This window comes from Ovis aries, chromosome 3, assembly GCF_016772045.2.
Source record: "Ovis aries strain OAR_USU_Benz2616 breed Rambouillet chromosome 3, ARS-UI_Ramb_v3.0, whole genome shotgun sequence".
NCBI lineage: Eukaryota > Metazoa > Chordata > Mammalia > Artiodactyla > Bovidae > Ovis > Ovis aries.
In genome coordinates this window covers 219,606,524-219,739,446 of record NC_056056.1, presented here as the reverse complement: position 1 = coordinate 219,739,446, position 132,923 = coordinate 219,606,524, and the positions used below count along the sequence as shown (strand labels likewise).

The 132,923-nt window shown below is 49.3% G+C and overlaps 1 protein-coding gene across 9 annotated transcripts; it reads left to right on the top strand.

Annotated features, from left to right (window-relative positions):
* The first annotated feature begins 16,522 nt into the window (after positions 1–16,522).
* Positions 16,523–128,855, top strand: PACSIN2 (protein kinase C and casein kinase substrate in neurons 2). 9 transcript variants are annotated; one of them, XM_042247842.2, is made up of 12 exons: positions 16,523–16,671; positions 39,601–39,693; positions 92,807–92,938; positions 108,940–109,096; positions 110,997–111,232; positions 112,900–113,055; positions 115,219–115,394; positions 117,242–117,362; positions 120,104–120,225; positions 122,166–122,288; positions 122,686–122,882; positions 127,089–128,855. In XM_042247842.2, the coding sequence occupies exons 3-12, from the start codon at positions 92,879–92,881 to the stop codon at positions 127,199–127,201; spliced, it is 1,461 nt and encodes a 486-aa protein (XP_042103776.1). In that variant the 5' UTR covers positions 16,523–16,671; positions 39,601–39,693; positions 92,807–92,878; the 3' UTR covers positions 127,202–128,855. The 9 variants fall into 9 exon arrangements, with proteins under 9 accessions (XP_042103776.1, XP_042103775.1, XP_014950540.1 ...); XM_042247841.2 differs by lacking the exon at positions 39,601–39,693 and having other exon boundaries at positions 16,523–16,625; XM_015095054.4 differs by lacking the exon at positions 39,601–39,693.
* Positions 128,856–132,923: the final 4,068 nt, after the last annotated feature.

The following is a 132,923-nucleotide window of genomic DNA, read 5'->3' as shown; positions in this document are numbered from 1 at the left end:
ACCAGGCCACTGTGTGACCCGTCATCAAGAGGGAGCCCGTCCACCACTGCATCTGAACCCAAACAGCAGCATCCGCATCACCCAAGCCGAAGGATGACCTCGCTTCCCTACCCTCTCCTGGCGACAGAACTGACTTCCCCCAAGCACCGTTCTCACCTGTCCCGAGCTCCCCGCCTGTACCACCACCATAGACGAGGTTTACTGAGACACCTCGTCACAGAATCACCTGCCCTTCCTCAGAGCAGCCAAGCCAGGGCAAAGCCTACCTCCCCAGACCCACCTGTCAGCCAGCCACACCCTCCCTCCCACAAGCCCTGACGTCCCAGGCCATTCTCCTAGGAAACAAGCAATTCACACGCCTGTCCCCCATGGGGGCATTGTTCCTGGTCTTTGAAGAACATAAGACTATGAGAATCTTTAATGATTTAATGGGGGATTTCACTAGTTTTGATGTGAGTGAGTGACTGAGGTCGCTCAATCATGTCCGACTCTTTGCGACCCCATGGCTGTAGCCTACCAGGTTCCTCCATCCATGGGATTTTCCAGGCAAGAATACTGGAGTGGGTTGCCATTTACTTCTCCAAGAGATCTTCCTGACGCAGGGATTGAACCCAGGTCACCTGCATTGTACGCAGCCGCTTTACCATCAGAGGCACCAGGGAAGTCCCAGTTTAGACGTGGCTGGTTTTTAAGAAAGATTGGCTCCTTCCCCAAGGCTGGCAGAAGCCCTGTTCAGTCTTGGAAACAAATAAACACATTTTTCTCTTTAGATGGTGCCGCAGGCACTGTGAGTCGGGAGGACCCCTCCCCCGCCACCGCACCAGCTTAGGAAGGAAGCTGGCCTCCGGTGTCCCTGCCCAGGAATGCAGCCACCTCCCTTACTGGCAGGTAAGGGGAGGGGAAACCCAGGTAGGCCCAGGTGCAGCTGGGGACAGAAGTATGGTTCTTCAACTTTTCCAAATTACATTTCCCACAGAGCCTTAAGGGCCTACTAAATTAAAAACAAACAGCAGCAAGGACAAAAAGCCAGCCCCTAACTTGAGAGACACAGAGTGCTTGCTGCCCAGTCCTTCCTGGTGGGAGGAGGTAACTCCCCAAGGTCACACAGCCAGGGAAGGGCAGAGGCTCGCTGGGATCCGGTGCCCGTGACTTCTCATCCAGCTCTTCACAATGCCCTGTGTTGTCTCCTGTGGAAAAGGCAGGGGAATACCAGGTCACTGTGGGATTCAGGGGTTGAAATTGGAGGCTATAAAATCAACAGACACTGGTTGTCACTTTCCATTCAGAAGGCTTGGGGGGACTTCCCTGGTGGTCCAGACGCTAAGACGCCTCGCTTCCAGTGCAGGGGGCCCAGATTCGATTCGTGGTCGGGGAATTAGATCCCATATGCTGCAACTAAAGACCCGGCACAGTCAAATAAATAAATAAAAGTAAACAAGAAAAAAAAAAAAAGTTTGGGGAAATTGGAAGGTGAGCCAAGGAGAGTGCAGGGGGGAACGGCATGGACAGACTCTGGTATCAGAAGACCTGCGCCCGCTCCCTGCTCAGCTGCTTGCTTGCTGTGTGACTCTGAGTTTTGCTTTCTCATCTGCATGGTGGAGATTAAAATCTCAGCCCCATCTAGCTCGCAAAGCCATCGTAAGAAGGGAAGATGAGGATTGCAAAAGTGCCGAATCCGTATTGCTGTAGTTCAGACTCAACTGTTGTCGGGTCTGACTCTGCGACCCCATGGACTGTAGCACACCAGGCTCCTCTGTCCTCCACTATCTCCCAGAGTTTGCTCAAATTCATGGCAGCATTAGTTAACAGTTTTTGCTGTCACTTTAGTTAAAAGACCTGGGGCCTGCCCTCTAGGAGTTCACAGACTGTTTCTTTAAGAACAATGAAAGAGCCAGCTTAGGCTCAGTGCCAGAGAAGTGCCCCAGTGGGCGGGGTGACCTGGCTCATTTCCTTGAGGTGTCTTTTTTCTTTGGAGAAAGATCTTTAATTGCTTTGCACAGCAGTAGAAAGTATGCATTATACATTGCATATATGCAGTCTCAGTCAATAAGACATGTCCAGCTCTTTAGCAGCCCCATGGACTGGAGCCCGCCAGGCTCCTCTGACCATGTAATTTCCCGGGCAAGAATACTGGAGTGGGTTGCCATTTTCTACTCCATCCTTGAGCTGTCGAAGAATGAGTGGACACTGGATGGTTGGGGGGAGGGGGGGAGGGGGATAATGAAAGATGATTTCAGAAAAAAGGATTCAGGGCCAAATTATGAAGGATCTTGGATGCCAGGCTCAAGAATTTGGCACTAGGGAGCCACTGAATTTGAGGAGCAGTGTGACAAGGGAGATGTTCTTAGAGATGTGACTCTAAGGGGTGGTTCAGAAGATGATCGAGGTGGGAAGAGGCTGCAGGGAAGCACAGAAGGGAAGAGCTGAGGGTGTGGACTAAAGAGAATATGCGGGGTGGGAGGACTGAGGCAAGAGGTGGCTTCATTGGGTAATAGGTCTTGAGAGTCAGGAGCAATTCTCAGGTGACCAGCAGGGGGCATGTGTGTAAAAGGGGTTTGAACCTTCAAAGCAGAATTGAGTAAACCTTGCCAAGTTATGTTAACTATTTTTCCAAGAGCTGTTCAGTGAGGTCATATCATTCATGGCTATGAAATAATACTGTTTCCATGTAACAACTGTGTATCGAGAAAGTCACTGGTTTGCTTCAGTTCCTGAATCTTGTACTCAGAATAAGCATGAAAATAATTCTGGACTTCCCAGATGGTCCAGTGGCTAAGACTTCACGCTCCTACTGCAGGGGACCCAGTTTGATCTCTGGTCATGGAACTAGATCCCACATGCTGCAACTGAGACCCAGCGCAGCCAAATAGATATAAATAAATAAACAGTTTTTAAGAAGAAAATGATTCTACCAGAGTTATAGGCAAACTCTTCTCATACGCAATCTTCCCCCAGGCAGAAATGTCTCCACTACACCCAGAATTCCCCTGCTTTTCCACTGTTGCTCAGTCGCTAGGTCATGTCCGACTCTATGACCCCATGTAACATGCCAGGCTTCCCTGTCCTTCACTGTCTCCCAGACTTTGCTCAAACTTAGGTCCATCGTGTTGCTTTTCCATTAACCAGGGATGGAACCCCAGTCTCCTGCATTGCAGTCAGATTCTTTATGGACTGAGCTACTAGGGAAGAAACTTTCCATTAAGTCACCCAATATTCAAGGAGCATTAGTGGTTTGACAGCACCGGGTGCTGGGTCACACCGCTGAGCAAGACAGGGAAGTAAGTCCTTGCCCTGCAGAGTCCAGTTTGAGAGAGATGAAAAAGGAACGTTCTCAGAGGTGGGTGAGCTCAAAGGGCAGGCTGCTCCGGTGGACCCTCGGAGGGTCCACGAAGAGCCTGGAAAGAGCTGACTGTGGCCCGGCAGGGGTTTTGGATGGGTCAGAGGCAGTGGTTGAGAGAGCCGGCTCTCTGGGTTGTGTCTGAACAGAGATGCTCAGGATTACAGGGACAATATGATCTGCTGGGGGGATGGGAGGGCTGGTTGCAGGGCACAAGTGATTTCTCCTGGTCTGGAAGGAGCTCAGTCCCCAAAGTGGGTCTTGGTGACACATCCGGGCTGCTCAGGTCAGGCTGGGCCCCTCATCCCAAGCTGGCCCAGTGGAAACCCTTGAAGATGTGTTTCAGCAAGAACAATGAGGGACTTCCCTGGTGGTCCAGTGGCTAAGACGCCATGCCCGATACAGGGGGCCCGGGTTCAAACCCTGGTCAGGGAACTAGATTCCTGAATGCTGTAAATAAAAGATCTCTTCCTGCAATGAAGGTCCTGCTCGTGGCAACGAAAGAGCCCACATGCCACAACTAAGGCCGGCGCAGCAGAATCAGTGAGTTTTTTTTTTTGTAAAAGAAGAACCAAGAGCTTCAGAGGCTGAAGCTGGCGGTTGTCTGGTCACTTTCTTCCCTTAGTCTTGACATTTCAGTTCTTCCTTTGATTGCACGAAACACCACTTGTCTCCTTCCTGTGACTCCGCTGCTATTTTTAGTCAGCTACACACAGTTGGCCGCAGTTCTGAGAATTTTAACCTGTACAAGTTCACTCACGGTACAGTCTGGAGAACAGATGGGAGAAGGGTCATCCAGACAACAGCTGGTAGTGTTTGGGAGAGAAAAGAGGTGTTTGGAAGGAACGTTGGCAGGACCTGGAGGGGAGGATGAGTGAGGAGGCGATGTGAGAACTCAGGTGTCTGGAAGGAGGTACCATTTATGCAGGGCTGAAGGGAAGATGATGACTTTAGTTTTAGAGATGTTGAGCTTGAGGAATCTCAGGGACACTCCAGCGGGATGTCAGGGTGGCCCTCAAGGATCTGCAGTTGTGCTGTGACATAGATTCAAGGACCCATGGCACGCAGCTGGGAAGGGATGGTCCCGGAAATTGTCCGAGGCTGGGGACCCCAAGGAACAACAAGAAGAGGGTGGGAAGGAGCAGGCAGAGGAGCAAGGCCTCTCATGGAAGGCTCAGCATCTCAGGGAAGCCAGGATGCAGAAATGAGTGACCAGAGCTTCATGCGATCATTGAGCTCAGTCTTGAGAGGGGCTCTGGGACTTCACAAGTACGGTCTGTGATGGGCCTGGTGACACCAGGGTCAAAGTGCGGCAGGGAAATCTGAGGGGAAGTGGATCAGCCGTGAAGCAAGTCTTCCAAACAGGGGGGTTAGGGAGAGAAGTGAGAGAGGGTGGCTTCGAAGGGCTGTGCTCCCAGCTGAAGACTATTACTTTTTATAGGCTTCCTTCCTTCCTTCCCCCATTCCACCCATTGGGTGCTCACTGTGTAACTTGGCTGTTTGAGGTCTTGAGGACACTTTGCTAAACAAGATGGGTCAGTCCTGGTTATCACGGAACATAAAATCCAGTCGTTGCGAGAGGAGAAAGCATCTTTCTTGAATAGTTTTATTGAGGTCTAATTTACATACCAGGGCTTCCTCGGTGACTCAGCGGTAAAGAATCCACCTGCTAATGCGGAAGACCCGTGTTCCATCCCTGAGTCAGGAGGAGCCCCCGGAGAAGGAAATCGCAACCCACTCCAGTATTCTTGCCTGGAGCATCCCTTGAACAGAAGAGCCTGGCAGGCTACAGTCCATGGGGTTGCAGAGTCAGACACGACTTAGCGGCTAAACAACAATAACAACCGTTTACACATTATGTACTTGTGTTTAGTCTCTCAGTCGTGTCCGACTCTTTGTGACCCCATGGATTGTAGCCCACCAGGCTCCTCTGTCCATAGGATTCTCCAGGCAAGAATACTGGAGTGGGTTGCCATTCCTTCCTTCAGGGGATCTTCCTGACCCAGGGATCGAAGCCACATCTCCCGCACACTCATTTTAAGTGTATAATTCAACGATCTCTAGCAAATTTACAGAGTTGTACAGCGATCATCAGAATCCAGTTTAACAACATCTTCATCACCCCTGACAAGACCTCTCCGGCCCATTTGCGATAACTCCTCACTTGTACTTCTGGCTTCCAGCAACCACTGATCTACTTTCTGTTGCTACAGACTTGTCTTTTTTGAACATTTAATATAAATGGAATCTTATAATATGTGGGATTTTGGTTGGTTTGTTTGCTTCCTCTTGTTTCTTCCCCTTAGCCTCACATGCTTGAGGTCCATGCATGTTGCAGTGTATCTCAGCATTTCATTTCTTTTTATTCATGAATGATATTTCATTGTATGACTAGATACACCACATTCTATTTACCCATTACCAAGTAGATGACATTCGAGTTGCTTTCACTTCTTAGTCACTGTGAGTAATGATGCTGTGACCATTTGTGTATAAGTTTTTATATGGACAAGTGTTTTCATTTCTCTTGAGTGGATATGTAGGCTGCTAAGAATAGGTGTGTATGTGTGTGTGTGTGTTAGTTGCTCAGTTGTGTCTGACTCTTTGTGACCCCATGGACTGTAGCCTGCCTGGCTCCTCTGTTCATGAAATTTTCCAGCCAAGAATACTGGAGTGGATATCTTCTCCAGCGGATCTTCCAGACTCAGGGATCAAACTCAGGTCTCCCAAATTGTAGGCAAATTCTTTACCATCTGAGCCACCAGGGAAGCCCAGGCCATAGGTAAATGTATGTTTAACTTTTTGGGAAGCTGCCAAACTATTTTCCAAAGCAATCACACCATTTTACAATCCTACCAGCACTGTGTGAGGGTTCCAGTTTCTCCACATTCTGAATAACACATATTATTTCTCTTTTTAGTTATAGCCATCCTGTGGATGTAATGTGGGGTCTCATTGTGGCTTTGATTTGCCTTTCCCTGATGACTAATGATGTTGAGCATCTTTTCATGTGCTGATGGACCAACCATTCCTCTGTTTTCTTGGTAGAAACAGTTTTAAACAGGTGAATTTTCCATTCCTCCTAGGAGATTGGACTTTTCTGATTCTGTGGTAAGAAAGTTCTGTTGACTCTTCCATGAAAATTTCTCTGATTCTCTTGTCTATGCTGGTCTTCCTTTTCTCTTAAATTTTAAAGCAAAAGTCAGAGCATATCTGAGGCTTCAGGCCCTCCCAGAAAACTTTCCCTGTAACTTAAAATAAACTCAAGCTCCAGTCTCATTTCCCACCATGCTCTCCCTTCTGCCCTTTTGCAGGAGCTGTAGTGACCTTTGAGGATTTCACATTCACCCCTGCCTCCGGGCCTTTGCACTGGCAGGCCCCTCACCTGGAATTCCCTTCCCCTTGATCTCCATGGGGGCCTGTTCCATCTGATCATGTGGAGCATTTTCTCAGAGAAACTTTCCTGATTATCAGTCTCTTACCATCTTTTTTGACTTTTTTCAAAGCACTGATTACTAGGCAAAGTTATCTTAGGTATTTCCTTGCTTTTTCACTTTCTCCACCACAAAACTATCAGCTCCGCAAGGGCAAAATAGCCCTGGCCCGATCGGTATGGCACATAGAGAATACCACGGGAAGAGGAGTCTAGAGGGCTATAGTCCATGTGGTCACAGAGTCTGGCACGACTGAGCAACTGAGCACGCACACCCATTTCTGGAGAAGTCACTCCAGGGCCTGGGGAGGGGAGAGAGCAGGGTGCCTATGCCAGACGGGCACAGCTGGTGGGGAGAGGACAGGCCAGGCTCCAGGGCGCTGAGAACGTATCCTCTGTTCACTGGCTGAGTTGTGAGTGTCTCTCCCCGCAGAGGGGCTTGTCATCTCATTCAGCACAGTACCCAGAACAGTGGCCAGTGGGTAGGAGGTGCTAATAAGTCTTTGACTTCAAAGTCTGACTCTGGAATCTGAGTCTGGGGACGGAGGGGAGCCCCTGCCCACTGACTGGCTGCGTGACCGTGGGTCTGCTCCTTCCCGTCCCTGAGTCTGTTTCCTTGTCTTCATAGCGTGCCTGATGGCATGAGGGTGAAGGCCATCCTTCCTTGTCAGGTGGAAAGAGGCCGTGCCTGAGCTTGTGCACCTGGGCCTGGCGGCCCTGGTGGCTGTCAGGCTATTCTTAGCAGTGATGACGATCACACAGCTTTGTTCTTGGATCTGCTGCCTCTGTTCCCACTGTCCCCAAGGGCAGCAGGCTCCAGACCCTACCTGCGGGCTTGCAGAGAAGAGCTGGAGTGCAGGGAATGTGGGTGAGTGCCAGGAGAGGCTGACCGGGCAGAGGCTGGGGTTGGGTGAAAGCTGAGTCACAGCCTTAAAAACTGGGGGAGGGGGTGTCACGGTGACATTAGGTTCACTTCCTGACAGCATGCCTCCAGGTGACTGAGCCTAACAGAAAGGCTTTGAGAAGGCCAGGAAACCGGAGGACGGCTGAATGGAAAATTTTAATGAACAGCCGCCCAGGAATCCCTTCAGCCTGGAAGCACCTTTGGAACACCAGCCCAGCACCTGGAAAGGCCTGTCTCTTGGCTGGAGTGGGTTTCCTACTTGCAGATACGGTAGGAAACCTCTGGGCATCCTTCTTCTCCAGCCATTCAGGCCCTGTCCCAGCCTCGCAGCTCTGCCTGGGGACCACGGTGCTGGCCTTACAATCTGACATTCTCTCCTCCCTGTCCCCACCCATCGAAATCCTGCCCATTCCTGAGACCCAGTTAAAGCTCCATGTCCTTGAGGCTTTAAACCATCTTCTGGTTCGGTGCCTGCCACTGTCATCTGCCTGCCCTCGATTTTTCAGTTCACGTTTAACTCACTCTCACCTCTCTCTCCTCTCAGTAAAACATCCTGCCCTTTTCCCCCAGCTTGAGTATGAGTCTGATGGCCTCAAACATTTTCATATAACTCCTCACATGTTTATCCAAATTTCTCATAGATGCTTTTTCTGATCTCAGAGTTCAATGACACCAAAGTCTGTAAATACAAAACAATTCCTTACTGGGAACAAAAAAAAAATCACCATTCCTTAATATTTCCCCAAATGAGAACTTGTTCTTGCTGTTCCGTCATTCAGCTGTGTCCGACTCTGTGACCCCATGGTCTGCAGCACACCAGGCTCCTCTGTTCTTCACTGTCTCCCGGAGTTGGCTCAAATTCATGTCCATTGAGTCAGTGATGCTATCCAATCATCCCATCCTCTGTCATCCACTTCTCCTCCTGCCCTCAGTCTCTCCCAGCATCAGGGCCTTTCCCAGTGAGTCATGTCTTCACATCAGGTGGCCAAAGTATTAGAGCTTCAGCTTCAGCATCAGTCTTTCTAATGAATACTCAGGGTTGATTTCCTTTAGGATTGACTGGTTTGATTTCCTTGCTGTCCAAAGGACTCTGAAGAAGTACTTCTCCAGCATGGGAGTTCAAAAGCATCAATTCTTCAGTACTCAGCCTTCTTTATGATCCAACTCTCACATCCATACGTGACTACTTGGAAAACCATAGCTTTGACTAGATGGACCTTTGTCAGCAAAGTGATATCTCTGCTTTTTAATGCATTGTCTCAGTTTGTCATAGTTTTACTCCCAAGGAGCAAGCGTCTTTTAATTTCATGGCTGCAGTCACCATCTGCAGTGACTCTGGAGCCCAAGAAGATAAAATCTGTCACTGTTTCCACTTTTCCCCTTCTATGTGCCATGAAGCAATGGGACTGGGTGCAATGATCTCAGTTTTTTGAATGTTGAGTTTTAAGCCAGCTTAAGCCTATGACCTTGACCAAGCCATCTTACCCCCTGAGCCTCAGTTTCCCCAAGTACAAAGTGGAGCTGGTGTAAGGAAGCAGGAGTTCTCATATATAAAGCACCATCACAGGGCTGTCCCCATGGAAAGGGGTCCTTTGGGTGGCAGCTGTGATTGGTACTGAGGGCTGGGAGAAGTCAGAGCCAGTTCAGCCCCTTGGGTCCTCCCCAGGCACCCCGCAGGTGGTGTGTCCCAGCAGGTGCTGAATGAAGACTGCCTGAATGAGGGTGCGATAGCAGTCTCCCAGGCATGGTCCCCGGGAGGGCCTGGCTCAGGGTGCCTGCTGTCTGGGCACCTAACAAGAAAGGTGTGACCTGTAATTAGCAGGGCTGGGCTTGGCGGGCTGGCTGTCCCCAGGGCCCACATGATACTTCCATCAGCCTCAATGAGTGCTCGGGCGAAATCTGAAACCCGAGCCACGAGCCACGGGCTGGAACCAGTTACAGAGAACAGAGTTGTCACAACAGGAAGGGTGTGTTCAGAGGGACAGTGGGAGGAGCCTTGGCTCTGCTGTCTTACACCCCAGGCCAACCAGGAGGTGCCAGGACCCACATACTCAGAGGATGACTCCCAGGAGCAGGCCCTTGGCTGGATACCCCTGACCTTGGTCTTGAACTGTTGGGAGGGACGTTTCCCTCCTGCCTCTAAGGATCTGCCTGTGCTCCACCACCTCAGGCTGACAACCCTGCACCCGCGGCTCCCATGATTTGCCCTTCAGACATGTCCTTCCAAGCCCTGCCATGCTTATCTTTCAGAGTCTGCTGAAATGCTGCTTTTTTTGGGAGCCCTCCAGGACCCCCAGGGCATTGCTTGGACCCTTCAAGGTCATTGTTCACAGGCTCCCCCCTCTGGCACCCACTAGCATGAGTTGCTGGAAAGTGGAGAAAATTTTATTTTTCATTCATGCCCAGCTCGGTACCTGGTATCCCATGTCTGCTGTGTCGGAGGGAGAGAAAGACTTCATGTGGGGAAGGAAGGAGTCAGAAAGCCCAGGTTTGAGAGGGTCTCTGGCCCTGATGAGTGGAAAACCTCCAGCAGCTCACCTGGCTTCCCTGGGCCTCTGCCTCCTCACCTTAGGAAGACTCTCTTGCTCATCCTTCAGGGTCTTTCAGCTTTGATGTTCAGTGGTCCGCAAAGCAGCCTCCTCCTGCCAATCTCTCCCACCCACCCCCCTCCTGGCCCAATACTGCACTTCAGTGTGAAATCATTGCCCCTCTGCCTGTTACCCGGCTGACCACACATTCTGAGCTGCTGTCCATCAGTCATTCTCCTAGAGAAGAAAAGGAACAGTCCTTCTTCACACACTCCTGCCTCGTGGCATACACGGCTCCAGCTCAGAGAGCTCAAAACCCATCCAGGATCCACTCTGGCAAGCTCTGGTGTGGACTGACCATTTTCTGCCCAGACCCAGAGAAAGTAGGTGACCACAGGCAGTCCACTGGGCATAGAAACTGGTTGAACATGACCTGGAAGTGGCCTCTCCCACCCCCTCCCCCCAGTGGGGCTGTCTGGATTGGAGCTCCCACCAAGTGAGAAGGGTGGACAGGAGGTGAGGCGGGGGCAGGAACAGGGCCCAGGGAGGAGCAGAGGGCCGTGGGAGTGGGAACAGGGCAGCAGGGTGGGGTGGCCTGTGATCTGGGGGGATGGTGCCCGCATTCCTTCATGGGTGATAATGCCAGTGGGCATGGCACTCACCTGGGCAGGAAGTCCGCCTTCCCTGCGTCGTGTCCACTCTTAGGAGCAGCACCCATGGCTCTGCTCCTTGTGGGGCAGGGAGTGCTGAAGAGGGAGAGGGAGCTGGCATGTCTGCTGGGGCCTGCCAGGCTCCTCCCTCCCCTTTACAGGTGAGGATGTGCCTGAGCTGACCGTGCGGCCTGATGCCAGCAGCATCATTGGTCGGGCAAGTGCCTCTGTTGCACTGGGCACCGTGCGAATCTTTTTCATCTATTAAGATGTTTAATTCCTCTACCCCTCCCACCCCACTGTTTCTCTGTCCAGACGAGGACACTGAGGCCAGGAAGTGAGGTGACATGCCCAAACCTGTAAACCGAAACCTGCTCAAAAAAAAAAGAAAAAGAAAAGAAAGAAAAAATGCTGCAAAAACAAAGCAGAAAAGAACCATGAACCCCTGAGCCTTTGACTGAGTCCTAGGCTTGATTAATTGCTGGGGGTGGGGGGTGGAATCCTTTTTTAGCAAAAGATAAAACTGGACCCATGGTGCTCAGGCCTCTCCTCTTTTCCTCTACCATGAGGAAGGGACTGGGACCCAATTAAACGATTAACCAGAGTTAGGGTGGGAGCCCGACTGCAGTGCTACTTCTTGTGCCGTGATTGTGACATAGAGTCACGCACAGTCCCAAGCCCTGGCTGGGGAGGGAGCCCAAGGCCAGCCCACCTGGTAGTGCCCATGCAGATGCAGACACCTCCAAGGCAGAGCCCTGTCTAGCGTTCCCGGATGGTAATTCAGCAAGTCAGGCACAGACACCCGGATGAAGGTCACATCTGGTCAGCAGAACCTTTGGTGATAGCTGGTCTGGGAGCCAAGAACAGCCCTTGATGGCTCCTCACTGTCTCCACCTGTGATTTCAAACCCTCTTTATGTTTTTGGTGGTGGGGGTCTTTCCGTAACATCCTATATGTAAGCAATAGCAGCATTTTATTGCTGTACATTTATTTTATAAGTATTGGTACAACTTCTTTTATAAGTTCAAGTTTGTAACATTTAGGTATTTTTTACAAAATTAACCAACAAGAGCAATGTCACTTCAAATACAAAGAATTATGTATTGATTGATTGATTGGACTGTGCCTGGTCTTAGCTGCAGCACACTGGATCTTCTGTCTTTGTTGTGGTGTGCAGGATCTAGTTCCTTGACCAGGGATGGAACCTGGGCTCCTTGCATTGGAAGCCCAGAGTCTTAGCCACTGGACTACCAAGGAAGTCCCACAAATGTCACTTTTTTTTTTTATGAATATGCATTTTGAGACTGCTCCGGTTTTTAAAAAAGTTAGCTTCAGTATCTAGTTTTATTTTGTTTCAAGGAAATCTGGATTCACATTAGTAGATAAACATGATAACATCATAAACAAAATCTTATTTTACAGTCACAGGATGACTTTCAATTTATCTGATCCAGGAGCCTGAAAGACATAAGATGATACTTTGCATTCAGAATGGCATCACTGTGGTGTTCGGGACCTCATCCTCCTGAAATGCAGGGACTCAAGGAAGGAGTCCCTGAGGGAGTTCAAAGCTTTATCACATGATAAAAAATACTTTACAATGTATCACATATGAACTCTGGGCAGGACAGGTCTTCAGTCAGAGTTTCAAAACACCCAACTTGAAAGTATTGGTTTCATTGTTGATACTTTCTCCACTTTGGCACTGATGGCAACAATGTAACCCTATCCACTTAGAAAAAGTTAGAGTTATCAGTCAGCATCCAGAATAGTGCTTCAGACTGTGTGAGGCAGAAGAATCAGCTGAGGAACTTGTGGAAAATGTGGTGATCCCAATGCAGAGAGCATCCTGGAGATGCCCACTTTGGGAAATGCTGTCCAGATGATGCTGACCATATGCTGCTGACTTTGGAAGGGAGCGGTTTCCAGGCCTGGGTGTCTTGCCCAGTGGTGCTGACTTGAGTGTGGTAGGTATGAGGGAAGCCCTGTACTTGCTGGTACAGCTTTATGTAAGCAGATGTGTGCAGGCCAGCATGGAGCAAAACTATTCAAAGGAAGAAAGGCTGGGGTAGTTGCCTCCTAGTCAATGGCACATTTATAAGGAATTCAGATCTTTATACAACTTGGCAGGGAGCACTTCATTCCAAGGTGTATCCAGAGACGTATTCCTGTGGCCCCAACAGTTAACACTCTGATGTCTCCAGAGTATTAACAGTTGGTGCACAGTACCTGTTCTCGTTTTGTTTTGTTTTTTAATCACTTTTTGTTGTTGTTGTTTGCAGTGAGCTTGGCTTAAGGGATCTGTTCCCAGGGCAGGGATCAAACCTTCAACCCCTGCAGTGGAAGCGCAGTCTTAACCACTGGACCACCAAGGAAGTCCCAATCATATATATATATATTTTTTTCTCCTGGGCTCAAACCATTTTAGCCAGGGGCTTCGGGAGAGGGTCCAAGCGCTGGGAGGATGATGAAATCTGAAGCCCTCCTCCAGGCCATCTGCTCAACTTCTCAGCTACTGAAAGGCCAACCACAAATGTTTAAAAAGAATACTTTTACAAACTGCAAAGAGGTCCTTGTAAAACCCTTAACAGCCACTGGCTGTACCAGCTATGTCCTAAGAACATCACAGGAGTGACCTCAAGAATCCTGGCAATTTCTCTAAACATCAGACTCTGTGATTATGCCCATTTTACAGCTGAGAAAACTGAGACCTGGAGTGGCAAAACAGATTGCCAGAACTGCATGGCTACTCGCAGCTCAGCTGCATGCTCCAGCCAAGAAGAACCCGCCTGTCTCCCTGGACAGCAGGATCTCTTGCCTCTGGGCCTTTGCTCATCCTTTCCATTCACCTTGGCTCACTTAAATATCACTGCCTTCAATATGGCAGGGCTTCCCCAGTGGCTCAGTAGTAAAGAATCTGTCTGCAATACAGGAGACACAGAAGAGTCAGGTTCAATCCCTGGGCCAGGAAGATCTCCTGCAGAAGGAAATGGCAACCCATTTATAGTATTCTTGCCTGGGAAATCCCATGGACAGAGGAGCCTTGTGGGCTACAGTCCAAGGGGTCGCAAAGAGTTGGACATGAGTGAGCGCCTGAACACTCACACACTCAATATGGTGACCCTCTGGGGATCACTTGGAGGCCTTTTCTAGGTTTGATATCCTTGCTGAGTCTTCCTGGAAGCAAGACAGGACTCAAATCCATCCCACACTGAATCCACAATCCACCCTATCCCCTGTCCTGCACATTCTCTAAATATTGTAATTATCAATCAAATAAGTATCTATAACAGATTTTGAATTTTTTCTTGGAAGATGTACTTGTACCACTGTACAATAACTATCTGGATATTTTAATTTTTTGGAGACTGTTTTATTCTCTGTGAAACTATTTTTTAGATTATTTTATTCATTTGATTGGGCACAGTGGTAGGGAATCCATCTGCCAATGCAGGGGGCCCAAGAGATGCAGTTTGGATCCCTGGGCCAAGAAGATCCTCTGGAGGAGGGCTTGGCAACCCCCTCCAGTATTCTTGCCTGGAGAATCCAATGGACAGAGGAGCCTGGTGGACTATAGTCCATGGGATCGTGAAGAGTCAGACATGGCTGAAGCAACTGAGCACCATTTATTTGACTGCACCAGATCTTAGTTGCAACACGTGGGATTTAGTTTCCCGACCAGGGATTGAACCTGGGTCCCCTGCATTGGCAGTGTGAAGTCTTAGCCACTGAACCACCAGGGAAGTCCCTGTAAAAGTATGTTTTAACTTGGGCTGCCTGTTTATCCCAGCTGTTTAGTGGGAAATGGCTAATAAAGGACCCGTCAGCCTTTGCCCCAGACTTAGGTAATGAGCACGTTTTTCATGGGGAGCAAAATGATGGTGACAGAGCGCAACTACATTAACTGATCAGATATCAAGCACCCACACCTGCCCATCCAGAGCGGCTCCTCTCGCTTTCACCTGATTTGCCCCATTTACTCCTCACCCTGTGTGGTGGTGGGCCCTGTCATCGCCCACATGCTAAAAACTGAGACACAGAGGTACAGAGAATGGCAGTGACTTGCTCAGGGAGCAGAGGCAGGATGGAGCTTCAGGGCTGTTTGGATCTGATAGTAGGGGGCTGGATGCAACATTGTGACATTTCTGTAGGGGTCAGAGTTGGAATGTTCACAGCAGGGAAAGGGAAGCTCTCTTGGGAAAAATCATCTGATAAGCTCTGGGGACAGAGGTGAGAATCAAAGAGCTGATCAAACTGCTGGGGAAAGAAATGATAGGAATTTTGTTTTTGTCTTTAGAAGAAAGGAGAGAGAAGAGAAGGGAGCCAGAGGCCAGAGGCCTCCCTTGGTCAGGTGGCCAGGTAGTGGGCTCAGGGTCAAGAGGCCAAAAGGGCTCAAGAGGTGTCTTGTGTTGCCAGGCAGCGCCAGGCTTGATGCCTCCCTGTGGGGTCCGGGCTGCAGGAACCCCTGCTGGCCTTCCCAGTGCTTGGTGTGATGAGGGACTGTGTGAGTGTGTGCAGTTGGAGACGGGATGATGGCAAGGACCAGCAGGCACCTGGAAAAGAGCGGGAGGCTGGAGGGAGGGGTGATGGGGACTTGTTCAGAAACCATGGCAATGACTATATCCTCACAGGAAAAGCAGGGCAAACCGCAATTTACCCAGTTCTCAGAGGCCTGGGAGACCTCAGGTGATGACTGGGTTCTGTGCACACGATCCAGAGGTATTCTGGGTGGCAGAGTGGACCCTGTGGGCTGAGTCCTGGAGAATGGCCGGGACTTCTTGACAGTAGCTGGATCTGGCACAGCCTTTCTTTCCCTCTTTCTCAATGATTATTATCACAACCACATTGTAACCGAACAAATACTTTAGAAAGGGAAAAAACCCCACTCTGTTTCTGTCCACTAGAAGAGACTCTTGTGTAAACACAGTAGCAGTTTTAAGAGTCCCTGCCATTTCTTATCCAGCTTTTCCTTTTAACATTTTAGTTTAAGCGTTTTTCCATATTGCAGCACCATCGTCCGGCCGAATTTCAAGGCGGTTGATTTGGAATCAGTATAGGCCTGGGGTACGGCTGACCCTGCTTCTGCCATTTATTTACTGTTTACCCCGGGTCGCCTCCCTCCTAGGAAATTACTTGGCCTGGGATCCCCAAACCTTCGCGTGAGCTCTGTACACGCGCGCGACCACACACCGCTCTCTGTCCTGCTTTTAAAAACTAAGCCGGCTCAAGTGAATCTAAGAAGCCCTAATGACACTGGTGTCTGTGAGTGCCATTGGAAAGGAAACTTTCAGAAAGACTACCTTCCCTGAATTCCCATTAAGCGCCGTGCCACCCTCCCTCGGCCCCCATCTAAGCGCGTCCACAAAGCTGAAACACTCCTGGATCCTGGGAGAAAGTCTCACGGACCCACAGTTTTGGAGCGACTCTGGGAAGTGACCCCAACCGCCCTCTCGTCAGCTAAGTAGGCACGCCCCTCCTTTGATGGACAGGCGAACTCACCAATGAAGCCCAGGGGAGGTCCCTTTGGCTCGCTAGGGGGCGTGCCGCCTTGGCTCTCCTCCGGCCCATTCAGGGGAGCCGAAGGTGCCGTTGGGGCGGGGCCCGACGCTCAGCAGCCAATGGGAAGAGCACAGCGGAGGCTAGGGGGCGAGGCGTTCGGGGCTGGCGGCTGGAGCGGCCGCGGCTGGGTTAGGGCAGGGCCCGGGCTGCGCGGCCGGAGCGAGGGCGGGAGCCGTGGCCGGAGCTGGAGCCGGGGCTTGGAGACGCAGTCGCGGTAGGAGCGGGGCGCGCCGAGTGTCGGGAGACCAGCGGCGGCCCAGGTGAGGGACGCGCCGCGACGGTTGGGGCTCTGCGGGATGTGTGGGTGGCGGGGACGGACGCGGGGCGCTTGTTGGCAGCGGGGCCCGCGCCCTGTCAGGCCGCGCTCCGCGCCTGAGGGCAGCCTCTGGGGCCGCGTCGCCCGCGCGCGAACTTCCTGTAGCTGAGGGAGCCGGGGGCGGGGTAGGGGTGTTGAGGGGCGTCCGGGGGCGAGTCGCTGAGGGAGCTGGGGTGGGGGACCGGTGTTGAGCGGCGCCCGGGGGCCGAGGGGAGCGCCAGAGGGGACGTAGAGGGGCCTCCGGGGGGCGCGCGGGGGCCGGGTTTCGAGGTGGGGTGCGGGGTCTGGGCGGGGAGCGGGGGGCGCCACAGGGGAGCGGACGAGTCCTCCTCGGCTCGGCTGAGACAGAAGTTGTGGAGCGGGACCCGTGGAGGTAAAAGTGCTGCTGCCCTAGCGGGATGGAAGACTCTCTGAGGACTTAGCGAGGGCTGCGGGGGTTCCCTGGAGCGCGGGGGCGGTGGGGAGCGCAGGAGGAGGCGGCGGGCCGGTCGGCGTCACTTAGAAGGCAGGGCCGGGTCCGCGGGTGTCCTGGAGGGGAGGGGCGGCCAGAGCAGGCGGGACACTTATGCGGATGCGCTGGTTTGGGGCGCTTTGAAGACCGTCCTCCATTTCCTTCCTCCCCACCCTCCCCGTCCCTCACCGGCTTTACATGGGGTGGGCGGGGGTGCGGCGTGGGGAGCAAGCCCTTCCTTGTGAGCAGGTCCTAGGGCTGGGGGACAGGCAGGAGAGAGGCTGGGGGTGTTTGCCCCGTTGGCCCAAGGGGTCTTCCCAAATCGTGCTTTTTAGAAACGGGAGCTCCCTCCCTCCTCTGGAGTTTCCAGCCGTTGGGGCATCCGGAGAGGCCTGGGATTGGAGAGGTAGTGATTTCTGCCGCTCCGTTTCAGTGGCTCTTTGAGTTTCAGCTTCCACCGGAGGGGGTTGGCTTTCTTTTCAGACGGAGTTGGTCAGGGGGAGCGAGCTGTGCTGTCTCCTCGGGTCCCACACAGCTGCAGCCTTTGAGGGTTAGGCGCCTGAGGGAAGATGGCCTTCAGGTGTGGTCTGTGCACCATTCCTGGGTCTTCCCTTTCTCTCCTTTACCCCAGTTGTCCTGTATTTCTGTGGTTAAGGAGGGTTGGCTGCTCTGAGGCTCCGGCTACTCATTACGCTGTTTACCAAACACTCCCTGGCTGTCCTGATGAAAATCAGGAGGCCAGCTCAGAGATTTTAAACCTGGGCTACAAGCAGTGAGCTCACACCAGTTTTTCCCTTTCTCTGCTGTTCCTTGGTCCCCAGTATTCCCAATATGCTGAAGGATGGGCAGGTTGGAGCCCCGGGCAAGGGAACCAAGCAGGTGGTCCCTATTGAGTGCTGGCCTTCCCCTTCCTGCCTGAAATTTCTTATTCCGCTTGAATCACCAGCCTGCCACAGCCTCCCCATAAAGTCATTGAAGGGGAACCACTACAACTGGGATTTCTCTTGTCATGTGGGAAACAATAATCTGTGTGCACTTACTTCTAGAGTTTCACAGTCTCCTGGATGAGGTTATGTTAGTTGAGATATGAGATCACTACATCAAAAACTTTTCTGTGCTGTGTTTTTCTCTTGACAATTGTCTGAGAGCTTTAAAGGAACTGGCCACGAGGCTGATGATATTTATTATGTGGGAAAGGAACGAAGCACAGAAGAACAGAGAGATTAGGTCTGTACTCCGAATTCACTTTTTGGGAGAAGAATGATAACTCATTTGAATGGAAATGTCATTCTTAACTCACACTATTGGGGAACTGGAACTTTATTATTTTTAGCCTCAAGTATGTAAGATATAGGTCATAAGATTTAAATAATCTAAAAGTAAGTATGTATAAAAGCAATATCTGGGTTTTGAACACAGCTTGTTGCTGAAACATATAGCTGGCTTTCCCCATTCCTGGATGCCCAGTCCAGATTTCTGATGGCCAGGCAGTTTCTGGGGTGGGAGCTGAGGGGCATTTGTCTTTAAATTTTCTCATTTGTTTATCCACTTGGAAATCTGGTCAGACAAGGGCCTCATGCTCAGGTTTCCTTCCTCTGACTGGGTCACGGTTGATTCCAGGATGTTATGGAATTATCAAAAAGATGGCATAGATTTCTTAATAATAGTAAGAACAGCTTGTGTTTAGAGATCATGATATCTGTTACCAAATGCTCTCTGGCCACCCTCACCTGGACCTCTCATCTGACTCGGGCCTGCCTTATCTGCCATCGGATTGTGCTGGTGACTTTGTGAAGGCCACCCTCTAGATTATTTTTGTAATGACCACATTCGTGTGAGTGATGGTGCTGGCATTTTTTTTTTTTTTTCCCCAATTAAAATTGTTTGGAATTGTAGCTGCATGCCTGAAGGCACCAGGGCAGTGCCTTCCTTAGGAAGTCAGCTTGCATTCCATGCGTAGAGACCTTTCTTTATGGCCCTGGCTGGGATCTTTCACATACCTGAAGGCATGTCAGTGCCTGAAACCTGGTTGCTGATGGGCTCAGTTCTGGCCCTAGGATGGCTGTGTAGGAATTCCTTCAGATTTTTGTATTCAAACGATTGTGCTCTGCCAACTGGAGATGATCTTTAAAGAAGAACTCAAAGCATTCTGTGCAATGCAACATTCCTGGCATACATGTAGTTCCAAAGGTAACTATTTCAGGGACAATGGCCATCTAAGAGCACAAGCTTTAGTATTTTGATTAAAGACACAACATGACAAAAATGCCTTACTTTAATATATTATCTTGCATTTATTCCCATGATTGTATGTTTATCTGTTTGCTTGGTAAAACAGAGCATCGTGGATTCTAGTTTTCTTGTTTCCTAGAATAAAAGCTTTAGTTTCAATATTAAAATGTCATTTGAGAGTGTCCTGACATTAGGCACTGAAAGAACAAGATATGAAAGTGTAGAAATGAATAAAATGCTGTCTCAGTGATCAAAGGCCTCAGCAAGAAGCCTTAGGAAAATGAAGGGAGGGAAATTTTGCTATAACTTTAGAAAGAACATATGCAGTGGTTTGTATAATATTAATGTGCTCTATGGCTGTATGAGATTTATGTGACTTTTTCCTTCCCTTGAATGTGGGATTGTAGAGTGTAGATGGAGACTAGGAGCCCTGGGCTCGGTCCAGCGTCTTCCTGACTAATCCTGAGCTGAGGACAGCCACATACCTTAGGGTCTCAGTTTTCATGTTTGTAAAAGGAGAGCCTGAGAGGTTCTTAACTGTTTGAGAAACTGATAACTAGTACAGACCTCTTCCCAGAAAGCACACCTGTGGACAGCATCGGAGGCCTGGACCCCAGATTAGGAACTCCTGGATCATCTCACCTCTAAGCGCCCTCTCACCTCTGATATTCTATAATCCTATTTTCCTGGTCATCTTTGAGCTAATAATAATAATGCCTCGTATTTATGGAAGACACTCCAGAGCATTTTCATCTCTCTTTTTTTTTAGTCCCCCAAACATTTCTGAGTGGTGTGGGTGGTGATGGATACTCCTTAGGATAGGAGTATTCTTCTCCCATCGAGAGAGGGGTACCAGGCCTGGCCACCACTTTAGTAGGATTACATAGCCTGCAGCCTGTCCTGGGACCAGAGTCAGGGCTCCTGATTGCCAGCCTGGGGTTTTTCCATTAGGTTTAGCTTCCTTGGTGGTTGTCATTATGAGTTATGTTTGGCAGTGTAAATATCTCAGAGTGTGTCACTTACAGAGGAAATATTTGTTCATCTGCTGAAAGGACTGTTTTTTTTGTTTTGTTTTTTGTTTGTTTTTTGGTCTGAATTTGGATCACTAAACACCTTTCTTGACTGTCAAAAGGTTGCTTATTATGTTTTTGTTATTTTTTTTATGCCATACTTTTCACTGGGAAATGTTTGTAGGACTTGAGTGTTTTGAGCATACTTGTTTAATGTTTATCGATTAAAGAGTACATTGAAATGATTACTTTCCAGTTGCATGGCGCTTGAGAAACTTGTGAAATAAATAATTAAAAGAAAATTCCTAACATTTGACTTGTTCTGGTAAATCTGTCCTCACAGATGAGACTTTTACTGCGGCCTGAGAGGTGCCTCCCTGAGCCCAGAGCCACTGGGTGGGTAGGTGGAGGTGGGGTGGGGAGGGTGTTTGAGAGTCAGGTGTGGATTGTGCCAACCACCATGACTATCTACAGGGCTTCCTGTGGCCCTCTGGTCAGATTCTGAATAGTTTAGGGACTTTTTTTTTTTTTCAGTTTATTAACAGAGTACAGAGTATCAGCTACGTAAAGAAGTTGTATATGCTAAAGTATACCAAACTTTAAAGCCTCACAGATATTAAGTGGTTTATTACTGATGAAAAGACTCATCATAGTGAAGATGTGTTGAAGAATCAGACTTGGAGGAACTAGGATGGGCTACAGCATATATCTCTCAAATGTAGTATACATATGTGTTCTGGTATGTCTGATACCTGTAAGGAGACTGGACAACTCTCCAGGCATGGAAAAGAGTTATTTGCTCATTTCACAGTGCATTTCTTTAGAATACTGGAGAGACTGAGGCAGACCTGCACAGCCTCACTGAAGTCCAACATAGCCTGATGTCATGTGTCAGCTTCCTGGGAATTGCTCGCAAGAGGCAGTGGTGAGGTGAGGCTGTCAGAGGGCAAGGCTGGTGATGAAAGGTAAACTCCAGGCAGCTGCTACTGGGCAGAAGTGGCATCCAGTTGACTAGACTGCCTGCCGTGAACTCTGCTAGTGTTTATGGGCCCTCCTCTGACCTGGGTCGGGAAGATCCCCTGGAGAAGGAAATGGCAACCAGCTGTAGTATTCTTGCTTGGAAAATCCCATGGACAGAGGAGCCTGGAGAGTTACAGTCCACAGGGTCACGAAGAGTTGGACACAACTGAGCACACGCATGCTGTGATGCACACACACCGTGGCCAGGAAACTTGCATCTGTTGGCTCTCTTCTTCCAGAGGCCGGTCTGTGATTTAAATATTGATAGAGTAGCAGAGTTGTTAGTAGTGAGCTGGGGAACTCCATTTCCTGAGCTGTTTGAAGGGAGTGTGCACTGATGAGGGGAAGTGTGCAGGGTGGGTTGAAGGGAGCCTTCCTGGCTGCTGTGTGTGTAGTGCCCCTGATGCTTGGCGCTTCTCACAGTTCTAGGATACTGAGATTCAGGTGACTGTTAGGAGGTGAGCTTAGAGGCCATCCCATCTTTGTGACAGTAGCAGATGGGAGTAAGTACAGAGGAAGGGCAGACAGGAGGGTGGATCTGACTGCCTTCAGGACACTGCAGAGAGCTGACCTTCAGGGAGGTGACCTGGCAGTGTTTTTACTCTCCAGGCGGATGATGACTAGAAGGAGAGTCCCAGGCAGAGTTATGGAGTTGTAAAGAATGTGGAGGTGTGAGAGGGGCCCCGAGGGTGGGCAGGCTTCATACTGTGTGACTTGCCTTGTAGGCCAGGCAAGGATTTGGGCCTCCTTCTGGAGGATGGAGGAGCCGTTTTGGGGAAGCAGACACAGCAGGTTGAAGCTCTGCACAGGAGTGAGACGTCAGGCGAGATGTCAGGGATGCAGATGGGCAAGGGGTGTTTCAAGTGGCTCATTTTAACAAAGTCACTTATGTCCCGGGAGGCTCACGGATTTCCATGGAAATTCTTAGGAAGCAGTGCTAATCTCTAATGAGAGGGGCTTCCACAGTGGGATTGGCATCAGTCTTGACTCAGTTTCTTTGCCTGTATTTACATTGGTAATACAGCAGCTGCCTGGGTTCTGCTTCTCTTTTCATATGGTTTATGCTCACAGATCCACACAGTTAGTGTGTATCTTTCACTGCCAGTTCCCACACACAGTAGATATAGTAGATATAGCAGGTAGCATGGCTTCAGAGCCACACAGCCCTGAGTTTGAGTTCCAGCTCCACTACTAGGCAATTTCCTTGGCCAAATGCTTCAATATCTCCCAAACCAGGGTACTGACAGCCCCTCCTCATATGATGTGAGGAGGGTAATGTGTGAGAATGGACTGTAGACCCTGAGCTCAGCACCTGTGCCTGGTCTGTGGTGCCAACTCAGTAACATTGATATCCCTCGAAGTGCAGCGCCTACTGAGTGAATTGGCTAATTAAGAGAAAATACACCTTTACAGATCTCAAACTGATGTTACACTATCCAATTTTACTGAAAATCCTAAAATGCAGTGTTCTTTTCTCAGCCTAAGTCTATTCAGTATACTCAGACCTTTTCTTGGTGACTCAGGGTCACAGGGATGCTGTTGGGGCGGTTGATGTGGACGAGGCTTCCAACCCTGTTTGGAATACCCTCCCATCCTGCCGCTGACAAGGCCTGTCTTGTCTGTTCTCCTCCTCTAAGCTTCTCTCTGATTCTGTCCCCTTGGTTGGGATGAAGGCCTGAAGGCGATCTCTCCCTGGATTTTGAGGGCAGCCCTGCCACACAGAGGCCTTGTTCCCATCTGGGCTGGTGATTCTGTGCTCGAATTGAGCATTACATAGGCTATTAGAAAGCCTGACCCTGACCTTTGGTGTTGTGACTAGCTTTAGTGACTCAGAATTGGAAGGGACCCTGTTTGATGGTGACAATAGCTCATACTCAGGTAATGAAAAATATAAAGATTTGAAAAAGCAAATTGTAAAGCAATAGGTACACTCACCACATGTGTAAAATATTAAAACAATATACAGTGACTATAGTTAAGGTTGTGGAATAATGGAAAGTTTCTTCTTGATTTCGGCACTGTTACATTGCCTTTTTACTTTAAAAATTAATATTTAAGCAATAAGTTGACTCCATAATAAAATAAATAAACAGCTTGGTTGCATAGGCATTTTCAGTTTACCAGGAATCTTCCCATAGTCCTCATTTTGTTTTCAAAACAGCCTTGTTGGTCTGCTCCCCTCTTCATTTCCAGAGGAGGATAAGAGGGAGGTATGGAGGGTCAGTGGTTTTGCCTGAGGCTGGCCAGCCAGGACCCCATGTGGGCCTCAGCCTGAGTCCGTAGTTCTTAGACAGCCCAGTTATGGGGTCTCTGCTGCAACCTGCAGGGTGGTCTTTAACATAGAGAATAAACTGTGGCTAGTGCTTTGAAGTTTCCTACTGAATACATGAAATTTTATTATTGTAAAGTGATACCCAAGCCATAGTTTGTGAACATTTTCATATTTTAAACAATGCTTGTGTTCCATGGTATCCAATTATGTTGTCGCCAACTAACTGTGCCAAGTGTGAGCTGTGATCTTCAGAAGAACCACAAAGCAGGCTCCGCAGCCCATGTGGACCTCCGGGCCTGCTATTAGTGGGTTCTGTAGCTGGCTGATTGCTGGAGGAGAGAGCGGGCTTACCTGGGTGCTGTTTAGCTGAGACGTGACGATGTTTTAATTAATGAAGTGATTGTGCCCTCCGCACCAGTGAAGGTGTCATCAATTAAGGAGCCTGGCAGCCAGTGAGGAGGGCAGAGCAGCGGCTGGGCATTGCCGTCTGGGACAGGCCTCTGGCTCTGGGGGCTCTTGGGGGACCCTACAGGAAGCTTTACGCTCCTGCTCATTCAGTTTTTGCTACAGATGGAGTTAACTCCACTTTACACAAGAGTAAACCAAAGCTCTGAGAGATGAAGTGACCTTCATGGGGTCACCGGCAGAGCTGGCCCTCGGCCTGACTCTGAAGCCACACTTATCTGCTGTCTTGAATAGGTGCATTCTGAGTCACTTGTCCTCAGATATGAAAAAAATCTGTAAGTTAATCTTCCTTCCCCACCTCTCGGAAACACAGAAAAGAGGCAAGTTATGTAGTCTTTTGTTTAAGACAGGATCTCTGCCTGCAACTAACTTGATAAAGATAATCCAAGAGTTTGCACTAGTGTATGCAGTGGGGAGATACGGCATAAAGGCAGAGGCTTTTGAACAGCTGAGCTGGGACTTCAGAGCTCCTGGCTTCGGTGGGAGTGCTCCTGCCTCATCTTCCACTAGCTGCTTTCTGAAAGGTGCTGTATGAGATTGAAAAAGCGCTCACTTAGGGGAGAAGAAATTACATTTCTGTCAAGCGTCCGTTTGCACTACACTGCATAAAATTACAGAAGAGCGTCACATCTCATTGGCATGACAGCACAGGAAGATCATCTGGACAGGTAAATTACAGCAGATGTTTGTTTTTATGCTTGTAAATATCAGTCACTTTTATGTCAAAAGACTTCCTTTGCTTTCTGGTCTTTTAAAAATTGAAGGCACAACATAGAAAATAGAGTTCTTTTGAATAAAGAACTCTTTGTGTTCTACTTTCCATATGCTTTGCAGTATAAAGTTATCTTAGAAGCAGTAGCTGCACCTACTAACTGACTGCTTTGTTCCCAGCTTCAGAAGAGGCTGGAGAGCTGTGTTGCCCCTGTCTGTCCTCACAGAGACACTCGAGACTCCCAGGTTGCCAGTTTGGACGTGAGGGTACTGCAGGCAGTGAGACCGTGTGCTGAGCCCAAGGTCCCCAGGGTTGTAGGCAGGGGAGAGAGTTTGAAGCCTGCCCTGGCTACACTGTGTTGAGGGTGAGAAAGATTCCTGGTAAACTGAAATTTTACCAGTGGTAAAGAATCCACCTGCAATGCAGGAGATGCAGATTGATTCCTGGGTTGGGAAGATCCCCTGAGGAGGAAATGGCAACCTACTCTAGTGTTTCTTGCTCAGAAAATCCCATGGGCAGAGGAGCCTGGCAGGCTACAGTCCGTAGAGTCGAGAAGAGTAGGACCTGACTGAGCACACACACCCGCCGCCTGGCTACCTGTCCCTGTCTCTCCTCCTCAGTCTACACTGTTACAGTTGTGTTATTCAGATCCCCTTAAATATTTTATCAAATATTCTTCCATGTTATTATCATTGTTCTTAAAAAGGTTTTTAATGGTTGTGTAAGCCTGTTGATGTAATGAGATTAAAACATTCCCCTGATAATGGACATTTTATGTGATTTCCACTTTTATTTTTTTGCTTTATTGTAGGTGCATTTGCAGTTGACAATTTCATTTTTCTTTTTTCATTTGTATAATTAGTTCCTGGGTATAAATTCCCAGAACTAGAATTCTTGGATTAAAGGATATGAACATCTTAGAGTTTTCTGAAAGCCTGCTCTGTCACTTCTGGGTTTATATTTCTGATTTTTAAGAGAAAAAAATTGAGATTTCTTTTTCCTCTTTAAATTACTTTGGCCTTTAGAACTTTCAAGTATCTGTGAGATAAACTTTTGTGAGGTTTTCTTAAATGAGTCATATTTCCTCCCAAGTTTCTGGATATAGTTTTACTTGAATGAGATATTTTGCTTCATAAGCAAGAAGCAGTCTTTGAAAAAGTCCTTACTACTTTCTGTATTAATCACCTGAGCTGCCGTTCTACATTCCCTTAGTGGTCAACATTTGTGATTGCATTCTTTCATCAATTCAGTTGTCATGATGCTCTGAACCAGGGTCTGACTCAGAACTTGTTTTCTTTTCCTCACTTGTAATATGCATATTGGGAAAGACCATGGAAGATTGTTTCTGCTGATGTCATCTCCACCAGGACAGCCTAGGGGATCTCGCCATCCTTTGCATTTCTCTGTAGCTCTGAGGGACATTCCTATCTCTGCCATTACTAGAGGCAAACATTCCAGAGGAGTACTGGGACATTCATACTGTTGGTGTTTACTCTTTTTCTTTTCTTCCTTTCTTTTTGGCTTGTTTGTTTTCCCGTTCTGAAGTCACCTTGTCCTTTACCGTGGATTGGCTTACCTTTTCACATTCCACTGTTCTTAGGTGTTCACCTGCAGATTGATCAGAGTCCTGTTTTCTTTCCTGGTGGCTCATTTCTCAAGGTCTGCAAAGGAAAAACTGCTTAGCAAGGTCAGGAGGACCCTGGGTGGGGAGCAGTGGCCAGACCTCAGCCCTCACCCTCGGGTCCCTGCCCCTGGATGCCTGCTGCTCGCCTCTATTGCACCCGAAGGAGGCTGTTTCCTCTTTAGTTCTCTGGCCTTATCCTGGACAAAAACTCCTCTTTTCTTGGTTCCTCTTATCCTTGCTAAGAAAGTCTGATGTCCACAACACATCAAAACATCACTACATATTAAGGCAGAAATAAGAGGAAATAATCACAAACTACACAGAAGCATGGCAGGAGCTTTGTTTCTTAGGCACAAGTGAGTTTTTGATGCCAGTGCTGTGGGCCTGACTGTATTGGCTCAGCTAGTGCTGCCTAGCTTCCTGCTTCCCTTTGCCACCTGTTTATTCAGTCAGTAAACCCAAATTTTAGAGTAATGCTTTGTTCTGTGCTTGGTCGTCTGCGTTTTTATTACACACATGGAAATTGTACTTTGCCCTGGTTTCCACAGATGCCTAAACATGTCTGGTGGCTGTTGCCTGGTCAGCTGGCTGAGCTGTGGTTTGTGTGTAAGGTGAAGATGCTGGTAGTGGCTGGATGGAAGCCCTAAGCCTTCCTGTGGCTTCTCAACCAAGCTAGATGGTAACCACTAAGCTCCAGAGGTACACGGTCATACTTCTCTTTGTCCTTTCCGCATTTCCTGTTTTATTTCCTGAGAAAGCTCTGCCCAACTGCCCCAGCTTGGCAGGGTGTGGCCTGGAATGGAATGGGGTGACTATTTCAGGACATGGACCTTTGAACCATGAGGCATGATTCCTCAGCAGCCCTTAGCCCCAGCTTTATTCTGGGGTGGACAGGTTGCACATTGTTCCATCAAGTTTCTTCTGCTTTTTAGAACTGGGGTGGGTGACTGGAGCCCAGAGTTAGGCTTTACCTGATAGTCTCACAGAAGAGGGGCCTTGAAGTGGGGCCAGAGCTGGTAGTCTGGCCATGCAGAGGTCGTGGAAAAAAAATTTGATTGGATGATCGGAGTGCTGCGGTATGCCTCCTTTTATGAAAATGTAGTGAAGTGGTTACTACAGTAAATTCCAGACTTTTGTTATTTTGCCCTTTAGATTTCTTTCTTGGTCTTGCAGGTATAGGTCTGAAGTTGCTTAGTTGGGATTGGACTGGGCTGTCTCATTACCTCCCTTTAAAGCTCAGACAATTTTGTTTCCATAATTGGAATAAACCCCAGAATTGCTCTTTTGGACCTGTGCTAGTTTGTCTACAACTTCCATTAAGAACTTGCAGGTTCGTGAAATTTAGAAATAGTTACAATGGCATGCCCTCTTAACTTCTAAGTAAAAAGGCAGGGGGAAAAAACCCCAAACCTTTAAATCCTTGCCTTATAAAAACTTAGTGGTGTGACTGGAAGAGGGGGAGGCCCACTGTCAGCGGCAAACTGTCAGCACCCCTGCCCTGCCCCGAACTCCTGGGGAGTGGGTAAGAGGAAGGAGCTTTCCCTCCTTGGGTGGAGGTGGAAGATTCCAGTATCCAGAGTCTGTGAAGTGCTGCTTCTGGGCCCTCTGCAGGCTCCTGCTGTTGATGGGGGCCTGACTTTTCATCTCAGGTTGTTCTCTGCTGTAGGAGGGCCTTCTTGGAGCAGTGGGTCAAGCCCTGCTGAGTAATGGTCATGGGCCAGCCCAGTGTTCTGTGCGGCAGGTGTAGTCGCGAGTTTATTTCCTGGGCTTGAATCCCAGTTCTGCAGTTTATTGTGGGTCCTTGGGAAGTTCCGGATCTTTCTGTGCCTCAGTTACCTCACTTCTAAAATGGGCACAATGAGAGGATTGTTGTAAGGGCAGGATGAATAAGTATGTGCCGTATACTTGCCTGGGACAGTGTTGCACTTTGAGAGCCCCATTTAGTGTGGCCATTGCGTGCCTCTAAGCCTCCCAACTGTCCTGCCATGTGACTCTTTGATTCTGACTTTGCAGTTGAGGAAAGAGGCTCACAGAAGCTTAGTAAGTCCTCAGACCCAGATCTGCCTTAAAGTTCTCTCTTCAGTGCATTGGTGGCTCCCCACAGGGAACCGGGTTCCCCAGGGCATTAGAGGATGATTACAAAGGACTATACCCACCAGGTGTACTTTGTAGATGTTGGTTTTTTTTTTAACTGCCCTTGTACACACACAAAGACACACAGACACACAAAACATTTATATGTTACTGTATAAAAATGATGCTATTATTATGATTAATAAAATAACAATTCATTTTAAAGCTTGAATTTATTGTAGTCTTTTGTCATCTTGATTTCCTGAATCATTGAATCAAAAAGTACTATCGTTTAGGAATCTCAGGACCTTGTTAGTCTTAAAACAAAGCATCCTTTTGTGGGGAGAATTCAGTAACTGTCTATTGTTGCCCTTTTCTTGCCCTGTATCTTTGCATATGTCCTTCTGTATTTCTGGCATCTGGATGCCTCCTCAAGGACCAGTGGGCTTAAAACTAAACGTTCAGAAAGCAAAGATCATGGCATCTGGTCCTATCACTTCATGGCAGATAGATGGGGAAACAGTGGAAACAGTGATAGACTTTATTTTCTTGGGCTCCAATATCACTGCAGATGGTGACTGCAGCCATGAAAGTAAAAGACACTTGCTCCTTGGAAGAAAAGCTATGATCAACCTAGACAGCATAGTAAAAAGCAGAGACATTACTTTGCTGACAAAGGTCCGTCTAGTAATAACTATGGTTTTTCCAGTAGTCATGTATGGATGTGAGAGTTGGACTATAAAGAAGGCTGAGTGCTGAAGAATTGATGCTTTTGAACTGTGGTGCTGGAGAAGACTCTTGAGAGTCCCTTGGACTGCAGGGAGATCCAACCAGTCCATCCTAAAGGAAATCAGTCCTGAATATTCATTGGAAGGACTGATGCTGAAGCTGGAGCTCCAATCCTTTGGTCACCTGAAGCCAAGAGCCAACTCTTAGAAAAGACCCTGATGCTGGGAAAGATTGAAGGCGGGAGGTGAAGGGGACGACAGAGGATGAGATGGTTGGATGGCATCACCGACTCAATGGACATGAGTTTGAGTGAACTCTGGGAGTTGGTGATGGTCAGAGAAGCCTGGCATGTTGCAGCCCATGGGGTCACAAAGAGTCGGATGTGACTGAGCGACTGAACAGCATATGTATATATATAAATAATTCAATGAATTCCTGCTCCCTCCTCTGAGGCTCTAGTTTGCAGAATACAATCCTGAACCCAAACTGTGGACTTAAAGGCTAGGGCCTGCCCCCGGTGAAGCTGCCTATTGCATGGTGGCCACCTTGAGAGGCCTTTTCTCTTCTAGGAGAGCCCTCCTCTTTGTTAGATTTTGCTCTGTAATTTTACTGCCCTACTCACCTAACCTTGGTCATTAGTGTTCTGATACATGTGCTTGAAACTCAGCACTATGCTTTTTGACCTGTATTTGGGTCTCGGATCTCCTTCAGAATTTCATGAAAATAGATTCCATGCCACCTCTCCACCCTACTAAGGGGCTCAAACATTTTTTGCATGCAATTCCAAGAGATTCCTAAGTCCCCATTCATTTTTTGAACAAATAGTTGAATTTCTATCATGTGCAAGGCACAGTTCTAGGCTCTGGGGCCATAGAAGGAACTCAGTAGACCAGGCCTTACATTTTACTTGGGGGAGACAGAACATGGTTAGACAACTTGTGTCCCATACAGAGGGAAGGCTGGCCTCGGGGGCTGGAGCCTCCAGGCCTCATCCCCCCTGCTTAGCGGTAGGCTCTTTGCCAATCTCCCAGTTCCCTTTCACCCTCCTGAACTGGTTTTTGAGGTTATCATCATTGTCATAAAGATTTTAGAAGATTTAATGTTTATTGAGGCTTATTTTTTGCCAATACTATACCTTTCCATGCATGGTTATACTTATTCTTGTGACAACTTTGTTTTGAGGTGGAAAACTGGCCTTAAGAGAGGTTAAGTGACAGGTCTCATAGCTAGGAAGGGTGATGCTTATGATCAATGTGCAGTTTAGGGTTGCGGAATTCATCAGAAATGGCAACCAAAAATTTAATGTGACCATTTTGCCCTGGACATGTCCATTCTCTGACTGGTTCCTTTAGTAGTCAGATATTTAATTTTTACCTGACTGTCACGTCAAATTGCCTTGCTCAGGATGGAAACATGAGTGGAACATGCTTTCAGGCCTCTACATGGTGGCCATTATAGACACTTGGAGATACCAGATATATATATATATAGAGAGAGTTGTTTTCTTGTTTCAATTTTTAAGGCACTACCCAATGAACAGACTAACTTCCTGAAAAGCTGCTTTGAGAAAAACTTTGTATCCTCTGCAGAGGGTGGAATAAAACAGGGTTTGTGCTCTTGACTCAGCTCCTGACATAACAGAATCATTATTCTGACTGGAAATTTGCAAGCTGCCATTGCCCTGGCATTAGCAGCTGTTAGTTCCTTAAATATTTGCATTTAATAACTTCATATCTCAGCTTTCTTCTATGGCTTGCTGCAACTTCATGTCATACAAAGAACTGCACCTTTGCAGTTATTTTGAAACAGGACTAAGTGCTAGGGTGAAGTTTCTCTATAGCCATCTCATGTCATGGAGGAGCAGCTGGACTGTGGGTCTGGCTCAGTGTTACTTAAATGCTGCAGTGTCCAGCCATTCTTCCTGGGATTTTTGGGTTCGGAGAAGCCCTGAGGCTCGGAGGGGAAAGTTGTCCCTTTGTTATTTGACCAAGGGGTGCTTGTTGGAAGTCTAGTCCTGAGAAAGTCCAGAAGATATTCTAAGTGGAGCTTCCAGTCTAAAGGGTGAGGCAGGTTTGGAGGAGTCTAGGTTTGTAAGCCCAGTAGAATGGAGATTAGGGAATGAGGGGTTAGGGTGGTGGACAAGAGAGAACCTGTAGGATTTCTGAGCAGGATGCGATGGACAAGGCAGCTGTTGTGGCTTCTTTCCTTGGCTTCTCTTCTCAACCATGCACAGGGACAGAGGCCCTGGAATTCCCTGTTCCAGTAACCCCAGCATGATTTTGAGATGTGTTTGGGCCTCTTCCCTGGCTGTGTTCCACAGAGGGTGGACCGTGCCATCATGGACACACGCCTCAGGCTGAGACGTGGCCAGACGGTGGCTGTGTACAGGGCGTGTACATGTTGATGGGGCTGGGGTGCCCCACAAGTACACCAGGGGTCCTTGTGGTACAGGCCCCTCACTGTTGTGGATCCACTGTGTATTTGACCTCTGTAAATGATGAAGTCCTTGCTTAGTTACTGAGTGTGCTTGTCCCACACCATCTCTGCTGCTTATGGCCATGTGCAGAGCTTGAAGTTGTCCCTCCCTGTCTGACAGCTGGGACTTGGGGAGGTGGGTTCAATATCAGGCCTGTTTCCTACTCAGCTGTTCTTAGCATTAATCCAGCCACACCAGAGGAGGACTGCTTGCGCTGTGCCATTTACACAAAACCTGCTTCTTGGGCTTAGCTGATGGAGGTCTTTGGGATTTTGTTAGCATTCTGGCACAGTATCAGAAGGATTCCAGTCTACATCACGGTCTTTTTTAGAGCTCACATTTTATTTCCTCTCTAGCCTGGAAGATTCAGTAAACAACTTTAATACTGTCATATAGAACTTTAACTTGCAGCATAGCACAGATAAATCTGGCTTGGGGGTAAATAGCTCTTCTAGAAACAAGTCAGTTCACTTCAGCAGCAGCAAAGCAGTGTTTACAAGAACCTTTCCGGGCACATTCTTCCTGTACCTTCTTGTCCTCTGGGAGGGGAGGGAAACCCCTCAGTCACTTGTCCAGCCGCGGTGTCGCCCTGTGACCATCCCAGGGCTGCTGGGGCTGAAGTGCCCCTCGGGTTGGAGATGGAGGTGAGCGTGGGACCTGCCCGAGGACTGTGGAGCCTTCAGTGTGTCCCAAGCTCAGAGAGTCACTAGAGCTGGTCTGAAACTGTGTCCTCACCAAAGAGAGAAAAATAAAGACTCGGTAGTTTTTCTGTGTTAAGGTTAGCAACTGTCTTTTCTTGGGAAGGAGTCTTTTGGTATAAGATTGTGACCTTTGTCTCTCTTAGTCTGAAAATGTCTTTTCTTTTGCTGGTGGTGATATGAGCTGGTAGTTTTTTAAAGAGTACACTTACTTGACAAAATAAAGTTAGCAGCCTTCTGTAACTTGCCTCCAAAAGTCTATAAAGGATTTTGGTATAACTCGGACACTCAGTTGCACGTATGTAAAGTATATGGTGTGATGAGTACACACGTGCAAGGTAATGAGCATGTCTATCACCCCCCAAAGTTTCCCTGAGCCCCTGTAGCCCCTCCTGCCTGCCCCTCGCTACTCCCAGGTGGATGTTGGTCTGCTTTCTGTCACTGTAGATTAGCTTGCACTTTTTACAATTTTATATAAGTAGAATCATACGCTGTATCCTTTTTTTTTCAGTCTGGTTTCTTACACTTCTTATAAATTATTTTGAGATTCATCCCTGTCATAACATATATCAATATTTCATTCTTTTTAATCCAGTGTATAGATATGCCACACTTTGTTTATTCATTCACCTATTTTTTTTTTTTTTAGTATATTAAAAAAAGTCACTTTCTTTTTTAAAATTTTAATTTGTGTATTTTTGGCTGCCCTGGGTCTGCATTGCTTGGCATAGGCTTCCTCTATTGTGGCAAGCAGGGGCTTCTCTTTTGTTGCGACGCGTGGGCGTCTCATTGCGGTGGCCTCTCGCTGTGGAGCCGGCCCTCGGTACGCAGGCTTCAGTAGTTGCGGCACATGAGCTCAGTGGTGGCCAATGGGCTTAGCTGCTCCGTGGTATGTGGGATTTTCCCAGACCAGGGATTGAGCCCATGTCCCTGCATTGGCAGGTGGATTCTGATATACAGAGCCAGCAGGAAAGTCCCTCATTCACCTACTGATGGACCTTTGGGCTGTTTGTAGTTAGGGCTATCACAAATAAAGCTGTTATGAACATTTGTGTATCCAGACATGCTTTCATAGCTCTTGGGTAAATACTAGAATGGTACACCTTGATGATGGCGATGTTGGTTTAACTTTTTAAAACACTGCCTAAATATTCTCTATTTCTAAAGTGAGTGAGAATTCCAGTTCCTCCATGTCTTTGCCAATACACGATATGGTCATCTTTTTAATTTTTGCCATTTTAATAGGTCTGTAGTAGTGTCTCACTCTGGTTTTAATTTGCATTTCCCTGATGACTAGTGATGTTGAGCATCTTTTCAAGTGTTTGTTTGCTGTCTGAATATCTTCCTTGGTGAACTACCTATTCGAATCATTTGCCCATTTAAAAAGTTGGGTTGCTTATTTTATTAATTAGTTTTGAGATTTCGTTTGTATATTCTGGATACAAGTCCTTGTGAAATTTATGATTTACAAATATTTTGTCTCAGTCTGTAGTTTGTCTTGTCTTCATTCTCTTGGCAGTGTTTTTTGAAGAGCAGAAGTTAAAAAAAAATTAATAAAGTCTGTTCTTCTATGGTTTGTGCATTTTTGGTTGGTGTCATAGCTAAAATCTTTGCCTAACCAAGGTCACATGTTTTCTTATAGAGGTTTTATAGTTTTAGTTTTTACATTCAAGTCTATGATCCATTTTGAGTATTTTTGTGTGTATGGAATAAGGTATGCTGCTGCTGCTAAGTCACCTCAGTCGTGTCCAGTTCTGTGCGACGCCACAGGTGGCAGCCCACCAGGCTCCCCTGTCCCTGGGATTCTCCAGGCAAGAACACTGGAGTGGGTTGCCATTTTAAGGTATGGATGAAGTTAATTTTTTTGCCCATGGATGTCCAGTTGTTTCAGTACTACTTATTTGTTGAAAATTCCTCCAAATTCGGCAGGGGCTTAGTTTTTAGTCAGTGAAATCCAAAAGTCTGGGAGTTGGGGCTCTAGGCACACAGATCTTGTCCCTTTCATGACTGTTTCCTGTTCTCATCAGGTTTCATGTAGCCTGGCTTTCTCTTTATTTTGTGTGTGTCTTAAGACCCTTGATGGCAGAGGTGCTGTTGCTGGGCAGTGTGTGAGTAAGGGGCTGGGAGATGCCTGCCATGATCCTGTGTGGTCTCATCCTCAACTCTGGGCCTTCCAGAGGTCTGGGCACAAAGCCTGAAAGATCTTCCTGGTGGGTGGGTTCCAGGCAATGCCTCTTTTCCAGAGGTGACTGTGGAGGCCTGCCAGGTATAGAGAGGTGCAGGGACAATGTGCCTTCTGTGCCTGGGTGGGTGGGGATGCACCCAGGCTGGGGTGTGGCTGCCGTTGAGGAAGTCGGGGGCGGGGGGGTTGGTGAGGGGGCGTTCTCATCTGTGTGGCCTGGCAGCAGTGTGACCTGTCATCAGCCTGAGAAAACATGGCTCCATTCTGGGCTCCTGGTTCCCCCTCAGCCTAGCTTTATGACTGACTGTGAGGGGATGGGTATTCATTCTTCTTTTCTCTTCAGTCACACAGCGGTCCGAGAGGCCCCCACTTTTGTACCGCTACCCAGCAGCTTCACAGGGGGCAGTACAATTTCCGTCTGCTCTTTGGCCTGCGTGCGGGTCTCTTGGCTCGTACACTGCTGGTCGCACTGGTACTAGCAGTTAGTGCATCACCTGCACCTAAGAGCAGTGGAGCCTTTCCTCTGCTCTGAGCCCTTTTCCTGTATTATCCACCTGGTCCTCATAGCAGTGCTATGCGGTGGCTACATTTTACAGATGAGGAAACCAAGGTACAGAGAAGGCCAGATGTCAGAAGTCTTTTGGCTGTGCTTTCCATTATTCAGTGTTGGAGAAGGGATTTCATTTAACATTGGTCATTAACTCCCATTAAACAAAATAGAGATAGTGGTTTATGGGGCTCTCTCTTCTAAGTCTTCATTTCCTTATCAGCAGTGGGGAGCAGTTGAACCATTTGATCAGATTAAGATTCTTTAGTGGCTCCCAATAAACTCCAGACTTGTGATCTGGCCCCTGCTTACCTCCTCAGCCTCATCTCTTGCCACATTGAACTTTTGCGGGTTTCCCTCCTCACCTGTATCTTCCACAAGCCTTGTTCCATTGGCTGTAGATGCCCTTTCTTCCCACTGTGCCTACTGAACTTCTACTTAGCCTTCAAAACCCAGTTCTAGTTTTACCCCCCTCTCCTCGATTTAAGGCGTCCTATCGCTGGGCCTGCAGACTGCAAGGTCCGCACTTGCACCAATGCATCTCAGGTCTGGTATGATTGGCCTACTGTCTGCTGGTTTCCCACCGGGCCAGGTGAGGTGGAGGGCAGGGACTGCCTTGTACCTTGGAATTCACTGTTCTTAGCTTGGTAGTTGGTAAAGACTCCACCTGCAATGCAAGAGACCCCCTGCGGTATAGGAGATGTGGGTTTGATCCGTAGGTAGGGAATATCTCTTGGAAAATGGCAACTGGCACACACCCCAGTATTCTTAACCTGGGAAATCCTTTGCACAGAGGAGCCTGGCAGGCTGCAGTCCATTGGGTCACAAGAGTTAGACATGACTTAGTGACTAAACCACCACCACCAACAGCTTGGTAATGGCATATAATAGAAGGCAAACATTTGTGGAATGAATGAATGTGACATGGATGATATGAGGACCCTCAGTTCTCAGGCCTGTTAGTTTGTCATCATCCGTCCCTGCAAGTGCCCAGGGCAGCCTTCATGGGGGAAATGATGTTGATGCATTTAAAAAGCATTATTCAGTGATTCCTTTCAATCCTGAATGAGGCTTACATAGATCTTTTTCCCCCTTCTCTGAGAATGAGTTCTTCTATTGTGTTAAACATGCGTATACGATTTCTTTGACCATCTTTTCAGTGCTTGCTGTGCTTGTGCGTGCTGTCACTTCAGTCGTGCCCAGCCCTTTGCAGCCCCGTGGACTGCAGCCCGCCAGGCTCCTCTGTCCATGGGGTTCTCCAGGCAAGAACACTGGAGGGTGCTGCCGTGCCCTCCTCCAGGGGAGCTTCCCGACCCAGGGACTGACCCCGCGTCTCCTGCACCTCTTGCACTGGCAGGTGGACTCTTCACAACTGGCACCACCTGGAAAACCCATCTTCTAGATCATAAATTTGACCATCTTTTAGATCATAAGTTTAAGTTTCTATATTTTCACAAATGGGTGTGATGCCATTGTAATTTTTGTAGTAAACTCAATAAATAATTTTTGAAATTTTCTTGGCAGTGTTGGGGCCAGCAAGGATTGATTAGAATGGATCAAGTTTAATCTGATGTCTCTTTCTGAAGGAGAAAGAAGTTTGGCAAGAAATGTTAACTGTGTTTAAGTACAGAGAGCTGCTTAGAGATGTTCTGCTGCATTTCACTGTAGTCCACATGCCCGTGACTGTGAGTTTTACTCCTGAGTTGCTTTAGTTCAGGGACTTTTAGACTTTTGGCTGATGGACTCTGAAGCCGGACTCCCCTGGGTTGTTCAGATATGAACTTTTGAATTAGTTCCAGTTCATTGCATAATGTATTTTTTGCTTTAATTACTAGGAGGCAGGATTAATCGGTTTCTCCTGTCTACTTTCATAATGCTATGTGTGGTGGGGGGAAGGAGATAAGAGAACAGAAGGTTAAAGTATATCTTTGTGAACACGGGTTTCAGTTTTATTTGGTGACAGTCCATTCCTGCTCAGCACACATCTGACTTCCGAACATGGTGCCAGTGTGTGTAGTCTTTCCTCCTGAACTCAGAATGGGCGGTCTTGAACCACCGTGGTGGGTGGCCAGGGATGTCCCTGAGGGGAAGAGCCAGCTGAGTTTAGGGGTGTTGTCTAGGGGCTTGAGATAGAATTCTCCTCCATGGAGAGCTAACCAGCTTGAATGCTGACAGTAGAGATCAATGTTCCAGCCCCTGCCACGTGGGAGATACTTCACATGCCTTATATCCAGCCCTTACCACAGTGCTTCCAGGCTAATACTATTGTCTCCTCTTTATACATAAAGGAAACCGGTCCAGAGGTAACTAATACTCATTCAGTATTATGCCTCTAGCAAGTGCAAAGCCAAGGTTTGAAGCCAGGTCTGTCTTGGTCTTTCCCCTGTAACATGGGGCTGGTGAGTGAGCTCCTTAGCCTCTTCTCTCAGTGTCCAGCTGCAGAGAACAGTTAGGACAGCTGGGGATGTGAGCATGTGGTCTCTGCTCCTGTGTCCATCTCGGTGCTGTGAGATGCGTGGCTCTGTCCTGGTCTGCTGGGGGGCAGAGATGTGGACATGCCCCAGCCAGGGAAAGTGTCTTCTTAAGTGAGGAGTGGTAGACTCTACAGTCAGGGTGGTATGAGGGGACAGTGCTGTGGATGCAGCCAGCAGATGGTAGTCAGGGGAGGCTTCATGGAGGCAGTGGAGATGTCTGTATCTCTGTGTGTAGAGGTCTGTATAATTTCCATACAGTAAAATTCATTAGAAATTTAGGGACTTTATAGGCGTTGGGAATCAATGAAGTTTTTTAATCAAAAGAGTGGGATAAGATCAGACCTGGGTTTCAGGAAAGTTTTCTAGAAAAGGGTAGAGTTTGGATGTAGAGAGGCATATCTTCGATCCAGTCACAACTGCCCCTTCTTAGGGTGTTTGCTCTTGTGGTTCCCACTTCCTTCCAGTTATAGCACCAAAGCCACCTCCTCCCTGTGCTTTCCCTTATTCCTCAGTCTAAATTTTTTCCCTGTCCTGCTGTCTGTTGTATGTCTGACGTGCTCCCACATGGGCCTCCATCCGTCTCTAGTAGACCATCACCCAGGCCATGACCTGTTTACTACTCTCTCCTCTCAGAACAGTGCCGGGCCTTGCCAGGCCCTGATGAACAGGGTGGGTTATGAGATCTCAGGTGGGTTGGAGCTGGCCTGGTGGTAGCATGGCTGGAAAGGGGAGAGGGACTTTCTTTTCATTCTTTTCAACTTTGTTTAACCAGATGAATCCTGCCCTTGACTATACTTGTGGATGTTCCAGTTGGGTGGCCACTGCTGTTTCCTAAACAGCTGGGATGTTTGCCAGAAGTGCTGACCACTTCTGTGGCTGAGCTTTGTGGCTTAGGCAGCGGCATCATTTTGTTTAGTTTGGATCGCTTTTCCTTTCCCGTTGAGCAAGTTTTCTTTTGCTAGCTGTCATTGCCCTCTTTTAAGTCTCCCAGTGAAGCTCCTGGTCTCCCTTTCCATGTTTCTCCCTTGTCTGATGCTCATTTTTTTTCTATGTTAACTCTGGGGAAAGGGAAATCAACTTGGTGTTGTTTGACCAATGCTATGTAGAGCAAGGGAATTGTGGATTTTGAAATTAAAGTTTGAGTTTCCTGATTCTGGGCTTTTGCGGTGTGCCAGACTCTAGGCTCAGCCAAGATGACCTTGATCTGTCCTTTGTGTGGGTGGTGTGAGGGTGAGGACAGATGTCTAGTGGCTCTTTATGAACCCACAATGAACAGGAACCCTGCAGTCGGCATGGGAGGACATGGTGGGCCTGGAGGCAGGTAAATGGCTCCAAGTGGAGATAGGGCTGTGGAGCCTGTGGTAAGAATGTGGGTTTACTCAGTCATTTCTGGGTGGAGAGCACTTGTCAAATTTCAAGGTCTTTTCCAGACGTGACCCCTTCTTTCAGCATGTGCTGTAGTGGAGAGGTGGGGGTTGACACCACCTGAGGCTGGATGGCAGGCGTGGGGAGGGGGGCGTGCTGTGAGAGGGGTCGCTGTTCTTGGTGCTGTTCTCTCTGTTAGCAAGTGTTTCAACAGGCCCTTCCGAGCGGTTGGCTGAGGGGTGGTGTGTGTGATCGGATGGGGGTGCTGGTTGGTAACGGGTAACCCTACTGAGCCCTGGAGCTGGGTCTGGGTGTAGAAGGAAGGGAAGCCAGGGGTGCGTGGGAGGCTGGGACCACCACAGAGCCCCTGAGCACACCCATCTGCTGGCTGTAGTGGATAGGATATAGAGCCCAACAGAAGCAGCCTGGGGGAGCCAGCCAGTCTCTCGGGGTGAGCACCCCATCCTGCGAGGTACGCAGCTGCAGGGAAGGGTCTCTGTGGTCACGTCATCCCTGCACACTTCCTGATTTCATTTTTTATAGGACGCATCTGGCTTTCCTGACCTTTGGCTATCAAACAGAACAAACAAACCAATAGATATCCATCTCTAGGATTTAATTTAGAATAAGAAAAATGTAAGTATGGGCCCCATTTCTGTTTTTCAGCCACTCCCTCACCCCCCTGCTTTTGGGGGGCAAGCACTTGCCTCTTTTGGTGTAGCTAGTCACAACAGCTTGACTTCTGTATCCCATCGTTATGAAATTGGTGGGAGGAGACCGTCTGTTTCTCCATAATGGGGAGGTGTTCAGCACTTCCCCAGGCTAAGTGAATCTTGTAGCAGGCAGATAAGCCAATGCTTTGTAATCTTTTGGCATAGGTGAAGTGAGACAAATTTAATTTCCATTTCCTTCTGGTTTGCTTTGCTCGTTATCCCCAGATGTCCTGAAGCACCAAATAAAGGGAATGTTTCCCACTTGGAGCCGTCTTCGCGCCAGGCATAGCTCACCAGCTATCCTGGTCCCCACACCATGCTTCTGTCCCTGGCAGATGGGCTTCATGTTGTCTCCAGGCTCAGTCTGGGGAGGTGGGTGAGTGCCGGGGGAGCAGGGTTCTGTTAGGTTAACATAGCAATGTCAAGAGCACCTTCAGGAAAGCCTGGACCTTTTTCTTTGACTCATTTTACTTTCTGGCCACACCGCGCAGCTTGTGAGAGCCTGGTTCTCCGACCAGGGATTGAACCTGGGCCCACCAGCTGTGAAAGCACCAAGTCCTAATCACTGGACTGCTAGGGAATTTCCTGGGGCTTTTTCTTTTAGATTGGAAATTGAGAATTCTGAATTAGGTATTTTTATTAATTTGCCCGACCTTGAAGCAAGTTATATAGCTGTTCTGTTTCCACTGATGGCAGGGAAGAACGTTTTTAATGCCATGCTAAGTGAGGTGCCTCTTAGCATGTGCATAGCTCCTTCAGCCAACTGTTTTGCTAATTTATTCTATACAAGGCAGTGCTGTCCCCAGTACTCGGGGTGACCCCTGACCAGTGGTCACTTAGCCTTTGTCTCATGGGACTGGGACTGGCTAGCAGTCAGCTCACTGAAAAAGTTAGATAAAGCAAGAATCGTTAAAAACATAAACAGTTTAGGCATTTTATTTCTAACTTAAAAAAATTATATTTCATGTGCTAATCTTTCATTGACCCTTTCTTTTACTTTGAATCTGCTGATCTGAATTGTCAGTTGTTTTCTTCCATAAACCATGCCTGTTATTTGTGTTTGATATTCAGTTTTTGCCTGAGGATTCAGAACTTAGATGCATGAAGCAACTTGAGTTGCTCAATCCTAGATTTTACAAGTTTTCACCCAATCCTTTACTCGTCTTACCTGTCTTAACACAAACCTATAATTTAGTTATGATCTTTAAAGTTTTTAAAAATCTTAGCAACTGTATACTTGTTTCATATTATATAGTTAATGGTGAATGTATGGGAGTGTGTGTGTGTGTGTGTATATATATATATATATATATAATATATATATTATATTATATTAGAAAAGACCCTGATGCTCATTTGAAAAGACCCTGATGCTGGGAAAGACTGAAGGCAGGAGAAGGGGACAACAGAGGATGAGATGGTTGGATGGCATCACCGATTCAATGGACATGAGTTTGAGTAAACTCCAGGAATTGGTGATGGACAGGGAGGCCTGGCGTGCTGCAGTCCATGGGGTCACAAAGAGTCGGATATGCCTGAGCGACTGAACTGGTATATATATAATACACACACACACACACACACACACACACACATATTCATTCACTATACACTTCCATATATGTTGGGTAAGATGTTACAGAAAACCCAAACAAACTCTTTGGCCAACCCAATGTTTACAAGTACATATGCATTTATGTGTGCCGTTGGCATGAATGTGTTTGGGGACAAACACTTGTTTAACACACAGGGCAACATATAGTTCTGTTTGCCCCATGTGGCCACAGTGCCAAGGAAGTCTTTTAGTAAGTTAGACAGGGATTCTGATCTCAGGAAGCCTCCAACCTCATGGGGGAGGTTTCTGTACTTCAGAATCTGTAGCACAAGCTAGAAAGTGGCAGAAGCCTTCAGAGAGACTGGATACTCCCAGCAGAAAGGGATCAGAAAATTCATGGAGAAGCAGTATTTGACCTGGGGCATTTCTTTCTGTCTTCAGTTGAATATTTTTCTGTAAATAGAGGTATAAACAGATGTGACTATCACTGGGCCTTGGGCAGTGGTAAGAACATCTGAAGTGTTTTTGAGGTTTCTGTGTCTATCCTTTGTGGAATCACTTGCTATTTCTCCTAAGTGACAAAGTGTTGTCATACCCCTGTTGTAGGGGGTTGGTCAGGAGGGATGGCATTCCGGTCACAGTTCTGTGGGCCTAAGCTAACCTGAGCGTATGAAAGCACTGCCTTGGGAGACATTGGGTGGGGCGGCCTCACAGACTCGGTGAGTCCCTGCAGAGGAGTCAGGGGAGGGATGGTTGTTCCCAAGGGGTGGGGGATTCTGCAAAGCCAAGTTACAATGCCATCCCCAGAGGAGAAGGAATGGGTGCTGGGCATGGAGCAGCCTGTTTGGAAATGCTTTATGGAGTGCCCATGGAATGGATAACACATTAACCAAGGACCAGGAGGCAGCCCGGTGGCAAGCGCACTTCTGTATTATCTCACATGAGCCCACCTGAGCTTCTAGAGGCTAAAAAACATAACACATCCTCCAAAGAAACTCAAGAAATAGGTGGTTCTCATGAATCCAAGAAATGCTGCCAAATGGCCGCCTGCAACTTACTGTCTGGGTGAGCAGAGCAGCCGTCCTGAGTTCTGTCCTGCTTAAGCTTAAGTGAGGAGAAGCGGCATCATCTAGGGGCAAGGAGCCCAGCTGTGTGGTCAGCCAGCCAGGCAGAGGGCGGACCCTTGGCTCTTCCGCCAACGTGGTGTGGACCTTGTGCTCCTCTTTGCAGTGTGCGACCACAGCTGTTTGCAATATTCTTTATTAGATTTCTCAGAGTTACAGGTTATTGCATATGTTACCCTACGCTCATGCCAAGAGAAACAAAAAGATGTATACACAGAAAGATGGTAATAAACCTCCCGCCCCAACTCTCTGAGATGAACCAGCATTGACCCTTACAGTGTTGTGGGGCCTCCACAGCTTCCCCCAGGCTCTCACACACACCAGCGTGTATTTTAGTAAAAGGAAGAAGGCTGCGGGCATCATTCAGCAACTTGCTGTTTTCACTTCCCTTTGGCTTTCACGCTCCTGATTTTAAACTCTGAGAACAAAAATCTAACAAAGTGCTCTGCGTGTGGCAGGTGTTCATTGTTGAGTGAAGCAATGAACGCTGTGCTCTGGGTATCTCTCCAGGTCAGTAGTTTCTGGAAGTTAGGCCAGGTTAAGTTGCTTCAGCCTTTCTGTAGGACATACTTCCTCACCAGCAGTGTATAAGGACACCCTTTCCTGGGGATTTCCATCAGCACTAGATGGGTTTTTGGTGGTTTTTTTTTGCTAATCTGATGGGTAAAAATCATATCCTATTGTTATTTATTTGGCTGCATTGAGCCAATTGCGGAATCTTAGTTCCCAACTCGATAGTGAAAGCAAATGCTGCTCCCACTGATATTTTAATTTATACTTTCCTAAGTACTAGTGAAGTTGAGCTTCAGTTCAGTCGCTCAGTCGTGTCCGACTCTTTGCAACCCCGTGGACTGTGGCACGCCAGGCCTCCCTGTCCATCACCAACTCCTGGAGTTTACCCAAACTCATCATGTTCATTGAGTTGGTGATGCCATCCAACCATCTCATCCTCTGTCATCGCCTTCTCTTCCAGCCTCAATCTTTGCCAGCATCAGGATCTTTTCCAATGAGTCAGTTCTTTGCATCAGGTGGCCAAAGTATTGGAGTTTCAGCTTCAACATCAGTCCTTCCAGTGAATATTCAGGACTGATTTCCTTGAGAATGGACTGGTTGTATCTCCTTGCAGTCCAAGGGACTCTCAAGAATCTTATCCAACACCACGGTTCAAAAGCATCAATTCTTTGGTGCTCAGCTTTCTATATAGTCCAACTGTCACATCCATACATGACTACTGGAAAAACCATAGTTTTGACATGTTTGTTGGCCATCAATATTTATTCTGTGAATTCTATATCTGTGTTCCCTCCCCCAATCTTGCATTGAACTGTTTTTCTTTTCAGTTTTTAGGAGCTTTTTTTTATATTGGGCTGTTAATCCTTTGTTGTTTGTATTGCAGATACAACAGCTGCCCCCCCCCCCCCCCCCCCCCCGCCTCGCAGTTGTGTCTATAATTTGTATCTTTTTCCATAAAATTTAAAGATTTTTATGTAGTCAAATATGTCTAGGGCTTCCCAGGTGGCTCAATGGTAAAGAATCCGCCTGCCAGTGCAGGAGATGCAGGTTCAATCCTTGATCTGGGAAGATCCCCTAGGGAAGGAAATGGCAGTCCACTCTAGTGCTCTTGCCTGGAGAATCCCATGGACAGAGGAGCCTGGTGTGCTGCTATCCATGCTGTTGCAAAAGAGTCGGACACCACTTAGTGACTAAACAACAACAAAATATGTCTAAGTCTTTATAGCGTTTAGGTTTCCTCTTCCATCCATGATCTACAGAAAACTATAGACCTATCTTCTGTATGTGTGCATATATATGTTTTTATATATATCTACAACATTTCTAAATATATTTCTAAATAAAAAGTAACTTGAACATAGTAGTGTACTAAAAGACTAATTCTCCATGACCAAGCAAGGTATATTCCAGAAGTACAAGGGGCATCACATGAAGAATTTTGTTGGCTGGAGGAAGTTCTTGCCCAGGGTATATCCTAGCCCTGCCATGTACTCACTCTGACTCTGGCCAGATTGTTTAACCTCCCTGAGCTTCAGTTTCCTCATCTGTAAAATTAGCAGGACAAGAACGCCATCACACAGAGTTGATATCAGGACTGGATGGAATAATACATGCAAAGTGGTTAAAGCAGGGCTTGGTACATAGTCAGTGCTCAGTTAATGTCATGGACCACAATTCACTATGCAAAAGAAAACTTATGTTGACTGTATCAGCAGATGCTTGAAAAGCATATTATAAAAGTCTACAGCTAATCCTTGTACAAATCTAAGTGGTCATAGAAGGAGTGCAGAAATATTTACCAGAACCCAGCAGCCAGCAAGTTAAGTGGCCAGTTCATTAAGCTCCAGGTGTGAGAGGGAGGCCTGCGTGCAGCACTCTCCCCAGCGTCTGTGAATCCCCAGATGATGCTGTGGACCTGACAGGCTCGTGGGCAGAGGGGCCGCAGGAGCAGTGTCAGCCAGCCTGAGCTGGCGCTGTGTTTCTCTTCCTCTCTGTCTGCAGCATGTGATCACCTGTCCCTAAGGCCTGCCTTTCCCATTGCACCATGGGTGTGGCTTCTGGTCTCACTCTGCAGGAGCCAGGAATAAATTCCTGAGATTCGAGTGGGGAAGAGGATTGTAAAAGTAATAAGCCGCCTCACAGTGGCCAGGGGAGCAGCTGTAATGGAGGAGCCCTGGGAGCCAAGTGTCACAGCTAGGACGCTGAAGGCCAGCACCGATGGGTGAGCCCGCCGGGTGCCTTCTCTCTGCACAGAATTAGCCCAGTCGTAATTCTTAAACTTCCCTGTCCTCTTCTGCACTCAATAAATAAATGGACCAGTGTGCTAAAAATAAGAGAGGGAGGGAAGGCCTCCTGAACCCTGGAGGGCTTCGGTCAGATTAGCCAACCTTCCTGATTGGCTCGGAAAGCCTTGATGCGAGGGGTGAGTCTCAGCATTGGTCTGATCTTAACCTGGCATTTGTTAAACACTTGTGTTTTTTTCCTTGTCTTTCTTATGACACTTTTCTTCAGATTCTTTACCATCTGAGCCACCAGCGAAGCCCACTTCTAGTTTAGGAAGATTTTATTAGATGACTTAAAATTCATGTAAACAGTGGGTGATGGGTATGTAAGTTCTGAAATGTAATTATAAAAACCTTGAAATCAGTCTCCCAGATTGAAACCATTATGTTCTACAGGGAGGCTCTTATTTGGGGCTTCCTGCCAAGGGCAAAGGTATTCCAGGATATTTGATCATTCTCTTGCTCTTTTAAAAAGAGAACACTTAAACACATATATCAGTCAGTCAGTTCAGTCACTCAGTCATGTCCGACTCTTTGCGACCCCATGGACTGCAGCATGCCAGGCCGCCCTGTCCATCACCAACTCCCAGAGCTTACTCAAACTCATGTCCATCAAGTTGGTGATGCCATCCAACCATTTCATCCTCTATCGTCCCCTTCTCCTCCTGCCTTCAATCTTTTCCCAGCATCAGGGTCTTTCCCAATGACTCAGTTCTTCCCATCAGGTGGCCAAAGTATTGGAGTTTCAGCTTCAGCACCAGTCCTTCCAATGAATATTCAGGACTGATTTCCTTTAGGATGGACTGGTTGGATCTCCCTGCAGTCCAAGGGACTCTCAAGAGTCTTCTCCAACACCACAGTTCAAAAAAAAAAAAAGTATATGTATCTATAAATAATATATTCAGTTCTTGTTTATGAGCTTTATCAAAAAGGAATCAAGTAATCTGAAAATTTCATTTTTACTCCTGAAGAGTATTCTGTTGTGTATATCGTATTAGGGTTCTCCAGAGAAACAGAATCAATAGTATCTCTGTATGTGCAGAAAGAGATTCATGTTGAGGAATTGGCTTCCGTGATTATGGAGTCTGGTGAGCCCACATCTGCATCGCAGGCGGGCAGGCTCGGGCCAGGAGAGCTGATAGTGCAGTTCTTGTTCCCTGCAAAGGCTGGCAGTCCAAGGGACCCGGGGGAGGTGATGGTGCAGGTGAAGACAGAGCGCTGGCAGGTGGAGAATTCCCTCTTACTTGGGGGAGGGTTGGCTTTTTGGTTCTATCCAGGCCTTCAAGTGATTGGATTGGTACTCACCAGCATTATGGAGGGCAATCTACTTTACTAATTAAAATGTTAATCTTAACTGAAAATACCCTTGCAGAAACACCCAGAATAATGTTTGATGAAATATCCATGCGTTTCATGACATGCAAACATAACCATCACATGCACAGACCACGATTTATCATCCTCCTCTCAGCAGGTATTGGGTTGCTTCTTCTTTTTTTTTTTTTGACCCGTAGGAGTACTCTGGTTATGAATCTTTTTTGTAAAGGTCTCTTTGTGCACTCAGTTTCTCTAAGGTTTATATAGGAGCAGACTTGTTGCTTCTGGGGTGAGTGTGCTCAGCATACAGAAATGCCGGTTTCCTCTCCTACCTGGCCCAGGAGTTCCCGTTGCCCACATCCTAGCCCAGTTGGGCTAATTGTCACACTTCATAATCATACCCACACAGAAGATGTCAAATGTTATCTCATTCTGGCTGGAACTTCCCTACTTACTAGGGGGATGAGCATGTTTCCACGTGGATATTAGCAATTTGGGCTTCCCTGGTGGCTCAGATGGTGAAGAGTCTGCCTGCAGTGAAGGAGACCTGGGTTCGGGAAGATTCCTCGAAGAAGGAAATGGCAAACCACTCCAGTATTCTTGCTTGGAGAATCCCATGGATGAAGGAGCCTGGCAGGCTACAGCCCATGGGGTCACAAAGAGTTGGACATGACTGAGCGACTTCACTTTCTATTAGCAGTTCATGGGTTCTATTGGTGACATAATTAGGTCTCTTGCCGTTTTTCTCTTGAATTGTCTGTAGTTTTCTTATTGATTTGTATGGTTCTTTATACATTCTACAACCCAACCCAGGGATCAAACCCAGATCTCCCTCATTGCAGACAGATTCTTTACCGAACTGAGCTATCAGGGAAGCTCTATACATTCTACAAATACCAATCAGTTTATTGGTTCTATGAGATACAGGAATCGTCTCCTAGTTTGAGCACGTCTTTTTACTTTCATTATGTTGTCTTTTGTTAAACATTTAAATTTCCAGTGTAGTTGACACTATTTTTTTTTTTTTTAACATGATTGGTATTTTTAAGGACTTTGAAAAAGAAACCCTTTTCTGCTTGGAAGTTATAAAGATATTCTGTATTTTCTTTTAACAGTTTCAAGATTTTGCTTTTCATATTTAACCCTTAGTCTTTCTGGAGTTGATTGTAACTGATTTTGGGGTATGGTGTGAGGTAAAAATCTAGTTTTCTTTTCTTCTGAGTGGATGCTCGATTGAGTCAGCATCACTACTGAACTGTCCTTCTACATCCTGGGGCTCTGCCTCTGTCACCTAGGGAATCAAGAAATTTGTGTGACTATGCCTTTTTGTAAATTAAAACTATTTTTCTGTTTGGTAAAATATGCATAACATAAAATTCACCATTTTGAGTATTTTAATATATAATTTTGTGGCATTAAGTACATCCACATTGTTGTGCAGCCAGCACCATCATCCATCCATCTCCAGAATTTTTTCATCTTTTCAGACTGAATCTCTGTCCCCACTAAATGAGAACTCTCCCCTCCTTTCTCCCCCCCCCCCCCCAACCTATGGGTCTATTTCTAGTCCATACCTGGTTAATACAGCACAAGAATAGGCAACCTTCCCTTCCTCTCTTCTGTTTTTAAATAGAATTATTTTAGCTTTATCTTCCTGATGAGTAAATCACAAGAAAGAGGGCTTTGATGGAAAGGATCTCTGTATCCCTTGAGAGCACTTAACTTTGTGGTGGGCGTGTGGTGGGAGCTTAATGAATGTTAATAACTGAGCATTGGCACTGGGCTTGAGAAAGTGTGTAAGTCCATCTCACTCAGGTTTGGACCTGTGAGAGAGTCAGAGTGTGACCAATACCGCACCTTTGTAACAGGCCCGGTGGATGTGGTGTGACCTAGCTCATACACAGTGCTTGCCAGTGGACTTGCTAATCCTCCCTGACCGCCGTGCCAGGCTTTGGCACAGCCTCCACAGAGGGCAGGGTCTGCAGAGCCGGCTTGCTTGCTCTGGAGGCCACCTTGCGTCGGTGTCGGGTGGAGAGAAGAGAGGCGGGAGGTGCTGGCCTTCTTTCCTGCAGTTGAGCAGACTGGCGCGGGGTGAAATGAGCTCGTGATGCCATGGCTGGCAGGTGGTGAGTTAGGGTTTGTCCTCGGCTGCAAGTGGAGGCTTGGCATTCACACCTGAGCTGCATGTGCCCAAGGGCCAGGCTGCCATTTCTCTCATGGATTTTTCTCCCCTTCTTTTGATAGGTGCTGTGTCCCTAGGTGCTAAGTGCTGTCCTCGGTGCCAAGGAAACAGGGCTGTGAGGCGGGTTGGGGAAGGATGGGGGGACAGGCACAGCCCTCAGATTGGATGGAGTACAACAGCCTGCTTCCGCAGCAGCTCGAAGAGGGGAGCACCCACCCCACTGGGAAGGGGGCTGTGCCTGGCACTGGTGTGGGGCCTGTCAGACCTGCTGGAGCCCAGGCATGTGGCCCAAGAGCTTGCCCTCGAGCTCTGTAGAACTGACAGATGTGTAAAGTCGAAGGTATATTCGGAAAGTTTCTAGTTTAAGAAAACATTAAAAAAAGAAATGGGGAAAGCGTCTGCAGACTTTTTCTTAATGTGGCATTAAAGGGTGGAGCCTCAGTGGAGGGCGGTGAGGGCAGCGGCGCTCTGTGCAGCCCCCAGCTGTGCACTTCAGAGCACTGGGGAAGTTCTGCCCAGGATGTTGTAAGACGCCCTCAGGGACGGGGTAAACAGAAGGAATGAAGTTGCTCAGGACGAACTGATTGCCTCATCGATGGGAAACAGGCAGGTCCGATCCGTTTTCAAATGGTTGTTACTGAGAACAAGCACAACCATTTTAGATTGTCATCTTTTTTAAAGCTTATTTTAAAAACATCGGTGCTGGTGTTCTCTGTCTTTCAGTGACTTTGTTGCAGGGCATTTTGGACAGGAGTCTGTCACGTAGATTGTTCTTTGGGCTGACATACAAGCTCACGACATGTTTGCTCCTGTATGAAGGCAGACGTCCGGCTGCTCTACCACAGGTGCTTACTTTGGCATTGCCCGCAGCCACAAAAGTCGTCTTAAATCTGGCTCAGAAGGCACGAAACCCCCACGTACTGTTCATAGTTTGAAAATCCAGGTCTGTGCTTTTGTTTCTGGAACTGCGTCCAGTTTCAAACGTAGGACCATGCTGTTGTAAAGCAGCACAGACAAAGCTGTTTAAAAGCATGAATGAGCTCTCACAGGCTTGGCTGTTCCAAGCATGGTCTCCTGGCCAGAATGACCAAAGGTAGAATACTGCTCTGTTGCGCCCACACCCCCTCGCTGAGGGCGACACCTTCAGGTCTCCTGGTGCTCAGTTCTGAAGGCAGTTCAGCCCTTCTCAAGAAACATATAAACTGCTGTTTTTTAAAAGGTAATATTATATAGTAGTGTGTAATACCTCCTCCTTCTCTTGCTTTCAGCTTAGTGGTAACCTGCAGCCCCTCTGAGATTGCTGCATGAATGAAGAGAGGCGCTGTTGGGGGCGGGCTGGCAGGGAGAGGACGTGGGGACCTGGGGGAAGCTTAAGGAGACTGGGTCGATGCCTGGCCAGCATGGCCCTGGGTGGAGTGGGGAGAGCGGGCAGGGCAGCCTCGCTGTGAGGAGGTCTCTTCTGGCTTTCAGCAGTTCATGATCACAGGCAAGGCTCCGTGTCCAGCAGCATGCTGCCACCGACCACCTGGTGTGGAGGGGTCCTCGCTTTGGGTCTGACTGGTGATTTTCACATTGTTAGACCGGCTGATGAGTTTGGGGGAAGAACATGCTGAGGTGAAGTGCTGTCTTCTTCGCCTCCTGTCAGGGTAGGGTGATATCAGCATGGCATGTTATTGCAGAGGTTCACCTCGCAGGCTTAGTCTCTTATTCCTTGATTTTATACATGTTTTACATGGCTCTGGGCTTCCCTGGTGGCTCAGACGGTAAAGAATCTGCCTGCAAGCAGGAGACCCAGGTTTGATCCCTGGGTTGGGATGACCCCCCAGAGAAGGAAAAGGCAACCCACTTCAGTATTCTTGTCTGGAGAATTCCATGGATAGAGGAGCCTGGCAGGCTACAGTCCATGGGGTCTCAGAGAGTCTGACACGGCTAAGCAACTAACACTATCACTTTGTGTGGTTCTGCCTCCCCACTGGGTCGCTAGTTCTTTCAGGCTAGGAGGCCTGCTCTGCTTGCTTTGTGCCCCTTCCCTGCATGGGGATGCGTGCTGTGGCCCTACCAGGTCGTGTGAAGACATATTTGAGTTGCATGCTTCTATGAGCCTGTAACACTTTTCATAATCACAGATGAACTAGAAGGTTGACCATGTGCTGATAATTGTTGAAACTAGGGGTTGTTGTTCTAACCTCTCTTTCTTATATGTTTAACATTTTGCATAAAAAATAAAGAGAAAAACATTTCCAGTCTACTGATATAATGAATCCCAGATTGTTTGAATAGTGTAGGTGTTGTGATGTTGGTTGTTGCCAGAGTTGTCCAGGTTTGTTACTCGTCTTAAATGTTTGGTTCTTCCTCAGGGGAGCCCAACCTGGCACTCTGTGATGACCTAGAGAGGTAGGATAGGGGGAGGGGAGGGAGGCTCCTGAGGGAGGTGATGTATGTGTAATTATGGCTGATTTGTGTTGTTGTATGGCAGAAACCAACATTGCAAAGCAATTTTCCTCCGATTACAGTTTGTTGCTCTACGATGATGTGTTGGTTTCTGCTATACAACAACACAAGTGCAGAGTGACCACTGCCAGACTGAGCAGCTCGTTTTCTCCCTGTGGCTCCTGCCAGGTTGCCTGCAGCGTGTCCTTGAGCCATGCTGGACTGGGCACTCTCAGATACTCAGCCCGGTCGGCCTCTTGGCAAGTTCCCCTCACTTTATCTTCCTTCATCAGACCTTCTGAACCAGTCTGTCCATATCCATACCTCGTTCCTTGTGGTCATTGTGAATTTGTTTCCATTTGGGTTGCTGTGGCATTGATTCACTGACTTTCCAAGTCGCTGATTTACTGGTTGCCTGCTGTCTGAACTTCCTGGGGGTCGACCTGTACTACTGCTGCCCAAGTATGCACCTCCTTTGCTTCAGCCCTACCCTTGGAGAGGCCCCCTTGACCCTCCCCTGACCTAGATCCTCTGGAGCTTCCAGATCAGGAGGTGGTCATCAGGAGGTGGTCTCCATGGCTACCATTGCTAAGCACATAGGTATGCCTTATCTCCTCAATCTTCCCAAGCCCTGAGGAGGTTACTGAGGCTGTCTTCCTGTTACAGGTAGAGGAACAGGAAGCTTACAAACTTGCCAAGGTCTGCATCTGCTCACCTCTGCCCCTCTCTGTTGCCTGACCCCACTCAGTGCTGCTTTTCCCACGCAGAAGCCTAGGGAGGGCCCTCTAGGGGACCAGCCTCTAATGTTACCTGGTCTGTGTCTTCACACATGCCAGAGTATGACTGGGCACATGGTGTTAAAAGACTCTTTAGTGTAGTAGCTTCGATTTTAAATGGTGGAAGTAGAATAAAAACATGAAATTTGTAAAACAAGACACATTTTTGAGTTTGTAGTTGGTATTATATTTAAAATCATATTTCAGACTGAGAATGGAAGCTTTTAGAGGTTAGAGACCATGTCTATTAAATTGAATTTACATAACACTCAATAATGCCTGCAAGCTTTAGATTCATTCATTTATTAAACACTTAATGTCTTATTATTATGTGCCAAATTGAAGTATAGTATTGGAAATCTTGAACAGGCATTCAGATGTTTCTTGTTTTTGGCCCATGGAGCTCTTGGTCTTTTCCATCTTTCCTGTGATCTGATCCCTAACACAGGTCCACAATGGGGAAGGACAAAGAAGGCAATGATAGCATTCTGGAGTGCTTAGGATCACAACTTCATTTATTTACATATTTATACCCCCCTTGTTTCACAAAGGATTTAGTAAGGTCAGAATTGGCTGAGGCAGTTGGCTGTAGATGGTGGGCATCTTGTTTCTTTCCCGAGTTTCCTCTGGGCTCGCTATCTGGTTATAATACAGTGGTTTGATGGCTGCAGCACCCTTTGTTTACTGATATGACAGGCTGTATTTTAGCTCACATACCCCTGATGAAAGGTGCTGGCCAGTGAGGTTGGGAGCTGTCCTCCAGTGCCCTGTGCACTCCCCTGGGGAAGAGGAAGCCAGAGCCAGTGGTAAGCCTTGCTTACCTGACTCGGCTGCGGGGCGGGGTGGGGGGGGCGTCCCCCTCCTGGGGAGTCTTCCAGCGCCTCCTCCCAGCCTCCCCTGCTTCACGCCTTAGGTGTGGAGGCCCAACGGCGTGGGCCACTTGCCACACTATGTGGTTCCCTGGGAGCTTGGCTGTCCACCATGCTGTCCTCTAAGCAGCTTAAGGAAAAGTGTGAGGAATTATGTAGCTTGTGACTTCCAGAGTCTAGCATAGAGGGTATCCATATAAATAAGCAAGTGGTAAAATCACACCAATAAGCCTCCAATAAAACATTATCACAGTGTCTCTAACTCCATTCCTGAAAATACCCCCAAACTCGCCATAAACTTATCTCACCTCTCTTGAATTCAGACCATCTTCTTTGGGTAGTTGCCCAGAGAAGGCTCAAGGTGTTCCTGGGACTGGGGGACAGTGGGGGAGGCCGCGTGACAGCTTAGCCACCGAGATGGTGTGTTAGAGGTCCAGGTGTTGCTTCTCACGGCATTTTATAAAATGCATAAGGAAAGATATTTGTATGTTTTTCCCTATCACATTGGTGCTTTGAAGTTTTTCTTAATTGGGCTGTTTGCTTTAGTCTGGTTTCATATTTTCTTTCTTTTTTCCCTTTCTTTCTTTTCCTTTTTTAAAACCTTTGGTTAAGTGCCAGAGAAGCAAAGAAGCTTATATAAAAGGTTTTAATTTTTTTTTTTTTACTTCGCCAAAGGTAGAACTGGTACTTAGTTCAGCTTGTCCTGGCACCTTCTTTGATAGAGAATGTTAGAAATTTGGCTTGATTTATTCCTTTTTATGTACATAGATGAGAAGAGTAAAGGTGAAATGGCTCTATTTACATCTTGGTTCATGAACAATATGAAAGGCTGACTAGTAGGATTTGAACATAGCCACTACCCTCTCCCCAACCAAATCAAACCAAACCAAAAAAGACAACAAAAAAGATTGGACTGTTTTTACATAACCTATTTATGAGCATGGTACAGTTCTAGAACTTAAGATTTACTTATCATTTGAAAAAAAGAGAAAACTGAATACCTGTAATTACCGCATTAGATTTTACTTGTTTACTGACTGTCAAACAGCCGTTGACACTTGTCACAAGTGCTGCTGTTCCTGGGTTGCTGACTGGTGTGATCACATTTTTACTGCAGTGATGACAGAGAGAACCAAGCTAACCTGGTTAGAAAGTGGACCATTTGGGCCCCTCAGAGTCATTTGTGTGTGTTAGAGGATCAGTTATGCTAAGGATCGAGACCTAATGAAATACACTGAGTGTTGCCATTACACAGAGCTTACTTTAGCCTCTGCACCTGAGGACCTTGCCGTGCAATCCCTGGCGAATGCCGGTCGCCATTGCACAGCTGATGCGGATGCTGGGAGCAGGAGGAACTTGCGCTCTCCAAGTTCCGCAGCGGGCTCCGTCCCTCCTCTCTTTCTTCCTCCTCTCCTGTCGTGTCTTCTCCCTTCCTTATTCTTCCCTCTGCCTTTTCTCTTTACGGAGATACTATTTTACATACAACTGCATGCCCTCATTTAGAGGCTGTGACAGATGGGTACACCTGTGCAACCACAGTCCTTATCAGGACATAGGACATTTCCGTCACTTCAGGGAGTCCCCTGTGCAGGCAGCACCCCAGCCCCCAGTCCCAGGCACACACTGACCTGTTACCCTAGGTGAGTTTGCCTGGTTTACAGTTTCATATGCGACACACAGTATGTACCTTTCGCATCTGGTTTCTGGCTCACCGTGGTATTTTTGTGGTTCATTCACGTTGCATCTGTTGATGGCTCTTGCCTTTTAAATGCCAAGGAGTTTTCCACTGAGTGTTGATGGTGCTGCGCACCGTCAGGTCCTGATGTCCTGTATGGAGAAGTGCGGCAGAGAAATCAGGGCTCCGGAGGGGTACACACACAGGCTGTCTGTAATCCCCCCTCCTGCCAACTTTCCCCAGCACTGGAGGAAGGCTGAGAGGAAGAGCCAGAAGACAAATGGAGTTCTGCGTAGGGGAGGAGGCTGGGGGGAGGGCGAGTGTCACCTTTTCACACTCAGAGCCTTGAGTCTTGCTAGTCCGTAAGTGCTGGGCTTCTCAGAATGCTTTTCTGGTTACCTTCGGCTTGCGGCAGCCAGTGTGATCTTGGTACTTGTCTTTCTAGAGATAGGGGGATGGGCATTCCTAGTAGTTTAAGGCCTTGTGACCAGCAAGATTGCTCTAGGTCTTCTGCATGACTTCCGCCATCCCTGCTGACACTCGGCCAAGGCCAAGTTCAGAGACATATGAGCTGGGAAGCCCATCTGGTCTCACCACAGCCTTATCCTGGGAGTTGTCTAGCTGCTGTGGTGCTCTGTCCTGGCTCAGCTGTTAGCTCTAACCCAGTTGGGAGGAATGAAGCACAGACTTGTATTTGCACTGCTCTATCAACAACCCAATTACTGTGCCTGTAACCTTAACAGTCACCTTGTGAGAGGCAGTGGGTACTTAGGCCTCAGGGGAAGGGGGGCGGCTGGAGGGGAGAGGGGTGATGGCTGAAGGGTATGAGGTTTCTCTTTGAGGTGATGAAACTTTCCTAAGCCACGGTGGATGGTAGCCATACCTGTGAATATACTGAAACCCACTGAGTTGTATGCTTTAAATGGCTGAATGGTATGGTATCCGAATTATGTCTCGGATACCATTTTTCAAAGTGTGGTATTAGAGCCAGGACAGACCAGCTGATGAATGGGGGCAAAGTGACATCACAGAAATTTTCTTCTTTTGGCATATGATGTGACCTGTTGCTAAATATCCTAGTTTTCTTCACAGCTCTAGTTCCATGGGGTGGGGTAGGGGTGTGTGTATGAGTGTGGTCGGAAGGGGGATGGACTTCAAATTTTCAAGTAAACCTGAGTTTGAATCCCCATATGGCTGTTGTTAGCTGGGTGGCCCTGGGCAAGTTGATTAACTTCTCTGTGGTGGTTTCCTCTCCATAAAAAGGGACTAGAGGTACCTATGGAGAAGGCAATGGCAACCCACTCCAGTGTTCTTGCCTGGAGAACCCCAGGGACGGGGGAGCCTGGAGGGCTGCCGTCTGTGGGGTCGCACAGAGTTGGACACGACTGAAGCGACTGTGCAGCAGCGGCAGAGGTACATATGCTATGGAGTCTTTGTAAAGAGCTTGGCAGGCGCCGCCATTTTCAGCATGTGACAGTCATACAGCAAAGGTATCAGGTGGAAGAGGTAGCGTGGTCAGATGTCCTGATGTCTGTGAGCTGTGCTCAGTTAATGACTGTTCACTTGAATCCCCCTGCTGATGCCGTTGTTCACAATGGCAGAGGTCAGCTAATTTGCTCAACTCTCTGCTTCTGAATTTTTTTCTGCTTTAATCCACATGGTTTGAGTAGGTTGATGATAAGCTCTTGGATAACCCACTCATGTTCCCTGCTTCATGAACCCTTCCCACTGGGTCGCTGCTCCCTTCACACTGATCCCTCAGCCCTTGAGGCACGCTGGTTCCAGCATTTATCAGCTCCTGCCATTTTAGTTATTTATACTTCTTTCCTGCCCATACACTGTGAGCAATGCAGGGCAGGGACCTCGGCTTTTCAGTTATGGGGCCCCGAGGCCCTAAGCACTGTGCCTGGCACTAATATTTGTTGAATGAATGCCCAGTGGTTTTAAGTCTGGTGACAAACCAGATTGGAACTGGAAATACCTGTTTAGGCACCATGTGCTCGAGGTTAGCAGTGGGTTTTCCTGGAGCAGTGTTTCTGTCCCAGCACCAGTTCAAAGAGCTGCCAGTGGGCCGGGAGAGCTTCCCTCCTGCCAGGAAGCCGCTGGTGCGGGGTGGCCGGACCTGTGGGGAGGGAGAGAGTGCCCTGGCCACACTGGAGAGCTGGTCTCATCACCTCATAGTCCTGCTGCTATCTGTGTTCTTACTCGGTTCCTATAAAATTTGCATTAAGCAGCAGCTGTAGCCAGGACCCAGTTCTGATCCTTTGGGGAAGCCAAGATGGAGAGGCAGTGTGTGCAGTGGGTAGCAAATGGACTCTGGAGGCTGACCCCTGAGGTTCATGCCTGTCCTGCCATGTGTCAGCTCCAGGGCACAGGGTATGTAGCATAAGCTCTCTGTGCCTCAGTTTTCTCACCTGGAAAATGGGGGAGGTAAAATGGGGCAGAAGGAGAAAAGGGTGACAGAGGATGTGATGGTTGGATGGCATCACTGATTCAATGGACGTGAAACTTCGGGAAACTCCGGGAGATGGTGAAGGACAGGGAAGCCTGGCATGCTGCAGTCCATGGGGTCACAGAGAGTCGGAGACGACTGGGCAACTGAACAACAACAACAACATTTGCCCTCATAGGGTTGCTCTCATGATTAACCATACATAAAGTAAGCACTATATAAATGTTTATTGAGCAGCCAATGTTTGTTGGATTTACAAAAATAAAGAGGATGAGGCTTTTAAATTTTGCTATGATTGCCCCTCTAGCCAAGAGTGCTACATGGGGCTCTGGGACAAAGAAGAGAATTCTGTCATGCTACTTGATAGCAAGGCAAGGTACACAATTGGCTTGCTTTGCTGAAATTCAGGTGTTTACTGCTTCTTAGAGGAAGAAAATATCCCCAGAAAAGGGCTTTGGTGACCAGGGTTTTATGCTGCCTAAACTTAGCTACACATGCTCTGAAAGAACTGCCATTAGTTTTAGAAAGCCTATCTTGGTGTGGTCAAGTATGCTGAAATCATTTCTAGAAACATCTTTCATCTTGCTCAGCCTTGTCCAGCCTTCATGTCCGTCACTGGAGAAAATTATCTTTGGGGCATTAAACCCTCAGTTCCTGATGCTGCCTGACCCCCAGCAAACCCCACGATGAAGTGGCCAGCCTCCCTGCAGACCAGAGGATGCTGCTCTGGTGTGCATACCTTTGTAAGGGTGCAGTTGGCCTAACTCAGCTGGCTGCAGAGCACAGTGAAATCTGTGTTGGGCTGACTTCTGAGAAATGGAGTATTTCCTGCCATATCAGTAAACGAGATGGCACATAACTGTCAACTTTTAGGCTATGATTTTTTTAAGTCAGTGCTTCTCTTTTGTTGTTGTTGTGTGGGGAGGGTGAGGGGAAGGTGGTATAGTTTTCTGAGTAGTGTGAATTATTATCGTACGTCAAATAATTGAGGCTATTGTTGATACTGTCTTTGCTTTATTGGTGTTTTTCCATTAAGGACTTTCTAAACATGAGATTTTGGGAAGGGATTTTTAACCAATTCTGTTCTGTGTTATAAGGTCAGACTAGATGTCTGTTTTTAACTTAACAATTTTGAATGAAAATGGGTAGTAATGTATATCCGCTTAGCATAATTTTCCCTTGTATATTCTTTGGTCAATTACATATTTTCTGAGAAAATATTTTAGGGACACTGAGCCCTTGAAGAGGTGGCAAGAATACACAGAACTATACAAAAAAGATCTTCACGACCAAGATAATCACGATGGTGTGATCACTCTCCTAGAGCCAGACATCCTGGAATGTGAAGTCAAGTGGGCCTTAGAAAGCATCACTACGAACAAAGCTAGTGGAGGTAATGGAATTCCAGTTGAGCTATTTCAAATCTGAAAGATGATGCTGTGAAAGTGCTGCACTCAATATGCCAGCAAATTTGGAAAACTCAGCAGTGGCCACAGGATTGGAAACGGTCAGTTTTCATTGCAATCCCAAAGAAAGGCAATGCCAAAGAATGCTCAAACTACTGCACAATTGCACTCATCTCCCATGCTAGTAAAGTAATGCTCAAAATTCTCCAAGCCAGGCTTTAGCAATACATGAACTGTGAACTTCCTGATGTTCAAGCTGGTTTTTGAAAAGGCAGAGGAACCAGAGATCAAATTGCCAACATCTTCTGGATCATGGAAAAGGAAGAGAGTTCCAGAAAAACATCTATTTCTGCTTTCTTTACTATTCCAAAGCCTTTGATGGTGTGGATCACAATAAACTGGAAAATTATGAAAGAGATGGGAATACAGACCTCCTGACCTGCCTCTTGAGAAACCTATATGCAGGTCAGGAAGCAACAGTTAGAACTGGACATGGAACAACAGACTGGTTTGAAATAGGAAAAGGAGTACGTCAAGGCTGTATATTGTCACCCTGCTTATTTAATTTCTGTGCAGAGTACATCATGAGAAACGCTGGGCTGGAAGAAGCACAAGCTGGAATCAAGATTGCAGGGAGAAATATCAATAATCTGAAATATTCAGATGATACCACCCTTATGGCAGAAAGTGAAGAGGAACTAAAAAGCCTCTTGATGAAAGTGAAAGTGGAGAGTGAAAAAGTTGGCTTAAAGCTCAACATTCAGAAAACAAAGATCATGGCATCTGGAAAATGGGAAATAGATGGGGAAACAGTGTCTGACTTTATTTTGGGGGGCTCTAAAATCACTGCAGATGGTGATTGCAGCCATGAAATTAAAAGACGCTTACTCCTTGAAAGGAAAGTTATGACCAACCTAGATAGTATATTGAAAAGCAGAGACATTACTTTGCCAACAAAGGTCCATCTAGTCAAGGCTGTGGTTTTTCCAGTGGTCATGTATGGATGTGAGAGTTGGACTTAAGAAAACTGAGTGCCGAAGAATTGATGCTTTTGAATTGTGGTGTTGGAAAAGACTCTTGAGAGTCCCTTGGACTACAAGGAGATCCAACCAGTCCATTCTGAAGGAGATCAGCCTTGGGATTTCTTTGGAAGGAATGATGCTAAAGCTGAAACTCCAATACTTTGGCCACCTCATGCGAAGAGTTGACTCATTGGAAAAGACTCTGCTGCTGGGAGGGATTGGGGGCAGGAGGAGAAGGGGATGACAGAGGATGAGATGGCTGGATGGCATCACGGACTCGATGGACATGAGTCTGAGTCAACTCCGGGAGTTGGTGATGGATGGGGAGGCCTGGCGTGCTGCGATTCATGGGTCGCAAAGAGTCAGACACCACTGAGCAACTGAACTGAGCCCTTGAAGGATTTGTTTTTGTCTCTTTTTTTTTTTTGCTTTGAATCTTCTCTTTCCTGCAGTGTTTATATTTTTGATGTTGTTGCATAAGTTTTTAAAAACACTTTTTATTCAGGTATAAATATATATGTACACATAAAAGTGCACAAATTATAAGTGTGTATACGAATGGATTTTCACAAGTCATCACACCCATAACAGCTCAAAAATCAGAGTGTTGCTCAGAGCGTTCCTGGTGACGTCTTCCTTTCCCTCTGCCTTGTCACTCAGCATAGTCGTGCTACCTCTTTATCTAACAAGAATTATACAGGATGTTCTTGTGGGCACATACATTTTTAAATGAGACAGGACCTCTTCCTTCTCAACTCAAGTTATATTTTTCTTTTCTTCCTTCACTTTCAGTTCTTTGTAAAACTCTCAGAAGTAAGGTGCTTTGCAATTGATGTTGACGTCTAGGGAATTACACTTGCGTGTCTGAGTGCCCTGGTTCCTGGGAGGCTGCTGAGGTCGGGCCCCTGCCTGTGTGCAGCCTGAGCCTGCGCCAGGGCTCCCTGCATGGCCCTCTGTCACACTGCCTTGCCTTAACGCGTGGAGGCACAGAGAGAAGCGGCGTTCTACATGTAGGGGAAATGGAAGATTATGCCATGCGCATAAATCCCTGTCAGGTTAACTCATGGCTCCTGAGATACGGAGTGGGTCTTTTTGCCCTCGTAAGTGGAAGGATCCTGAATATAGGAAGAGATTCCAAGACGATCACATACAGTGTAAGTTAGTTCGTACGCAAGTTGAATTGAGGTGGCGTAGGGGGTGATATGACTTTTGTTCTCAGTCTCTCTGATTTTCCGTGAATACCGAGATTTCTGTTTGTCTACTTTCTGGAAGGAAAAAAAAAAAAGGAAGCTCTGCTGTGATGGTGCTAGCAGGCTCGCAGCAGCGGTCTGGGAACCTGGTGCCTGTAGGGTGAATGCAGCAGCAAAGGGGAATGGCCTTATCGCGGCTGCAAGGAGTCGGCAGCCAACAGGAAATGATGAAATGTGCTGGGAGAATTCTGCTGGGAGCCGAGGTCAGACATACCAGCAGGGTCGGGAGGAGGCAGGTACGGAAGCGGATCTGCAAAGTTAGGCAGTTGAAGCTGCTGCCTTCGACAGGAAACTGTGAGTGCGCTATTTAGAACCTGCTTTTCCTTTAAGAGAGACCTTTTGAAAGTAAAATTTTCATTGATCCTTTTTTTTTTTTTTTTTCTGAGTGATCGATGTACCAGAACTCTTACGTTTTAAGCACACCTTGTTTAGAGCTTCTTAATGGAAATGCTTACGCAGTTCAATATCAGCTGAAGGGTGTGGAGTGTTCTATCCAAAACATTTTGAGAAAATGTCAGAGTAAATGTTTGATTTTCTTGATGAATACGTTTTGACCGAAACTAAATGAAGGTCTATGCTTTATAATTTCTACTCTGGTGTTAGAACATATGTGGATGCTTCATTTCAAAATAGATTAAATAATAATTAAAGAGTAAATTAAAAACTTTTGCATGTTTTAGAAAGCTTGCATACCTCTAGCTGTATGTTTTTCTTACTGAGTAACTGAATGAATTACTTGAGTTAGCTATTAATAAAGGGTTGGTTTTTTCCCCCCTACTGTCAGGCATTATGTTTATCACATGCTGCCATTTCCTTTCTTAACAGCCAAATCTAATCTGCAAACATGTAACTGGGACATGTGAGAGAAAATGAACAAACTAGCTTTTCCAGTTGACTGTAATTGCTGTTTCATGACCGTCTTTTCCAGAATCCCAGTATCAGCTTGCAGCTTGCTCCAAGGCCCCTCCTCCATCTTTCTCCTCATCAGTTCTTATTTTTCTTCTCAGCTGGACCCTATGCCCTTGTCCCCATCCATTGCTATCACTGGACACTTTGTTTTCATTTTTATTGGATAGTAAAATGTAAAACTTTTATGGTTTCAATACCTGAGCAGCTTTACATACATATTTGTTTCTTATCTTGGAAGTCATATTCTGGAATTAAAACTTATTGACCCTCTCTCTCTTTCCTTTGTTTATGCAGTACTGTAATTCTAGTTAGAAGATTTTTTTTTTCAATTCCTGATACCTAAGTGATTCATCACTAAGTGAATGTATTTATTGGGTTACCTATTGCTATGAACATTAGAAAGGTGTCCTCTATTCTCCAAAAAGTGCCATGTTAGTACAGTCTGTGCCGCACAGAGGAGCATGTCTTCTTGTTAGGTCATTCCTAGTGTGAGGTATGTATTTCTAATACTTTGGAATCCTCCCTCACCCAACATATGTTTCTCTCAGACCTTAATCAGGTTTCACCCTTGCTCTTAGAATATCTCCTCAAAACCCTTCTGTCTTCATAATGTGATATCTTACCTAATTCTAGGTGAATTTTAATGCTGTTTTTATGAAAATAATAAACAAGTACCTAGCTTCAAAATGAAGCATGTCTTAGAGGCCTGAGATTTATGCTAGTAGTAAAAATGAGCTCCCCTCCCGTACATTGTTAGTCTTCTGTTTTGCTCACCCATATAATTCTATTATTTAGGAGGTGGCATAATTTAAAAGTGGGAACATGATCTTTAGAGTTATAATGAAGTCATTACAGTCAGGCCCCTTTATTTTTTTAAACAAGGAATTAAGACCAAGAGGTGAAATGCCCTGCTGACTTGTTCCAGGTCACTTGGCTTGTTGGTGGCTGAGTGAGTCTGGACCCCAGGTCTCCCAATTTCTGGGCCATTGGCCTTTCCTTTATCTGCTTTCTCCATTTATTATCTCAAGATAAATTGGCCAACGCTGGCTTTTTTCCTCTGATGAGTCTATTTTCAAGTACTCAGCTTTTACTCAACAATTTCCCTGAGTACCATTTGGCATAGGTGCGCAAGGCATTACCTCAAGCACAGTGTGGACATTATTCCCTCTAAGAGATTTTCCTTAAAAACAAAGAGTTCTCTATTTTATAAAGTTTTCTTCCTCTCCCCTAAACTAGGTGTTATTCAATTGATACTGTTATAAGAAAACCTCATTATATGATTACCTGCTAGATGGGAAATCCAAACTTAATAAAATCATAATTAATTTAAAGAAATTGACTGAAGTACATGACTTTTCTTTGAAAAGAGGATCCTTCAGGATGTGAAAGGAGAACCCTGAACTCTAGGGGAGCTTTATGGCCCCTAGGAAGGAATACTGACAGCTCTGTCTTGCTGCCTCTCAGCCTGGAGTAACTGGGTTTTGGAATAGATACACTTTAAAACAATACATTAAACCGTAAGTAAAGGGGGGTAATGATTGAATTTATAAAAATGAAATTTACCCACAACCTTCCAGAAACATTTAAAAATAGTCTCTCCTAAATATTGAATTTGGATCCCCTGAAATTCAAGTATGGGAATTAGATGCAAATAGAGGCATGCTAAGAACAGTGTGTGACTGTTCTCAGCCCTTGATGTGGCTCCCACTCTGCCCAGAGTCACCTTAAGATGACTTGGAGAGGTTACAGAATAGCACATATTTGTATTTTCTGAAGTATTTAGAGTATATGTTACGGAGAATTTCTGAAACAAATACACTACAGGGAAATAGGCATTTTCATAAATATTTTAACTGTACTTGAAATGGTAGTCAATAGCTTTATACCTATCTTACTTTATAAGACCTGGGAATGAAGTAAGTTACATGAGCAATGTTTTTCTGTACTAGGTCAGGGCTGTGTCTCCCTCGTGATTCTGGTAGCCATCTTTTTGTCATTGTCCTGAAGAAGCTGTGGCTTTCAGTTGCTGAACCAGATGACCACACTGTGGGGGGTTAAAGAAAGGGTGAAGCCTGCTTCAGGGAGTGGTTTAGTTCACTTCTCCCATAATTTAGTTACCTTTCTTCCCCACTTAGCATTTTATATGTACTGTTACATTTTAGTACATATTAAATATAGAATATCTTAAATGGCTTCCTTTTCTTAATATGTAATTGACCTTGATATGTGTGTGTGTGTGTATATATATATAATTATACATGTATATAAACATATAATTAATATATAATGGTCCTAGTCAGTAATAAGTAATATTTGACATTCCTTCTTGCCCCTAACTATTACCTACAGTAGTGTAAATTCCAATTCTGCTTGTGAAGTTTAAAGACGTGGAAGGGAATATGGGATGCTGGCTTTGCCGCAGGCTGAGGAGGGCTTTAAAGGCAGCCCCTGAGGCTGTTCTTGGCCCAGAAGTCCCAGAGAGTGTGAGAGGTTGGCTTGTCTGGGCCATCTTCACTTCTCTGCTTGAGGCTTCTCTTCAGACCTGCTTCTAGCTGCGGCCTTAGAATCTCCTCTGAGGCTTTGAAGAAACTTCTGGTAGCCCAAGTAGATCCCAGGCACTAGAGGCAGGTGAAGAGGACTGTATGTGTGTTGGGGGTGGGGATGGATAGTATCAGTGGAAAATGTGGGCCATTAATTTGAATGAGTGAGTGAATGAATGAAAGGGTTGCAGTGGTCTCCTTCCCATAGAGATTGAAGGCACTGGAGTTGTGTTTCACTGAGCTGGTCTAAATGCGTTTGCACCTCAGTTCTGCCTTGATGTCAAGTGACAGACTAGGTGTCTAGCATCTCCAACAGCCCTGGGAATCTGGCCTAATTTTTTGTTTTCCCTCATTATACTGTCATACATGAATCATAAGACATGAGTCTCAATGTAGACTCACAAGCTTAATATTCTATTTTTGGATAACTTAAAGAATCTAACAGAAGGTGTCCTGAATTTGAAATGTGTGCCCGTGGCCATCACAATAGTATGTGATTAAAATTTCTTACTGTTAATGTGAAGGCTGTGCTACACATTTCATACAGTCTTGTTTCCCATTGAGATTTGTTCTGCAGCAGTCCTTGAAGGAGATCAGGGAGAATGATTTTGCAGGAAAATGCTTATCTGACAAGATGTTATTGATGAAATTAACAGGGCTAAAATGTTGAGCTTACCAATTTGGAATTCCCTTTGATTCTCGCATTCCTAACACATTAGTAGTGCTTGTTTAGCAAACTCAGTGAAGCCCAGGGCACTATGGAGACAATGAAGTGATCTCTCTGTGGTTCTTTTCTGTTATCAGCTGACACAAAAGGGAAACAGCACAGGGCACAATGGATTGATGACCGAGTATCTGTTGGCCTGGAAAATAGAACATTTTGTTAATTTAGCAATTGAGGGTGTTCAGTTCAGCTCACTTTATTCTTGAGATCGACCCTTATTATGCAGGAAGAATGTTACACATCAAGACCACGAGGCCGTGCAGAGAAGTCTCAGGACCACTTTTTTTTTTTTTTTCCTGAGGCAAAAATCATTGCATATTTAATGTTAACTTCTAAGGCATTAATTTATCTTCGGCACATCCAGTAGACTTCTAAGGCTGAAGCGTTTGAATTTGGGATGGGCAAAGGTTGTCGTAATGATGAAAAGTCATGATGTGAGGCTTATGTAACTCTGCTTCTTCAGCACCTGACTACTTTTGTTAACAGCTGTGCAGGCGCCTGAGCCAGCTCTCTGCTTACTTCCAGCCTCCGTTAGGTCACTACCTGGAGGGACAGTCCATCCGAGTGCTGGCTGGCTGGATCACTTGTTTCAGGCATGCATGTGTTCAGCTGACCTGCTTGGCAGAGTTTGTTGTGTGCTCAGTTTGTGTCAGGCATGGTGCTGGTAGGCCCTGGAATCCGTGACGGTTCAGACTGAGTTCTTGCCCCCAAGAAGCCCCATCCAGACAGGTAAAGAGACTTCTAAACTCCAGGGTGAGGAGTCTCCTCGCAGTGGTACCTTATCTGCTCTGAAGAATGGGGGAGGTCAGGGAAAACCTTAGTTTGGTGGTGTGTTTTAAGAAAAAGATTTGTCAGGCAGATGAGAGGCAGAGGGAAATACATACTCAAAGGCAAGGAGGTCTGAGAGAACACGCTGTGTTCAGGAGTTGGATGTGGCTGATGGTAGTATGTACACAGCGGGCTCCAGGTACCTCAGGTTTATCAGGCCCGGGCCAGTGTTTTCCATCCTAACCCCATTCTTCTAAATTTTCTTTTTCTCTTTGTGGCATCACCAGCTACCCTGCCTCCAAAATCAAGAATTTTTTTTTTAAGTGTTCTCCTTCCTTTTTTTTTCTTTTGAACTTTTTATTTTGTGTTGGAGCTTCCTTGGTGGCTCAGACAGTAATGAATCTGCCTGCAGTGCAGGAGACCCAAGCTCCATCCCTGGGTTGGGAAGATCCCCTGGAGAAGGGCATGGCAACCCACTCCAGTATTCTTGTCTGGGAAATGCCATAGACTAAGGAGCCTGGTGGGCTACAGTCCATGGGATCACAAAGAGTCAGACACCATTCAGCGACTGACGCTTTCAACATAGCTGGTTAACCATGTTGTGATAGTTTCAGGTGAACAGCAAAGGGACTCAGCCTCGCATCTACTGGTGTCCCCATTCTCAAAACCAGCCGCTTTTAATTCTCTGCCCCCAATTCACAGGTTGCCATCACCCTGGAGGCCCCCATACTGGTGCTGTGCCAAGCCCAGGACAAATGTCATTTGATCCGCACAACTGCTAAGGCAGATTGGGTTCCATTTTACAAACGAGCAACGCCAGCTTCATCTATTCTTTCCTTTGTCCTTCTCCAGTCTCCAACCTCTAGGAGCAGCACTGTCCAATATGGTAGTTGGTAATCATGTGTGGCTATTTATATTAAAAGGAATTAAAAGTAAATACAAAAAAGTCAGTCCCCCAGCTGCACCAGCTGCATTTTAAGCCCTCAGTTGCTAGTGGCTGCTGTACTGGACGGCCCAGCTCTACAGGCTTGATGATCTGTTCTCTGCTTTCTGTCAAAGGGAACTTTCTTTCACGGGCTTTTGGTCAGGTTCCTCCTCATAACTTTTCAGATTCCCAGTGTGACCTTCAAGCCCCTGGGCCTAGTGGTGCCTATCTTGCCACGTATTCAGCTCCTCCCTGTTTGCTCCCCTGCGTCACATTCTCCATTCTTTCATAGCTTTTAACCTCTCTCTCTCTCTCCAGAATACCGCTCACTGTCTGTATTCTCCTGCACATTCAGACCTAGCTCAGGCACCCTTCACTGGCTTTCTTCAGGTGAATCTCCTTCTCATTACACTCCGGTCCTTGTGGCCAGCCCCCATGTGTGCCCCTGTGAGAGCGCAGATGGTCCTTATCACGCCCTGCTGTCGTTTGTCTATCACCCTGCGGCGGGTGGAGTGGCTAAGCTTTGGGGACAGATAGACTCAGTTTCAAAACTAACCATTCACTTGCCGTGTGGCTCTGAGCAAGATATTTAACCTCTCTGACTCTTGGTTTTTTTCGTTTGTACAATAAAGATTATGATGCTTTCTCTCCTGTGAAATGAAACCACATGCGCAGAGCCCCCAGCACGGTCCTTAACGTGACAGCCCTTAAGTCATAGTTGAGGCTGTCCATCCAGACGATTATCATTAGTGTCATCCACCTTGCTAAAACTGTATCCTCTACTAATAATGTTTCCATTCTTCTTTTCTAATTCTTATACTGTTTTCTTACTTTTCTTGTTGTTTTGGCTAGTCCTCCAGTACAGTTTGAATAGAAGTACACCTGAAGAGATGTGGCCCTTTCTTATTCCTGTGCCTTCTATTTGCTACAGTTCTTCTCTGTGTGCATGCGTGTGTGTGTGCGCCTGCCCTTTTAAAATTAATGGATGGCTGCGTTGGGTCTCCATTGCTGCATGTGGGCTTTCTCTAGTGGCGTTGAGTTGGGGCACCTCTGATTGCAGGCTTCTCACTGCAGTGGCTTCTCTTGTTGGGGAGCATCGGCTCTAGTGTGCACAGGTTCAGTAGCTGTGGCTCGTGGGCTTAGTTGCTCTGCGGCATGTGGGATCCTCCTGAACCAGGGATCAAACCTGTGTTCCCTGCATTAGCAGGTGAACTCTTAATCTCTGGACCACCAGGGAAGTCCTGTGATCACTGATCTTTGATGTTACTATTGCCAAAAGATTATGAGTCACTGAAGGCTCAGATAATGGTTAGTATTTTTTAGCAATAAAGGACTTTAAGATTAAGGAACATTGTTTTTTAGACATGATGCTATATATTGCACACTTAATACACTACAGGGTAAACATAACTTTTACATGCACTGGGAAGCCCAAAACTTTGTGTGACTTACTTTATTGCAGTGTTTGCTTTATTGCAATGGTCTGGAGCCAAACTTGCAAGATCTCTGAGGTATACCTGCATAGTAATTAGGCGTTTTATCATAAACAGAAGTTCCATTCATCTTTCTGCTTTGTAAACTGGTAACTGGAAGTGTTTTATTAGGCAGATAAAATCATAAAAATATGTGTATATACATATATAAATGGCTTAACATTGCAGATTTTTGTTTTACATTCCTAGAGTTTTCAGTGACACAGCTGAGGAATGGGCATGTATGTCCCGCTTGCTCAAGTGATATCTGCCCCCACCGGGTGGGGCAAGGCCAGCGAGATCCAGGGACCAGAGGAGTTGTACTAGGGACAGGCAGCAGGGAGGGACATTTGCTGAGTGCCACATGTGGGCAGGCAGTCAAATATAAGGTGGTATTTAAATTTCTCCTTACTTCCTCCTGAAGTAGATCAGCCATGTTTATCCTCATTTCCAGGTGAGAAGAATGAGGCTTAGAAGTTAAAGCTTGCACCTGTCATAGCAACCACTGCTAGTAGAAGCCCTGCTCTCTCTTTCCCCATGTAAGGGAAACTTTAACTCATTAGTTTCAGATTGTTGCTGGATAAGTGGGTTCCCTGCTCTTTTTTCCAAATTACTGGATAGTCCTTCAGGTTATGCTGTTGCTGCTGCTGCTAAGTCGCTTCAGTCATGTCCGACTCTGTGCGACCCCAGAGACGGCAGCCCATCAGGCTCCCCCGTCCCTGGGATTCTCCAGGCAAGAACACTGGAGTGGGTTGCCATTTCCTTCTCCAGTGTATGAAAGTGAAAAGTGAAAGTGAACTCGCTCAGTTGTGTCTGACTCCTAGCGACCCCATGGACTACAGCCCACCAGGCTCCTCTGTCCATGGGATTTTCCAGGCAAGAGTACTGGAGTGGGGTGTCATTGCCTTCTCCGTCAGGTTATGGGAACTTTTTAAAAAATAAAATCATCATCAAGTTAGAATTCAGTTGTCAGTTTATCACTTGAGGTCCACACTGGCCCTGTCTCTTTCCTTCCTTAGAACAGAATGCTTTGGCTCCAGCTTGTACGTTTGAACGAAAAAAATAGTGTCTTGAGAAAGTGTCCCCATAGTTAGGTGCATAGATAGCTACAAAATTAAAACTAAACCCTGTTGTGGTTACATGACTGTTTGTTTTTTTTTTTTTTTAACTTCAAAGGCGCATATTTACAGCACGGCTTGAGAAGTACTTGAACAGTTCATTTCCTGACAGAGCTCTGATGGGTGTGAAGTGGTTTCCTAGCCTTCTCATGACAAGCTCTTTTCAGGAGGTGCTACTTTTTAAGGCTGACGGGTAGACAGAGCAGAAGTCACTCTTCTTGCAGCGTAAGAGTGACTCAGGCTGGGGGCCAGATGGCATGCCCATCAGCACCCTGGCCCTTGTAAATTCTCTTTCCTCTTTCCTTAAAAGCCATAGCCAGTTCCCAGAGCTTGCCATCAGGATCTGTGTGAGCCTCCGCTGTACTGGTTTAGCCCGGCTTCTCTTTGCCATGTAGGGCCCTCTCCTAGAAAGCCCCTCCTTGCTTCTCCAGCTGATGAACTCCCACTGAAGTGTCAGCCCCATGTACCCATTATGGGCCCTCCTGTTCCCGTAGCGTGTTCTCCCCCAGGCCCTGGCTCTGTGTTGGAGGAGGAGGTTCAAGTGTCCTTCAAGCTTCCCTTGGGAAGGAGAATGCCTCAGTGATGGCACCTGGCTTGTTTGATTGAGGATGGCCCATGGTCACCATCACCCTGGAGGCCCCCATACTGGCGCTGTGCCAGGCCCAGAACAAATGTCATTTGATCTGCACAACTGCTAAGGCAGATTGGGTTCCTTTTTTCCATTTTGCAAATGAGCAATGCCAATCAGACCTCTTGAGTTTTTTGCCTGAGGTGACGAAGCCATCAAGGGACCCACCCCTGTGTGTTTGTGAAGCATCACCAATGCAGATTTCAGAGGCTAGTTTTCAGTACTAGACGTATGCATCCAGGGGTGCCGTGTTCTTTGGTGGTATTCTCTCGCTGTGTCTAGTTTGCAGGGTGGGTGAGTGTCACCCCTTCAGCCGAGCTGCAGCCCCTCTAGAGTGCTCAGCGCTCAGTCAGACTTTGAGGGAGGGAAGAGCCTCCAAAAGTGCCGCTGCACAGGAAAAGAGGCCAAGGAACTGCCCACAGAGGCCCTTTGTGTGACAGGAAGTCTGCTTCTAAAAGGGGCCGCCTCAGAGTGGAGGGCTTGACCGAAGCTGAAGTGCTTGACCTGGGGCCACTGTGACTCATGCGTGTTGTTAATAATGTCCTTTGTCGAATCTTGGGGACCTGCTTTAACAGAGCTTGGAGGGCACCCCCATAAGTGCCCGCTCTCAGTGGTCAGCATTTCTCTCCCCTTCTTTCCCTATCACATCTGCCTGAGTTGAATACCCCTATTTTCTTGTCTGAACAAAGGACAACCTCCTGACCCATTCTGTACTTTTTCCTTCAACTTTTGCCAGAAGAATCTTTCTTTCTCATCTGACTTTTCTTCTTTAGTGTTTAAGTATGTCTCTTGAGGTGGAAACCTTGCAGCTCAAGGAAGAAGCATCCGACTGGGCGGGAGCTTCTCACTGAGAAAAGGGCTGTTCGGCAAGTTAGGCAAAAAGCTCAATAGCTGTCTCTGGCGGTGCTCCTCAAAGACTGGCACAGGGGAGGTGGAGCTGCACAGAGAATTTCAAGGAAGAAAGAGGACATGAGGTGCCTGGATCCATAGCGCAGTTCCCTGTAACTTTGTCATACTTGTCTCTTGTGTCTGTTACCGTCTGCCGCTTGTCAGGTGCTCTCTTAGGCCGTGAGGATACCGTGGAGTGAGTGGGGGAGGTCGTGGCAGCGATGGGCCAGTGCATCCTCTTGTGCTTGCTCCCCACCCCTGACCACCAGCCGGACATGAGAGAGGAGCAGCGAGTTTCCAGGGTGGGTGGGTGGGCGTGGGCGTGGGCGTGTGCGCGTGCGTGCGTGTGTGTGTGTCTGCGTGTGTGTCTGCGTGTGTGTGTCTGTGTGTGTGTCTGTGTCTGTGTGTGTGTCTGTGTGTGTGTCTGTGTGTGTGTCTGTGTGTGTGTGTGATGCCACTTGTGTGAAGGCATTCTAAGATTAGGTTAGGTTAGAATCACTCTGCTTCAGTCTTCGGCAGGCAGCTTTCCGTGCTGCGGTGTCGCTGGGGCTGCTTGGCGGCAGATCGATGAGCACCTGCCCTTTGGAGGTGTAAAGCCAGTCTGTGTTGAGTGGGACTGCCTGGATGATCATCCTAGGATGCTTACATTTTGGGGACAGAAGAAGCCACATCTGTTGAATGAGTTTAACCATGGATGATAGCTACTTTCCTGAGATTCTAGTAACCATGGGTTGTCCCCGCTTTCCATTTGGAATGGTTGAAACCAGAACTGCAAAGACCCTTACCCTTTAGCGCATCCCCACATTGTGGAGAAGTGTCAGGAGGGTGAGTGGGACAGATCTGTGAATGACTCCAGCCTCCTCCCCGTTCATGTGAGGAAACCTGGGGTGAGTTACTGAGTGAGTTTTTCTTTGTGTGAAGTCATGACCCATGCCCTTGAAACGTTAAACTGGCTTTATTACATGAAGGAAGAATGTTGTTTCCCTTTTGCTAATCCAGATATGCATTAGCAAATGCATATGCATCTTAAAATGTACACACTGAAATCATGTTACAGAAATAAGGAGCATACAACTTCATCTCCAGAGTCTCCTCCAAACCTTGTCGTCCCCGACATGGTTACTTTCTGGTCAGACATCCAGTCATTTAGCAAATATTTGAGCGTCTACTTCATGCTAAGCACTGGGGTTACAAAGAAGAAAATATATAATCCTTGCCTTTAACATTTGTGTGTACTAAAGGTCTGTGCACTATTTTAGTTTTTGCTTATGCCCAATTTCGGATATAAAGTGGTTCCCTTGCTCATCTTTTATAATGGCTGTGCAGTGTCCACTCTGTCAAGTCACTGATGTCTCAGTTTGTGAGCATTTGACTTGTTCTCCAGTCTTTGCTGTTATAAATATTACTGGGATGAACATTTTGTTCAAGTTCTTTTTCCTTTGAATTTATTTGCTTGGGTCATATTCCCCAGAGTGGGCCCACAGGGTCAGAGGTTAGTAACTGTCATCTGCCTTGTTCTGTTTCCAGATTTTTCCATGAAGTCTGTCAGCAATGTTAGAGTTCATTCCTGTTTTTCTGTGGCCCCGTTGGGGTTATCATTTTAATTTTCTCAAGTTATTTCCATTTTTAAAAGCAGTTGTTTTTGTTTGTGTATTTCTGGCTGTGCTAGGTCTTCGTTGCCGCACGTGGGCTTCTTCAGTTGCGGCGAGTGGGAGCTACTCTCGTGGTGATGCCCGGGCGTCTCACTGAAGTGGCTTCTCTTGTGGACCATGGGCTCCAGAGCCCGGGCTCAGCTGTTGTGATGCACAGGCTTAGCTGCCCCGTGGCATGTGGAATCTTCCAGCACCAGGGTTTGAACCTATGTCCCCTGCATTGACAGGCAGATTCTCAACCATTGAATCACCAGGAAAGTCCAGTTATTTCTGTTTTTAGAGGAAGGTTGTACTTTTCCCCCATGTGTTAATTTGTAGATTTAGCTAGGTTAAGCTACAGTAACAAGCTAACCCTGAAATCTCAGAGGTTCACATAACAAAATGTCTTCCTTGCTTGCTCTGCAGGTCACTTGTGGGGCATTGGGACGCAAGTCTATACAGTCCCCCTGGGCCAGGCAGACTCAGCCGTCTGCTCTCCTGTAGCTGCAGTGCAGGCTTCCTCAGCGGATGACGGGGAGACAGGAGAAGGTCGGGGGCTTTGCACAGGCTTTTCACTAGCCACGTGGCCTGATTTAGTAGAGAGGGCTTCTCTGTGCACTCCTGTCTGTGCCCCAGCTGTCTTCTGTCCTAGATATTCATCTTTGACAACTTTGTGCAGTAGAATTGAATCCTCAGTCTTCATATCAGTCTTTATTAATAGTATACTTTAGGTAATAAGATTATCAGTTGTGTCAACTTCATTTTTCTTTGCTTTCCACATTACAATTTATTGTGCAAAGGTTTAAATAATAAGTTTGGGGCACATCCATGTTTTTCTTTGATGTCTTTTGTTCTTATACATGACAAATTTCCTAAAAGCCAAAAAATAAGCTCCTTTCTTTGAGTTGTCTAAAGTAGATTTTTATTTAGCTCCATAAGACACTTCAAGCTCATCCAAGTGTATAGTGTCAAGTTTTAGTATGTGGAACCGTCATATCCTGCTGGTGGGGATAGATGGGAAACTGCTTGGAAAACAGTCTAGCTGACTGTTGGGAACAATTCATTTTGGGAAAACAGTTCCTCAAAAGGTTAAACATAGAGTTACTATATGACGTGGCGATTCCACACCTAGGTACCTGAAACAAATGAAAACATAGGTCCACACAAAGACTTGAACCCAAATTCTTACAGCAGCATCATTCATAATAGCCAAAAAAGTGGACACCACTTCTTCTGCACCCACTGACTGGTGACTCAGCTTCTTCAGACAGACCCAAATTGTAGTATATCTATACAATGGAATATTACTTAGCAATAAAAGGGAATGAGTTACTGATATGTGCTCTACCATGGCTGAAAACATCATGCCAAGTGAAAGAGGCAAGGCATAAAAGAACACATATGACCACAAAAGATCGTGTTGCATGATTCTATTTATATGAGATGGAATAGTCCAGAATAGTCAGATCCATGGAGACAGAAGCAGATTAGTGGTTGCCAGGCACTGAAGGAGAGAAGAGGGGGAGCAGAATTTCTTTTGGGGGTGACAGAATTGGCCATGGTCATGATACACAATGCCAAACACACTAAAAATCACTGTATCTATGTCGAATGGGTGAATCGTGTATGAACTATGTCTCAATAAAGGTACTGAAAAAATGGCAGAGTTTCAGTTACCTAAACCATCAACCCTCACACAGCCCCTCCTGGCAAACAGTACTATTCCTTTGTCCTTTCTTGAGATGTGTTCAGATATTTCTCATTCACAGAAACAAAAACTTTTTTGAACCTCCTAAACTGTGACATGCAGGATCAAGCACAGAACCCCACAGTAAGAGAGGAGCCGGAGGAGGGAGGTGGGGGCTGCCGGCTTGAAGGGGAGCGACGGGAACTGGGGTCTGCATCTCCAGGCCGCCTTGGTCTCCCCATCCCTAGTGCAGGGCTCCATTCTGGTGACACCACTTTTGCTGATCCCGCTGACTGTGGCGACTCAGCTTCTAAGTCTGTAGAAGGACAAGTGGATAGTAAAGAGAGTGTGAACAGTCGCTGGAGCACCGCAGGCTCTGCTCTGACCTTCACTCTTGCCGACTGTAGTGGCTTATTCAGCAGTAGACACGTAGCGCTCCTCTGCCCTGTGCAGACGCAGAGATGAAGATGACGTGGACTTGCCTTGAGCGGATCACAGTCTATTTACTTTGCCATGGGTTTCTTTCCTTTTGCTGCATAGAGTGTAAAAATCTATTCTTGGAATAAAACACTGTCCTAATTGCCGAGTAGTTAAGAAGGAATTTGAGGTTTTACTCGAACTTTATTTTCATTTAGTTGTAGTTTTGGTTCTTTAATGGCTGTGTAATAATTGTAATAGATAACATTTGTCAGGCTGATTGTAATCATTGCCCAGGGAGCTGCTCTGTAGAGGGCTGCACTTGTGCAGTGGGCCAGGGAAAACTCCAACTTTAGACAGCTAGTAATTGAGTCTGGTGCCAGGTGGAGCGTTCTAAATTCACCAGTTTGTCAAAGGCCTGGGATATCCCACTTAAATACAGGCCCCCCAAAATCAGAGACTTCATCTTTCTTGTATGATTTTCTGAACCCAAACATAGTAGGTGCTCAAGATATGTTACTTGGCAAATAAGTGAATGACCAGAGGGACCAACCACAGGATGCAGGGATACTGTTTGTGTGGTGATTTCTGACCATCCTTTCATTACCTGAGAGCTAGGCAGGGCAGGCAATGTGTCTATTTTAGGAAACCCAGGCTGGCTGGGAAGTGACCTGTGCAGGTAAACGCCAGAGCATGCGCTAGAACCCAGGTCTCCTGGCTCTGTCATCTCTCTCTGCAGCCCAGTCCCACCCCAATCTTAAAAGCATGGGTGTATGTCTCTCAAAATATTTCCCTGTGGGGGTGTGTCCCATTCCCACTGTGGGGTTGGCCCCTTTTAGGAACTTTGGGGGAGGGAGTAGATTTGAAAATGTGTCACTTTTGTCCTTTGAAAGTAACTTTTTCTATTTTTAAACCTATGGAGCATCAACTCAGTATTTAGTTTAGGGAGATCTTCAGCCCAAGTCTGCGCGTTCCCAGGGTGCTTGCCAACCAGAGGTCTAAAAAATATCACAGCAAAAATCAGTCCCAGGCACGAACCTGTCAGCTGACATGTTTCTGTTACATGAGAAAAATTATTTGGGGGAACATGTCTAAATTCTGTTTGCTCCATCTCCTCCTTAAGTCACGTGGGTGGACAGAGCACTGATGGGCTGAGCTGAAGCCAGGTGACTTGGTGTCTCATCCTGCATTCATGTCAATTCTCTGTAACCTAACACAGTTATTACCCAGAACATGAAAAGCCATCAGAAAATGACCGTGGGGCTGGGCCACCACTTGTTTCCTTTCAGCTATTAGGATGTAAAAGATACAGGGGCAAAACGTTGTCATCTTAACGGTATTTAGTATTTTTTAATACTAATTTCTCGCATAGAAAGTCTGTCACCTTTGCTGACCTTTAAGACTCAGCTAATGTAGCACTTCCTCTCTCCCCTTCTCTACCCTCCACCTGGTGGTCCCGTCTCATTTCTGGAGCCCCTGTTTTGGGTTATGCATAGATACAGAGGGCAGAGTCCTTCCCCTGTGGAATTCCAGATAAAGTAGGAGACAGACCTCTGTGAGGCTGCACAGGTGGTGCCTGGCGGGAGTGCTGACTCGACCAGCCTGTCTGGAGGAAACGGCTGAGCCTAAAGGGCCCTGGCAAGTTGCCCAGTGGCCTGTTTAGGGCCATGCATGTTGATACACCCTCTATGTGATTTGGTCTTTAACACACAGTACAACTCGGTGAGACTTTCCCAAGAGAAAGAACTTCCCTGACTGCTTCTGAAGCCTCCTGTGCATGCCATCAAACGTCTTGTTTTAAGATTTGAGTTCATTTCCTGTAAGATAATCAGAAAGGAAAGGTCAAGCCTTTTAACATCTCCTTGCAAATCCCAAAGGTGGAGGCGTTATTAAGCATTTTCTGCATCTAGGACTTTCTTTTCTTCTTCAGGTTCATTGTAAAAATAAACAGACACACCTTTCTCTGGATCTACAGAACCACCATCATTTTCATTCTCAGACCTTAGGAATTCACTGCTGAGTATTGTCTAGTCATATCTTCTGCCTCTTCCTGAGTCCAGAAAGCGATTTAGAAACTAAACCTCACCTGCAGATCCAGAGTGAGTGCTTTCAGAAGATTTTCTCCAAACTTAACCTGGAGTGACTGGTATGCTTCAGAAACATTTTGCATTCTGCTCAGTTTAAATGGCCTTGGTTTTTAGGATTGTCGGCTTGAATCAAGCATTCAGCAAGAGGATTTTGTTTTGCTCTATGCACATGTGGGTAAGGGTGGTAAGGAAGTGAGCTTGTGAAGTCTGCTGTGCAGAGCAGATGGCTATTCTTACTCTGAAGTCATCATGTGGAAGGCTGAGAGCCTCCTGGAGATGAGGGTGCAGGACTGCTTGGTGGGGAGGAGAAGCTGCCTTGGCTCCCGTCTGCATAGCTGCTTTCCCAGATGTGGGGTGCTGGGCTCTCCTGCTTCTCAGAACCACAGCTGCACAGAAAGGGCTCGGGGCACACAGCTGTGCTCCTTGTCCACAGCGGGTCTTGAGAAAGTCTGGGTCAGGGGGAGCTGAGCTCAGCGACACACAGGACATGATTGCTGCTGGGCACAGGTTTGTTGAACGCTTGAGCCTGGGAGTCAGGAAGTCTGGGTGGATAGAAGTTGAAAGAATGAGGACATTTTGTTTCATCCTCAGTATTCTTTCAAAACTCACCTGTCATTGTTTCTCCTGCTGTCTGTGTGGTCTCAGCCACCATCATTTCTCCCTGAGAAACACTTCAGTAGCTGTTTCACTGTTTCTTGGAGACGCCAGAAAGGCCTTCTGTGCCATCATGGGTGAGCTTCCTTTTGGCATTGACCTTTTCCCTGGAGCTCCTCATGGCTCTTCCTTCCCATTTTATCTCAGATGTCACCTTTTCAGGGAGACCGGCTCCTTTCTGCTGCCCGCCTCATCCTTCCTTGCTTTATTTCTCTGCATAGCTGCTACTGTGTGATTCATTTTCTCTGTCAGTCCTCTTCACTAGAGCATAAACTCTGTGAGGGTGGAGAGATTTTTGCCTGCTCCAGCTCCTTTTAGAGTCCCCAGCGACTCTATGTGATTATAGATTAGAAAGAATGGAAAATAAAAGCAGTAGGGTGGATAGATTATCAATGTATCCCCAATGGATATATGCTAATTTAATTAAAACTAACCTCCTTTTGTTACTTTGATTTATTTATTTTTTAAAAAAGTCATCTTTCTTCATTTCTTATTTTGAAACGAAATGCGTAGTACTTATTTTCACTAGAAACTTTGAGCCAATGCCAGCCCCGTCCGTCCTTTGCCTGTATACCCAGGCTGCACTTTGCATGTTAGAGTCTACACAGAACTTACAGCTCACCTACTGCATGAACAAGGAAATCTAAGGCCCAAGGAGTCATGTACTGAGACCAAGGCCATTGGGTTCCATCTCATTAGATTTGCAACCAGAGCCAGGGAAAGGAATCAACATTTATGTTTGCCACATGAGAAACAGGTACTTTTTGCATTCTGTAAGCTAATCCTCGCTGAGAAGTCTGCAGGGTGTGCATCGTCACCCTTTGATTTATGAATGGAAAACCAGAGGCGCAGAGCAGTAATGTGATTTGCTAGGTGTGTGTGACTAGACAGACCTAGATGGGTGGGCCAGCTGTGTTGCTAGCTGAGAGATGCCCCGCCCCTCGTGGGGCACACAGGGTGCCCCCTCCTGGCTGTGGCGGGGCGCCTGAGAGCCGCTCCTTGCCTGGCGCGTCTGCTGCTGCTGGTCGGTCTCCCGTGTCTCCACTGGCTCAGTGTGTCCTGCTTTCTTGGCCTGAGCACGTTCTCAAGTTGACCTTTGTCTCTTTGGGCAACACTTTCCATGGCTCAGAGCCTGGGTGTGTTTGGGTGATTCTTTTGGGCTTTTGGAATTAAACCAAACTGAAATCGTAGTGATAATTATGGGACTTGATTAATAATTTGTGTTGCAAAAGATTAATAATTTGTGTTGCAAAAGATTTTAAAAGTCTTCCCTAAAGAAAAATATAAGGGATCACTTAAGTACAGTTACTCCATTGAAGCTGTTTACCAACCAGTGCAAAGCTGTTTCACAGACAAGTTTTTCTGGTGCTCTGGCTACAGACAGAGTTGTTGGTGCATAGGCAGTATGTCCAAGACAGGTCTTTGGGCCTGTGAAGGGGTGGCATTTTGCCTAGGAGAACAGTTATTTTCGTGGGAGAAGAAGAGAAGAGATAGCGTGAATAGGGCTGGGAAAGGGGGAACAGGGAGGAACTTGGTCTTGATTAATGAGAAAGATGGCGCAGACGTGCCAGGACTCCGCTTTCCTGAGAGATCATTCATCCCCTGAGATCATTCATCTTCCTTCAGTGATTGTCACCTGTTACCACAGGTACTGTGATAGGCACCGGGGTGCCCACAGGGTTAACATTTTGGTTGTGGAGAATGAGTTATAGCAGCCCAGTGATAGCCTCTGTGGGGGAATTATACCAGGACAGTGGGAGGCAGAGGGTCATTGTGCGGTTGAGGTGCTCCTCAGAGGAGAGGACGCTCCTTGCAGGATGAGTAGGAGTGAATGGGAAGGGCGGTCTGAGGGAGCCTGAGACTTGCGGGCTTATTCTGTGTGTAGGCCCAAGAGGGTGCCCTGTGCGGCACTGCCACGTTAAAAGGTGCGTGCGTGTAGTTAGAGGACGTGCAGCGGAGGAGGGGGTGGAGCCAGAAGAGGAGGGTAGAGTGTTCATGCAGGCTGAGCAAGGGAGAAGGCGGTCACACACACAAAATGCCTCGGAAGGCTGTCCATCGGTGATGGAAACCGTGCTGAGGCTCTTTGCCACATTAACTAGTACTTGAGCACTGAGTGTCGCATACTCTGGGGCTTTGGCTATTTTTGAATTAGTTTGACTTTTATGAAAAGCCTCAAAGCAGTTCTCTCTGCATGAATGTACATTTCCATACCCCCATCAAACTTTAGAACCTATAGGGTCCTATTCATATCAAGTTGCTAGTAAAATTAGAGAAAAATCTCAAAGCTGCTTTTCACTTTCTTTGTCTCACGTTTCTCCAATGGGGAAAAAGCCTGGAAGACTGTCAAAGAACTGGCTGTTCTCATAAGTATTTGAGGAGAACAGTGTGAGTCATTGTAGCTCTTTGCTGGTATTTTAGTATCCGGTTTATTTTTAAACAGTTCTGTGCAACCAGAGTTTCTTCCGTGGTTTCTGTTACCATGGCTCCATAATATTTCCTCAAATCTGCTTGCTCATACTTTCACACACTTTAGTATTAAATTTACAATTCCTTGGGATCAGAACGACTTATTCATGATATCCAAGAATGTTTCTCCAACTGCAGGAGCATTTTCTCCCAAATTGGAAAAGTTAGCTGTTTCCCCCACTACAGATGTTGGGGAGAGAGGAGGTTTGGTTCTGTGGAGGACAGTGCAGTGAGTGTGGTGGGTGGAGATGATTAGGGGGCTCCCATCAGCTGTCCAAGCAGGGGACTGGGGTGGCATCCCCTCAAGGTGAGGGGACCTAAAGGGTAGACAGGCTGCCACCTTGCTTAGGAAGTGATGGCCCTGGACATTCAGCAGACTTGGTTCTCTGTAAGCAAGAAGGTGTGTGTGCTCTCTCACTCTTCCTTGTTTGTTCATGTACTTTCGGGCTTGAGTGAAGCTTTCACTTTGGGAAGGGCTCTTGTTTTAAGATGCTGCAGTCAGAAGGAAAACAGTGCTGGTCTGGCAGTCAGTGGCGAAGTTTGCCTTGCCCTCTTCCGGCCGTTCGGGACTGTTCAAGGGAATACTTTTCTGCGTTTTGTTGCTTTGAGAAATGTGTGTTTCTTAAAGGACTGTACAGGATCTAGAGAAAGTCTGAGAGCGATATGGAACTGTATAAGTAGTTTGTTTCCAGTCTCTTAAAGTTTTTTACCTCTTCCACTTTTTCAGGGATAACCAGGTTGTCCTAGTAACAGACTAGGTTCTGGGCCTATGCCTGGGGCTTGTTGTAGGGGATTCATCTGGCCAAACATTCTCAAATTCTGCTATAAATATAAGTGTTGATTCAATGACAGAGCAATTCCTAATACTTGAGAATTTAAAGTGTGGTATTACTGACTGGACCTTTGGTTACTAACACAACTGCTTCCACTGATTCAGAGAGAACCCTTTTGAACAACAAAAACGAAATAAAAACCGCTTCTGGGTGCTCTAGAGGCTGCCCAGGAGGCTCTAGGTGAGAAGGTCTTCCAACTGAGTGACCGTACAAGCTGGCCATTGTGGAATAATTGACTTAAAGAATCACTGAAAATTTTTTGCTTTCAGCTCGAGAAACATTTGTAGTTAATAATCTGAGTGACTAGTCTTTCTCTGTGTCATCCAAGAGATGTCACTACACGGCTTCATGAAAGAAATTGCTCACAACAGTATATAAATTGTTAAAATCAGACAGATCTTACAGAGGTGGGGTGGGAGGCAGGGCTGGCTGAGAGGGAATCGTCAGGGAAGCTCCTCTGCGGATCTCTGGGCAGAGACTCCTGTGGTGTTGGCGAGCTAGCCAGGCACTCACTTCAAGGAAGAGCAGCATTCTAAGGAGAAGGAGTGGCAGTTACAAAAGCATTGTGGTAGAGAGGAGCCTAGTGTGTTTGAGAAGCAGTGGGAAGATAATTTGGCTGAGGCAGAGCAGGGTCAGCCAGGGAGGGAGGTCAGCCAGAGGGGCAGGCAAGGCCAGATCACGACGGGACTGTGGCCAAGCTGAGGGCTTAGGGTTGAGCTCTGAGTGTGAGGGCTTTGGAGCAGGGAAGTGACGTGATTTAAGTATTTTGAAAGGTGGTCCTGAGGAGACTAGAAATTGAAAGTGAGGATGGATTTTCTGTTCTACCTAATATTGGGGTGACTTGGAAACACACTAAACTTTTGTTTTCATTTTGTCTTTGACATTTTAGAGTAATTAGTATCACCTGCCTTCCTAGTGATTTGGGATTCTGTCAGGTTTTCTGGGCTCTTTGTGCGGAGAGCTATTGTGTAAATAAGTGCACTCAGGTTGTTAATAATAATTATAATAAAATTATCTCTGTGTGATCCTGTCAATTAAAGCATGTAGTTAATAGTGTGTAAAATAGTTCTCAGCATAGCCAGCAGCTGGAAGATTACAAGTTATGAGAAACTCATCAAGCTAAACCACACGGGGATTTCTGTATAGAAGTGTGACACCAGTTCCTCCTTCTCGCCTCACTGTTCCTGTCTCATGGTGTGCACCCGTCTTGCGGTCTAACCCTTGGAACCTGGGTGGCCTGAGCCCCCTGTCTACCCCCATCTCTCCCAACTCCGCCTTTCCCCAGGGATTCTTCTGTCTAGAACACCCTGCCCCTATGCCTGTACACCCGCCTGCTTCCCACAGCTCCTAGGGTTCAGCTTGGCATCCCCAGGCTGGGAAAGTGCCTGCTCTGGACATCTATTCCTGCCTTCCTCAGCACCATGATGGAGAGCAGCTGTTTCCATCCTGGACTGAGATAGTTCATCCGTGTAACAATCCCAAAGAGTAATCAGAAGTATTGGTTTTATTTTCTAGATGAGGAAACTGAGGCTCAGAGAGGTTAGGAAACTTGCCCATAGTTATGTTGCGCGTGTGCCACGGGGATTCATTCATTGTTCATTCATTCTCTCATTACTGCCTTGTCTTGCTGGGCACTGTCCCCACCTCAGGAATTCATCCATGAGTGTGGCAGGTGTGAGCTGTGTGTTTATCTCCCTCCCCAGCCACCTGAGCTCTTGGGCAACATGCTTCCAGAGCAGGGCTCCTCCACAGGTGCTCGGTGAGTGCACAGCGAATGAGTGAGTGCCGGCAGCCTGCCCTTGTTGGAACCTTGGTTGGAGTGCTATGCTATCAAGCCCCCCATCTTTCGTTTTGTTCAGTCATGCTCACATTCCTAACCTCTCTTCTCCTTCATCTTCCATCGCCTGTGTCGTAGGAAGAAGCGTGGCCTGGTGCAAGGGTAGGCTCTGGGGCTCCTGGCCTGGGTTTGAATCCCAGCTCTACTAATTCCACTGGAGCAGGGGGCATGGCGACCCACCCCAGTATTCTTGCCTGGAGAATTCATGGACAGAGGAACCTGGCGGGCTATAGTCCCTGGGGTCACAAAGAGCTGGACACGACTGAGTGACTAGCACTTTCACTTTTCTGCTGCTTCCTAGCTCTGTGGCCTTGATCAAGTTATTGAAGCGCTTTTGTGCCTTATTTCTTCATCTGTAAAATGAGGGTGATAGTAGCTTCCTGGTAGTGCTGTTCCAAGAATGAATGGTGCCTAGCACCTAGAAAGTGCTCAATAAATATTGACTTGTTAATTCTGCTGTCTGCTGAGGACGGAGACTGTGTCCCATACCACTCTGAAGGCAAGTGTGAACACCTCACCACTCTCACTGGGGTCTGCAAGTTGATTAGGGCTTGTAAACGTGGGCTGAGGGAAGAAAAGATGGGAGACAGTACTGGACTATCCAGGTTAGAGTTCCACCCTCGGTGATACACGTCTGATGGCTGTGGGGTACGTGGGTGCTGACCAGGCGAGACCCTTGTGAGGGGCAGGCCTGCCTGAACCATGGCCAGCTTTTGGCCCCTTTTTCTCCCTGGTCTTCTCCCCTGCTGTCCTAGGCTTGACAGGTTTCCTGTTTTTCCCTGCTTGGCGTCTCCCTTCTACCCATTTTGGTCCCTATCAGACTTGATGTTTGAGTCCTGTAAATTAATATATCAGCTCGTGTGTTGCCAGTGCCCCTGTTAGCCATAGTGACTGATAACTGAAATGGCTCCTCATCACCTACCTACTTGTTGCCGAAATGCTGCATCTGCTGCAGCCATAGTAGTGAGGTTTCTCAGTTTATTACTTTCATTTGCTTAATATTTTCATTCTTTTAATTAAGGAAGCACATGTAAATACATTTAAATCATAAAGAATATACCAGGAGCTTGAATGTTAGTTCAAATTAAAGTATTCAAACTTGTCTAACATCTTATTAGTAATCATCAGACTATACATTTAGCATCTATCTCTAAGATTAAGAACATCAGTAAGAAATAAAGTGCAGGTACTTCAAGGTTAGATTTACTTTTGTTTTTTTAATTTTTATTTTATATTGGAGTATAATCGATTTACAATGTTGTGTTTCAGGTGTATAGTAAAGTACTTCAGTTATACATATATCTTTTCTTCTTTCTTTTCTAGAACCTTTCCCCATGTAGATTATTACAGAGTATTGAGTAGAGCTCTCTACTCTACAGTAGGCCTTTTTTGATTATTTGATGTATAGTAGGAGAAAGCAGTGGCATCCCACTCCAGTACTCTTGCCTGGAAAATCCCTTGGATGGAGGAGCCTGGTAGGCTGCAGTCCATGGGGTCACTAAGAGTCGGACACAACTGAGCGACTTCCCTTTCACTTTTCACTTTCATGCATTGGAGAAGGAAATGGCAACCCACTCCAGTGTTCTTGCCTGGAGAATCCCAGGGACGGGGGAGCCTGGTGGGCTGCCATCTCTGGGGTCACACAGAGTCGGACACAACTGAAGCGACTTAGCAGCAGTGTGTGTATGTTCGGAGAAGGCAATGGCACCCCACTCCAGTACTCTTGCCTGGAAAATCCCATGGATGGAGGAGCCTGGTGGGCTGCAGTCCATGGGGTCACTAAGAGTCGAACACAACTGAGCGAGTTCACTTTCACTTTTCACTTTCATGCTCTGGAAAAGGAAATGGCAACCCACTCCAGTGTTCTTGCCTGGAGAATCCCAGGGACGGGGGAGCCTGATGGGCTGCCATCTATGGGGTCACACAGAGTCAGACACGACTAAAGCGACTTAGCAGCAGCAGCAGTGTGTGTATGTTAATCCCAACCTCCTACTTAATCGCTGTCCTTCCCTTTCTCCTTTGGTAATCAGAAGTTTGTTTTCTAAGTCTGTGAGTCTGTTTCTGTTTTGTAAATAAATTCATTTGTATCATTTTTAAGATTCTACATATAAGTGATATCATATGATGTTTGTATTTCTCAGACTTGACTTCACTTAGAATGATAAATTTACTTTTGAACCTGAACTGTCAGAAACTTTCATTTTATAGTTCTTAAATTTTCCCATTGGCTCAAACCAGATAGGAAAACTGGATGACCCAAATCATGGAGGTGTTTTTTTGTTTTTGTCAGCATGCTGTTCATTCTTCTCTCGCTCGCTCTCTTTTTTTATTTTTAACTTTTTGGTCACACCATGTGGTATACGGAATCTTAGTTCCCCAACCAGGGATCAATCAAACCTGCGCCTCTTGCAGTGAAAGTGCAGAGTCTTAACCGCTGGACCACCAGGAAAGTCTTAGCAGTGAAGGTTATTGCAAATGACCTTACTCTTAGGATAACTTGGCTTGAGTCCACTCAAATTCTCTTATCATCTCTTGCTAGTAGGAGGCTCTTCTAAAACATTTTAAACTCAGAGAAATCTAAGAGTTTGCTTCATCTTGCACTCTTTAATTGAAGGTAGTGGGATGTTGAGAAAATGCCCAAGGTCCCGCAGCTGTTTGTGTGGCAAATTTGGAGGGAATCTTCCAAATTTTGGCTGTGAGAGCCCTTCATGAGAGTGAAAAATGACTTCTGAATCATCAAAAAGTAAATACGATCAGTGTAGCTTTATTGGGTTTGTTTATTTGAGGTATATGAATGTCTAATGTGTATTTTTGTTTAAATATTGGCATTCCCGGCAATGTATACCCAGTGATACCCTAAACTAGACAGATGAACCACTCGCATCGCTGCCTGTTAAGGGGAATTAATTGTGTACAGGCATTGACAACCTCCCTCTAGGTGAAAGGACATCAGCCCACCAGGATATCCAGGTATGGATAGCTGTGTCCGGGAAAGGTTGAATGGAGTGAGTCCTGAACATTCTGAAAATGTGTACATCAAAGGAATTTCATATTTGTTTGGCTGTGCCAGGTCTTTGTTGTGGCACATGGCGTCTTTGATCTTTCCTGTGGGATGTGTGGTCTTTAGTTGGGGTGTGTGGAATCTAGTTCCCTGATCAAGAATTGAACCTGGGCCCCCAGCATTGGGAGCTAGGAGTCTTAGCCACTGGACCACCAGGGAAGTCCCTCTCATAAATGTTTGTTTACTGGAAGCTTTTAAAATCAAACAAAGAACCCCAGGAAGTCTGATCTCTCTATTTACCAAATGAGAAATTAGAAGCTGTGACGAGGCTCCCCTGTCCCCCCTATAGCTGAAGTCTCCTTTTTACAGGTGCTTATTCTTTTCTTTTCCCTTTTCTGTTTCTTATTCACGTGTAATATTGTCAGTGCTATTTCATCTTCTAAAATGTCCTCAGATTCATCGTGTGAAACGAGCAAGTCCCCAAAGGCCATGGTGTGTTTTAGAGTCTTTTTTTCTCCTATGCCTCTCAAGGTATCTTTCTTGAGTGTGTAATCTCCCCTGTACATGTAGATTGTGGATGTCGGATCAAACTCTTGCCGTTTAAACTGCATTTGAGAGGTTCACCAAATATCGTTAGAATGCATGAGCCCAGAGCCCCCGGTGAAGTAACAGGACAGAGTGGGAAGCTGTGTGTACTGTGACCTTCCCCAGTCTTGGTGCTGACTGGGAAAGACCCAGACCCCCAAGGCTACTCACGGTGGGGGCTGGGTGAGATGTGGGCCAAGACGTGATGTCATGTAGCTGTTAGGAGCGACGGGAAGACAGCACGGACAACAGGGGAAATGCTCATTATGCAACTGAAAAAAGCCAACCGCAGGATGCTTGTTGCTGTGATTGCAGCACAGACAGACTGTAGATGGCAGAGGAAAGGGCTGAGTAATGAGAATGCAGCTGGCAGAACTGAGCTCCACTGACAGGGGCCCTCGCTGGTTTTGACAGCCCTGCGGTAGCCGAAGGAATAGACGTTTGGACTTGAAACTGTCACAGGTCCAGCAGTATAAGGTGAGTCAAATGAGCAACGCTCTGGGAGCCAGGCGTCACAGCCGGGTGGGAACGTGCCTGCTTCAGAACTGATGCCATGCTGCGCAAAAGCAGTGCCACGTCTGACAGTGGGAATAGCATCCCTGTTTAGAAAATTTATCTCTCACCTCACCCAATAGGATTGTTTTCTGTCAGAAAAAGAGGCCCTGTAGTGTTGGCTAGACAAAATGAGACGCTCCCAAGTTTCAGGAGGTGGTTTTCACGGCAACACCAAGCTGTCTGTGAGAGAGGCTGACAGCCTTCTTAATCTCTGGAAGTACTTTTGAGTGTGTTTGGCCCACTCTGCACACCCCACCCCACCCTGTACGTGCTTCTGGAGGACCTTCCCCACCCCATCTGGGCGTGGGGCTTGCCGAGCTGTGGCCTTGGTGTGTTTCCCTCAGAGGGAGCTGTTTTCCATGGTTGAGGTACGCGCACTACACAATGTTCCGGAGGTATAAGTCACTTTATTTGCTGATCTCTATCTCTTCCTTTGAGGAATGTTCAGTTTTCCAGACGAAATCATTGGAAACAAAATAGGCTGTGCTGCACATTTGAGCCATTAAAAAAGAAGTGTTCGTGCTTTGTCGGCTGTGTAAAGCAGTGTCTTACCTCAGGTCTTACTCTCTGAGCAGCCCCCGTGTGGGAGGTGGCTTGAGGGCTAAAGCAAAGCAGGCAGCCCCATCCTTTCTTAGGAAGAACTGACTGGACTTACAGGGAGAGCATGAACTGAGGCTGGAGGCCAGAGGGTTCCCAGCAGCTTGTGGGCCCTGCTGGTGGTCGGCCCCCGGGGCTGAGCAGAAGGGCTTCCTGTGTGGCTGGTGGTAGACAGCCCGGCCCTGAGCCACACAGCCCCCAGTGTGGTTGCTAAACCAGTTGCGGTTTAGTTTAACGTGTGCAGTAGTGTTTATAGAAGAATTCTAACCACTGGAGCCAAAACATCTTCACATAAATGCCCCAATTATTTCCCATCTGTGAATCTTCAGTCTGTATGAATCAAAATTGCCCAGACTTTTCACTTCAACTTTTCTCATCCTGAATCCATCTGCTAAGTCACTTCAGTTGTGTCCGACTCTGTGCGACCCCATAGACAGCAGCCCACCAGGCTCCACCATCCCTGGGATTCTCCAGGCAAGAACGCTGGAGTGGGTTGCCATTTCCTTCTTCAATGCATGAAAGTGAAAAGTGAAAGTGAAGTCGCTCAGTCGTGTCCAACTCTTGGTGACGCCATGGACTGCAGCCTACCAGGCTCCTCCATCCAAGGGATTTTCCAGGCAAGAGTACTGGAGTGGGGTGCCATTTTCTAGCAAGTTTTTATTGAGTGACTGCTCTGTGATCTTCTGACTTGAGTTTTGGAAAGAGTCACTGTGTTGAGAATAAACTGAAAGGCAGGACACCATGGGGAGATGACTGCAATCGTGCAGCGGAGAGGTGCTTCTGGCAGGCAGAGCTGTTGGGGTTTCAAGAGGGGCTGGCTGGTCGGTCCTTTTTCGAAGCTGTGGTGCAGTCACGTGGTGCAGAGGGCCACACCTTCATTCCTGGACAGGCCACTGACAAAACAAAGTGAGGTATTTTCATTAATGGTTTTTGTATCCTAAAAATATTATGTGGTGATAGTCAAAATTTTCAAATAGTTTAGAAGGTGATGAGGTAAAATATGGAAGTTTACTCCGCACTGCCACAAGTTTGAGACCCACTGGGACTTTCTGCACATTGACATACTTTGGGGTTTTTTTGGCTGCACTGGGTCTTAGCACTGGTGTGTGGGATCTAGTTCCCTTACCAGGGACCGAACCTGGGCACCTTGCGTCGGGAGTGCGGAGTCTTAACCTCTGGACCACCAGGGAAGTCCCCCGATTGTGTTTTAATACCAGTGGGATCAGACTGTATCTGTGGTGTCACACTTGATTCCACCTGATCTGCAGGAACACTGTTGCGTCCTTCATCCACGGCCGCACACACAGTCCCCTGCCCTTTCTCCTCTGGCTGCCTGTGTTCCACTCCAGGGCTGTGTTAGCACTTTTGATTCTTGATGCACAGTGAGGTGGCTTTCGATATCTTATTCTTCCTGCTATTAAAATCAGTACCACCGTGAATACCTACCTACCTTTGACCTTTGGATGAGTTTATCTGTAGGAAAAGTTTTAGAAGAACTAGTTGGATCAAAGGCTAGGTGTTTCTTTTTTGTCATACATGTTGAGAGGTAGCGCAGGTAAGGACAGGTATGGCAGGCCATGCATATGGGTGCTTGCTTTTCAGTAGTGCATCTTACAGCTACTTGAGGCTTGAATTTTTATAAGCTAGCAGATAGAAGATCTGAGTTGCCACGCAGCTCCGTTCCTCCCTGGAGTCCTTAGGGACACCTCAGGCAAGTCTGTGGGCTCCTGCCCTGCTGGGGCTGCTGCTAGGACCTTTGTTCCCAGGGGCCGCCCTCTGCTGGAAAGGCCCTTCCCCTGTCCTTTACACACTTTACACCCGCTTGCTCTCCACCTTGGGTCCTCAGAGAGGCATGACCATTCTGCCTCCGCAAGAGCTTCCTCCACTCTCTTACAGCACCTCATTTATCTCTGTTCTAGCCCTGTTCACACTCGCAGCTGTTTTTACCTTACTGTGTGTCAGTCTGCCCTACTTGGACACCAGGCCTGCGTGTGCAGGGACTGTGTCAGTCCTGCACATTGCTCCATCTGTGGGACTCTGAGTGACTGGCACGTAGTAAGTTCTCAAACATCTGTGTGTAGAATGAATGGGAGATCCACTCCTTACTGAAGGAATGATTCTCCCCTCACTCTGAGCCAGACAGTGGCTTAGAAGAAATTGTAGGTACTTCATTAATCAATGAAGAATCTCCCACCCTGGACAAGGAGGGAGGAACAAACCCTAGACCCTGCATATGTTCACGGCCAAGCCTGCAGGGCAGCACAGGCCAGGCTAGGGTTGTGTGTGGGCATCAGCGAGGATGCCTCCCTTCTTCTCTGCCTTCTGAAGTCACTGAGGATTAGAGGTCGCTTCTCCAGGGCCGACTTTGAGGGTAGATGAGGTGCTAATGGTAAAGAACCTGCCTGCCAATGTGGGAGACATGAGTCATGGGTTCAATCTCTGGGTCGGGAAGATCCCCTGGAGGAGGGCACTCTAGTATTCTTGCCTGGAGAATCCCATGGACAGAGGAGCCTGGTGGGTTACAGTCCATGGGGTCGCAAAGAGTCAGACACGACTGAGTGATTTAGCATGCACGCGCAAGCTACATGCGCCTTTTCTCAGAATGTTCTTGCTTTATAGTAATAGCCTTTTGACCTAGTGAGCTGTTCTGTTTCTTTTTCTTAGAACAAATTAAGGGCATTAAGGGGGAGCTGAATGTACTTATGTAATGTGTACCATTACTTACCTGATATCTTTTATCAGGCCCAGATGGGAGGAGAGAAGTTATGCCAGCTCCCAGGTTGGACCAAGGGCACACTTGGCTGCCTCTGTTAACCTTTGAGATTCTGCCCACCGTTTTAGGAATGGCTCTGACTAGGGGCTTGCCAGGTGGTGCTAGTGGTAAAGAACCCGTCTGCTAAGAGACGTAAGAGATGCGGATTCAGTCCCTGGCTTGGGAAGATCCCTGGAGGAGGGTGTGGCACCCACTCCAGTTCCCTTGCATGGAGAATCTCATGGACAGAGGAGCCTGGTGAGCCGTGGCCCATAGGGTCACAAAAAGTCAGACATGACTAAAGCAACTTAGTACGTACTGACTCAAAGTGTTTACATCCATCAGCAGCTGAAGTCACCGGAACCCAGAGATCTGGGAACTTTTTCCCCCACCTCAGTCATGCCTGGATCCCTGAAGAAAGTCTCTTAGAATGTATTCAGCAGTCATCTTCTGAGTGCCTGCTGTGTACCCAGGTTACACATGGGGGACCACAGATGTGTTCATCAGTAGTGGGAGGAGACGGGCCGATGATTTGTACATCTTTACCTTAGGATTTTCTTGTTCTCAAGTCTCAATTTGTTTTTTCTACACTTTTGATGGGAAGATAAGGTTCCAGGACAGCTCAGTTCAGTCACTTAGTCATGTCCAACTCTTTGCAACCCCATGGATTGCAGCACGCCAGGTTTCCCTGTTTATCACCAATTCCTGGAGCTTGCTCAAACTCTTGTCCATCAAGTTGGTGATGCCATCCAACCATGTCATCCTCTGTCGACCCCCTTCTCCGGCCTTCAATCCTTCCCAGCATCAGGGTCTTTTCCACTGAGTCAGCTCTTCGCATCAGGTGGCCAAAGTATTGGAGCTTCAGCATCAGTCCTTCCAATGAATATTCAGTGTTGATTTCCTTTAGGATTGACTGGTTTGATCTCCTTGCAGTCCAAGGGACTCTCAATGGTCTCTAGCACCACAATTCGAACGTATCACTTCTTTGGTGCTCAGCCTTCTTTATGGTCCAAGTCTCACATCCATACATTACTACCGGAAAAATCATAACTTTTATTATGTGGACCTTTGTCAGCAAAGTGATGTCTCTGCTTTTTAACATGCTGGCATTTCACAGGCTCTTAATCGATCTTGGGCAGAGCTAATCTTCTGTTAGTGTCTAAGCCAGGACTGAACCCAGGCAAAAAATGACTTCCTGAAAGTGAACTTCTCAGGTGTCAAGTTACTTCTCTGCCCAGAGCAAGCACCGCTCTCCCCTGCACCTGCTCCCTGGGGCTGGCCAGGCAGCTTAGCCAATGGCTTGATTTGGCCACTTTGAGACTCGCCTGAGCCAGAGCTCAGATATTCCCTGAGAAGCCTGAAACAGAGACCAGCTGCTCTGGTTAGAAAACTCTCTGCTGCTGCAGTCGTGGGCCAGGGTGCTTCTAGGAGAGCCTTGGCTCAGAGCATGGGATCCCACTGGAAGCGGATGCTGTGAGGTGCAGCACCAGGGCCCTGGCCTGCGAAGCCTGCCCAGCCATTGCGATATCCAGGGTCAGGAGGACACGCTGCCTCTGTGACTGTGAAGCAGAGGTCCTGCCAGCGTGCGGCCAAGTAGAGTGAATATATGGCACTCGGGCCACTCTGCCTGCTTACGGAGTCATGCGTGTGGGGTGCTTGGCCGCAAGGCACCATAACTTGCTCTTGAGAATAGAGGGCTGTGTTCAAGTTTGAAAGCTGGAAATCCATCAGATTAAACTTTTTAATCCACAATTAGATCTTAGGTTATAAGACACCTAATTTATTTAAAATTGAGATTGTTTCTAGAAAACATCTTAGTATGATAGAGAATAGTACTTCGTAAGCAGACACAGTTGGTGTCCTGCTTGGGTGATCATGGACCAGTTACCTAGCCTCCCTTAACCTCAGTTTTATCAGCTATAAAGTATAGATGAAAGTTATTATACCTGCTATCTAATAATAATTGCATTGTGACTTAGTACGTGTCACTTACTGGGGACCATGCACTGTTCTCCCAGTATGTCTGGCCGTGTTGGACCCTCACAGTAATTCTGTGATACGAGTTCCATTATTGTCTCTTGTTGACAAGATAGGCCATTGAGGCACAGTTAGGTACCTTGCCCACTGTCGCCTGGCTAATGAGTAGCATGTCTGGACCTAGAACAGTCTTGCCCTGTAAGTGTAACAGTGTAGGTCGCTCTGCCTTCTCCCTCCCACGCCTCAGCTGTCTCCTGACTGGTAGGAGCGTTTCGGATCTCTGGCTGTGAGGTCTCAATGCAGGGTGCTGTGAAGGAGGCTGGAGTCTCACTCTGTCACTAAGAAGTCAGGGAATCTCGTGGGGCTGGGGATGGGTCGTTCCATCAGTGTGATTTGTGCTTGTGAATGTAGTGGGAGTCCTTCAGCTTCTTCCTTCTAGCAGGGGAAATTATCACCCCATTGCCCTCACTTGGATTTAGATCATTGAATCATTGCTCAGAGACGATCACTTTAGCTTGTTTGTCTTTACTCCTTCTAGCTGACCCTCACACAGACTGTATCAGAATAAGCTGGTCTGAATCCAGGGCCTCAGTGGCTGAGATGAGCCAGTCGTGGGAAGAGGGAAACAGCTCCCAACACAGGCAAAGCCTGGCGGGAACTGGAGAGTGGAGTCAGGTGTCAGAGATGGATTATTTCCACTCATGTTTTGCCCCAGGTCCTCGTCGTGTGGGATGAGTAGGACAGGCTGGAACAGGGCGAGCCCAGAGATGCAGTGACTCTGCTTTTGCCTGTTCTCCTCACAGGGTCTCTGCCCCTTTCTCCAAGGGATGAGGCGTTAAGGTTATCAGCCTATTGATTTAAGTATGCAGACTGTTCTTCAGAAAGCTTTTCGAAGTCTTCAGTAAGATGTTGCAAAGGTTTACTTGTTAATGTGAAATACACGCCACACATATAGCATGCACATGTATGCCAGCGCCGAGTTTGGAATGTGTTGACTTTCTTCCACCTGAAGGAGACACTGTGGACTGCTGCATTGAAGGCAGTCGTGGAAATGGAAGCTGTGAAATGGAGACAGCTTGCTTCTTTACATTGGGAATTTAAAACCTGCAATGTTGTGTTTTTTGTTTTATAGGTGTGTCCCCAGATTTTGAGCATCTGAAGCAGACCTCTAAGCACTCCCTGCTGCTCCTCACCCTTTGGAGAGATGTCTGTCACTTACGATGATTCCGTTGGAGTCGAAGTGTCCAGCGACAGCTTCTGGGAGGTAATGCCCATGATTTCTTCTGGATGAATGCAGAGACCAAGCCAGTGGTGCCTGACACCCCCTCTTTATTGACTGGGGCTGGGGTGATGAGATGAACATACACCAAAACCAGCCAGACCTCTGATCTAAGTGGCAGTGAGCATGGCCTAGCTCTCTGTGAGGATGGTAAACTTACCTTGCTAGAAAAGTTTGATAACAGAAGAGGTTCGAGGTGTTCATTAAGGTCTAACCAGTGTGTCCGTTCTCACAGCTTCCTTTCCATGCTCAACCCTGTTGTGACTTGAAATGACATACGCTGGTTACCAGGCTTGGTCTCAGTAGTGGTGTCACTCTCGAGTTTCATAGAAAAATGGGTGGTGGCGACGTGACGCCCGGTTGGCCACGCAGACAAGTGGCCCACAGGCTGAACAAGCGCCCTTGGGCTTCTGGGAGCATCTTCTCGTCTGTCAGTGCCTGCGAATTCCTTTCCTAATCAGACTATGTTGTGGCTTGGGTTCTTTATTTGTTTTTAGTGGAGCCCGTTCTTCCTGAGTCCCACTTATTTCTGTTGTTTTGTCGCTTGGTTGTGTCCGACTCTTTGCGACCCCATGGCTCGCCAGGCTCCTCTGTCCATGGGATTTCCCAGGCAACAGTATTGGAGTGAGTTGTCATTTCCTTCTCTAGGGGATCTTCCCGACCTAGGGATCTTCCCCACATCTCCTGCACTGGCAGGCAGATTCTTTACTGCTGAGCCACTGGGCGCTTACTTCTTACCTGCTGGATAAAACAGAGTCCATGAAATCTTGTTTCTGTGGCTACTTGGGCTTCCCAGGTAGCTCAGTGGTAAAGAATCCGGTTTCCAGTGCAGGAGATGCGAGTTTGATTCTTGGGTGGGGAAGATCCCCTGGAAAAGGAAATGGCAACTCACTCCAGTATTCTTGACTGGGAAATCCCATGGACAGAGGAGCCTGGGTGGGCTACAGTCTGTGGGGTCACAAAAGGGTTGGACATGACTTAGCAACTAAATGTGTGTCAAAATCCCTGGAACCATCCCAGCAGCTGTGGGCTTAGTGGAAAGAGCACTGGCTTTGTAGTTGGAAAGCTCTGGGTTCTGATCACAGCTGTGCCATTACTAGCCATCTGTGTGACCTTGGGCAAGTTGCTTGACTGATCTAAAGGTGACGGGTGAAGGTGAAGTCGCTCAGTTGTGTCCGACTATTTGCAACCCCATGAACTGCAGCCCACCAGGCTCCTCCGTCCATGGGATTCTCCAGGCAAGAATACTGGAGTGGGTTGCCATTTCCTTCTCCAGGGGATCTTCCCGACCCAGGGATCGAACCCAGGTCTCCCGCATTGGAGGCAGACGCTTAGTGTTTTCAGCTCTAAGAGGGATGATGGTAGTCGTCTTCAAGGGAGGCTGCCACCATGAAACAAGAATGGCGACATCGGAGCCCTGTGATGCTTTCCTGAGACAAAAGGCCCAAGTGCTGCAGAGCCCCATGATGGAGCCTGTGGTTTGCTGGAGACAAACGGAGTTCTGTGAACTTAGATTAATTAGGTGTGCGATTTTGTCTAACATCAAATGCTATCAATATTACAGTCTTAACACAGACAAGTGATCACAGGAGCCCAGCTCAAACTTCTCTGAACACTTTTCTTCTCTGTGTACTGGGGGAAAGGTCATCATTGCCTTTTAGCTGACTACTTTCTTAGAAGTCAGTGTTTATTGAGCACCTACTGTGTGCTAGGCCCCATGAGTTCCCATGGGAAGTACGACCACCTGAGTCCCCGTTCCTCAGCAACTTCCTGGTGGGGATCTGGGCTGGAGCTCAGTCTCGGTAGCCAGAGAGGCACGTGGGATCTGGGAAACACCTCAGCAAAGGCAGCAACAGAGCTGTGGGCACACCCCAGCCGCTCAGCAGTGGCGGCTGCTTGGCCTGGTTGGGAGCACTCGCACGGCATGCAGGAGGGTTGGTGGTGCGGCTGGATCAGAACAGGCAGCTCTGAGATGCAGGTGGAGGTGCCTCAGGGACGTGACTGGGATTCAGGACCTGCACGGCCCATAGGCAGGTCTGGGTTCCCAGACAGTTGGGCCCTGGAGCCCGTGGCCTGGTCAGCATCGTGGAAGCCCTCGGGGACCCTGCGCTGACTGCAGAGCCTCCCTGTGAGCTCCTGTGAAGCCAGCCTTTAGAAATGCAGGTCCTCATCCATCTCAATGCTGATCTGAAACTATTGGCAGAATCGTTTACAGTCATGGGGAAACCTGTTTGGGAACTGTGGTAACAGTGCCATTGGCCTCAGTCAGCGCCGGCCTGGAGTGCGGTGGCAGTACAGGGAGGCTAGCGCACACAAAAGGCCTCTTGAGGGATGGACCTGGAGAGGCCAGAGACAGGTTCAGACACAGGCTTTGGGACCAAATGGCCTGGGTGTGACTCCCTGCCTTGTCAATTACTCTGTGTGTGTGTGTGTGTGTGTGTGTAGCTTTAGGCAAGTTACTACTTTTTCTTATCCTCAAATTTCCCAATCTGTAAAATGGGGATAATAACAGTAGCCACATCCTAGCATTGTGAGAGTTAGGGAATGAAAGTAAAAGTGAAAGTCACCCAGTCATGTCTGACTGTTTGTGACCCCATGGACTATACAGTCCATGGAATTCTCCAGGCCAGAATACTGGAGTGGTTAGCTGTTCCCTTCTCCAGCGGATCCTCCCAACCCCAGGATCCAACCTTGGTTTCCTGCATTGCAGGCAGATTCTTTACCACCTGAGCCACCAGGGAAGCCCGAGTTAGGGAATGAATACGTGTAAAGTGAACTGGACATGGAACAACAGACTGGTTTCAAATAGGAAAGGGAGTACGTCAAGGCTGTATATTGTCACCCTGCTTATTTAACTTCTATGCAGAGTACATCATGAGAAACGCTGGACTGGAAGAAACACAAGCTGGAATCAAGATTGCAGGGAGAAATATCAATAATCTGAAATATTCAGATGATACCACCCTCATGGCAGAAAGTGAAGAGGAACTAAAAGCCTCTTGATGAAAGTGAAACAGGAGAGTGAAAAAGTTGGCTTAAAGCTCAACATTCAGAAAACAAAGATCATGGCATCCGGTCCCATCACTTCATGGCAAATAGATGGGGAAACAGTGGAAACAGTGTCAGACTTTATTTTTGGGGGCTCCAAAATCACTGCAGATGGTGATTGCAGCCATAAAATTAAAAGATGCTTACTCCTTGGAAGAAAAGTTATGACCAACCTAGATAGCACATTCAAATGCAAAGACATTACTTTGCCGACTAAGGTCCATCTAGTCAAGGCTATGGTTTTCCAGTAGTCATGTATGGATGTGAGAGTTGGACTGTGAAGAAGGCTGAGTGCCGAAGAATTGATGCTTTTGAAGTGTAGTGTTGGAGAAGACTCTTGAGAGTCCCTTGGACTATAAGGAGATCCAACCAATCCATTCTGAAGGAGATCAGCCCTGGGATTTCTTTGGAAGGAATGATGCTGAAGCTGAAACTCCAGTACTTTGGCCACCTCATTGAAGAGTTGACTCATTGGAAAAGACTCTGATGCTGGGAGGGATTGAGGGCAGGAGGAGAAGGGGACGACAGAGGATGAGATGGCTGGATGGCATCACTGACTCGATGGACATGAGTCTGAGTGAACTCCGGGAGATGGTGATGGACAGGGAGGCCTGGCGTGCTGCGATTCATGGGGTCGCAAAGAGTCAGACACGACTGAGCGACTGAACTGAACTGAAAGTCGTGTCAGGCATCAAAACAGGTGCCGGCTGGGAGCTCTGTCCCTCTGATGCGGGGGTGGGGGTCATCACACACACACACGTATAATCTGTTCCTGTAGGGGTGTTGGTCAGCACTGTCTTCATAACCCAGTTGATGTCAGAAACTTTAGTAGCTAAATATAGTTCTATTATAGAAGTCTTCAGCTGCTTGTTAAAAAAATAAAATGTAGGTGAAAGTTGCAGTGTGTATTGTCAGCATACATTAAGTCAAGTGGCTTGAACCAGCACTGTCACTGATGTAAACCCCTAGGCTCCCTGTTGACTGCAGTGTCAGTAGACGAGAACATCTTTGTCCCAGGGATACAAAGGCAGATGGGTTTATTGTCCAGACAGGCTCTGCTCGTCTGGCGGCACTGTCCCTGACAGCGCTCTTCAGCTCGCACAGAGCAGCAGTGCCTCTCCCCGCTCCCGCCCGCCTTGACGGTCGTGCCCTGAGTGGCGTTGTGATTGCTCAACCGAACCAGCTCTGAGTGACCCAAGTGCATGCCCCCAGCTGCACGTCTCCAGGCTGCCGGCAAGGTCCCTCTTTCCTGTGGAAGGCCGCTTCTCACTGGTGTGACCCCATAGGACTGTTGTACAAATCTAAGGAAAGCACTGACGTCTCGAGGTGGAAAGCCTTTTGTGCCTGATTTTACCCCCTTCCACTACAAGGTGCTAATAACTGAACAGCCCAGCACATAGCTGGGTCATGCTGGCTCCTTTTGCATGCTGGCTGTGTGCCTGCACAGGAGGGACGTGGCCCTTCCCTGCAGGAGCCTGTGGCTGTGACATTCGGAAGCAAGCTCCCTGAGACAGGAGAGACAGGGATCATTGTGCCAGGCGCTGTAGAATTTGCTAGGGCACACGGGGGCCAGTGGGGCTCCGCCTGGAGGAGGGGGCAGGAAAGGTGGCATGGAAGATGGGCAGGGTCAGTGCTAAGCACTCAGATGTTCACCAGATGGACGAATGAACAAGGGGCGCTCTTGGGAGGAGGAGGGATTACTCACATGGACATATCAGGCAGTTAGTAGTTAGTTGGGACACTTTCTGTATCCCCAACACTGCAACACTGTAGGAAACGATTCAGAAGTGAGGAGGGTGGGGGGCTGATCCCCACAATGGAGGAGCTGGAGGAGAAAGGACGGTGGCTTCCATGGAGAGCGAGGGCAGTGAGGTCAAGCTGCAGCTCTGCCCTTGGTGTCATGGCGTTCAGAGAGGGGCCCGCTGCTGGCCTCACCAGAGAAGGTGTGTGGGGCAGGTGGGGCTGGGAGCCAGAGGAGGGACAGCATTCTAGGCCAGAGCAGCGTCTGGAGATTGCAGTGAGCATGGTCATGCAGAGGCTGAGGGTCTTGACCTCTTTGGAGCCAAGGGCCTGTTTGGGGGCTGAGCAGTCATGTGGGTACAGATAGGTTGAGGCTGAGTGGAGGTGGTTCCCCAAGAGGGTGACTCCATTAGCCGCCAATTGGCTGGAGTTGGAGCCTGGTCCATCCTGCCCACAGGCTTCCCAGCGGGGCATGGGTGGGTCGGTTGCTTCTGGCAAGTCCTCTAGCTCCCTCAGGGAATCTGCAGGCGCACCCCCATGTCTCCAGTTCCAGGCCCTGCCTTGGGTCCCCTCTCCAGCTCTGGAGGCTGGGGCACAGGAATAGCCGAGGCTGCAGGCCAGGGCGCTTTCCCAGTGCCATCGGGGAAGCCTGGCTGCCCTCTGCCCTGGCAGGTTCTGGGAACATGACAGCGGGTTTGGGCCAGGCCTCAGTCTCTGAGGGCTCCTGAGGGCCCGGCTAGGAGAGCAGACTGCTGATTTCTGCGTCCCAGCCCTGCAGCTGGCTCACATCCCTGAAGAGGAGCCCTGTTCAGCTGTGAGCAGTGGTGCCGTTAGAGCTCAGGCCTCCCCGGATGACGCCAGGCTGGGGCTGGCCTGTGAGCACTCTCCATGGGCACAGGGAGCCTTGGAGAAGAGTATTTTGGAGATGAAGAGCACATAAATGTCTTGCTGTAGAGCATTAGCCCCAAGGAGTTGCCGCACGACTAGTGTTTGCCGGCTGCTTCAGAGAAGGTTCTCTCTGCAGTTCCTCTCAGACTTCAGCACTGTGGACTTGGCACAGCACATGAGAACATCTCCTCGGGCATCACGGTTTTGTCTGGAAAGCCGTCCGTGTAGGATGGGATGCCCTGTTCCCATCCTTGGAGACCAGTTTTGTAAGTAACATTTAGAAGATGCTGCTGCCCCAGGTTCATGGATTCCGTAAAGCCTGATTTGGCATCTACCACAATCCAGGCCCTGGGCTAAGTCCTGGGGTCCCAAAATGAGTGCACAGTCTTGGGACCCCAGAGCCAACATTCGCCGTGGCGGGCAGTCCCAGGCGGCAGCGCGGGTGCTGTGAGTGGAAGCGGGAGGGGGTGAAAGTGATGTCTCCTTGCCTCTGGGCAGCAGTGGTCCTTCCACGTGTCCTCTGCCTCCTCCTGCCCACACACACAGATCTGGGGGGCCCACCCTGCACAGCAGCCCTACTGCAGGGGTGTCGGCCTCCTTGTCCCGCAGTGTTCGGGACAGAGCACCCAGCAGGCTGCTGGCTTGCCTTTATTTCACCACAGTTTCCAAATAGATCCATCGATTCATTCTTACGAGCAAGCCCTGGTATCTGTTGAGCCATGACCAAGGCTTAGGGCACCAGCCTCCCCGTTCCACAGGATGTTCCACCTGTTGTCCTCCCTGCAGCCAAGACAACCCATCAGAAAAGCTACCCTGCGTGATTCTTGCCCTGTGTGGGAAGCTTCACTTTTCTGCGTTGCCTTCAAAGTGAAACCGTGAGTTTTGTGTGGCTAGGACTTGAGCACGTGCTGGGAGCTGCTGGACGCCAGGAGCTCTGCCCCGGGCTCCAGCCACACTGAACAGTGACTTTTGCCACCCCCTGCACCCCACACCTGGGTGTGTGCACACCGCCAGGCCATCGAGCTGTGTGCATGTAAGCGATGTGTTTCCGGTCTGTGTGCTTCTGTGAGTTCTAACCCAGGGTGAAGAGTTTAGTGAAAACCAGTGATAGGGGCTGGCACTGTTGCACACTTGCTCTGTGCCAGGCCCCTGCCCTGCTTTCCATGGGCGCTCGCAGTCCTCACCACTGCCTCTGCAATTGTAAGCTCCACTTTACAGGGGGGGAAACTGAGGCCCGGGTGGGGATTGTGCCAGCTGGGGGCTCAAGCTGCTGCTCTCTAGAATGCACTCCTGCCTCTGCTTGCAGCCGCCTGGGAGCCAGAAGAGACGTGTTCACTTGCAGAGATGCCACATACTCAAATGTCTCTGCTTCGGCGTGAAGTCGCCCCTTGTCTGGGTTCAGCCCTGGCGCCAGCATTCATTGCTGTAAAACCCTGAGGGCTCAGAGGAAAGAGACGACCTGCTCAGAGTCCTAGGAGGAACACGGCGTTGCTAATCCCTGCTTCCCAGGGAGGACGTGAGGACTAGAGATAGTGTCTGCAGGGCCAGGGGCCAAATGACTCCCGAGCCCAACTGGTCCTAACGTGTCTCCTCTTCACGTGTGAACAGCACACCTGTGGAGACAGGTGAAGGCAGACAAATCAGGTGGTCTTTCCTCCGCTCACTGCAGGCTTGTACCTCCCCTGTCTAAACACCATTGTTCTAAACGCCCGGTAAAGAATCACTCCATTTTTTCCTGGAAAGGATTGACCAGTCAAGATTTTTTGCCAACAAGCTTATCCTCTGAAGATTAATTTTTATTTTCTCACTTGATTTCAGTGATGGCAAAAGTAACTTGTGTAAGCCCTGTGGGAGAAAACATTTTCTATTTCTACTCAGTAACAAACAGAAATGCATGCTTTTAGAACTGGAGAAGTCCTGAGAGCTCAAGCAGCCTGTGGTGGCTTAGCCCCATTGAGACATCTTTATACAAAAGTGTAGTGTGGGTGCAGTGAGCTTAGTGCTGAGGGACCCAGGTACAGAGGTGGGGTGAAGGAGCTGTGTCCTTTGGGGCAGGGTTTTTTGTCTTTTTTAAACAGGAGTCATGAAAGGTGGACTGGGGGCCCAGGAAGCCACTGGGGGCCACTGAGGAAGCAGAAGTTGAGGAGGGGAGGCATGCAAGGGGGTGCTACCTGGAGGAGCTGCTGTTCTCACTTTTCCAGTCTGACAATTTCTATGCTAGATCATTTGGCTTTTCACCCTGGGTGTTCTTTCACTGCTGGAGTTTCTGCCAGAAGCAGCTTGGGCTTCAGCGAGCCCTTACTAACAGAGCTGGAACCGATCTCACTGTCTGGGTTGGCAGCAGCTCTCACAGCAAGGAGGTGCCACTCATACAGTGCCTGCTGGAGTGCGGGGGGAATGGAAGAGGGCAGTGAGCTGTCACCAGGCAGCCAAGTGCTCCTGCCACTTCACAGGTTCTTGGCTGAAGGTGTGTGTGTGCACAAACACACGTGCCGGGGAGACAGTGCTCCGTGCAGGGTCTTTGGGGCAGTGGCTCACAGATGGGGCATGTTCTGTGCTCAGGCAAGTCCCCAGGCATCGCTGGGCCTTTATCCTGACATCTGAGCAACGTTTCCTGGAGGGGCAGAGTACAGTGAGCCTGGCCGGCCAGTCTTGAGGAGTTGAGATCTGAAACAAACTTTGTTTAAACACATCTTTCCTCTCTACGTTATTTTGTTCTGTCTTTCAGTTATATATGCAAATTGGAATCTCTCAGTTTCCCCTTCATCCATTTTTCAGTTTGTCATTTTGAGCATTTAGATTAAAGGATGATAATGCAGTCATCTTTAACATTGTTGAAGTTCAGGGTTTGTGCTGTAACACAAAACAGCTAAAGGTGCCTTGCAGGGTAATGAGCCTCATCTTCTTCACCCTCCTACTTGAGTACAAATTCCAGGAACAGGAGGTGAGTCTGGGAAATGTTGGGGGTGAGAACTGAAAACCAGGAGTTGGACCAGAGTGAGGCCCAAGGCAGAGACAGAACCCATGTGGGTCAGAGTTGAGCCAGAGCACACAGGTCGGGCTCGAGGAGGCTGGAAACGGTGCTGTTAATGAACAGCAGCAGTGGCAGGCCACCAAGGAGCCTCCATGTCTGACCCTCTCAGGGCCCTGCCAGGTGAACTGCGTTAATATCCTGTTTTGAGAATAAGGAGCCTGGTCAGGTTTAGGGTAGCGCGGAGGTGAGGAGCTCCAAGACCTTCTGTTCCAGGGCAGAGTGAGTTGGGAGCCCAGATTGAGGGGGAGCTGGAGGCAGGTTGGAGAACTGGGGGTGGGATCCTGTAGAAATGAGGGCACCCAGAGACGGTTTGAGCGCAAGGCACAGAGCTCACGGTTCTCCAAGGACACCCCTCACTCTTTGGTGTTTACAAGCACGTGCCACAGATCTTACGGCCTTAAGATCAGCTGTGACCTCCTGTTAGGAAAGGGAGATTCAGACTAGGGGCTGGGGTAGACTGAAGAAGGGTGCCTGAGAAAGAGGCGCTGCTGGTGTGAACGGATGTGGCGTCTGCTAGTACTCCGCAGATATGAGTGGGAAGCATGGCACAGCAGGGCCGCTCCCGGAGCAGCCCCGCAGCTGCCTGGACACCAGGAACTTAGAAACTGACCTGGGCCTGAATCTGACTGGAAGCCGGAGGAGTGCTGTGAAAGAACCGCAGGGCTCTTCTGCTGGTCTGTGCTTGGCGGAATTACTTGTTCATTTGTCGTCTGTGGAGTGTGTATCTGATGATGTGTTCTGAGAGCTGATTTTTAGCTTTCATGGGGAGAGCTCAAGAACTCATTGGATTGAGAAAAATGAATAAAGGAGCATGACTTACTGCATTGCCTGTGCCTCTCGCTGGGCGCTCAGCAGCTGCTCAGTCCCCTCATGTCTACACAGAATGGAACCTCCGCTCCCAGCACCATTCAGGCACTGAAAACATGTTAGAGTGTGCCCTCTATGCTCCTGGCATGGTGGAGGGAGGAGAATAAAGGCACAGTCCTGCCTGCAAACCCCCCGTGTTGCCACATTTTGCACGTGACAGCAGACACCGCTGCGAGAGTAACAGAGACAGGACCTTCCCGGAGGGGGTGGCATGGCATGGAGCTCATGCCCTGTGGGCCTCAACCTCAAGCCTTCAAAAAGCAGCCTTGCCCCAGAGGTCCCTTCTGCTCTTACCTCAGACTTTGCCCTCCTCCAGGCAGCCCTGACCACCTAGAGTGTTCCTTCCAGAAGTGGCCATCATCTGTAATTGTTACTTGACCCCGAGTCCCACAAAAGCAGAGACCACGACACTTTATTCACCACTGCATCCCTGGTCCCTGGCATGGTGGTTGGCACACAGTAGGTGTTCACCCCATATTTGTGACTGGCAAGAGGGTATTGCCAGACCCTCAATCATTGAGTAATGAGTGCTCCAAGAGGTAGCCAGCCAGCTGGCGGCATTGACAGACTATTCAATTAGAAATCCTGGAATTGTGATGGTCCCTCAGAGATCATCTGATCTGTCTCCTCTCTTCCTGTTGTGTCTGAATGGACAACTTGAAGAAATGGCCAGGATTTATTGTGTGATGGCTCCCCCCATCTAAAAGCACAGGTACAGCTGAAGGGGCAGAAATGCAGGCAGAAAGACCCAGTCATTTCTGTCAGGGCAGGGCCAGTTCTTTGTGGCTCCCCTAGTGAGAGGAGGTGGAAGGAAAGTGGCCTCATCAGAGAGGGCCAGGACCTGATGAATTCAAACAAGACAGCCAAGGCCCACTCAGCCCAACTCTGCAGGCCTGTAATTAAGGAATTCCTGAAGGCTTGTCTTTCAAGGTGGCTGAGAAAACCCTGGAGCCTTGGGCGTCCTGGAGCAGCTTCAGGTGAAGCATTTGCCTCCGGCTCTGTGCTCTTGCCTGGAGGGCCACCATCAGCAGCTTTTCTTCCTTGTCCAGTCAGCTTGGCACAGCTGGCTCACTCTTGGACCTGCCTCTCCAGGGTGTAGAGAGGGCAATTGTCTTGGGCCTGCAGGGTCACTGGTTAAAGGGCATAAGCATTCTGAGGATAAAATCAAGGTCGTCTGTGGCCTTTCCTGGAACCTGCAGGGCTGGTTGGAAGCAGACATATCACCTGTGATTTACCCGGTAAGCCTGGGCTCTGCACCCTCTCTCGCCTCAGCCTGGGGAAGTTTCTGGAAGGTGGGATCTGCCTCCTTTTGACCGCATGACTATGAGTGACTTTGCTTCTTCAAACCTGTTTCCTTTTCTGTAAGATCTCACTACCTGCGACCGTCACAGGATTACATGAGGTGACATGTGGAGCTGTGAGCTCGCTGCCTAGCAGAGTATAGGTGTGCTCTATTATGATGCCGCCGCTGATGGGAAACCTCTGTGCGGGGCCCGTTACCACGGGGCCTGCAGTCCAGCTGGCCAGGGAGCACCGCACGCGCCATTGTGACCTGTGTGAGGCAGGCTGCAGCTGCAGAGCATGGGGACAGTGTTGGGAAGGGCCCGTGTGGCCCCCACGTGGGTCAGCCAGCAGGACCCCGTGGCGGGGAGTTGGTGTCGCCTGTCTGCGGGGGCAGGCGACCTTGTCCCTGGGATTTTCCAGGCAAGAATAACTGGAGTGGGTTGCTGTTTCCTTCTGCAGTGTATGCTTAGTGACTTAATTGCTGCCTGGCTGTCCCAGGCTTGCCCCAGGCTGTTTTTCCACCAGTGTATTCAGAAGGGGTCCTGTGTGCACAGCTCCACCCCGCACTGGGCATTTCCCGCTCTCTCGGTGTGCCTATCTGTTGAAGTAAAGAACTGTCTTGCTGCTCTCAGGGGCATTCCTCCAAGTCCGACGAGCATGAGCATCTCGCTCAGGCCATTAGGAAGGCCTGCGGACTTCCACGTCTCTCTGAAGTTACCACTTCACACCTTTGCCCATCTCCCCCAGGGGCCTCTCTTTCATGTTGTATTAATATATAGAATTTCCTGGGATATTCCAGATTTTAGTCCCTTGTCAACATTGACTACTTGCCAACTAGTAGTCAGCATTTGTGGAGAAGGCAATGGCACCCCACTTCAGTACTCTTGCCTGGAAAATCCCATGGACAGAGGAGCCTGGTAGGCTGCAGTCCATGGGGTCGCTAAGAGTCAGACACGACTGAGCGACTTCACTTTCACTTTTCACTTTCATGCACTGGAGAAGGAAATGGCAACCCACTCCAGTGTTCTTGCCTGGAGAATCCCAGGGACGGGGGAGCCTGGTGGGCTGCCGTCTATGGGGTCGCAAAGAGTCGGACACGACTGAAGCGACTTAGCAGCAGCAGCAGCAGCAGCAGCAGTCAGCATTTAAATCTGTTAACTTTGTCCATGTTGTTGGTTTCAGAACAGAAATCCTTAATTTGTGTGTGAGTGTGTGTATACTTACAGCTTTTACTTCTGAAATTTTGCTTAAGGGATCCTCTGCTGCCCTAAGTCACAAGGGTGTTTGTCTCCATTTTCTTCTAGTCTCTCTCTGGTTTAACATTTCACATTTTTATTGAGTGCCGAGACCCAGTGAGTGGAAGACAAAGGTCCATACTGTTAGGGCACAGTCAGAAGGTGCGTGGGGTTGTGTCCTGTGGGCTCTGGTCTGCACACAGGCAGAGGGACTGGCTAGGGGAGGGCAGGGTGGCCCGGGGTATGTGTTGTGCATCGAGTCAGCAGTGAGATGGCCAAAAGCTTCCTTGGGCTCCTGGGGACGCCCAGACTCCACCGGGATTCTTTGTGGTATTGAGCCACGGGCGTGAAGGTTCAAGTCTCAACGCTGAGGCAGCACAGGGTGGGAGAGCATGAGCTTTGGGGTGTTCTGCCCCATTCTCTTCTCGGGGCACTGGATTCACCCTGGAGCTTTGGTTGTAATCAGGTAATTTGTCTGGGAAATGGGCTTGATGGTCACCAACCAAAGAGAAGGGTAAAAGGAGCAAAGTGGAAGATGTCTGTGACGGGACCCTATAGGTCCCCTGACCTGTTGGCCCACGATTCCCATGGTAACTGAGCCGACACTGGGGGTGGATAGGTGGCAGGAGCTGTGCACCGCGTTCACGTTCCCGCGCATCCACTCGGGATCCTGGGGGCTCTCACTGACCTGCTTCCAAATCCTCCAGCCTCCCTGTTTCCTTTGGCGCCCGTGTTCCACAGAAAGGAGCTGGCCAAGGTAAACCAGCTGTGAAGTAAGAGAAGCAAGCCTTCTCCAGTGTCCTTGTGAGAGTCAGCTCCAGACTGTTTACACCCAGAGGAGGCATGAGGAACTGGTGCAACCTGTTTGAACCACCCTTCCCAGCACCCCTGTAATTACAAGCCCGTTGGGTTTCAGGCAGAGTCCACCGTCTCTGCTCTGATCCCCGATTATGCAGATGTTTCTGTCAACTCCAGCCTCAGACTCAGTTTAGCTGACCCAGATAAACCAAGGCTCATCTGACGCTGGGTTCTCAGGCCTGGGGGCTGAGGAGAGCCAGACACACAGGCAGCCCAGAGCCCCAGTGGGGGCCTGTGGGTAGGAAGGGTAGAGTGGCTGAGATGCACTTAGGACAGCGGGCAGGTTGGGTTTCCGGGGAGCCCCAGGCAGGACCAGGCAATTGGGTGGAGGGAGGCGGGAGTGTGGTTTCTGGGGAGCTCTGGTCAGGAGGGGTTCTGCTCCTTCGGCCTGGTAAGTCCAGCCTGTGGGAACCACCACCTGCAGTGCCCAGGAGCCGAGTCCTGCTGCCTCTGTCCGCCCCCACCTGCCTCCTGGAGGACAGCCTGGTTCCTTTCTCCTGCTTTCCTGCTCTGGTCCCCACTGCTGTGCCCCGGAGTCAGCAGGCTACTCAGACCTACCCTCCAGGGCTTCCCCCTCCCGCACCCCAGTGTTCCCTGAGCACAGCACCCCTCAGGATGATGGCCCGACCCTCAAGATTTTTCACTGTCTGACTGACCCCATCTCCCAGGCATCCCACTGCACCCAGCCCCCTGCTGAGTCCCTAGTCGTCCCCCTGCATTCTGTGTCCCACGTGCAGGTTCTAATGAACTCTCAAGGCCAGGTCTCCATGCTGCCAGACATCTTCATTGCCCTCTTCTGTGTGGTCTGTGGAGGTGGAGACGGTGATACCTGATGAATGTCCCTGTGTGTGGACTAAAGTGATAGCCTGTCTCCAGCCCACATGCAGCCTTTGCCTTGAGCAGAGGGCAGCAGGCAGATGTCGCAGGAGTGTCTGGGCGCCCGTTGTCGTGAACACTCCCCTGTCCCCTTGGCCCCAGCAGTGCCAGCACTTAAACCTGAAACGCATGCTTTCATAAACATCCTCCTCATTCCTTGCTGCTTTTCCGATTTCTAGAGTTGTCATTTAAAGATGTGTGATATGTGCCAATGCGAAGGGCTGTACCTATGTGTACCTTGTTAAGAAATATCTTTTCCTTTTCCCTAAAGCTTTTCCCAAGGGTTTTGAAAAGCAAAGAGGTGGACAGGTTTCTGGGAGCCAATGTATTTTAATATTGATTGCCGATTTGAATATTGTTGGTAACAGTGAGATGAAAACCAGGTCTGCATCGTAGCTTCATGTCGGCTGTCAAGTCTGGCGAGCTGTCACTGTCTTAGCTCTTTTTGCCACCAGTTCAGCAATACCAAGTTTGTGTTTTGTTGGTTATGTTTTTCATCCTGCTGTAAATTTCAAAATGACAGCAAGGCCCTATTTTAAGGGAAGTGAACATGTGAAGTCACTTCTGACTGGTTGTAAAATGCTTGCTTTCTCCTTCCTAAAAAGGGGCCACTAAAGGATGGAGTTGGAAGCTCAGGTTCAGCGTCTGTGTCTTGGTGAGCTGCTGTTCCCCAGGATTCTGGTTCCCATGGGAGTGGAGCCATCTCAGCCTATCCAGAGCTCTGGCCTCAAAGACAGCTTTTCCTGAAGGGGCCACAGTTCCCTGCTCTCCCGATGCCCGTCTCCGTGTGTTCTTTTTGCAAGGGCTTCCTGCCGCTCCACTGTAGCCTCTTCCTCACCTGACTATCTCAACACGAGATGGAGGAACTCAGGTTGTTTGAACTGTTCATAAGTCAGAAGTGCACAGCAGAGAGAGGACTGTGCCCTTTTCAGTGGAAGTCGGTACTAGCCTTCCATGTTCTCTAGGAACTTCCAGATTGACCCTAAACAGAGATGAAATATGACAGTGCTCAGCCAGGCACAGACTTTTAGAAATTGCAAAACTGGAAAAAAGGTGACTATGGTTTTTAAAGATAGTGGGAAGAAAGGGTTGCAAATACAGTAGATTATTTTCCTGTCGTGTTTCCTCAAGGGCTTCAGTATCAGCTACATGATGTCCTTTCTATGCAGCAGCTCTGGGAATGAGACACAGGAACACTTCAATGTTTCACTCCACATTAGCCACTAATATTTTCTCAAGTACTCTTCTGTTATTTATAATTTAGATAATCTAACTCTCCTCTCATGTGAGAAAAAGTAGTCAAGCCTCTCCTTGGCCCTTGTCAAAGCTGATAGAGTCTGAGCTTTGCCATCAAGCCCTGACCTGGAAGCATGTGGAAAACTCTCAGCAGCAGCCCAGCCTCTAGGGCTGCAACTGTGGGGTCCTGACAAACTGCAACTTCCTTGAGCCTTGGTGTCCTCATCTTAACATGGGGACAGTTATTGCTGCTCATTAAGGCAGAGGCAGTATTTGGCGTGTAAAATACCTCCTATGGTGCTTGACATGTGGTGGGTGCAGTAGGTGGGAAATAGTATTTGTTGCTCTAATTGCAAAGTAATAATAATCCAGCATATGGTGACATCAAGGCAGTAGACAACTTGCTGCTGCTGCTGCTAAGTCGCTTCAGTCGTGTCCGACTCTATGCGACCCCATAGACAGCAGCCCACCAGGCTCCTCTGTCTCTGGGATTCTCCAGGCAAGAATACTGAGAACCTGATAATTCCAGTAATGCTCCAAAAGTCTTTAGCCAGGGGTCTGTAATGTTAATTATAAAATTACTTTAATTGGAGCTACTAAAAAATTGTTTCTATTGTTTTCATCTTTCTAGTTAGACATTCCCTACTTTGGGAAGCTGTCCCTGTCCCTCAGTCTGTGAGATCCCCCTTGGGTGCCCTCAGCCCCTCACTTCCCTCCCGCACAACCCTTCTCACGCTGGTCTGCTTCCCTCCCTTGGCCCATGGGCCATGCAGAAGCTCCGAATCTCGGTTTTGTCTGCTCCTGCCAGTGGTAGCTTGTCATCTAACAATGCAGGGGGCCTTTGAAGTGGGAGGGGCGCAAGCACTCAAAAGCCGGCTGGCGTGGAGGTCTGGCGCTCACAGCGTGGCTCTGTCTCCTAGGTCGGGAACTACAAGCGGACGGTGCGGCGGATCGACGATGGCCACCGCCTGTGCACCGACCTCATGAACTGCCTGCATGAGCGGGCACGCATTGAGAAGGCGTACGCGCAGCAGCTCACCGAATGGGCCCGGCGCTGGAGGCAGCTTGTGGACAAGGGTAGGGAGGCCACCATGGGGCGTCTGGGGCAAACCGTCCACCCTCTCTGAGCCAGTTTCCTCTCTTGGAAGATCAGGGCAGGAGTTTGTCTCACAGTCTGGGAGCTGTGATTTTCTCCCAGCAGCACAGGCCAAGTGAGCTTTCCTCCCCTTTCCTGGGGACACAGGACTCCTGTCCTCCAGCAGCATCCGAGCCTCCCGTGGCAGTCCTTGTCAGCAGAGGACATGCTGCGCTTGCTGAGTTAACTCAGAGCAGCTCCATCGAGGCCCAGACTCTAGTAGCCTCCTGTCCAGTCAAGGGCCTTGCTGCTCAGCACCATGGTTTCTGGCACCAAGACTGCATATTTGTAAGTTCAGCCAAGTAGCCAGTCAGGCAAGACTCAATGGTGACATCCGGCAAAGTTGAACTGGTCTCCTACATTGCAGACAGATTCTTTACCGACTGAGCCACCAGGGAAACCCATTATATGATGCAGGTTTTACCTCCCTTCTGTCTCTCGCAAAACACTCAGACAATTCTAGAGCTCAGTGAGAGCGCTACCATGGATGTGTGGATGGTATTCAGAACGCACTTCCCAGCAGTAGAGGGGAGCTTTATTGACTACAGGATTTCCTGGGAAAGAAGTGGGTTTGTGGGCATTTCTCAGGGTGGGTTTGGAGGGGCTGACCAGGGGAAGCTAGGCCAGGATGAGGGGCCCCCAGGCATCAGGGGTCTAGACTCACTCCCTGTCTTTCCCCGGATGCTGACATGGGCAACCTGGGGAGCAGAGAATAGCACCCTGGTGCAGAGTCGGGTGGCCGTGCGTGGGTGAGGCGTGGCTGGAGTGGGCCGGCTCCTCCAGGAAGCAGTGGCTGTCATTATTTTATTTCCACCTGCCTGAGTCCCTCTCTCAGGATCCAGCTGTCAGCAGTGTCCATACTGCTTACTCAGAGCCTGAGGTTCACAAAGCACTCTTTATTTCCGCCTTTGTGGGTCCTGGTCCCCTCGGCAGGACCAGGAGCTGCTCATCTTGTAGACGTGAGAAGCCAGAGGTCCTGAGGGGCTAACAGTTACTCTCGCACACACACTATATGTCTCTTGTCAGTATCCACTCCAGCAGTCATTGTCCTCTGGGAGCACCCTGAGGGCAGGCCCTGTGTCCTCCTGTTCCATCCTCAGCTTCTGTCACAGCCCATCTCTCTGTCACCTCAGGCCAACTACATCCTCAGCAAAATGACAGGTCAGATTAGGAGTTTCCTTCCTGAGATCAGTGACTGAGGTGACCCGGGCAACCCTCCCTGCTGTCTGGAGAGCTCCATCCAGGCCAGAGCCAGCCAGATTCCTGTCTCCTCCTCTCCTTCCCCAGCCTGGGGCTTCCATTCTGCTGAGGGCTCAGGCCTTCATTCCACAAGCTGTTTCCAGGGCCCAGCTCCTCGTGGAGGGAATGGGCCTCAGGGGAACGTGTGGTCCCACACAGGGGAAGCCAGGAGCCAGCAGGAGCCCGAGGGGTGGGCTCAGACTGGCCTGGCAGAGAGGTCAGTTCACTTCAGAATGCCCTCCTTCAAAGGCCAGCCTCAAGCAAATCAAAACTTCCAAGATGAAGAAACTTCATCTTGGACTTTTTCAAGAGCTCAGTGTCTTTACAAAAAGGAAATCTGTGTAATCCCCCAGTTTCCCTAACAAAAGAAAACAGATCCAGCTTCAGTTCCTTATTCTCTTCTGGATCCCAGGAACTGAAAAAGGAACAGCACTAAGAAAAATATCTGAAACAGCCAAAAGGAAGCCTCCCAGCCAGGCAGGCAGACTGCCAGCCTCAAACCCCATCCTAAGTGCCGAGGTGGGCTCACAGAGGGAATCCCCTCCCAGAGCCTGTCTGGGCCCCACAGTGCCAAGTGACCCACCAGCTTCTCTTCTGTGCCAGGGCCCCAGTACGGGACGGTGGAGAAGGCCTGGGTGGCCGTCATGGCCGAGGCGGAGAAGGTGAGTGAGCTGCACCTGGAGGTGAAGGCCTCGCTGATGAACGAGGACTTCGAGAAGATCAAGAACTGGCAGAAGGACGCCTTCCACAAGCAGATGATGGGAGGCTTCAAGGAGACCAAGGAGGCTGAGGACGGCTTTCGGAAGGCACAGAAGCCCTGGGCCAAGAAGCTGAAAGAGGTGCATCCGGCCCAGGGTCCTGCCCCGCCCGCAGGCACCCCTCCCACCCGCTACCTGCTTCCCCCGGACAGTCCTCCTGCCCCCCCCCCCCCACCCCGGTGTTGCTGCCACTGCCTAGGCGCAGGGGGCCTGCTGAGTGCCTCGTGTGCCGTTTTTACAGAACCCTTATCCACCCATTTTCCTGTCCTGGGAGCAGGGTGAGACCCACACACACAGCCTAGAACTCAAAACTGAAGCACTTCCCCCCGCTCCCACCCCCATGTCTTGAACCTTCTGGTCTGTCAGAATAGTAAGTCCTAGTTGCCAAAGGTTATCTGAGATGAAACCGTTGAGGAATAGTGCTTTTTAAGCAAGCTTCCTAAAACCCAGATTCCCAGGCCCTACCTCTAGAGATAGTGGTCAGGAGGTCAGAAGTGGGGCCTATTCACGCTCAGTTTTAATAATCTCCCAAGTGATGCTGTGCCTGCTGGTCTGTGGACTACATTTTGAATAGCACCGTTTTAGAAGAGCTGTTGGTGGCATGCAAAAATGCTCTCAACCACTAACAAGGCCACTCCCAACCCTGAACTTTTAAATGGTTCTTTCCCTTATATGAGTTTTTCTCTCAAATTTGCAATGATGCTGATACTCATTATTTTACAAGTAGCGAATGGAAATCATCAAGCCTCACCCAGCCTTGGTTCTCCAGAGACTGTCATAACTACACCCCAGCCCTTAGCATAGGCAGACCTGGAGCCTGGGCCACCCCATTGCTAAGGGTACCCCTACTTCCTGCCAGTCCCATCCCCATCACGGACTTCTCTCAGGAACCGCACTGCCTCCCTCCCTCTCAGAGTCACCCTGAGCAGACTTCCGTCTCCGGGTTGTGACAGCAGGCTTTCCTTGTCTACTCCGTGTCTTGTCTATTTTGCCACATCCCCTGTCTCTTCTTTCTTGTCTCTGGTCCCATTTGTGATGATGGACTGCCTCATGAGGCTCTGGTTACAAACTCAGCTTTCTGCTCTAGAATGAAATCTGTGACTTGGCTCAGTTAAGAAGCATCTATTAAATTACACACACACACACACACACACACACACACACCATATCTATAGATATGTGTGTGTATTCATGTAAAATAGTCGTTAAAAATATGGAATGTGGCCTATGACCCTTTCTCCCAACGTTACACTTCTCTTGTGTTAGGTTTCCAGCTGCTGAGCCAGCTCTTCCCTCAGGCCCACACCTCCGTCACAGTCTCACTGCAGGTCACCTGTGTGGCTTTCTCCAGCTGTTCTACGTACAGCTATAGCCCAGACCCACCAGTGCACCTGCCTCTCTTCCCTGCTTGCTTCTCCTCCTCGGCGTTTGTCAGCCACTGCCTTACTGTTTCCTCTTTCTTGCAGCTGCCTCCCCCAGCTAGACGGTGAGCTGCGTGAAAGCTAGGCTCTTTGTCGAGCACTGTACTCCTTCTGCCTAGACGGTGTCTGACAACAAAGCAGGCACCCCGTCAGTATTCGCTGAAAGAGCTCCTCTGTTTTAACGTGCTGTGATTATGCTGGACACACGGCTTTGCACCTGATCTTCCCTGTCCTCTTAAGAGTACAGGCACTGCCCACAGTCTGTGTAACCTTGAGCGAGGATTTTGACCTTTAAATGTGGTGTTTGGGAACTCCTTCTCCCTGTAGGTTGAAGCAGCGAAGAAGGCCTACCATGCAGCATGCAAGGAGGAGAAGCTGGCAATATCCCGCGAGAACAACAGCAGAGCCGACCCGTCCCTCAACCCTGAGCAGCTTAAGAAACTGCAAGACAGAGTAGAGAAGTGCAAACAGGATGTTCTTAAGGTAAATCGTGCGGGTTTTTTTGCATGTTGAGAGCACGTGCCTCACCCGTGCACGTGTCTGGCGTGTGACGAGCCTTTGTCACTGCTCAGTCAGATCCATGGACAGATGGCTGCATCAGTGAGATCACCCGTCACCTCACCACAGCCCTGAGTGCCGCCTCAGGACAGGGCGGCACTGAGCACTGGGCAGGCAGGGGTGTGACTCCTGTGCGTGGCGGGCAGGGTGCGGGGTGGCCGGGGTGGCCGCAGGCAGGAGGCGGGAAGGACTAGCTTGTGAATGTCAACGGCAGGGAGCTGATGGGCGAGCTGGTATGGAGGGCTGTGAGGACCGGTGGGCTTGACAGGCCAAGTAAAGGCTTGGGACATTGCTGACAGAGAGCTGCTGGAAAAAGCTTTAAGAGCCTGGGAAGGGAGGGCAGATGTGAGCAAGGGTTCCGGAGCCCTTAGCTCCCAGCTTGGCCCCTGGCCCCACTCCCATCCTGTGCCCTCTTCCAAGGGCTGGTGGTGGCTGGAGGCTGTCACCATCAAGGGCCTGCCCTGCTGCAGTGTCCACAGAAGGAAGTCCCAGCCTGGTTTTGGAGAGAGAGGTGAAGTTAGAGATGAGCTGAGCACTGAGCTTCAGGACTAGGGCATGATGCCCAGAGGGGAAGCAGGGGTCCTGAGCCTTAGAAGAGCTGCCGAGGGAAATAGGGGAATTAGGCAGCTGCACGTCTGTTTTGTGGTGGAGGAAATGGAGGAAGCTCGGAGCGGCCGCCCAGCGGTGTGACCATGAGAGAGCTGTGCCCTCTACGAAGCTCCTCACTGCTGCCCCCAAGTGGGGGCAGAGACGCTGCTCCAGAAGCAGCAGGGCCGGGCCTGAGGCCTGCAAAAGCTCAAGGAGGGCCACTCCCTGCTCAGAAGGCCCCGTATTGTCGTCAGCAACAGAAGAGCAGAGAGCAAAGGCCACCCCCCGATCCATGGTCAAAGCCCCTTTCAGGGTCTTGAGAGTGAGAACGACTGTGATAAATGGGTGACCCCAGCCCCACCATCCCTCCCTCCACCGTAGGAAGCTCCATCACGCTGATGGTCCCCTTCACTGTCAAAGTCATATGTTGGGGGGCGGGGCAGGGAAGAGTGTGTGGGTTTCTGACCTCATGCACATCCCTGCAAGGGAAACATGCTAACTTTAGACTTGTCACACTGTCCCTAAACACCCTCGAGAAAAGGCTACACCTATGTTCGTAGTTTGTTTCTGGTGAAATCCCCTCTTGAGGACAGTTGGGAAGGAATAACTGTGTGTCGGGGGGTGTCATCAGGGAGGAAGGTGGTGTCATGGGCTGGAGGAAAGGGAACCAGGACTGTCTGAATGTCTTGGTGCAGCTCAGTGCCCATTGTCTGTCACCTTAAGTATCAGGATACTGTGAAGTAGAAGTATTCTGTTTGCTGAAAAGGAAAGTGAGGCTCCCAGAAATGCACAGCACAGGTCTCCGTGGAGCTCAGAGCCCTGTGGTCCTGCCTTAAAGGCAGCTGGGGAGCCACTGCTGCTGTGGGCAAGACCTGGGGCACAGTCCTTCCCCATGCGAGAGGGGCATGGTCACTGGCTCTGAGGGACTGCCTCTTCCCCAGTGGCTGCCTTCTGGGTCTTACTCCAGCTGAGAGACCTGGCAGATGCCAGGAGTATGGTTGTGTTTCAGAAGTGGAGGGGCTGGAACTTGAACTTGGAGTTCTGTCAGACTCTGGAGCTTGTGCTCTTCAGGTTTTGGAATCTAGGGGGGATAGGGGACTGAGACACTTTTGCCAAGGGTGCCTTTGGAGGTAGAGAGGGCCTCAGGATGAGCCTGGGAGGCCTGGCTGTGTGGGGGGTGGGGAGGACTGTTCACAGTCCAGCCTGGGGGAGAGGGGAATGTCCTTCAGGAGCCATGTGGGGTCTGAGTCCTCTAGGCAGAAACTTAGGTGCAGAGGAGACAGACTGGGGTGCTTCTTGGGTGCAGGGTCACCCACAGTGGCAGGCTTCATGTTGTCACCCGAGGAGTAGTCGAGCTGTGATGGATTTGGACCTGGTGGAGGGAGATGATGCCCCAGAGGTGGGCAGGGTGGTGCAGAGCCAGGCTCGCTCGCTCTCGGGCAGAGGGGAGCGGGCTGAGTGGAAATGAGTCTTCATTCGCGTGCCTGGCCCCTGTTGTAGAGCAAAGAGAAGTACGAGAAGTCCCTGAAGGAGCTGGGCCAGAGCACGCCGCAGTACATGGAGAGCATGGAGCAGGTGTTCGAGCAGTGCCAGCAGTTCGAGGAGAAGCGCCTGCGCTTCTTCCGGGAAGTCCTGCTGGAGGTGCAGAAGCACCTGGATCTGTCGAACATGGCCAGGTGAGTGTCCTTCGCCAGGGAGCTCGGGGTTGCTGCTCTCCAGACTGTGGGGAGGGGTGGGGGTGGCCTCAGAGCCCGCCTGCGGCCCTGTGGGGTCCTGCCATCCAGGATGGCTGCTTGCTGGCCCAAGTCTGATGGCCTCCTGCCACGCTCTGCCAGCTCCGGGTGCAGAGCTCTGCGTCTGGGCAGGGAGGGAGGGCTGCAGCTTGGACTGGCTACAGTGACACATTTGAAATCAACCCGGGGGCAAGTCCAGTAGTCCCCCAGCTGGTGCACCCAGGCCAGGGGTGGCCTTAGTGTGAGGACTTTCACAAGCTCCTTCCCATCCAGAGCAGCTGCCTGCCAGCCTGCTGCTGGACTTCCAGGGCCGCAGGGCCTTGGGCAGCACAGTTCGCGAGCCTCATTGCTGAATGAAGACACAAGGCCATGATATTTCTTCCCCACTTCCCTCATCTTTGGTCCCATGACACCTTCATCAGGGCAGAGGTCTGTGCTAACCCCAGGCCTCAACGTGTCATCCACACAGCCGAGCCGTTTAGAAATGACCTACAAGTCAGAGCTTGTTGTCAACAGGGAATTACCTTCTTTTTGTCTCCTTCTAATATTGAAAAATAAGAAAAGCATTCAGTTGTTCAGCTGCTGTGCCAACAATTAATGAGTCGTTACGAGTGTCTGTGCAGTCAGTGACATTATTCCCCATCTCAGTGATGAGGAAGTAGAGGCTAGGCCTGGTTTGGTCACTTGCCCAAGGCTGCCCTGCAGGCAGAGGCGGGGTGGGGCTACCAGGCTCCTCTGTGTGGAGTAACTGCCTTGCCTCACTTAGTCCTCCAAGCCACCCTGAGGAACAGATGGTCTAATAGTGTCCTAGGGCCGCCATCGTAAAATGCTGATACCTGGGCAGCCTACAACAACAGAAATTTATTCTCTCGCAGTTCTGAAACCAAGGTGTCAGCGGGCCTCGCTCCCTCTGGCAGCTCTGGTCTAGGGGAGGGTCCTTCCCTGACTTGCAGACGCATCCCTCCAGGCACACAGCCATCTTCTGGGTCTTCACATCGTCCCCTCTCTGTCCCTGTGTCCCAGTTTCCCCCTTTTTATAAAAAGGTGGGTTTTTAAATTTACAGATTACCTCTGTAAAGACCCCATTTCCCAACAAGCTCTCATCCTGAGACCCCTGGGGTGACACCAGCATTATCTTTTTTGGAGGACATGGCTCACCCCATAACAGGTGGGTTGTGCATACTGGACAGAGTGGGCACAGGCCCCAAGAGGGGGAATGACTCCCGGCCACACAGACCAGAAGCGAGAGCTCCAAGACCTAGTGTGGTGGTCCTGTCCTCACGGGCAGCTTCCTAGGGAGGCGAGCTGCTCCAGGCTGTGGAGCAGAAGCAGGAGTTCCCCCAGCTGACCGACGGCATGTGCAGCCCCCACAGCACTGGCCAGTCTTCACTTGCTGAATGTAAACCTACCAGCTTTTTTGAAGGGGTGAGGAGCAACTTTCCTGACACTCAGTTGTGGACCTGGTGAAATGGAACCACCGCAGACTGGGGCCCTTGTGGCCTAGATGCCAGCACCTTTTATATTATCTGACGCAGAACAAAACCAGGTTATTGCCTCCTGGTTTGATTTGTCAGAACCTGAAGCTGTGGCTTCTACGCCACGGCTGTCATTTTTCCCCTTCTGTGTGCATCACGGCCAGATGACTGTCCAGCGCACCAGGGCAGGCATCTGATCTGCACTGTCACGCCGACCCTGATGTGGCTGCAGGCCTTGATGCCGACTCTGGGCAGGCCCTGGCCAAGGCTGACTGGTGGCCTTCCAAAAGAGTCATGCTTTTCTCTCTGATTTAGCTACAAAAACGTTTACCGTGACCTGGAGCAGAGCATCAAAGCCGCCGACGCAGTGGAGGACCTGAGGTGGTTCAGAGCCAATCACGGGCCAGGCATGTCCATGAACTGGCCCCAGTTTGAGGTAGGAAGACCCGCTGGCCTGGGTGGGACCTGGGCCCACAGCGCCAAGTGCTGCACTTTCTCCTTCCAGCTCAGAGTTGGCCTGTGCCCTGTTGACATGGCAGCGTTTGCATACGGCCACCTTAGAGACCAAGCAGATGTTTAGTGTTCCAAGGGGCTTTGGGCACTGCTGAGGGGCCTTCTGAGTCTCTGGCAAAGGTGCAGTTATGTTCTTTGTGAGAACTGTGACGGTCCCCTGTTGACCCTCGGCATTCCCTTTGTGGAGAGGCCCTGGTGGCCCCTGCTCAGCCCTGCAGGATGGCCAGGGAAGGAGTGGCCACAGTGCTCCAGGCCTGGAGTGCCAGGGACACCAGCTCAGAAGCCGCTGGCCCAAGGCGGGAGCAGGCACGGTCTCAGAGTGTATGTTCTTACACAGAGGGTCCTTTTCTTATTTCCTTACATAAACTCAGTCAGCTTTGGTGCGGGATTAGCTTTCTTTTCTCATTTTCATGGGTCCAAGCTATCCAGTGTCTTTACACACAAATTCAAGGTTCTAGAGCCCTCAGGACTCTTCCAGTCTGCCAGTTGAGTTCCCAGTACACGGGCCCCTGAAGGCCCCAGAGAAGGCAGTGGCCACAGTCCTAGGACCTGCCCTCTGGGGGCAGGGCTCTCCCTACATCATGGTGAATCAGGGGCTGGGGAAGCTCCACGGGGCCACCGCAGCTGCCTTCCCCGGGAGGGGCTGAGGCAACCCCTCGGCGCTGGGCTCCGGCCACCTGGCTTCCTCTGACTCATCACGGCCAGAGCCCAGGCTGTGCTCAGACCTGCCTCACCACCTCCTCGCTGTGGGATGCTGAGCAGGTCCTTTGCCCTGGTTGTGCCTCAGTTGCCCCATGTGTAATATGGGGATGACAGTGGTACCTATCTTCTCTGTGGCCGGGGCTTCAGTGGCCTGGTCCATACTGGGTCTTGTCCCAGGGCCCCCCACACAGAACTTCGTCTAGCCCCATCGTAGCTTGGCATCTTTTCAGCCCTCATACCAGTGCCTTTTTTCTGGAGCTTCTCAAGAAAGCTTTTCCACGTGATGATGTGGGTCCCTACAACTGAGCCCTCCCCCTGCCCCCAACAGGGGCCAAGAGCAGAGTGGAAGTGGTTCTGGAGGAAAATGCACAGCCCCACTTCTCCTCCCCCTGGTGAGGCTACTGGTGTGCACCCCTGGGTTCTAGAGACCCCTTGTGATATGCACCCCTCCAAGCCTTGATTCCCTTAGGACTGCAGGTCCCTACCCAGGAATAGAATGGTCTGGAAAGGAACACTTGACAGGCAGTCTTGCTGTCATGGGTATCCTGACCAGGGCCCATGGTGGCTCTTCTTTGTGGGCCCCTTGAGCTGGGAATGCATGCCTGCATGGGGCACACGCCTGCAGCTCTCACAGGGCTCTGCTGGACTTTCTCTAATGGAATGATTTGTTTTTATTTTCCATGCCACAAGGATGAAGTAAGTTCCTATTTTATGGTTAACTTGTTGAATTCCAAACCTCCTGCGGTGTGGTCAGCCCCTGTGGGTCTGTGTGTGGCATCCACGGCCTCGTCTGACAGCATGTGCTGGTTAAAGAACCATGGCCACAGTATGGCCTGGGCTGTGGTTGTCCACGTTAACAGCAGGCCCTTCCCTTCACGGTCGGCCAGCTATTGATCGCACTGGCCCTTGGAAGCCACCCTGTCAGGACAGATTTATATTTAGAAGGTCATTATGGGGACTCTGAATTCTAATCGAGTTCTCAGTCAGCTTATTTCAGTTAAGAAAATAGGTGACCTCAGTTTGGGATTGGGGGCCTAAGTCTGCCACCAACTGTATGTGGGCGAGTCACTTTTCTTTCTGGGCCTCGGTTTCCTCAAGTGACAAATTGGCAGTTAGACTTGATGTTTCTAAGGTGGCTTCTGTAACTACATGTGAGCACAGCTGTGGGCTCGGTCATCCCAAATATTAATTCAGATAAAGTGATTTGATAATGGGTAAAGTTGGCCGGGGGGGAGAATTCATCACATGCGTACACACACGTGCTGTTCTCCCCGTTTCCAGAACAGTTGATGAAAGCCTGTTCACATGCTGGGAACAGTGAGCCTTCAGAGACATAAGCTGGGTGCTTTGTTGCCCCACACGCTGTTCAGGTGGGAGAGGACAGCCCTGGCTGGGCGAGTGCCACTCCTCAGGGTCCCCAGGGTGCGGGAGCCCCTGCACCTGATTCTGTGTGCACCCAGGGCCCGCTTCCCGAGTCACAGGCTGGCTCAGGTCCTGCACCCAGCTCTTTTGCGTCACTGGGAACGTCAGTCAAGAGGTGGATGGGAGGGTCTTTAGCACTGCATGCCAGCCCCTCAGAGGTACTCTGTCTGCTTTGGAAGCATGAGGAAACTTGGCAAGGCCTGGGGGTCTGGAGGCCGAGTGCCACAGGGCTGGGGTGGGATTGGATGGGGAGGACACCTGGGACTGGAATGCAGAACCCCTGAGTGTTGGCCCCAGTGTTCTCACCAGCTGTCTGCCCCTGGAGTCTGGGCCCCTGAGGAGTGCCCACCTTGTGTGGCGAGGAGGGCCAGTGGTGGGCGTCACGGGCCTGGGGTCACTGGGAGGCAGGGAGAGCAGACACAGTGCGGCGAGGCGCCACACTGCGTGGGGCCAGCCAGCAGCTCGTGGCTGTGGCGTTAGGCTCGTGTGGCCTCAGACAAATGAACTTCCTGACTTTCTTCCCCGGTGCCTGTTGCTCAGGAGTGGTCTGCGGACCTGAATCGAACTCTCAGCCGGAAAGAGAAGAAGAAGAATGCTGATGGCGTGACCCTCATGGGCATCAACCAGACTGGTGACCAGGCTTCACAGAACAAGCCCAGCAGGTGGGCACTGGGCACCTTCGTCCCTGGCAAGGCCCCGAGTCCTCTGCCAGGGCTGGGATGCCCCTACCCAGGGAGACTCCCCAGAGGGGCCTTGCAGGGAACCCCGGGGCCTCTTTCCAGATGCTCTGCTGGGCAGCAGCCAAGGGCCTCTCTTGGGAGAATCTTCATTTCACTCAGTGCCAGAGCTGCACAAAGATCCGGAGAAGGAGCCTTTGCCACAGCGCACTTTGGGCCCCTTGTGACGGAAAGAACTGATGCAGGGTGCTGTCCATCGCACGTACCCAGCAGTGCACACGGGCAGGTGGAGGTGACTGGGGGCGTCCTTCATGTGGGGTCAGGGACCTTGGCCAGGTTTGTACTTACTTTCCTGTGCCGTAGGCAGGTGCCTGATTCGAGGGTGGGGCACTCATTGTCCAGTGCCCCCTTCTTCAGATTACCCCTGCTGAGAGCGTTGGTTATTCTGAGTTTGGATCGAACAGGTGGCACTGAGGTCCTCAGCTCAAGGAGGGTCAGAGTTCCCAGCAGATGAGCGTTACTGCCCTCCTCAGAGCCGAGGCCGCCCCCGGGGCCCCAAGGCCTCCACACCCTGCTGAGTTTTAACACACGTCAGGCTCCAGGCCTCCTGGGGAGGGTCGGCACGGTTCCAGGGGCCTTCTGTGTTCCTGTGCACTGAAGCCCCCACCCGCGCTCCCTGGGTTGATGTGGCTGCTCGTCACTCAGCTGCTGTGCCAGTGCCTGGGCAGGTGGGCTTGGCTAAATGACTGCAGGATATGAGCGCGTGCCAGGGGTCAGGCAGCACCTAGGGGCGGGGGTAGGGTGGTCCATACCAGCCAGGGCTGCTGCACACATTCAGCTGCCCAGCACCAACCCCCTGTCAGAAGGTCAGCTGGAGAGAGGTGCCAAGGAGGGATTAGGGTCTGGGGGTCTCAGACATGTGGCCCAGAGGCAGGCAGCAGGCAGGCATAGGCCCAGTGCCCCTGGCCAGGCCTGAAGCCTGTGTGGCAGTGGCTGGCCACTGGGGGGTCCCTCTGGTGGCATCTAAGGCGTGTCCTCTCCTCCCCTCCCCGCCCTGGCTAAGCCACCCACCCAGCACTTCGCATGCCGGCTCCATGCTGAGTGACTGGGAGACAAGTGGTGCTGGCCCGGGCAGCCCTGGCCTGCCACCTAGTGGCCGGGCCTGCCTGCGCAGAGTCCACAGCGGGGTCCCCAGGCTTTCTGGGCCTGTCTTACCTCGTTACCGTCTTGTTCTGTGCTCAGTACCTGTAGTCGCTGCATTTCATCACCTGCTGTCTTCGCTCAGGCTAGGCTGCAGTCAGAGTTCTCTTTGGTCCCCTCTGGGCCTGGCACACAGTAGGCAGTTAGCAGACGGGGTTTTCTCTCTCTCTGGAGCACAGAAGGGGTCCTTCCTTTCTTCCTAGAAAGGATTATTCAACAAGCTTTGGTTCTGATTTGGAAGTTGCAGACCCAGAAGACCCAGGAAGGAGGCTATTGGATCCTTTTGTCATCAGAAGGAGAGGGCGCTAGGGGCTGTGGGGTCTGGAGAGCCCCAGGCTGAGCCCCACAGGCTGTCGGCCTGCTGGCCCTCCTCAGAGGGCCAGGTGGAGGACTGCAGAGAGAAGCCCTGAGCCCAGACGCACCTGTGCTCCAGCAACAGCCTGCACACATGCAGGGCTCCTGTTTAGGACAGACTGTGTTTAGACACAAGGAGGGAAAATGCAAGTCTTGTTCTTTCTTAGACGCTTTAAGCGCATTCAAGAGCCAAAGTGTTGCTAAGTGTTTCACTAAAACATTCTTTCTGCTCCAACAACATACTCCTCCCATTTGACAGGGAGCTGGTTTGTCCCTTCAAATCCTGGCCCTGTGATCTTGCAGCTGGGAGCACCCAAGACTATGGGGGCTGCCGAGTTGGGGTCCCCTGAAAGCTCTCTCTCTCCCCGTAGTGACCTTAGTGTCCCGGGCAACCCCGAACGGTCAGCGCAGTCACTGTCCAGCTACAATCCCTTCGAGGATGAGGACGACACGGGGAGCACCGTCAGTGAGAAGGAAGACATTAAGGCCAAAAAGTTGGTGAACAAACGTTTCCCTCTGGCTTCCGTCTCGCTCGCGCTCTCTCTCCTCTCTCTCTGTCCAAGGTCTCGCCCCCTCGGCACTCAGGGCAATGCATGAGGCCTGCAGGAGGCAGCCCGGCTGGTGGATGGTCTCTGGCTTCTCGATTTCTCAGGGAGGGAGGCACCAGTTAACAGTCTGTGGTTGCTTTTTCTCTGCCCTGTGTTAACCCTCGTCAAGGTCCAGCCTATGAGCACAGGAACACGGGTGCTGCTGAGGGGCCCGCGCTCTGCAGGAGTGCCAGCCCAGCCCAAGGGCTCCCGGTCTCCCCAGGTGGGGTCTGAGGCTCCGAGCAGGGCCTCAGGCCCCTGCCAGCCCCACGCTCAGGACCACTGGGTCAACCCTTTCTTGCAGCGTGAGCAGCTACGAGAAGACCCAGAGCTACCCCACGGACTGGTCAGACGATGAGTCTAACAACCCATTCTCCTCCACGGATGCCAACGGGGACTCCAATCCCTTTGACGAGGACACCCCCTCGGGGACAGAAGTGCGGGTCCGGGCCCTTTACGACTATGAAGGGCAGGAGCACGACGAGCTGAGCTTCAAGGCCGGTAGGTGGGCGCCCGGCTGGCCTCTGGGGCCACTGCTTCCAGCCTGTCCGTCCGTCCGGCTACGCTGGGTCTTCGTTGCTGTGCACAGGCCTCTCTGTTGGCAGCAAGCAGGGGCTGCTCTGCGGTGGCTTCTCTTGTCGCGCGGCGTAGGCTCCAAGTGTGCAGGCTTCAGCACCTGCAACTTCCGGCTCTGGAGCCTGGGCTCAGTAGTTGTGGTGCAGGGGCTTAGGTGCTCCACGGCATGTGGAGTCTTCCCGGACTTAGGATCTAACCCGTGTCCCCAGCACTGGCAGGTGGATTCTTACCCGCTGCACCAGCAGGGAGGTCCCAGCCTGCTTTCTTTAGGTCTAGTTCCATTTGTGTGTTCCCCGCCCCATCCCACCTTCCATTCAAACATGGCAGATGCTCAACACCAAAGGTTAGAAGACAGCGGGGTGCCCCGTGCCTTTGCCCAAGATGCTACCCCAGCCAGGCTAAGGCCTGCGCATAAAAGACACAGATCCAGGCCATCCGGCTACCCCGCAGGCTCCCTGGAAACAGTGCCTGCGAGTCCCCAGGGGAGCCTTTCTCCAGAGGCCCACAGTGGGCAGAGGGGCCCCCAGCACAGTGGCAGCATCCCCATGGGTCCCAGAGCCTCTTCTCGGGGCTTTGCATTCTACCCTTCCCTGCAGCCCTGCCACCAACACAGTAGCCAACTTTGCTGCCAGTAGCTGGAACCCAGGTTTTATGAAACAGCCTGGATCCTGATCATATGAGCTCTGTGTGTGGAAATTTTCTGTCCTGGTTTCTATTTAATGCCAGCTGCATCCTCTGTCTGAAGAGCACTGTCTTAGAGCCTATTCCCAGAGGTTTGGTCAGCCCGGCTCTAGACAGGCTGGAAGGGAGCCAGGGTTCTTCCTTCCGCCTTGCCCCTCCTCAGAGCCACCCCAGATCCAGCATCACCCCTAGCCCTCCACTGCAGGGGTTGCTGGGCCCTGACTCGGCCAGCACAGGCTGAAGTGTGCCCTGCACTCCCCATCTCTGGGGCAGACCCTGTGTCCGACCTCCTGCCCACCCTGGCTGAGAGCTGTGTCTGACGGCGGCCTTCTCTCAGCTCTCAGAAAGTAGCCAGCTACCCACTCCACCCCAGAGCTGGTCATAGGGTGACTCTGGCTGCTTGTGGGAAGTTCTCATGTGTCTTTAAACACCTTTGTCAGTTTTTTTTTTGGCGGGGAGGGGGCATGCCTTGTGGCTCTCAGGCTCTCAATTGCCCAGTTCAGTGCAGTTCAGTTGTTCAGTCGTGTCCGACTCTTTGCGACCCCATGAATCGCAGCACGCCAGGCCTCCCCATCCAGCACCAACTCCTGGAGTTCACTCAGACTCACGTCCATTGAGTCGGTGATGCCATCCAGCCATCTCATCCTCTATCGTCCCCTTCTCCTCCTGCCCCCAATCCCTCCCAGCAGCAGAGTCTTTTCCAATGAGTCAACTGTTCGCATGAGGTGGCCAAAGTACTGGAGTTTCAGCCTTAGCATCATTCCTTCCAAAGAAATCCCAGGGTTGATCTCCCTCAGAATGGACTGGTTGGATCTCCTTGCAGTCCAAGGGACTCTCAAGAGTCTTCTCCAACACCACACTTCAAAAGCATCAATTCTTCGGCGCTCAGCCTTCTTCACAGTCCAACTCTCACATCCATACATGACTACTGGAAAACCATAGCCTTGACTAGATGGACCTTAGTCGGCAAAGTAATGTCTCTGCATTTGAATATGCTATCTAGGTTGGTCATAACTTTTCTTCCAAGGAGTAAGCGTCTCTTAATTTCATGGCTGCAATCACCATCTGCAGTGATTTTGGAGCCCAAAAAAATAAAGTCTGATGCTGTTTCCACTGTTTCCCCATCTATTTCCCATGAAGTGATGGGACCAGATGCCACGATCTTTGGTTTCTGAATGTTGAGCTTTAAGCCAACTTTTTCACTCTCCACTTTTACTTTCATCAAGAGGCTTTTTAGTTCCTTTGCTTTCTGCCATAAGGGTGGTGTCATCTGCATATCTAAGATTATTAATATTTCTCCCTGCAATCTTGATTCCAGCTTGTGTTTCTTCCAGTTCAGCGTTTCTCCTGATGTACTCTGCATAGAAGTTAAATAAGCAGGGTGACAATATACAGCTTTGATGTACCCCTTTTCCTATTTGAAACCAGTCTGTTGTTCCATGTCCAGTTCTAACTGTTGCTTCCTGACCTGCATACAGATTTCTCAAGAGGCAGGTTAATTGCCCAACCAGGGATCAAACCCATGCCCCCCTGTAGTGGAAGCATGGACTCCTCACTGCTGGACCAGCAGGCAACTCCCTTGAGTTTCCCTACGTTCTTGACTGGGGTTGTTTCCCCCCTGCTTTGTTTACTTTGTTTGTTGATTGATTGACTTTTAATTTTTTATTCTTTCTGAATTTTTTTTTTAAGTTGGGCCCTGTTGTGTGGCTTGCAGGCTTGTAGTTCCCCTGTGAGGGATTGAACCTGGGCCCCAGCAGTGAAAGCACCGAGTCCTAAACACTGGACCGCCAGGGAGTTCCCTCTGAATCTTATCTTTTGGACTTGTCAGCAATTTTATAGATTTAAAATGTCTCATTATCAAAAGGAAACTGAAGTGAATCTTTCTAATCACCAGTTTACGTTTTTACGATTTGGCAGGTTCCAGTTAGTTTTGTCTGTTTTCTGTGTAATTTTCTTCCCTCTACCCCCCTGAGGTCACATTAGTTCCCAGCCACACCACTTCCTCCTGTCTCGAGCGTGCCCTGGCTGCTCCCCGCTTCTCTGCGCCTGCAGAGCCTAGGGTCTCCACCTGGTGAGCTTCCCACCACATGCCCCCCTCTCAGAGCTGCTGCCCGTCTGCTCCTGGGAGGCTTGCCCTGTGAGGCCAGATGAGAAAGAGATACCAGGCTTCCGTGTCGGCCCTGCTGGAGCACAGGAAGCCCCCAGGGTGGGAGGAGAGGGGGTTTCCCACTCGTGATGCCCACCCTGCGGCCTCTTGCATTGCAGGAGCAGCGGTGCTGACGAAGTGGGTCCCCAGCGGCAGGCAGAGAGCCGTCTCTCGTGAGAGTCAGGGAGGGCAGCACGGGGACCAGGTGCTCGCCGCGTGCTGGCGCCTACCCGGGTCCTTCCGTGCTTTCGCCCCTAGTCCTCACAGCGCCGCTCAGTCTCCCAGCAGCTCTGGGACCCCCGGGTGTGGCCCTGCGGGCCTCTGAGTCGGTGCCGCTGCGCGCAGAATGAGGAGTTGGGGGAATGGGGCTAAATAAGTCATAACTGCCGGAGGAAACCGGTGCAGCTAAGCCTGAAAAGTGGGCCAGACACCAATGAGAAACACAAAGCTGCAAACTGACCAATAAAGACACCTCCGCAGGCCCATCTTCCGCCAGTTCTCAGAGCTGTCCCTGCGGGCTGGGCACCAGGCCACTCCTTCCGGTCCCCTGGCTCTGGGCTGCTCTGGCCACCCTGAACAGGAGAAGGCCAGGCCTGATCACACCTGCGGTCCTTGTCCTCTCTCCTTGAGAGCCCAGGCTCCTTCTGTCCCTCTCTCATCTCCGTATCCCCTCCACCTCCCAGGGCCTTGGTGCGAAGTAGAGGCTCCTCCTTACTTGAGTAAACAGAGGCTCAGTCAGACTGCAGTGGCACCCAGAGCTGCGGGGAGAGTCCAGGACCATGCCAGCGCGCTCTGGGTGCTGGAAAAGCTTGGTTTCTTCAAGTCAGAGGACAGATGCTCTGAGCTTGGTGCTGAGAAGAGAAGAACGGGCCCCCACGCCTCCCACAGCTGCAGTCTAGACACAGACTAAAGGAAGGCATGGAGACCACGGCAGCAGTGCTGGAGGAGATTCGAGAAGACCGTGTGGGCCAGGCCAGGGGGAAGGGCTGCGGGGGTGGCACAGACCCTGCGGGACAGGGCCTCGGACCTGCCTGGAGCAGTCAGAGGGCAAAATCCTGCAGTCTCTGCAGGAGCTTCTCGGGCAACTGAGACTGGCATGCTTGAGGGGCACTGTATGAGAGATGGGGGTCTTTAATCTCTCAGAGCCACCCCCCACTGGATACACAACTTCAGACACGACTTAGTAGAGAAAGAGCCAGGCCCTCATCCTGCCAGGAGAATGCCTGCGCCTCCCACCCACATTAGAGACCCTCAGTGGGCCCAGGGTGAGGGCTCACCAAGACCACTCCCTTTTTGTCTTGCAGGGGACGAGCTGACCAAGATAGAGGATGAAGATGAGCAGGGCTGGTGCAAGGGGCGCTTGGACAGCGGACAGGTCGGCCTGTACCCTGCGAATTACGTCGAAGCGATCCAGTGACAGGCCGGTGGGCTGGCTGATGGAGGGACGGAGCGGAGGTCCAGCAGCTCTGTTAGCCGTTGGCCCCAGGCAGCGGCCCCTCCAGCCAGCCGTGTGGGCATCCACTCCTCTTCCTGCAAAAGATGATGGGTCCATTGCTCTTGGCTTTATGGTGTCTCTTGAAGGCAGACAAGCTGGTCATTTCACCTGGAACTCGGCCCCCTTTCCACAGTGCAGATGGAGAGAGCCGATCACAGGAAGCTGCAGGACAACAGGAATCACCGCCCCCCGCCCACCGCCCCCACGCTGTGTGTTGGCTTATTATGGATCCGTGTATTCTTGACCTTGTCTTTCCTCCTCTCCTCCACATTGATGGTAATGGTGGGATCCACTAATCCTTGCTCCACTGATTCCTTTCTATGACAAGCCCCATCACCTGCTAGAACTTAAATGAACAAACTTACATGCCATTTTCTGAGTGAACACTCTTAGGTTTTTAATTTAAAGGCTGTGTACAGTTACTTTTTTATATTCCCATTCTTGCGTTCATTTATACTTAAATTATGACATAGGTCAATGTCCCCCAGTAGTCTTGAGGCAGTGTCTCTGTTTCCATGCTGTTCTGTGAATCACCCATGCCACTGCCTGGGGCGAGAGCCAGCAGCCTGAACAGTCCATGTTTGAGGCAAGAGATTGCAGTGGAAAGATAGGAACACGTGGTTGGGTTTCCAAGCTGAATGCTGTCTGCATTTGGGGTGTCCAAATGTGAGTTTTGCCAATAACCTTATGTAGTCCTCTCTAAAGTCGCCATATTTAAAATCTATTTTCACTCTGTGCTTAAAGCTTTACTCTTGCAAATTAACAATTTTATCAGTGATTTTTGAAAGGTTAAAATGTAAGACTAACGTTTCAAGTGAACGCATCTAAAGTTAAGATGCTCTATATTAGACTGTCACGTCTTGGTGTATATCTGTATATACTATTTGATATTCAGAGAATCTAAAGAGCTCGTCTACTGTGTTCATGAGATTGAATGGCTTTTGACAGTGGCTTCAATTTGTAAACTGCTTGAAGACCATCCGGGCGTAGGCCTGGCTGGTTGGCTGGGCCCAGCGGAGCCTGCTGTTGGGAAGTCTTTCCTCGCTGGCAAGCTGGGAGCCCAGTGTCCTCAGCCCAGCTAGCCTTCGTCCTCTGTAGCAGACACTGTACAAAACTCCCGCGTCTTTGCAGGCAGCTGCAGATCTCACTGTCATCCGCGTTCCTCGTGAGCCAAGAAAAGCTGGGTCTCACCCCACAGCACAAGGGTCTCTTCTGAGCACCCTGCAGCCATCAGGGAGCCGACGGGCTGGGGCAGGAAGCTGCCCTGTAACCACGGGGCCGGCGAGGGAGGGCAAACCTTTCCTCTGTGTGACTCGGACATGGGAGAAATGGCTGCCGCCATCACAAGCTATGCATTTTACTCAGTGTTCCCAGTGAGCTCGATAGCTCGCTTGAAAGTGGATGTGTGTCTGTCTGTCCTGAGGATGCGTGTCTATCTGTCCTGGAAACTTACCAGCAGAATCCTCATTCCTTTGCTACAGATGTACCAAAAATTGTCAAGTCTTTTCAGTTTAGGAGTTTCTTTAAACGTATAGTATTTTAGAAAAAAAAAATCAATAAACAGTTGATCTCGTGATTATGACCATCTGTGTGCCTCCCACTCACACCAGCTGGTGGACGTGTCTTCACCGGCGTCTGGAGCCAGGCAAGACCCCAGGTGCAAGAGCACTGCCCAGGACCCGTGTCCCCGCCCCACTGTCCCTGCCAAGCTAGAGGCCAGGGAGTCGAGGCACCTCAGGGTGCTTCCCTCCCTCCAACCTGCTTCTGTGTGGCCTTGGTGCCCCCAGCATGGGCAGCAGGCTGGCACTTCCCTCCGCCTCCCCGGGGCCCAGACAGCAAGACCAGACCAGAGACCACTCATGGCCCCAGCTGCTTCGAAAACGTCCTGAGCACCTGCTGTGTGTCAGGCCCACTTCACTGGCATCGTCTGCAAAGAACTTGCCCAGCTCCAAACACGCTGCAAGTGAGGTGGGCCCTGCTCTCTGCTTCTGAGGAGGTGCTGAGCCCATCGAGGCTGCCCGCTGCCCCGGCAGTCTCTGTGAGACAACCGGGGTCAGGGCAGGCTCCCAGTCCCATGGCCTGAGCTGGGCCGGCCAGTCTGGGCACTCTGTGAGCTCATGTACTGCCGTGCCAGCCCACTGGGGGGTCTGCAGTCCCCACTTTACAGAAGACACCCCATCTGGAAACAAGTCCAGCACCCTGCCCAAGGTCCTACGACAGAACCGCAGTTCAAACCTGCGTCTGCAGGATTCATGAGGGCGAGCCCGTTCTTGCTTCCTCCATTGGTGGATAAAGAACAGGGTGGCTGAGCAGGAGGAACCCTCAAGAGTTGGGGTGAAACAACCTCTTTTCTCTGCTTCCTGTGCCCCCTAGAGCTCCTGCAAGGAATCCTCAGGGGTCCTTGCTGCCTGCTACCCTCTCCTGTCCTGGCCCTCAGGGCAAGCTGGAAACCTTCACCCACCCCTGGGCCTCATCCTCTCCAAGCCATAGCAATGCCTGCCTCCCATGAAGGTTAGACTCAGAGTCACAGGCCACAGGTGCCTGGCACCATGTCCCCTGACCCCAGTCAGGACCCCCTGGCATCCTTGGCTGTCCCTCCCTCACCCTCCATGCTGGGCCACTAGGTCCCCTTTGCCTCTGTCTTCCCCAGCCCCATTGCCACTGCCCCTTCTCCCCCCTAGACCATGGCTGCATCCACACCACCCCCAGGGGACCCTCAGCAGCCCACCCCAGTCCCCTCAGCACGTGGGGGGTGGTATTTCATCTCTCCAAGCCCCCCTGGTCATGCTCAGAGGGCAAATGATCTCGATCTAGTGAGCCAGGCAGCCGCCCCCTGTGCCCCTTACCAGCCCCTTCCCCAGACGCCTGCAGGAGGTCTATGCCCCTCTCAGGGGTTTTCCCTCAGCTGGGCCGGCCTTGACCCCTGGGCTGACTTGTCTCTGGAGGGAGTGAGCAGAAGGCATGGGGGGCGGGGCACAGCACCTTAATGGACAGACCTGGGGCTGCCTTGCGGGGGAGACTGAGGGGAACAAGCTGCTGAGGTCTGAGGCTCATCCCCCACCAGGCAGGGCCACTGCCAAGCACAGGGCCAGAGGATCCAGGCTGACTCCGCACTCCTGAGGGACAGGCAGCTTCTCAGCCTGCTTTCGCAACCAGCCTTGGGCTAAACACCAATCAGCTACATGCCAGGCCCTGTGCTGAGCACCCCTCCCTGCAAAGGACCATAGAAACCTCCTCACGACAATGAGCCCCATTTTATAGACCAGAGAGCTTGAGTGGCTTGCATCACACCACACAGCAAGTCAGGGACAGACGTGGGGCCCAAACTCCAGTGCCCGGCTCCAAAGGGCGCTTGTTCTCAAACATCCAGAGGGCTTGTTACAGCCCGCTTGCCGGGCCACATTCCAGAGTTTCTGAGGCCCAGAGTCTGCATATCTAACAAGTCCCCAGGGGATGCTGACCTGGGGCCACACTCTGAGCAAGACAGCTGCCCTAAGTACCCGTATCCTTGTGCTCCAGTGATTTGTTCATACAACCAGCAGATGCTCCTAAGCTAGCTCTAGGCCACAGGAGCTGGGCCCTGGGGACCTAGAGATCAATCAGCCACAGTCCAGGCCAAGGAGGCAGGGACAGTATGGACAAAGAGAGGGGACTTCCCTGGTGGTCCAGCGGTTAAGGACCTGCCTTGCAATGCAGCGAACGTCAGTTTGACCCCTGGTTGGGGAACTAAGGGCTTCCCGGGTGGCTCAGCTGGTAAAGACTCTGCCTGCAATGCGAGAGACCTGGGTTCGATCCCTGGATTGGGAAGATCTCCTGAAGAAGGGAAAGGCTACCCACTTCAGTATCCTGGCCTGGAGAATTCCAGGGACTGTATAGTCCATGGGATTGCAAAGAGTCAAACACGACTGAGCGATTTTCACTTTCACTTTGCGGAATTAAGATCCCATATACAACGGGGCCACTAAGCACATGTACCACAACTGCTGAGCCCAAGAGCCACAACTGGAAGATCCGTGCGCCCCAATGGAAGATCCCCATGATGCAACTAAGACCCAACGCAGCCAAATAAACAAATAAGGTATCTTCTTTTTATGTTAAAAATTGTTCTAAAAAAGAGAGCAAGCCCAGGGAGCAAGGGACACTAGGCCAGCGTGACCTCCCATCCCTGGCAAGGGGCAGGAAGGGCTCGGTGGCAGCCGGGTAGTGGAGAGAGAGGTGCCCCCCAGGGTCGATGGGCACCTTGAGTCCGCAGGCAAGTCCCTTCATATCTCTGACCCTCAGTTTCCTCGTCTGGAAAGTGGGGAAATGGTTCCCATCTTTTCTTTTTCATCATCAGCTGGGGTCAACAGTGTGAAAGGGCTTGTTAAAACACACAGATATACGGCTCCACTTTATGAAAGTGGTCTCACCCCCAAATATATCCCAACTCAAGCGGATAATAACCAAAGTATACAGACCCCTGATGGAGATGCCAGATCCTCCCCAACCAGACGCTGGGCACGAATGCTTCCTCCAAGCCATATATTCATTCATATACGAAACTGTATATAAGAAGGCTGGACTTTCCACCCCAAAATCTGATGAAATATTTTTTTCTTCTCTGAAACCTAAAGTCTTAAAAAGGTGACAAGTTGAAGCCAGTGGTCAAGAGCATGGACTGTGAGGTCATATTCCCTGCACTCAAACTTGACTCTGATTGTGGGACCTTAACTAGTTATGTTACATTGAACAAAATACTTAATTTCTCTGAGCCTTGGTTTGCTCGTCAATCAATGACAATAGTATTCTGGGGTTTTTTGGTTATTTAAAATGGTAATAGTAAACATTTGTATTTCACTCTATGCCAGAACTTGTTCTAAACTTTTTGACATCTATTAACATTTAACACAGCAACACTCTGAACTACGTATTGTTATTCCTGTTTTCATAGGTGAGGAACCTGAAGCACAGAGAGGTTAGCTAACTCGCCCAAGGTGCAACAGCTACCAAGGCTCAGACGTGGGTGGTGCAGTGCCGTCTCTGCCCACTAGGTGGCGCTGTTGGACTACGAGAGCGCCGGCCTCGGCCGGTGAGGGCGTGCCTGCCCCCAGGGCCGCTCATCTGCAGTTACCTAGCAGGATGCGAGTCATCCCGAATCAGAGCCACCGGACCTGAGAGGACCCCCTGTGTACTCTGGACACCACGTTGTCACTGCTGGCGTCAAGTTCATTGGTTCAGGGATGGCGCCTTACCTTCTCTCAAGCCCCAGTGCTTGCGGAACTAAAAACCGAAAAGAAATCAATCTTGAACCATCCAATAAAACCCAGAGTACACTGTTTTAGACTTCTTCTTTGAATCCTCTGTGGGAAAGGCTAAGAAATGAGTGAAGGAAGGGACAGATGAACTGCATAAATAACATCATTCTCTGGAGATTTCCCAGGTGATAGCTCAGTTGGTAAAGAATCAGCCTGCAATGCGGGAGACCTGGGTTCGAACCCTGGGTTGGGAAGATCCGCTGGAGAAGGGATAGGCTACCCACTCCAATATTCTGGCCTGGAGCCAAGAGTTGGACACGAATGAGTGACTTTTAAGGTTCCGCATTCCCAATCCAGGGAGCCTACATTCAAGCCCTGGTCAGGGAACCAGATCCCACGTGCCGCAACTA

Excerpts from the sequence above, each read along its gene's own strand:
- PACSIN2 (XM_042247841.2), top strand. The coding sequence starts at position 92,879 with ATGTCTGTCACTTACGATGATTCCGTTGGAGTCGAAGTGTCCAGCGAC. Across the intron at positions 120,226-122,165 it reads TCACAGAACAAGCCCAGCAG|TGACCTTAGTGTCCCGGGCA; the intron begins GTGGGCACTGGG and ends CTCTCCCCGTAG. Across the intron at positions 122,289-122,685 it reads GAAGACATTAAGGCCAAAAA|CGTGAGCAGCTACGAGAAGA; the intron begins GTTGGTGAACAA and ends CCTTTCTTGCAG.